The sequence below is a fragment of the Triplophysa dalaica genome, chromosome 20 (genome assembly GCF_015846415.1).
Source record: "Triplophysa dalaica isolate WHDGS20190420 chromosome 20, ASM1584641v1, whole genome shotgun sequence".
Classification (NCBI taxonomy): Eukaryota; Metazoa; Chordata; class Actinopteri; order Cypriniformes; family Nemacheilidae; genus Triplophysa; species Triplophysa dalaica.
Genome location: NC_079561.1, coordinates 16,277,760 through 16,421,498, shown reverse-complemented (window position 1 = coordinate 16,421,498; position 143,739 = coordinate 16,277,760). Strand labels below are relative to the sequence as shown.

Genomic DNA, 143,739 nt, shown 5'->3' with positions numbered 1-143,739 from the left:
GGTTACTATCGTATTCAAACTCCGAACTACTTCAATATTTCGCAAGTAATGGACACACACACACACTCAACACAAAGCGGTCCTTGAAGACAAAGAAACCTGATTCACGCATTCACGCCTATTTATAACCGGCAGGTGCGGGTGTAATTAGCCACGTCACCTGCCGAGGTTATTTAAAGCCAAAATAATTTTAGGCGTGTTTGACACACGTGCTTCACAACCGGTCGAACAAAGACTGTTCTTTCCATAGCGTTTGAAATGCAGCATCGAGTGTAGCTTTTGATAGGGAACTTAAGAAACGTTCAAGCCAGTAGCACAGTTATTGAGCTGTTGCATTTCCCCTTTTGCACAATGGATGAAAATGTTCCATTGTGAGCAGCTGCTATTTTGGAGCAATAATTAGTGCCAAACAATACATCAAACTTCTTTTGTGCACAACTTGCCTATTGTCAAGAATCTTTTAACTGTCAGTCATAAATCAACTGTCCTCTAATTTGAATATTAAACAGCTGAAATTGATTTGCACAGAGCCTATTTTAGACCCTGAGAGACATCATGCTAATGTTCTTTTGTAAATTATTAATGAATTCTCAAATAGGCTTCTCACCAAAAAGGCAACTGCTGTGACTTTTCTGCCTCATGAACGCATGTGAACAAGGACATTTGTTGGGCAAAATGATAAGACCCTTTTGAGAGTACCTTATGAATGGATCAATCTGAATAATTCTGAGGAATGATCATAAACTGAAACTCTAGTGCTGACTGGTACTGTAGATAGAACAGTCTTTATATTATGTAAATCTACACAAAACTGTTTTCAGCCTCTGGTAAAGGTTTATTAATGTTGTCAAGCATGCTATTACTTTGTGATATTGATTTACATGACTGCTACAATTCAGCAGTTATATTATACTAAAAGGCAGGACGTCATGCATTCTGACTTCTTTACACTGTTGAATGTGCTGACTTCTCATGCTTAACATTGTCAACTTGTCTAAAAACGAGTTGGATGTATGACGTAGTATTTCTGTGCTTGATACACTCCCCCACCACTCCAACTTGTTTCAGAAAGTTTTATATAAGTCTGCATCCCTGTTTCGTGACAGATATCCTATTCCTTTTATAGGGCAATTCTCCAGGAAAAGCACACCCACGGCAAGGTGAAAGAAATAGCGCGTCCACACGCCTGCAAAACAAGCAATAGGAAGAGCTGCTAATGAAGATTGGATGCATTGCATCAAAATTGGTTGTACTATGGGCCTGCAGCTTGTTACTCTTGCGAAAGTGAGAGAAGTTGAGGTATGTTTGTTTGTTCACAGGTTTTCTGTGATGGATGTTATAAAAAATGGTGGATATAACGTTGGATCCCAGTGCTAAAACATGCCGGACATGAACTGCACGTGGTAATTCAAACAAAAGCCTTATTTGCACAGGATTAGTATTACCTGGGGACCTCTGGTTATTTGTAATAACTGCAGAGATTGTCTGTGATCTTAATCCCGTGTGAATCGGCCTTGTCTGTAATCTGTAAAAGTAAAAATTCCCCAACAAATTACCTACCATTTTTAAGTCATGTTTCTGTGTTTTGTTGGCAATCTGCGCAAACGTGCATAATGTTCAAAACACAAAGGGATAATGCAATGATATTGTGTGCTTGCGCTCTAGTTCCGTCCCCCTGCCTGCCTCCATCAACTCAACTCAACTCAACTTTATTTATATAGCGCTTTTTACAATTTTAATTGTTACAAAGCAGCTGTACATGAGACACATTTAATACAAGTATGAGTTCTAAAGCAGCCCCCCGGCCAGGCAGATAGTGCAAAACAATATGCAAACGGTGGTGAGGAACCCAAAACTCCCATCGAGAAAAAAAACCTCAGGGGAACCCAGGCCCAACCAGGGGATTCCAGTTCCCCTCTGGCAAAAGCTGCTGCCTCTGCACAAGCTCAACAGTGCTTGCACAACAAGGCTTAGTAAAAATATAAAAATTAAGGATTAAAGATTATCATTAACAATCTAATAGCATTTGAAATGTTGTAGGAAAAACAAAGTTGTCGCGTCCTTTATCCAGCTCTATCCTCTTAGCACTTGTCAGGTCACCGCTTCCCATTCTCAGCTCTGCCATCAGGTCTGGGCATGAACTGCATCCTGCGGTAACCTTGGAACAAAGAGACAAGACTGGCTGAGAGTAGAGTACTGTTCTGCACTCTTTGATGCAACAAGTACATCATTTGTTGTTGGATGTGTTCCTGGTTCCGGTTGATCTAAATAATGCAGCCTAAATCCTCTGAGGATTAATATTATGGAGGTGTAGTGTATGCAAGATTAAAAAGATGAGTCTTTAGTCTAGATTTAAACTGACAGAGTGTGTCTGCCTCCCGGACCGTGAAGGGAAGAATATTCCAAAGTTTAGGCGCTAGATAAGAAAAGGATCTACCACCTGCACTTGATTTTGAAATTCTAGGTATTACCAACTGACAGGACCCCTTAGAGCGTAATGTACGTGGAGGTCTGTAATACAATAGAAGTTCATTCAAATACTGCGGCGCTAGACCATGTAGGGCTTTATAGGTAATAAGCAAGATCTCAAAGTTAATGCGATGCTTTATAGGTAACCAGTGCAAGGTTGACAGAACCGGGGTTATATGCTCATACTTTTTTGTACGTGTAAGAACTCGAGCTGCCGCGTTTTGAACCAGTTACAGTTTTTGTAATAGGCCCGCAGGGCAACCACCTAGAAGTGCATTACAGTAATCTAGTCTTGATGTCATGAATGCATGAATTAATTTCTCTGCATCTGAAAGTGACAGCATATGACGTAATTTAGATATATTCTTAAAATGGAAAAATGCAATTTTACAGGTGTTTGCGACATGGCTTTCAAATGAGAGAGTACTGTCGAATACAACGCCAAGATTCTTAGCTGATGACGAGGATTTTATGGAGCATCCGTCAATCGTTAAGCAGTATTCTTGGTTGTTACGCATAGCAGTTTTCGGTCCAGTAAGTAACACTTCTGTTTTGTCCGAGTTTAGTAGTAAAAAATTGTTACTCATCCACATTTTTAAGTCAACTATGCAATCCTTTATTCGATGAAACTGCTGGGTTTCATGAGGCATCGAGGAAATATAAAGTTGAGTATCATCAGCATAACAGTGAAAGCTAATTCCGTGTCGCTTTATTATATCTCCTAGAGGTAGCATGTATAATGCGAAGAGCAGGGGTCCCAAGACTGAGCCCTGTGGTACACCGTACTGGACTTGTGATTTGCGGGACACCTCATTGTTTATTGCTACAAATTGAAAACGGTCGGATAAATAAGACTTAAACCATTTCAATGCTATTCCGTTAATGCCGACGTAATTTTCGAGTCTATGTAGAAGTATGCTGTGGTCAATGGTGTCAAATGCAGCACTGAGGTCTAGCAGCACCAATAGCGAAATACTGCCACGGTCAGACGCTAAAAGCAGATCATTTGTAACTCTGATCAAAGCAGTCTCTGTACTGTGACATGCTCGAAATCCAGACTGGAATTCATCATTAATGTCATTCCTTTGGAGGAAGGAGCATAATTGAGTTGAAACTACTTTTTCCAGAACTTTAGATATAAAAGGTAAATTCGATATAGGCCTGTAATTCCCTAGTTCTTTAGGGTCGAGTTTGGTTTTTTTAAAAGAGGCCTTATAACAGCCACCTTAAATGCTTTAGGCACATGTCCTAATGTCAGAGATGAGTTAATAATACTAAGAAGAGGATCTATAATTTCTGGGAGCATTTCTTTCAGTAGTTTTGTAGGTATAGGGTCTAGCATGCATGTTGATGATTTAGATGATCTAATGATTTTAGACAGTTCATCGTGATCTACTGTAGAAAATAATTGCAATTTCTCCTTAGGGGTGCTGTAGTTAGTTTGTTCAGCGGATTTCACTACAGGTTGCATTGTTATAATTTTTTCTCTTATATCTTGGATTTTACTCGTTAAGTAGTTCATAAATTCATCACTGTTATGCTGATAATCAGAATCTGACGTTGATGACGACTTATTTTTTGTTAATTTAGCCACGGTGTTAAATAAGAACCTAGGGTTGTGATGGTTTTCCTCTATTAGTGTTGAAAAGTAGGCGGATCTAGACGTTTTTATTGCATTCCTGTAATTTCGAGTACTATCCTTCCATGCTATACGAAATACCTCTAAATTCGTTTTCTTAAAGCTGCGCTCCATTTTACGGGATGCTTTTTTAGAGTCTGAGTGTGTTCATTATACCACGGTGTTGGGCTGCTATTTTTAATTTTCTTTAAACGCAGAGGAGCAACTATGTCTAATATTTCCGAGAAAGTAGAGTTAAAATTTTCAATAGTAGTGTCAAAATCGTCAACGTTATTACTCATGCTAGATATTTTAGACAATTCAGGCAGATTATCGAGAAACGCATCTTTGGTAGTTGAAGTAATCGTTCTACCATATTTGTAACAAGGAGTTTGATTTGCAGCCGTAGGCCATTGAAGCAAACATAATATCAGATAATGATCCGAAATATCTTCACTCTGCTGAACGATTTTAACATCGTCCACATTTATACCATAAGAAAGTATTAAATCTAAAGTATGATTACGAAGGTGAGTGGGTCCTGACACATGTTGACTAACGCCCATGGAGTTAAGAGTGTCTTTGAAAGCCAGTCCCAAGGCATCTGTATCATTGCCTACATGGATATTAAAGTCACCGACGACAAGGACTCTATCTGCGGCCAGTACTAGTTCTGATAAGAACCCACCAAAATCTTAAATAAAATCTGTGTGGTGCCCTGGAGGCCTATATACAATAGCTAGAATAAATTTTAAAAATGTTTTGTCCTTAGTATTAGGTGTCGATACGTGAAGTACCATGACTTCAAAAGAATTGTATTTAAAATTAGACTTCTGAGAGGTAATAAAAGAATTCTTGTAAAGTGCAGCGACACCTCCCCCTCTACCTTTTAGACGAGGCTCGTGTTTATAGTAATAATCATGGGGAACGGATTCATTTAGAGTAATAAAATCATCTGGCTTTAGCCATGTTTCTGTCAAACAAAGCATGTCTATTTTATGATCGGTTATCAAATCGTTAACAAAAAGTGCTTTATTTGAGAGAGATCTAATATTAAGCAATCCGAGTCGTAACAGCTGATTATCTGTATTTTGTTCATGATTGATTTGTTTAACGTTTATTAAATTACTTTCAAGAGGTTTACGCAATATCTTATGTTTGCTAATCCGGGGGACAGACACAGTCTCTATTTTATGTTGTTTGTAAGAAGGGATTATTACATGTTGTATATTTTGTGTATTCTGTAACGCGAGACGGCAAGCAGACAGTTGGTTAAGCCATTGTGTCTCCTTCCTGACCTGGGCCCTAGGTAGTCAGATTTTAGCATTATTAAGACTGTGTGCCAAATTTCTAGAGAGGAGGGAAACCCCATCCCAGGAGGGATGGAGACCATCTCGTTTCAACAGGTCAGGTCTGCCCTCAAAACTCTTCCAGTTATTTATAAAATCTATGTTATTCTGCAGGCACCACTCAGACAACCAGCCATTTAGTGATGATAATCTGCTATAAATCTCATCACCACGGTAAGCAGTAAGGGGGCCAGAGAATATTACAGTGTCTGACATCGTTTTTGCGAGCTCACACACCTCTTTAATATTATCTTTAGTGATCTCCGATTGCAAAGTCTAACATCATTTGTGCCGACATGAATAACAATCTTACTGTATTTACGATTAGCCTTAGCCAGCACATTTAAATTTGACTCGATGTCAGGCGCTCTGGCTCCCGGTAAACATTTGACTATGGTGGCTGGTGTCTCTATGTTAACGTTCCGGACAATAGAATCACCGATCACTAGGGCACTTTCAGCAGGTTTCTCAGTCGGTGCGTCACTGAGCGGGGCAAACCTGTTCGAGACTTTAATCGGAACGGTTGAGTGATGTTTTGTCCTGCGACTATGCCGTCTCACCGTCACAAAGTTTCCCAGCTGCAGGGGATTTTCAACCGGAACCGAGCTGTGTGCGCTAACATTGCTCGCATCCGAAGTGTTTTCTACAGTCCTAACACTCTTACTATCCTCAAATAAAGATTGGATGCGAGACTCTAATTCTAAGATCTTCTCCGTCAGCCTAACTACTTCCCTGCATTTATCACATGTAAAACCCTCGCCGCTGACAGAGAAGGCTAAACTAAACATATGACATGAGGTGCAAGTAACAACAATAGGAGTAGAAGCCATAACTCACCGGGTATGAAGTGCAATCCTAACTTACCAAGGTTGCTTGATGAGTCTTAGTATATACACTTAAAAAGAGAAATAGTTAGCACACAAGACAAATAGGGGGAGATGATATTCCACAATGTAAACAGAAGGCAAGCTAACACGCTAATATGCTGGCGGCGTTACGCTTCAATTAATATAGATTTAGAAAATAAAGTTATAAATAATTCGGCAACGACAGTGATAGGTAACTATAGTAAAATACACTAATATTTAGACCAGGAACAAATGTGATGTGAAGCAAGTGTCAGAGGATACAAACTAGCCGCCGGCAGCGATGCAATCAGGTGTGCAACAGGTGTCTGCAACTATTAGGAAACCAGGAACAAGAACAGACGTTGACATTCATCAGCTTGTCTTTTTCTTTTTTAAATAATCGTACAGCTGTGTCTTCTTTATAAATGTTACCAAACTAAATACTCTTCAAAGATACGACATATGCAATACCACTGTATGGGTTCTCAAGATTAAAATGAGATTGGCAGAAACTTGTGTGTGTATCCCACCTTTAATACTTTTAAATAGAATATATGACTTCCTAAATGCGTCTTTAGGCACTGCATTTTGTACTTTACTAATATGAGTTACTGTGACGGGCGAAGCAACGACACGTACACGGAAGTACAATTTACCACCCCCTAAAGGTATTTTATTAGACAAGATGCTTATAATGCCACTGAGTGAGAGTTCCTGTGAGACGCGTGGTTAGCAGGCGTCTGGACTTATGAATCAGTATGACAGTATGAATCGATCTTTTCGGGTCCGTTACTTCCGGGTTCGCCGTAGTGTTCCTTAGCCGGTCTTTAGACATCCGATCCTGTAGGACACAAAAGCATAGAAGGGGCTCAGTTGCATGCAAGTCTCGTGGAGATGTTTCTCACCTTCGTCTGGTTACCAGCTGCTTTTTTAGCCGCTGGTAATTAGCATCCGATTGTGACGAGTGGCAGCTGTGCCGCTCTGATTACCTCCGTCTCCATGGCGATGCTGATAGTGCCAGGGATGACACGTCACACACCCCCCCCCCAAAGTGTCGACCTAGTCCTGTGGGGAGACGGATAAATGTTTTGGGGTGGAGGGGGGGTGTCACCTGACCCAGATGTCCCTCCTGACCACATCCTCGACATTGCCGTGGGCGACCCGGCCGGCCTGCTCCCAATCCGGTGTCCGATGCGTCTGTCTGCAGGATAAAGGGGTAGCCAAAATCCGGAGCGCCTGCCAGTATCCTTTTGTGAGATCTAGCGTAGTGATGTATCGTGCCTTCCCTAGCCGGTCCAGTAACTCATCCACCCGGGGCATCGGATAGCCATCGAAGGTGGACATTTCGTTTACCCTGCGGAAGTTGTTGCAGAAGCGGAGAGTGCCATCTGGTTTGGGGACCATTACAATGGGGCTATACCCCGGGCTACGGGAGGGCTCTATCACTCCAAGCCCGAGTCTCTGGCGCCCGGTAGGGCCGCTGTCTCACCACAACCCCCGGAGGTGTGCGGATATCATGCTGGGTTATCCGAGTCTGCCCGGGTTTTTCTGAGAAGACATCTCTGAACTGACTGACAAGGGACTGGATGTCTTGTTTTTGTACGGGGGACAGCTGTTCTCCCATCTGTACCACCGGTGTTTCAGTCTCTGTAAACGCCGCCAACTGAGTTGGGGATGCAATCCATTTTTTTAGAAGATTAATGTGCTACAGCTGTACCACCCGTCTGCGTCCCGGCTGGCGGAGGCGGTAATTGACCGGCCCTACCTTTTCCACCACCGTATAGGGTCCTTTCCATGACGCCAGGAACTTGGATGTGGCGGTGGGGGTCAGGACTAACACCCGGTCACCAGGCTGGAACTCCCTAGGTTGGGCTGGCCGGTCATACCAACTTTGCTGGGCGCGCAGGCCCTCGACGAGGTGTTCTTTTACCAGGGGCATCACTCTGTCTTTAAGGGACCGCATCTGCTGGACATGCTCTACCATGCTGTGATGTGGTGATGGCTGTTGCTCCCAGGCGTCCCGGGCGACATCCAAAAGCCTGCGTGGTTGTCGGCCGAACAGGAGTTCAAAGGGTGTAAAACCCGTGGACGCCTGGGTTACTTCCCGGATCCCAAACATATGGGAGAAGTAGGTCTCAGTCGCGCCCATCCTCTGCCACCACTCGACGGAGCATCCTCTTTAGGGTCTGGTTGAAACGTTCGACCAGTCTATCCGTTTGAGGATGATATATCGATGTGCTCAGCTGCTTTATCTTGAAGAGGTGACAGAGGTCTGCCATTAGCCGGGACATAAACGGAGTTCCCTGGTCAGTCAGTATTTCCGTGGGGATACCCACGCGGCTGTACATCAGAAACAGTTCCTTGGCTATTGCTTTAGCTGTGGCCTTCCGTAGTGGCAAAGCTTCTGGGTACCTCGTAGCGTAGTCCACGACAACCAGGATGTACTCATGACCCCGGGCAGACTTCGGCAGCGGTCCTACCAGGTCCATCACTATACGCTCGAAGGGCACCTCGATTACCGGAAGTGGAATTCCGGTGGATTACCGGGAGACTTCTGTTGGCAGATGTGACAACACTGGCAGAATCTCTTTACCTCCGCTTCAAGGCCAGGCCAATGGAACCGGTCCCTGATTCGTTGTATCGTATTTGAAGCCGCCAGATGACATGCCATGGGATGGGTGTGTGCCAACTCGAGGATCATCTTGGTCTTGCTCTTGGGTACCACCAGCAACAGCTTTTCCTCCCCCCTTCGCATGGCGGCTCAGTACAGCAGACCCTGCTTGATCACAAAATATGGGAGGGGGTGCGGGCCAGGCTGGCGGTCTTCTCCATCAACGACTCGGACCTGGTTCCAACAGTTTCTTAACCTGGCATCCTCCCGCTGTTCCCATCCGAACGAGCCACCTTTTGTCACCTGCTGGAAGAGGTCAGCGAACACGTTAGGATTTTGGCACTCACCCTCCGGCTCACTGTCTGTTGCCATCAGGACGGGACTGGGTCTCCGCTCTCTCTGAGGCCTGCCCCTCTGGGCCCGGCCTCCACGGTCAGCCGTCTGAACGGAGCTCGCCAACAACTGGTCGAACCCGGGCCAGTCCTGACCCAGCAACATAGGTACCGGTAGATCATCCACGATCCCGATCTCCAGCGTCCACGAACCTGGACCAGCCGACACTGTTACCTGTCGAGATGGTACACGACGGGTATCTCCATGGACACACGTGATCGGGATGGAGGACTTCACTCCGGGCCGAGGTCGAACTACCCCGGGCTGGACCAGCATCACCGAACTGCCGGAGTCTAGAGTGGCTGTCACCAGGCGACCATCTACATTTACATTACATTTACATTTACATTTAGACATTTAGCAGACGCTTTTATCCAAAGCGACTTACAAAGAGTTTAGGAGCAATAAGCGAAAGTTCATACAGGAGCCATAGTACATTAGGTGCCAATACAAAGTTACTGGTTTCAACAAAAGCTAGACCACTACCTGTTGAGAGAAAGGGTTAGTGTTTTTTTTTTTTCTCATTTGTTTGTCAAGTATTCACAGAAGAGATGGGTTTTAAGTAGTCTTTTAAATGTTGTGAGAGATGTGGTTGAACGGACAGAGATAGGAAGAATGTTCCACCAGGAAGGAGTTGTGAATGAGAAAGAGCGGGAGAGCGATTTACTGCCCTTTTGGGAAGGCAATACAAGCCGCCGCTGGTTTGCTGAACGCAGGGATCTCGATGGGGTGTAGAAGTGCAGGAGAGAGTGGAAGTAAGCCGGTGCAGATCCAGTGATAGTCCTGTAGGCAAGCATTAGTGACTTGAATCTGATACGGGCTGCAACCGGTAGCCAGTGAAGAGAGATGAAAAGGGTAGTCACGTGAGCCCTTTTGGGCTGTTGGAAGACGAGGCATGCTGCTGCGTTCTGAACCAGCTGAAGTGGTTTGATAGCTTTTGCAGGAAGACCAGCAAGGAGAGCATTGCAGTAGTCCAACCTTGAGATTACCAGGGCCTGGACAAGGAGTTGTGCCGCATGCTCCGTGAGATATGGTCTGATCTTTCTGATGTTGAATAAGGCATATCGGCATGACCGTGTTGTCTTTGCAATGTGATCATTGAAGGACAGCTGTTCATCAAATATGACTCCGAGGTTCCTGGCTGTTTTGGAATGGGTGATTGTGGTATTGCCAAGATGGATGTTGAAATCGTGTTGGACCGTAGGGTGTGCCGGAAACACGAGTAGTTCGGTCTTGGCAGGGTTCAGCTGGAGGTGATGGTCTTTCATCCAAGCTGAGATGTCCTCGAGGCAGGCTGTAATGCGAGCTGCTACAGTGGTATCGTCTGGGTGAAACGAGATGTAGAGCTGGGTGTCGTCGGCATAACAGTGATATGAGAAGCCATGTGCCTGTATGATGGGTCCCAGTGATGTCGTGTAGATGGAAAAAAGCAGCGGTCCAAGCACCGACCCCTGAAGGACCCCAGTGATCATGTGGTGAGCCGTGGACAGCGAGCCCCTCCATGACACCCTGAAGGATCTGTCGGAGAGGTAGGAATTGAACCAGCAGAGGGTAGAGCCTGTGATTCCTAGTGATGACAGGGTTGCTAGCAGTATCTGGTGATTGACAGTGTTAAACGCTGCAGATAGATCTAGCAGAATCAGGACCGAGGATTTAGATTCCGCCTTGGCTAGCCGCAGTGCTTCTGTGACCGATAGCAATGCCGTCTCAGTGGAGTGGTTTGTTTTGAAGCCAGACTGCTTGTCATCCAGTAGTTTATTCTTGAACAGGTAAGAAGACACCTGGTTGAAAGCTGCCCTTTCAAGTGTTTTTGCTATAAATGGGAGGAGAGAGACAGGTCTTTAACTGTCAGGAGTAGAAGGGTCCAATGTTGGTTTCTTCAGTAGGGGCGTGACCTGAGCCTGTTTGAATGTGGATGGAAAAGTGCCGGTGAGCAGGGAGGTGTTGATGATGTGTGTGAGTGCAGGTGTGAGCGAGCTGGATATGTCCTGAAGGAGATCAGAGGGGATAGGGTCAAGGGGACAGGTGGTGGGGTGGCTGGAGAGAAGCCTGGTGACTTCAGTGTCCTTAAGTGGGGTGAAAGAGGAGAGTTCGATGGTTGTAGTGTGGGAGGTGTTTCCCAAGGTCTGAGGTACCTAGAATTGTTTGCCTATGGATGATGTTTTGTCAGTGAAAAATACAGCAAAGTCTTCCGCAGTCAATGATGAAGTGGGCGGGAGAGGATTGGGGCAAAGAAGAGAGTTAAATGAGTTAAAATAAAGCTGTCGAGTGTTAGATGCATTGCTTACCTTGGTGGTATAGAAAGACATTTTTGCTGTGGTAACACTAGCAGAGAAAGAGGAGAGTAGTGACTGGTAGTCCCCTAGGTCAGCAGGGTTCTTGGTCTTGCGCCATTTCCTTTCAGCAGCCCTGAGTGTACTACGTTGTTCACGGATGATGTCAGACAGCCAGGGGCAGCGGGGAGTGGCACGAGCCGGTCTGGAAGACAGAGGACAAAGGTTATCTAGACAGGATGTAAGTGTTGAGCATAAGGTGTATGTGGCAGTGTCAGCATCTAGAGAAGCAGAGTTGGAGGGAAGAGAGGATGTCACTCTGGCAGAGAGTGTGCTAGGGGAGAGTGAGCGAAGGTTCCGTCTAAAGTGAACGGGTGGTGGTGTTGGTGTAGTGCATGTAGGAAGGAGCATGTTGAAAGTGATGGAGAAGTGGTCCGAGATGTGAAGAGGTGTGACTTGAATGTTATCTGTGGTGCAGTTACGGATGTAGATGAGATCCAGCTGGTTACCAGATCTATGAGTACTGGTTGTGACGAGGCGCGTGAGGTCGAACGAGGCGGTGAGGGTGTGGAAGTCAGCAGCATAGGGTTTCTCCAGGTGGATGTTGAAGTCCCCAAGGACTACAAGAGGGCCGCTATCCTCCGGAAATGATGAGAGCAGCACATCTAACTCTTCAATGAAGTCGTGAAGAGGACCTGGGGGACTGTAAACTACAACAACGCTGAGCTGAGTGGGAAAAGTGATATTAACAGCATGGTATTCAAATGAATAGTTGTTGCATAGAGAAGATAGTGTGGAATATTTCCAATCATTGGTGATAAGCAAACCTGTGCCTCCTCCTCTTCCAGTTTGGCGGGGAGTGTGGGAGAAGGAGTAGTTTGTGGAGAGAGCAGCTATTCGTCGAATAGCCCCGGACGGCACAGCCTGGTGCACCGCACAGCCGGCCAACCAAGCAGGAGGCCCGGAGGAGCCAGGCTTAGTAGGCATTGGCTCATCCAGGGGACTCAAAGCTCTGGGTCTGTGTAAAAAAAAGCAAAGGTCTTGAAAAGCATTTTGATGGGAATGGTTATTCCAGAAGCATTTCCAGAATGCTGAATGTTCTTGTGAGCACTGTGGTGCCATTATATGGAAATGGAAAGAGCATCAGTTCACCATAAACCGGCCACGATCAGGTGCTCCACGTAAGATCCTTGTCCGAGGAGTCCAAAGAATAATCAGGAGAGTTCTCCAAGAGCCAAGAACCACTCGGGCACAACTTCATCAGCAGGTACTGTTGTTTCAAAGAAAACTATAAGCAATGCACTGAACCGCCATGGCATCCATGCTTGTCACCATGCAAGACTCCATTGCTGAACAAAAAGCATGTTGAGGCTCGGTTAAAGTTTGCGAAAGAGCATTTGGAGAAGCCTGTGGATTATTGGGAGACTATAGTATGGTCAGATGAAAGCAAAATTGAACTTTTTGGCAGTCATTCTACACACCATGTTTGGAGAAGAAATGGCACTGCCCACCACTCAACTCAACTTTATTTATATAGCGCTTTTTACAATTTCATCAACATGAGACACATTGAATACAAGAAAAACAACTAAAGGCATATACCTTTAATAACAAGAAAAAGGTGAAAACAACAAAAGACAGCCATACAAATGCTCCACACACACACAATATGCATACATACTTACACACATTGACATAGACGCACACACGCAAACACACTCGCACACGATCCTCCTGCTAATGAACATCAACATGGAATGGCTACAACAAGCCATGTACACACTGTAACCCCTGAGCACAGGAGGTAACTGTTGATGAGGTATATGATAAATATTTTAAAATTTCTGTTTCCTTTTTCTCAGAACCACGTGTCTCCCCAGTAAGCCACACTCCACTTCACAGAGCCAAGAGTTTGAGTTCAAGTAAGTGATGTTTTTTGTCTTGGAAACTATTGCTTATTATTTAAGATGAGGAATCCTTTTATCCATAATCTGTTTTTCATTAGGACACTTGGCAGGTTACTGGCCGCAGCAGTTTCTGGATGAAAGGTGTTGAGGTGTGTTGTAGTTAGTCTTGGGACCCCTGCTCTTCGCATTATACATGCTACCTCTAGGAGATATAATAAAGCGACACGGATTAGCTTTCACTGTTATGCTGATGATACTCAACTTCATATTTCCTCGATGCCTCATGAAACCCAGCAGTTTCATCGAATAAAGGATTGCATAGTTGACTTAAAAATGTGGATGAGTAACAATTTTTTACTACTAAACTCGGACAAAACAGAAGTGTTACTTACTGGACCGAAAACTGCTATGCGTAACAACCAAGAATACTGCTTAACGATTGACGGTTGCTCCATAAAATCCTCGTCATCAGCTAAGAATCTTGGCGTTGTATTTGACAGTACTCTCTCATTTGAAAGCCATGTCGCAAACACCTGTAAAATTGCATTTTTCCATCTTAAGAATATATCTAAATTACGTCATATGCTGTCACTGTCAGATGCAGAGAAATTAATTCATGCATTCATGACATCAAGACTAGATTACTGTAATGCACTTCTAGGTGGTTGCCCTGCGGGCCTATTACAAAAACTGCAACTGGTTCAAAACGCGGCAGCTCGAGTTCTTACACGTACAAAAAAGTATGAGCATATAACCCCGGTTCTGTCAACCTTGCACTGGTTACCTATAAAGCATCGCATTAACTTTAAGATCTTGCTTATTACCTATAAAGCCCTACATGGTCTAGCGCCGCAGTATTTGAATGAACTTCTATTGTATTACAGACCACCACGTACATTACGCTCTAAGGGGTCCTGTCAGTTGGTAATACCTAGAATTTCAAAATCAAGTGCAGGTGGTAGATCCTTTTCTTATCTAGCGCCTAAACTTTGGAATATTCTTCCCTGCACGGTCCGGGAGGCAGACACACTCTGTCAGTTTAAATCTAGACTAAAGACTCATCTTTTTAATCTTGCATACACTACACCTCCATAATATTAATCCTCAGAGGATTTAGGCTGCATTATTTAGATCAACCGGAACCAGGAACACATCCAACAACAAATGATGTACTTGTTGCATCAAAGAGTGCAGAACAGTACTCTACTCTCAGCCAGTCTTGTCTCTTTGTTCCAAGGTTACCGCAGGATGCAGTTCATGCCCAGACCTGATGGCAGAGCTGAGAATGGGAAGCGGTGACCTGACAAGTGCTAAGAGGATAGAGCTGGATAAAGGACGCGACAACTTTGTTTTTTTCTACAACATTTCAAATGCTATTAGATTGTTAATGATAATCTTTATTTTTTATATTTTTATTAAGCCTTGTTGTGCAAGCACTGATGAGCTTGTGCAGAGGCAGCAGCTTTTGCCAGAGGGGAACTGGAATCCCCTGGTTGGGCCTGGGTTCCCCTGAGGTTTTTTTTCTCGATGGGAGTTTTGGGTTCCTCACCACCGTTTGCATATTGTTTTGCACTATCTGCCTGGCCGGGGGGGCTGCTTTAGAATTCATACTTGTATTAAATGTGTCTCATGTACAGCTGCTTTGTAACAATGAAAATTGTAAAAAGCGCTATATAAATAAAGTTGAGTTGAGTTGTACATTCCATTAACTTTGCACAGTTCAATTATTGTTTCATTACTGAATATGCAATCTCTGCAGTGAAATTAAAGCCATTATGTTTGTTCCCCCAGCTCGTCAAGTACTAAGCTTTACACCCTCATCAGCCAATTTACCCTTAGAGACCTGTTCCTGAAGACCATTGTTCAAAGTAAATATTTTTTTATATTCAAGTAGATGTGTATGGGCTTATGCCATTCAAATGGACTTGAGAGATCTTTATTTTCTACAGGGGCCATCCGTAAGAACCCGCCAACCCAGGATGCCACTGATGAGGCGGTCCAGGTTAACATTATGCGTTACCTGAAAGGAGCTTCTGATCGTGAAGGTGGAAAAAGGCGCCACACAGCTGAAAGGGACCCACAGCCGACCCCTTAAACCTAGGCTGGGTACTGACAGCCCAGCATCACTGGCTGGGTACTGACAGCCCAGCATCACTGACAACTGGAACCCTTCCTCTATCCTGCAGTCAGTAACATTAAGAAGCCAGAAGTGCCAGACTACTCACCCAATCCACACTGTTTACTGTGGAAATTACTTTTTTTTTTTATTACCCCTGACCCTGCCCGGAGCTGCCCTTTTGGGCAGCTCCTTGAATGGATATGGGATTGTGAGGTTGTTTGTCCTTTTATACAGGCGCACGTATTTGTTCCCACTTGTTTTCATGTGTAAATTGAATGTCAAAATGTATATTATACCTAGTATCCTGCACATTCTTTGATACCAAGGATTATTTTAAATTCTTCAATTACTTCAAATACAATTTGCTGCTTATTTCAGTGTTATTGTGCTTAACTATTCTATTTTTAAATATGGCTTGTAAATCCTAGATTATACCTTTAATACTTGATAGCTGCACATAATATATACTTTACATTCTGCACATAATGTATTACATATACCAAATATTCTATATACCGCAACTTTAGTACTCTAAATTATTAGGATACCACTTATCCTATTGTTACAAATGGCTTAAAAATGTGATGTTATATCTTGGTTTATTTGGTATCCTGCACATTCTTTGGTACCAAATATCCTCATTACTTGTTATAATGTTTACTGGGAATTCTTTTCATCCCAGAGCTGACCTCTTTATATTAACAATTATTGTAAGTGTTATAATTTACTTGTAAGGCTGTTTTTTTTAACCAACATTTATTTGGAAACCTGTATGTCCTTTATTGTGTGTATTTATATTTTCTGTTATTTACAATTCAGTGATTGACAAATTTTGTTTCAATGACAGTTACTGTAACTTACTTTGAAATGTGGAATAAAAACGCAAAATGGAAATTTGTCTGGTTTAATCAATCATTGTTCTTGTTAAAACTGCATATAAAAAATACTTAATATTTAAAACTAAATATATATACAATAAGCGGCGGCAGTTCGCTCGAAAATAGCTTTTGCCTCCGACGGGCCGCGGAAAGGCCGCCCTTCGGTAAGACGGCGGCAGGCCTGCGGGCCGGCCGCGGAACGAAGGCGGTAGGAAGGTGGCTGCCGCTTTTAAAAAGCGGCGGCCGCCAGCGGTGCGCCCGCAAACGTGTTTTTGATTACGCCTTTCTGACGCTTCTACTGCCTCCGTAGCCCCGCCGGTGGTCCGCCGACTCATTGCTATCTGGGGTTACTCTAGCAGGCTCGAAATTGTAACAACGACAGTAACTTACATATATAAGTATAACAGCTAAATAACCCCACTGTCGCCTTGACAAACATATATATTTTTATAAACATAATGACTTAATGTAATAAACTGTGTGTGGTACATGTTGATAAGCTCTTAAATTTTTGCAATTTCACGTGTCTTGGGCAACTTATATCACACAATAGACAAAGAAAAACACGTACTTCCGGCGAATTACTCCTTTAAAACCTAGCCCACTATTAAAAAAATCTTTACCCGAGAATTTTAGCGTGGTGGAGTAGGCTGAAGACGTAGCATGAAGACGTGCATGTTTTCACGCCCAATCAATTCCTCTGAGGTTACTTTCGGCGGTCTCCACGCTGCGCAGACAGATCGACATTTGACATAAAAGTACCGCGAGAACGATGCAAGAGATATGCTTCCATTACGCTCTCGCGGTACTTGATGTTGCAGTCAAATTCTGCTCCAGTGTTCAATAAAACAAAAGCTGATTAGAACTGCTGATTTACCCCCATAAATATTTTTAGGTTACTATCCTCACATTTTTCCGTTATATCAGGGGGAACATATCCGGATGAAGAACACGTCCTGGCAGCTGAGAATGTCAGATACATGTTCAGTGTTCGAATTGTGTCAGAGCTCTTGGGGGGTCCCCCCCAGCCGGCATTTCAACGTTGATTCACAGTTGAAACAACGGCAGGTACCATGGTTGAATCAACGGTGAATTACCTTTCGATTTTGCAAAACGGATCAACGTTGATATTGTGACGTCGTTTCACCGCGGAAGAAACAACGTTGATTCACCGTTGAAATCGCGACGTCGTTTCACTCTTGCCTTTCGGGTTATGGTCTTCTGTCGACGTTGAATCACCTTTCGATTTTGCAAATTGAATCAACGTTGAGATTGTAACCCTGTTTCACCGGCGTACCTCTAATTTTGCTTAAACGTCAACAGTGAGATGTAAACTATGATTTTCGGTACACATAGTGTTTTCAGCAACTAATAAAACTTGCTGTACATGATTTGCAATTGGACGGCATAAAAAATAAATATCTTTCTAACAATTAGATGTTCATTAATCTGCAGTGCAGGGATGAGATGCTTCATTTTCTAAAGAATAAGTTTTGAACAATTACACCAAATGGAAAAATAATTTTCTTAGAATTTAAATATACATCTATATTCTACATTTACACTTTCACATAATTTATTGAAAAAAATTCTCATTCAACAACAAAGCACTTTCTTAAGGGTTTAATGATATCAGAATGCAGAGGGAAAAAGCTTTTAATTCTAATTTCATACACACTGCAAATATACACAATAGCCTATATATAAATAATAACAAACATATGTACTCATTTCGTGACCAACATATGTACTCATTTCGTAACATTCTAAAATCTCAACAATTAAGTGAAAAAGAATCCAAGTAAAAGTAAGGAAAGTTTGTAGAACAAGAAGTCTTTAGTAGAACTTAACATTTTACTAGCAACAGTCATTAAAAAAGAAGAAGGAAAAAAAGGTGTCTTCAAGGAAGAGTCTTCTTACGGCCACCACCCATCCTCTCTGGTGCATATTTTAAATATTTGGACATGGTCTCCATTACTTTTGTACTGGTTGTGTTGTGTGCATTGACGACTGCATCTAAAGGGAAAAATCAAAACAGCCAAGATCAACAAAATTGCTATAAATGTATGGAAAAGCTTTTAAGGATGTCAAAGTTATTAGGATCACAATTGACCTTATGCACAGTAGCTTCCCTGTTTTCGATAAGCCAGCTCAGTCATTCTCGCACATTATACATCATATATGTCTGCTTCAATTCAAAAATCTTGACTCAAAAAAGTGTACTTAATAAAACATTGTGAATTATTTGGGTTTATTTGCCTTGTCGCGTTGCTCCAGGAAGAGTGCGTCCACAACATGAGTAATTCTGAATGGCACGTTAGTTCAAGTTCACTTGTGCATTCACGTCATTTTGTGCAGATATAATTTGTAATATTATGTTTATTTTGTATATAATCTGATTAATCTAATATAGGATGCGTTTCTTTGAGTTAAATAACGTGCTAGCAAAGTGCTCCAGTTTAACGGTAGGCCTATTCATTCAGCGCGTGCAACTCAACAAGCTGCAAAGCGATTAATAATAACGATGATTAATTTGAGATGGTCATATTACATAACATGAGAACACTTTTTATTAAATCATTGTGAATTCATTAGGTTTAGTTGCCGTTTGTGCGTTGTTCCAGGAAGAGCACGTCCGCAACAGTCACACATCTGACAAGCACACATCTGAGGCAGCGTTGGTGACACGTTGTTGTCGTTATATTTGATTATTAAATAATTAATTTAATTAATTGATCAATCACATCAAAACATTTTACAATCCTACTAACCATTGTCATTCATTTGATGAGGAACATTTGATGAGGATTTTCAGACCCTGTCATGCTGTTGGCCATATACCACTGCAGTAGCATATCGCAGTAACGTTACTATTATTTGCTCAGACAACTTGCAAAACAGTAAAACTAACATGAAAAAGAATCGAGATAATATTGTGAATCATATTTAACACATAAAATAAAATAAAGTCGATTGGATTGTTTTCCATATCGCCCATCTCTTTCATGCTCTTTCCTTTGGCCAGTCTCGCTTTCAATCTCGCGATATTACCGTGAATGGACAGTAATGACGACGACAAACGGAAAATTTAGCTTATGAGTTTTGTTAAGATGTATAAATATTATGCTCTCATTTGTATTTGTTTTTACCTGTTTCAGTTTTGTTATTTTTGTGACCCAGGTCATGTGACCCAATCAGTGACTGATTGAATCCAGGTGTTTGTTTAAATAAAGTGCGCCAGTCAGAGAGACTGAGTGTTGTGAAACAGAACCGTGAGTGTTGTCTGTGTACTCTGCACAACAGGTTATGGGCCCAGATAGCGAATAATTTGGGTATTAAGGCGCCGGGTAAAAGTCGCAACGAGTACTGTGTGTACCCGAGTTTAAGTTAGAGAGAAAAGTGACCTACAAACATGAGTAGAAGGACAAATGCAGCGGTGACAACGAGCCGCTGGTCAAGACTAGTCTTCGACGGAGATGAGAAGAATTATGAGTTATGGGAGACTAAATTTTTGGGTCACCTTTGTCTGCAGGGACTGAAAGAGACTATTTTACATGAGCCTTCTGATGATGAAGATGACACGGCGAAAAACGCCGAAGCCTATGCGGAGCTGATACAGTTCCTGGATGACAAGAGTCTGTCGCTGGTCATGAGAGAGGCAGCAGATGACGGACGTGCGGCGCTGGAGATTTTGCGTGGATATTATGCTGGCAAGGGGAAGCCCCGGGTAATAAGCCTGTACACAGAGCTAACTTCACTGCAAAAGACGGCAAGTGAGAGTGTAACGGAATATGTCATCAGAGCTGAGACTGCAATCACTGCTTTGAGAAATGCAGGTGAGAATCTGAGTGATGAACTTTTAACAGCAATGGTTTTGAAAGAACTTCCAGAAACATTTAAGCCATTTACTATCCATGTCACGCAGAGCGATGACAAAATGACTTTTCCCGAATTTAAAACAAAGCTTCGAAGTTATCAGGACATTGAAAATATGCGGACAACTGTGTCCGGGGACAATGTAATGAAAGAAAGAGCGCAGCTTGGAACGAAATCCACTTTTTCTGACTATGCTGAAAGTGCAGACATTGTTTGTTACAGGTGTGGCATAAAAGGCCATAAAGCAAGAACATGTCAGCGTAAACAGTGGTGCAATCAATGCAAAAGTACCACTCACCGTGATGCAACTTGCAGGCGGAGAAAGCAGCGGGATAACGCAAGAAAAGTGTCCGAGGAGACAGGAGACAAGGAGTATCTTTTTCGGGCAAGCGACGCTGAAATGTGGAGGCATGAGGATATGAGTAAAGGCCTAATTGTGGATGCAGGTGCAACTTCACACATCATCACGGACATCGCAAAGTTCCAGAGGTTTGACAGCAGTTTCCAGGCTGACACACACTGCGTGGAATTGGCTGATGGCACGAGGTGCAACGGAGTCGCAAAGAACAGAGGTGACTAAGAAACGCGCTGTACATGCCGACATATCCACAAGACATCTTCTCTGTGAAGGCGGCCACCTCGAACGGAGCAACAGTGATCTTCAAAGAAGAGAAAAACATTCTGTTACATAAAGACGGTACCGAATTCCCCATACATGTGCACAACAAACTGTACTATTTGCACACAATAGACAATGAATGTGTTGACCAATGTAAAAAATGTTATGACTTGCAGACATGTTATGAAATATTAGGTCATTGCAATTATGGGGATATAATTAAGATGGAGAATGTTGTTGATGGTATGGAAATTAAGAGTAGGGGAGAGAAACCTATCCCACGTTGTGAGATTTGCACGCAGGGAAAGTTTATTGAAACTAGAAATAGAAGGCCGGATGCCAGAGCCAAAGCTGCTCTAGAAATGGTACACACAGATTTAGCGGGACCTATAGACCCAGCGTCCAGAGACGGCCATAGATATGCATTATCTTTCACAGACGACTATTCTAGTGCGGTGTTTGTATATTTTTTGAGAAACAAGAGTGACACAACGACCGCCACAGAAAAATTCCTGGCAGATATGGCTCCATATGGGAAAGTTAAGTGTATCAGGTCTGACAATGGGACAGAGTTCACAGGTAGTGAGTACCAAGCATTGTTGAGTAGAAGTGTTATTAGACATGAAACCTCTGCACCATACTCTCCACACCAAAACGGCACTGCTGAACGAAACTGGAGAACCTTATTCGACATGGCTAGATGCATGTTAATAGAAAGTAGGTTACCAAAAGTACTGTGGACCTATGCAGTCCAGACAGCTGCTGTAGTAAGAAACAGATGTTTCAACACCAGAACTAAACAGACAGCATACTTCATGTTAACAGGCAGGAAACCAAACATTTCGAGGATGCAGAAGTTTGGATTAGCATGTTACGCTTACCAACATGACAAAGGAAAGCTGGACTCAAGGTGTGAAAAAGGTATTTTTGTGGGATATGACAGGAATAGTCTAGCATACATGATCTACTATCCAGATAGCAAGAAAATACAGAAATGTAGACTAGTTGAGTTTGTACCCGAAGTGAGAACGGAGGCAGACATGATAACAATTGATGACGATTATGATGATTTAGGGGTGAGGAGTAATCTTAGAGAATCAGGACAAGACCCTGAAGTTAATCTGCAAAGTTCTCAGGAACAGGTCACAGTAAAAGGGCCAGAAGTGTGCGAGAACCAAACACAAATAGAAGAAGATAAACCTGAACAGAGGAGAAATCCTGCCAGAGAGAGGAAAAGGCCAGGTTATTTAAGTGATTATGTTTATGGTTTTGAAGGTGATGTAGCAGACATTGATTACTGTTACAGACTTGTATGCAATGTACCCCAAACATACAAAGAAGCCGTAACATCAGTGAATGCAGATGAGTGGGTTAAGGCTATGGATGAAGAGATGAAATCATTAGAGGAAAGTGTAACTTTTACCCTGAGCAATCTACCTGAAGGTAAAGAATTAGTGGGGGGTAGATGGGTCTATGCAATCAAGAAGAATAATGATGGAACAGACAAGTACAAGGCAAGATATGTTGCCAAAGGTTACAGTCAGGAGAGAGGTGTGAACTTTGATGAGACTTTTTCTCCAACTGCCAGTATGACAAGTATCAGAGTGTTGATACAAAAAGCAGTACAGGAAGATTTGATTGTTCATCAGATGGATGTAAAGACTGCATATTTACATGCACCAATAGAGTGTGACATTTATATGAAACAGCCAGAGGGTTATGAAGTAAAATCTCAAGGTAATGGAAAACTGGTGTATAAACTGGAAAAATCACTGTATGGACTTAAACAGTCAGGCAGGAACTGGAACCGAATGTTGCATGAGTATTTATGTGAAATCAAGTTTGTTCAAAATCCAGCTGATCATTGCGTTTACACAAAGGTTACAGAAACTGAGAAAGTTTTCATTGTCATATGGGTTGATGACTTGATTATTGCTGCCAACAGTATGAATGTGCTTAATGGAGTTAAAGAGATGCTCAGTGCGAAATTTAAAATGAAGAACTTGGGTAAATTGACACATTTCCTAGGCATTGATTATAAGCAGGATTTCAATTGTATTAAAATGTCACAACACGAGTATATTGAGAAAATACTTGAAAGATTTGACATGAAAAATTGTAAGTCCAGAGCTACACCCTGCGAACAAAAACTAAATTACTTTGATACTGAGGAAATAGGTGATGTCAGGAAGTACAGGGAGGCAGTAGGTAGCTTGATCTACCTGGCAACATGTACAAGGCCAGACCTGAGTTTTGTAGTAAGTAAATTGTCACAGTATTTTTCGAGCCCAACCACAGAGCAGTGGAATACTGTAAAACATGTTTTGAGATATTTGAAAGGGACACAAACTAAAGAACTGTGCTACAGAAAAGGTGCTAATGAGAACTTGATGCATGCATACAGCGATGCAAATTGGGCAGCTGATGTAGCTGATAGACGAAGTACTACGGGTTACTGCATTAGCCTAAACAAAGATGGTCCATTGGTCTCATGGAAGACCAAAAGGCAACCTACAGTTGCACTGTCCACCTGTGAGGCTGAGTATATGGCATTGGCTGCGACTGTCCAGGAGTGTTTATACCTACAGCAATTGCTAGAAAACATTGATGGTCTGAGGTATGAATCTAGAGTCTATGAAGACAATCAGGGTGCCATAGCTTTAGCAAAAAATCCAGTGTATAGACAACGTTGTAAACATGTGGACATTAAGTACCATTTTGTGAGGTCTGTAATAGAGGAGGCAGAATTAGTCTGGAGTACTGTCCAACAGATGAGATGGTTGCAGATGTGCTAACAAAACCAGCAACGAAGCTTAAGTTAATGAAATTTAACTCCTTTATGTTTGATGTATGAACTTTGTATACTTGTCAAAATGATAAAATAGAAATGTGAGAGCAAGTGGGGGTGTTAAGATGTATAAATATTATGCTCTCATTTGTATTTGTTTTTACCCGTTTCAGTTTTGTTATTTTTGTGACCCAGGTCATGTGACCCAATCAGTGACTGATTGAATCCAGGTGTTTGTTTAAATAAAGTGCGCCAGTCAGAGAGACTGAGTGTTGTGAAACAGAACCGTGAGTGTTGTCTGTGTACTCTGCACAACAAGTTTAAGAACAGAGACCAGAGCGCAAAATAATCTCTGGGGAATGCGAAAGTTTTCTGAAGGAAGACATTTTTGGGGGGAACGCAAAATATTTGCAAAGGAACGCTATGTTCTTGGGGAGAACAAAAGATTTAAAATATTTTCGCTCCCTTTCCTATTTTTTCCGCCACCCTTATTCCCCAGTTACGTATTCACAATGTGACATAACATCGTACACAAAGAAAGACTTGCATATCAAAGTTATAGTAACTGTTGAGTTTAAGAAAACGGTTTTAGTATAAAAGGGTCCGCACACGCCAATGTCTCATTGCGACATCTCTGTACATGTTTTCATCAAACAGTGTGGCGCCATTTAGCATGCATGGATTTTTTTTATTTTAATTTGCGTTTGCAACAACAGTGCTTTGTTTTAGCGTGATAATTAGACAAAAATAATTTGGGGATTTTAGTAGGCAAGTCTAGGCAAGTCTAGTTTTGATGGAGGGACCCCCAAATTCATTATCTTAGACCTTATGACAAGTGACCGCCCCAACCCGCCCTTCGAAACCTGATACTGTTCCCCTTGTTTAGTTATAAAAAAAAGCGTCACAAATGAGTAAAATCCAAATCCTCCTTCTGACTCAATCTTTAAGCCCTGTGGTTTTTAATCAGTTATCCCTGACGTTTTTTCTTATAACCCCGGTAACTTTCTCGACTGTCAGGAAGATTCCTTAAATAGTGTGAACATCAGAGCCCTCTTGCGGCCACGAATTTGCTCCTCCAAGAAAATTGGTTCGACAGCGTCAGCGGCAGGGGACGAGCTGTCAAATCACGGGACTTTTATTTTGAAGGCACTTTTACAGCGCATTGGATACCAACACAGCTGAAGTGGAGGTAGGGTAAACTTACCTTTATTTGTGCTTCATGAATGTTCAGTTTATAAAATGATTTTTATGCTCGTGTGTTACGTAACCTATCACTTTTATTACTTTCTTTAATATTGAGAGGAAAGAATTTGCGCAAATCCCAGACAAGACACATGCTAGCCACACATGCTAATATGTAGTTGTTTTGACGTTGCCAATAAGTTAAATTGAAGAACAAAGATAAATTGAAGCCTTATATTGTATTATTTCTGTTTTCATACAAAAAACTATTAAAGTAGTATTTTGCTTGTGTTGACATTTTGTAATTCGTAATCATTGAAGTGTGTTTTTTTCCCCTTAAAACTTGGAAGAAAAGAAAGTTCATGTTCACTTTTCTCAGCAAGCCCCAACAGAAACCATCAAAGAAATTGGATTTATTGGATATTATGGGAATTGTGTAGGGTTTAATGGAAACTATAATGGTATTTGTGGCTCTGTACTGGTAATGTGTTTGGTTCTGTTGGTAGAACATCTATTGGTCATCTGGTGAATTGAACCATTAGGACACTATTAAATCCAATATGAATAAGACCCAAAACACACTTCATAAATAAATCTATAGTTTTAATGGTAAACAACTGATTTTTTATTACAATTGTAAATTGGATTTTAGATTTATTCTCCAGATTGGGTAGATTCAAGGATGGAGGCCAATGGCAGACCCTCAACAACACAGATCATGATGCTGGCTACTAGTTCAGCTCTGACTGCCATTTTATACACAATATACAGAAGGAAATCAAACCATGTTGTTAGACTGAGGGTAAGAAAACAATCCAATGAATCATGAAGTTTAACTTAAACTGTAACCAGAGGTAAAACATGTTCTGCTTATCAGGAAGCCAAAAAGATGAGCTTAAATCCAGATCTGAAAACAATCCTCAATGAAGCTCCTGGAAAGTGTGTTCCTTATGCTGTTATTGAAGGTATGACTTACAAACATAGACTGTAGAAGTAACTGAAGAAATATCTTTAATATATATATAGTATTTGGTGTGTTTGGGATATTATTTGTCCTTTTTTTGCATAAAATGTTAATTTATTTGTCTTTAGGTGTGGTGCGGTCTGTCAAAGAGACCTTAAACAGCCAGTTCGTGGACAACTGCAAAGGCGTCATCGAGAGGTTGACCTTGAAAGAGAAGAAGATGGTGTGGAATCGCACAACACATCTCTGGTATATCTTCTCAATGTCCATCACATATATACACATATATACCAGGCATTATTTTAATATATTTTTTTTATTTCACTGTACCAACACATCTTTCAGGAATGATTGTGAGAAGGTCATCCACCAACGCACTAACACTGTGCCCTTTGACCTCACCCCACACGATGACACTGTTTCTGCGACCGTTCGTGTGGTCCGTCCTCTCGATGCGGCCGAATTGGATCTGGAGACCACCTATGAGAACTTCCATCCTTCCACGCAGTCTCTGACCAACGTCATCGGGCACTTTATAAGCGGCGAGCGCCCACAGGGCATCAAGGAGACGGAGGAGATGTTGCGCCTGGGTGCCAGCATGACAGGTGTGGGGGAGCTTGTGCTAGAAAACAACCTGGTACGTCTTCAACCTCCCAAGCAGGGCTTGCGTTATTTCCTCAGCCGTCTGGACTACAATGAGCTCCTGAACAAACAAGAGAGACAATTAAGGCTCTGGAGGGTCTTGACGGTGCTGTTCGGATTGGCCGCCTGTGCAACATTATTCTACATGCTGTGGCGGCAGTACGTGCTCCGCAGGGATCGAAGAAAAGAGCGCAGCCTGCTGGATGAGTTCAGGAAGTGGAAGAACAGACGTTTACAAGAGCTCAATCTGGCCGAGGAAGAAATCTCACCCAACACGTGCACCATATGTCTGAGTAATGAACGATCGTGCGTGTTTCTAGAGTGTGGTCATGTGTGTACCTGTGAGCAGTGCTATAGGGCCCTGCCAGAACCTAAGAAATGCCCCATATGTAGGGCCAAAATAGACAGGATTGTTCCTCTGTATAATAGCTAGGGGCCTTATTATAAACATAGTGTGCGTGGAAATTAGTAAAAGGGCATTTTATTGTGTGCTGGCACTGTACTTCCATTTCACAAAAACTGAATCTGTGATAATTCAGTGAGCACTAAAAACAAGTTGGTTTTCATATTTCAGTTTCTTAACAGAGGTTGCTTTGCTGTTGTTATTTTGGATATATAATCATCATTTGTGCCTTTGTAACCTCAAATTTATTGCACTTTGGTCTATTTTATGAAAATCAATAAAATGGAAGCAATTTTATTTTGTGGTTTAATATTATTGTACAATCAACATTACGGTGGCTTTAAAATGATTAAACAGCATCAGATGGTCTGCAGTGGGTTTGTTCTTAGATATGATTATTTATTCAGTGTAAAAGGGTCATGTGGCCATGTTGGCTTGGTAGGTGGGGGTACTTGTCAGTACAATTTCTGTGGAACCTAATGATCCAAATATGGTAAGATGCGTTACATCTACGTCACACGCTCACAGTATTCGACCAATCACTGCGCACTGGTTAACTGGCCAATCAGAGCACACCTCGTTTTCCAGAGCAATGAGCTTTGTAAAAAATCTGCGCCTTTCGGATGGTGGGTCAAAGAGGCGATGCACGTGCAAACATGCACGGTATGTGGAAAATACTAGGGGTGTAACGATATTTCGCGATACAAAAATGTTACGATGTGCATCGTGGCTAGATGAGGATATTTTACGATATGTTTATTTCTATTCGTTGAGCAGTCAAGATGCTACCTACTCTGTGCCAGTGAGTCACGTGTGCTTATCTCACATACAGTGGGGAAAATAAATATTTGACACGTCAGCATTTTTATCAGTAAGGGGATTTCTAAGTGGGCTATTGACAAAATTTCCACCAGATGTAACCATCAAGCCAAATATTGAATTCATACAAAGAAATCAGAACATTTACATATACAAGATCAGTCATAATAAATAAAGTGTAATGACACAGGGAATAAGTATTAAACACATGAAGGTACACAAGGTGCAAAATGGTATAGAAAGCCAGTAGATCACCTGAAATCTGTCAGTATTGAGAGAGAAACCCTGCCCCCTATCAGTCCTAATTGATATCAGTTGCCTTAGTCCTAATTGATGGCATACAAAGGCTTCTCATTACCTAGGAGGCACACAGGAAAGACTTCATGATGGGTAAAAGCAAAGAACTCTCTGTAGATCTTCGTAATCTTACCGTTGAAAAGCATTTTGATGGGAATGGTTATAGGCGCATTTCCAGAATGCTGAATGTTCCTGTGAGCACTGTGGGGCCATTATCCGGAAATGGAAAGAGCATCAGTTCACCATAAACCGTCCATGATCAGGTGCTCCACGTAAGATCCTTGTCCGAGTAGTCCAAAGAATAATTAGGAGAGTTCTCCAAGAGCCAAGAACCACTTGGGCAGAACTTCAGGAAGACCTTGCATCAACAGGTACTGTTGTTTCAAAGAAAACTATAAGCAATGCACTGAACCGCCATGGCATCCATGCACGCTCACCATGCAAGACTCCATTGCTGAACAAAAAGCATGTTTATGCTCGGTTAAAGTTTGTGAAAGAGCATTTGGAGAAGCCTGTGGATTATTGGGAGACTATAGTATGGTCAGATGAAAGCAAAATTTAACTTTTTGGCAGTCATTCTACACACCATGTTTGGAGAAGAAATGGCACTGCCCACCACTCAACTCAACTTTATTTATATAGCGCTTTTTACAATTTTCATTGTTACAAAGCAGCTGTACATGAGACACATTGAATACAAGAAAAACAACTAAAGGCATATACCTTTTAAAACAAGAAAAAGGTGAAAACAACAAAAGACAGCCATACAAATGCTCCACGCACACAATATGCATACATACTTACACACATTGACATAGACGCACACACGCAAACACACTCGCACACACGCACAGTGAAAGCACACATAGGAGAGAGAACCACAGGTCAAATATTCAACGGACTATAAATTCTTATATGCAATATTAATTATGTCTAAATTCTAAAGCAGCCCCCGGCCAGGCAAATAGTGTAAAACAATATGCAAGCGGTGGCGAGGAACCCAAAACTCCAATCGAGAAAAAAAAACTCAGGAGAACCCAGGCCCAACCAGGGGATTCCAGTTCCCCTCTGGCAAAAGCTGCTGTCTCTGCAAAAACTCAACAGTGCTTGCACAACAAGGCTAAATTACAAATAAATAAACTTACGAATAAGGTAAATTATAGATTTAAGATTATCATTAACAATCTAATAGCATTTGTTGTAGAAAAATTGTGTCAAGTTGCCGCGTCCTTTATCCAGCTCTATCATCTCAGCTCTTGTCAGGTCATCGCTTCCCATTCTCAGCTCTGCCATCAGGTCTGGGCATGAACTGCATACTGCGGTAACCTTGAAACAAAAAGACAAGACTGGCTGAGAGTAGAGTACTGTTCTGCACTCTTTGATGCAACAAGTACATCATTTGTTCTTGGATGTGTTCCTGGTTCCGGTTGATCTAAATAAGCAGCCTAAATCCTCTGAGGATTAATATCATGGAAGTGTACTGTATGTAAGATTAAAAAGATGCGTCTTTAGTCTAGATTTAAACTGACAGAGTGTGTCTGCCTCCCGGACAGTGCAGGGAAGAATATTCCAAAGTTTAGGCGCTAGATAAGAAAAGGACCTACCACCTGCACTTGATTTTGAAATTCTAGGTATTACTAACTGACAGGACGCCTGAGAACATAATGCACGTGGAGGATTGTAATACAATAGAAGTTCATTTAAATACTGCGGCGCAAGACAATGTAGGGCTTTATAGGTAATAAGCAAGATCTTAAAGTTAATGCGATGCTTTATAGGTAACCAGTGCAAGGTTGACAGAACCAGAGTTATATCCTCATACCTTTTTGTACGTGTAAGAACTCGAGCTGCCGCGTTTTGAACCAGTTGCAGTTTTTGTAATAGGCCTGCAGGGCAACCACCTAAAAGTCCATTACAGTAATCTAGTCTTGATGTCATGAATGCATGAATTAATTTCTCTGCATCTGACAATGACAGCATATGACGTAGTTTAGATATATTCTTAAAATGAATTTTTTTTTCAGTTTTACAGGTGTTGGCGACATGGCTCTCAAATGACAGATTACTATAATGCAACACTAAGGTCTAGCAGGACCAATAACGAAATACAGCCACGGTCAGACGCTAAAAGCAGATCATTTGTAACTCTGATCAAAGCAGTCTCTGTACTGTGACATGCTCGAAATCCAGACTGGAATTCTTCATTAATGTCATTTCTTTGGAGGAAGAAGCATAATTGACTTGAAACTACTTTTTCCAGAACTTTAGATATGAAAAGTAGATTCGATATAGGCCTGTAATTCCCTAGTTCTCCAGGGTCGAGTTTTTTTTTTTTTGACAAGGGGCCTTATAACAGCCACCTTAAATGCTTTAGGCAATGTCCTAATGTCAGAGATGAGCTAATAATACTAAGAGGATGATCTATAATTTCCGGGAGCATTTCTTTCAGTAGTATAGGGTCTAGCACACATGTTGTTGATATGGATGATCTTATGATTTTAGAGAGTTATCTACTGTAGAAAATAATTGCAATTTCTCCTTAGGGGTGCTGTAGTTAGTTTGTTCAGCGGGTTTCACTTCTGGTTGCATTGTTATAATTTTTTCTCTAATGTCTTGGATTTTACTAGTGAAGTAGTTCATAAATTCATCACTGTTATGCTGATAATCAGAATCTGAAGTCGCTGACGACTTATTTTTTGTTAATTTAGACACGGTGTTAAATAAAAACCTAGGGTTGTGATGGTTCACCACCCCAAGAACACCATACCAACAGTTAAGTTTGGGGGTGGAAGCATCATGGTTTGGTGCTGCTTTTCAGAAAGGGGTACTGGCAGACTTCATATTATTGACGGCAGGATAAATGGAGAAATGTACTGGGACATTCTGGATAAAAATCTACCAGAAAGCTGTAAATGAAAAGCGGGTGGACATTTCAGCAAGACAATGATCCCAAACACAAGGCCAAGGACACAATGAAGTGGTTTCAAAGAAAGAAAATCAAGCTGCTTGAATGGCCCAGTCAATCACCTGACCTAAATCCCATAGAAAATCTATGGAGAGAACTGAAGATCAAAGTTCATAAAAGAGGCCGCAGGAACCTTCAAGATTTAAAGACCATTTGTGTGGAAGAATGGGCCAGAATCACTCCGGAGCAATGCAGACGACTGGTCTCTCCATACAAGAGGCATCTAGAAGCTGTAATCACCAACAAAGGCTTTTCTACAAAGTATTAAATAAAGTGTGTTCAATACTTATTCCCTGTGTCATTTCAATTTATTTATTATGACTGATCTTGTATACTTAAATGTTCTGATTTCTTTGTATGAATTCAATATTTGGCTTGATGGCTACATTTGGTGGAAATTTTGTGTCAATAGCCCACTTAGAAATCCCCGTACTGATAAAAATGCTGATGTGTTAAATAGTTATTTCCCCGTTGTATGGGATAGAGAGAGAAGTCTCTGGAAGAAGAGGAAGCACAAGACACAATCTGTCTCTTCACATGCTTTAAAGAGGGTTTTACTTTCCTTCAAAATCGCCGGTAAAACAGCGAACTTGAAGCGTGATGTAGGCGATCACCACGAAACTCATTACAAAGTCAGGCACAAACGTGTTCATATGCCAATGTTAATTTATCCGCTACCGTGAGCTGCTGCATAACGTGATATTCAACATATAGTAAGCCAAAAGACACATGACATGCTATAAAAAAGTTTGTGGCTTGCATAATTGAAGAAGTGTAATACAGTTTATATAATTTGCCTTTTTGAAAGATTAGATATTTCTCATTAATTACCGTCTCAAGCAAAGACTGTGCAAAGACGTTAGCCAATGACGTTTGAGTGTGAGCTCTATCAGAGCGTTTCATTGGTTAAACGTACTGAATAAATACGCCCTTCACGAACGAGTCAATTGAGTCAAATTGAGACTGAATGAACGAGGACGTGTCGATCATGGTCTAATATTCTCTGTGTTGCGACAATGCAATCCAGTAGTTACTGAACTTCTCTGAAAAATAAAGGTAATGACCTGGTTTAATTTAATTCTAAGGTAAAGTAACTTCGGCGTCGCTTAGCAAACCCGTTTCCTGCTTCATGCCCTCCTTTTTTAAAAGAACCACGGCGATGTTTATTCATGTTGTCTGCCGTTTTTTTGTCTCGACTTGGCCTTGCTGCATCGTATTTTCTCTTTTTTGACGACAAAGATTGATGCTCTGTCGGCTCTTGTGCAGAGTATGTGTGGTCCGCCATTAGCGCAAATTTCACTTCTTTCTGCAACAAAGAACCGTTTCTATTTCTAATAAAAAACACGACAAGAAAATGTTATTATTGTTCTTTCTCTACTTCTGCTAATCATTCTATGTAGTGGCTTTGCAAAATGCCTTTGCAAAACACAGCCGAAGAAGAAGAACATAGTCCCGAGCATCCTTCCTTTTACGAAACGCGCTCAGTTTGTCCGTGTAGTGCTACTATAGAAACATGGCTGTGCAATTTCATAAATTACATGTAAGGGTGTGCCCGCGGTGTATATACATAAAATGGCTCATTGTAAGGTAATATAAACATTTCGGTTCATTTTGTAAGGTATTTCTTCACCACTCACAACATAGTTTTGTATTATATATTACATTTTGGTCAATAAATCCTTCAAAATGCTACACACTGTACCTTTAATTCAGATAGATTTTAGTAGACCAATGTAATGTAGATTTCGTTGACTAAAAGTTGACTATGATTAAATGGGATGACTTAAACTAAATTGCATTTTAGTAAAAAGACTAAAACTAAATCAAAGTTTGCTGTCAAAATTGACACTGATCTTAATTCTAATTTCAGTTAAGCCTTAAAATGTTAAAATTCTTTATTAAATTGTATGTACAACAAAAAAGTTAGTAAATTGTTAATATTTTGAAAATAAATGTTATTTGTATTTCAGTTTCATTTTTTTATTTTGTGCAAAATATCGAGATGTGTATCGTTTCGTGAACCCAGCATTGAAATATGTATCGAATCGTTAGCTGAGTGTATCGTTACACCCCTTGAAAATACTGCATTTTTTAACCTGGAATCGTGTAGACACTTTGCATTACATCTAAAACAAACAATAATATTTATTTTAGCCGTGTCATATGACCCCTTTAAGTGTTTACTTAAAATAAGAAATGTTCATTTAAGCAGAATTGCTAGATGTATTGTGGCCATTTCAGTCCAGTGTCTGTTGAATTTTAATATAAAAATCAAACCCCAGGAGTGACAGTCGTCCACCAGCAAAGTGAAAGACTGACAGCATGAAGACAGATGGACACTGTGCAAAATCGAGGTTATCACATACATTTTGTTTTACTTTTCATAAATACATGTACAAATATTACTGTTGTATAGCTTCAAAGTGAATATAAACTTGTTTTTTTTTAGGTCTGGAAAAAATACAGAGCATCTAAATTCTGTAAATAAATACAAATAGAAACATTTTAATAAAACATTTGGGATAACTATAGTAGTTCACAGAATCAATCAAAAACGATAATTTTACCTAAACACATACCTATAAATAGTCCATCCATCCATCCATCCATTTTCTTCCGCTTATCTGGGGCCGGGTTGCGGGGGCAGCAGTCTAAGCAGGGATGCCCAGACTTTCCTCTCCCTAGACACTTCCTCCAGCTCTTCCGGGGGGACACCGAGGCGTTCCAAGGCCAGCCGGGAGACATAGTCCTTCCCGGGAAGGTGTCCAGGGGGCATCCGGAAAAGATGCCCGAGCCACCTCAGCTGGCCCCCCTCGATGTGGAGGAGCAGCGGATCTACTCTGAGCTCCTCCCGAGTGACCGAGCTTCTCACCCGATCTCTAAGGGATCGCCCGGCCACCCTGCGGAGCAAGCTCATTTCGGCCGCCTGTATCTGGGACCTTGTCCTTTCGGTCATGACCCACAGCTCATGACCATAGGTGAGAGTAGGAACGTAGATTGACCGGTAAATCGAGAGCTTCGCCTTGCGGCTCAGCTCCTTCTTCATCACGACAGACCGGTACAACGACCGCATTACTGCAGAAGCTGCACCGATCCGTATGTCAATCTCCCGTTCCATCCTTCCCTCACTCGTGAACAAGATCCCCAGATACTTGAACTCCTCCATTTGAGGCTGGAACTCTCCACCTACCTGAAGTGAGCAAGCCACCCTTTTCCGACTGAGAACCATGGCCTCAGATTTGGAGGTGCTGATTCTCATCCCAGCCGCTTCACACTCGGCTGCTAACCGTCCCAGTGCATGCTGAAGGTCCTGGTCTGATGGGGCCAGCATGATGACATCATCCGCAAAGAGCAGAGATGAAATCGTGTGGTCCCCAAACCCGACGCCCTCCGGCCCCTGGCTGCGCCTAGAAATTCTGTCCATAAAAATTATGAACAGAACCGGCGACAAAGGGCAGCCCTGCCGGAGTCCAACATGAACCGGGAACAAGTCTGACTTACTGCCGGCAATGCGAACCAAGCTCCTGCTCCGGTCGTACAGGAACCGGATAGCCCTTAGCAAAGGGTCCCGAATCCCATACTCCCGGCCAGATGCCGCGAGGGACACGGTCGAATGCCTTCTCCAAATCCACAAAACACATGTGGACTGGTTGGGCAAACTCCCATGAACCCTCCAGCACCCTGGAGAGGGTATAGAGCTGGTCCAGTGTTCCACGACCGGGACGGAAACCACACTGTTCCTCCTGAATCCGAGGTTCTACCATCGGCCGGATTCTCCTCTCCAGTCACCTGACATAGACTTTCCCGGGGAGGCTGAGAAGTGTGATCCCCGATAGTTGGAGCACACCCTCCGGTCCCCCTTCTTAAAAAGAGGGACCACCACCCCGGTCTGCCAGTCCAAGGGCACTGTCCCCGACCGCCACGCGATGCTGCAGAGGCGTGTCAGCCAAGACAGCCCCACAACATCCAGAGACATGAGGTACTCAGGGCGGATCTCATCCACCCCCAGTGCCCTGCCACCGAGGAGTTTCTTGACTACCTCGGTGATTTCAGCCTGAGTGATGGGCGAGTCCGCCTCCGAGCCCTCGGCCTCTGCTTCCTCAATGGAAGACGTGACGGCGGGATTGAGGAGATCCTCGAAGTATTCCTTCCACCGCCCGATGATATCCCCGGTCGAGGTCAACAGCTGCCCCCCTCCACTGTATACAGCGTTGGTAGGGTACTGCTTCCCCCTCCTGAGGTGCCGGACAGTTTGCCAGAATCTCTTCGAGGCCGACCGATAGTCCTTCTCCATGGCCTCACCGAACTCCTCCCAGGCCCGAGTTTTTGCCTCCCCAACCACCCGGGCTGGAGTCCGCTTGGCCTGTCGGTACCTGTCAGCTGCCTCGGGAGTCCCACAAGCCAGCCAGGCCCAATAGGACTCCTTCTTCAGCTTGACGGCATCCCTTACTTCCGGTGTCCACCACCGGGTTCGGGGATTGCCGCCTCGACAGGCACCTGAGACCTTACAGCCACAGCTCCGAGTGGTTACGTTGACAATGGAGGTGGAAAACATGGTCCACTCGGACTAAATATCTCCAGACTCCCTCGGGATCTGGTCGTAGCTCTGCCGGAGTTGAAGATCTCTCTGACAGGCGATTCGGCCAAACGTTCCCAACAGACCCTCACAGTACATTTGGGTCTGCCGAGTCTGTCCAGCTTCCACCCCCGCCATCGGATCCAACTCACCACCAGGTGGTGATCGGTTGACAGCTCCGCCCCTCTCTTCACCCGAGTGTCCAAGACATACGGCCGTAGGTCAGATAAACCACCACAAAGTCGATCGTCGACCTCCGGCCAAGGGTGTCCTGGTGCCATGTGCACTGATGGACACCCTTATGCTTGAACATGGTGTTCGTTATGGCCAAACTGTAACTAGAACAGAAGTCCAATAACAGAACACCACTCGGGTACAGATCAGGGGGGCCGTTCCTCCCAATCACGCCCCTCCAGTTGTCACTGTCGTTGCCCACGTGGGCGTTGAAGTCCCCCAGCAGAACGACGGAGTCCCCAGTCGGGGCGCTTTCCAGCACCCCTCCCAGAGTCTCCAAGAAGGCCGGGTACTCTACAGTGCCATTTGGCCCATAGGCGCAAACGACAGTGAGAGACCTATCCCCGACCCGAAGGCGCAGGGAAGCGACCCTCTCGGTCACCGGGGTAAACTCCAACACATGGCGGCTGAGCTGGGGGGCTATAAGCAAACCCACACCAGCCCGCCGCCTCTCACCCTGGGCAACTCCAGAGTGGTGAAGAGTCCATCCTCCCTCGAGGAGTGTGGTTCCAGAGCCCAAGCTGTGCCTAGAGGTGATCCCGACTATCTTTAGTCGGAATCTCTGAACCTCACGCACAATCTCCGGCTCCTTCCCCATCAGAGAGGTGACGTTCCATGTCCCTAGAGCTAGATTCTGCGTCCAGGGATCGGGTTGTCGAGGCCCCCGCCTTCGACTACCACCCGATCCACTTTGCACCGGCCCCTTACGGTCCCTCCTGTAGCTGGTGGGTCCATGGGAGGGTGGCCCCACATCACTCCTTCCGGCTGAGCCCGGCCGGACCCCATGGGGGACGGCCGACCACCAGGCGCTGGCATACGAGCCCCGGGCCTGGCTCCAGGGTGGGGCTTAGGCTGCGCCATGCCGGGCGACGTCACGGTCCTCGAATTTGTCGTCATCATAAGGGTTTTTTTAACCGCTCTTGGTCTGACCCGTCGCCTAGGACCTGTTTGCCTTGGGAGACCCTACCAGGGGCATATAGCCCCAGACAACATAGCTCCTAGGGTCATACGGGTACTCAAACCCCTCCACCACGATAAGGTGGCAGTTCAAGGAGAGGCCTATAAATAGTAAATTCAGAAAAACTGAAAATATTTTGAAATGGGCTGCTTTTGCATTACTTGTGCACAAATGCTAATTTCTGACCTGACCAGAAGATGGCAGTAAATGCATGTCTATTTACCATCACAGCTTAGTTTTATAAGGGTACGAAGCCGTTACTCGGTGCTCAGACCCAATCTAGTTGTATAAATTATAAATATGATCTAAATAACGCTAAATTATGAAATGTACATAGATGACATACTAAGAATAGTAACACTATGATGTAGAGCTTTTAAGATATGCTATAAACCCCTAACAGCACAAATAAAACTAAAAACATCAGATTGTGAAACGAATAAGTCCCATACAATAATAACAGGCAGCAGTTGAAAATAACTATTTATTCATTTAGCAGAAGCTTTTATTTAAGCCATGCTCCGAAGCGATTTACTCCTTGCTTAGCCACGCCCGCCGTTTTTTGGATGTTTTGTTTAAGGGCATAAGATTGTTAATGAATCACATCATTAGTTATTTAAATTATACTTTTGAGTTTGTCGCCCAGAGTTTCAAACACACCACCCATTTGCAAATGTTTAGGGAAGTTTAGGTGTCTTCCTCAAAGCATCAACCAACCCTTCTGGGGTTCGAACCTGTATGCTTTTAACCCATATCTTTAACTACTACGCCACAACACCCGATGTTTAAGACAACAAAAGTGACAGGGGTGGATAGGAGGGGGAGCTTGTGGATGCACCATTCTGAGTGACGTCTGTGCCAGAGATCGGACTGTGTTTTTGCATTGCGCTCTTGTTTTGCATGTGCATCAGTTTTTCCTTGGCGTTTTGTGTCCGTCCATCCTTCGTTTGCAAAGACGACTGGAAAAGTGAAAGTGACTTCATATAGGTAAAAAAAACCTGCATTGGATCGTGGCTGTTTTGTTACGGGTCCGATCCCCCTTGTTCCGTTATCGATTGTTTTTACTATACAGTTATCGATTATCGCGGTCATGTCGGAGGTGTTGCCTTATGATGACAACATCACCCATTATGGTGACAATGGAGACGAGGAAGAAATATCACTCACCTGTCGTCTGCAGAACAACACCAACAACTTCTATGGGTCCACGCCGAACAAACGACCTCCAAAACTCGGACAGATCGGACGGAGTAAGAGAGGTGAGACTGTTATTCATTTATATATATACAATGACGCATTGTCGCAAACGTTAAATATCATATAAACCGTGTTTATTAAACGATTTATATCAAAATCATTTCATATACAAAGTAACCATTATTAATTGCACTCACTGATGCTTTGTTTCAAGCATTTGTCAGTTATAAGAAAGTGATGCCTTTAAATATGCAAATGTAGCATCACGTGATGATGTCACTCTGATGCGTTTGCACTTACTTGCCTGCACGTTGTCATATAATAGTATTGCTGTGCTGTAGTTAAGAGAAGATCACAGATAACATGGACACCGACTTTGACTTTTATTTATAGCCAAGTTTACACCAAAACTAAAAGTTATGTCAATATATTACATGTCATTCAAAACACATATGACTTTCCTCTTTGGAACACAAATTGAGATCACATTGGTTTGTCATTTTATGGCAAAAGTTTGTGTTTTCTGTTCCATTAAAAATCTAAAATGCAAAATTATAATAATTGACGTACAATAAAATACTGTTTTAAAGATGATGTAACATTATGCTTATCATGTCATGTCACTATACAAATCATTTTATCAATATGCATTGCCCGATTAACCATTTTCAGTATCAAAACCATGGTTTTGTCAATTCTTCATCGACAGTGGTCGTTCATTCAAATATTTTATTTCTCAATTTGTCTTCTTTGCAGTTGTCATAGAAGACGACCAAATTGATGATGTCCTGAATAACACAGCAGAAAAGTCTTCAGCGGGTGTGTAATGCTAATGGACCTTGGTAAAGCGGCTAAAATGTGTTACATGCGTTCTGCATCAGATGCACTTTGAGGTTCCACTTAGGATGGGTTGGATTTCACAGTGTGGCAGTGGGTGAGGAGAGGTCCTGCTGCAGTCGTCCAGATGGAGGATGTTTTCTCTCTTTAAGGGCATGTTTTCTATCCCTCTTATAAAGTGAGAGCTTACACTGGACATACAAGTCCTAGCGTGTGTTGTATAATACATGTGGAATTGGTCTGTGGTGGTCAAGGTTCCGTTTATGTTGTCAGAGGAATGCATTGATATCAAAAGGGCAAATTTTTGTTCTTTATTTTGCCATGAGACCAAGCGGTTTCTCTGTATCTTTTGTGCACAATGAAACGTTTCACTTTAAGCATCCTAATTGTGATCTCTTGGATATGTTTTTTGTTTGCTCTTTGCATAAAGATGATGGACCGAGCAAAGTTTTTTTATAGTGAGAGAGGAAAGACCTACTTTTTAAAACCAGTTTTTCATGTTGCATATCGTAGTTTTTAATATGGCTGCCTGCATTAGCCTGAAGTAAAAAGCTTATTTTTTATATCAAGGAGCTAGTTTATGTCAGAGAAATAAAAACTGTTTATCTATATTCGTAGCACTTTTAAATGTGGTTGTCTCTGCTTTAAGCTGGACAGGTTTGTGCCAAATAGAGCAAAAAGATGCCAGTCAACTAGTGTCACCCAAGTAATGTGAATTTTTTCAGGCCTGCCTCTTATACTGTATGTGTTTCAGGGCTTTTCTAATGGCTTTGCATGAGAATAGCACAAACGCCTCCTACTGTGGCAGTGAAACTGATATATTAATATATCATTTCTTATTTTGATTGACGGACCTTAGACTTTTGAATGTTGTCTATGTTGCACTTCCCTATACTGTTACAGGGCTACATCTGCAATGAAATGTATCACCAATAAAATGTGATTGTATAACATGAAGCGCCTCTGATTTTAGTCTTGATTTTCATATTATTTTATCAAATATGATCACTTTATTTTATTACAATAAAATCAACAAATTGTTTAAAAAAAAAAACGTAATTAAAACATAAATCAAAGCATAACATAACACATTGAATATAAAAGAATATGTTTTAGGTTCCGAATTTCATGTGCACTTGACAACACAAAGTCAACAATAAGAGCAAAAAATTGCTTGAACATATTCTATCTATTAACATTACCTCATTTAAAACAAGCCAAAATCCTGTTTCAGTAATCCAAACATTCGGATTTACAAAACATTTAAGAACATTCAGACATTTGCAATCAACCAATATACACATCAACAAAACTTACAAGAATGAATTTAATGTACCAATATTTAGGTTACATAGCCTACTAGTTAGATCCAGAGTCCAGGGGCATGTTCAAGCTCAAACCGGGGCGCAAAGTTTTGCTGCAGTTTAGGGTTGAACGACATGTTTCCTGGAAACGGTTTGCAACAGGGTTTGAGATGCGTTTTCTCTTGTTTGGCGAGTTTGTCAAGAATGTCAGCCCAAACAGCAGCAACATGTGTATAACCCACGATGTATTAAAGAGACAGGTCGCACAATGGGTCCAAGTAAAGTCGTTCAAATGTGTCTGCTGCAGCTCGGTATAAGCAACAATTGAAGACATTAGAAGAGATTTATTTGGCAGTATTCAATACGTATTTACATTTCTTCAGGCTACAAAAATTCTTCAAAAAGAACACAAAGAATGGCCATCTCGGTACCCATACTTCTACTCTTGGGTCATCACAACAGTGTGTTCAATCGCACCACAGTTTACATTTAAAAACGTTTTGCAACATTTGGTCGGGGGTGAACGCAGCCCAGATTCAGGCAAAAACATCACATGACACACCCACCCTCTCATGAAGCCCCCCTGGGTGAGCTGGTAATCAGGTGAGTCAACCGAATAAATATTCATTCTTTGGTAAACATATTTTATGCTTAAAAGCTTTATTGGTATCATTTGAACATGAGAAGCTTGATTTACTAACTCAATTACAAGATTTCCATCTCGATTATTAAAGGAAATTACGTAGAACTTCTAAAATTGTGCTGCAGGGGAAATATTAAAAAAAATTAAGTAAAGCACTTCTGTGTCGGTAATCTTTTGAAAACCGTATAGAGCTCCACTCTCACCCCACATTTCTTAACTCCGATGAACTCAGAACACACTAGGAATGACTTGGCAAACTTTGACCAAGTTTCTTATTTTTTATTTTAAACTGCCGAAATAAACTGCTTGGATGGGTTTGCTTTCTCTATGAAATGCATAATTTACTAGGAAAATTACATTAAATTTCCTTTACAGCAAAAGTTGTTGAAATATTCCTTCTCACAGGCATACAACATTGAACAGGGCTGTTAAGATTGTTGTAAGGTGTCACTTTCTGATTGGTTCCAGTGGAAATTAATTATCTTTAATTATCTAAATACGGAGACGTTTGATTGGCTCCTTTAATAGACGCTTAGTCATGCCTTCCAAAGTCGGATTGAATTAAATGATGCTTGCTGTCAAAAGTGCTCAAGTCAAAGAACCCACCGAGAAAAAGACCCTTCGTCTGCTTGCACGCACAGCGTCAATAAATGACCACGACTTCTTGTAATTTAGACACACCCCACTCGCCAAAGCCTGTTATCTGTGACCAACCTGTAATAACCAAAAGCAAATGTATAATAATATATTCTGTCTGTTGAGTGAGAGAAATAAAACTCATTATAAATACATTGCATTCCAAAAATAATTTCTGTTGTGTCAACGACCAAAACAGTAAAAATACTAAAAAAACACACAGTCTTAACAACTCAGCAAATCATACAGGCCAGCTTAGAATATAAACACTGAAGGACCATACAGAAGTATTTTGTGTGCTGGCATCTTATTAGAAAACGGCAAAAGATGATGCGTAGCCGCGTGGTAGGTCGGTAGCGTGAACCTGTGCGCGAGACCAATTCTCCCTCATTAATGTCCACTCTCTAGACTCAGAGCTGCTAAATGTACAGTTGGCTGCCATGGCAACACACGCGAGCGATCAGGAGAAGCGATGTGAGCCCCAATAGCCATCTTTTCTCAATGCAAATAATACAGGTTTGGATCAAAGCCGTGCGCTCTTTATCCCCCACTTCAGCCTTCAATGATGAGATCGCTTTCAAGAGTCACGTGATTCATCTGAAATCGTTGCTTTTGTGTGTCTATAATTGCGGGTTTACATTGCATCCACGCACTAGGTACAAGACGACAAGAGTGAAGGGAAAAAATCAACACAGTCTTAAGGGAATTCGTGACATGGTCACGAAATGTAGAATCTATAACTTTTTTGTTCATTGACAAGACTTTTTTGTTTGTTACTCAGCACGAATACCATGTATTTTAATACGCACTATCTTTAATATGTATAAATATATATCAATGCAATCTGATGGTAATTCGATTATCTGGGAAATCCTACGGTATCATTTGAACGTTTAAATATGATTTCACTTCGATCCTGTGACGTTAGGTTTAGGGGCGGGGTTAGGGTGGACCATTCTCTTGCTTAGTATCCTCGTAAAATGCGTTCATTTTAGCAAATTAGCTTTTGAACCCATGATTTTAGGGTTTGGTAGCCATCTGAATCATGAACGCATTTGTTTCTGCTTTCTCAGGTTTATAACATGTCTATACACTGTATTATGTATAGATGTGGGACGTGTATCGAAACTCGTGCTGAGTGCACAATAAAAACAAAGGGGGAATTCTTGTCCATTTATAGATATCTACATTTCGTGACTATAGGAACGGCCTTGAGACTGGGATGAAAAAAACAGTTGACCAAGAAAGGACCAGAGAGAAAAAACTCGCATGAGAAATCTGGAGCTTTGTGGTAATGTGTAATCTTTTTCTCTCCAAGAAAATATGGTGAAATTAGAAATTTTTTCAGATTTAATTAATTAATTTAATTCATTCAATGCAAAAATTATATTTAGATAAAAGACAAGTAAGAGCAGTTCATGTAGTTAAACAACTTCAATAGGACGGTTGTTTATCTTCCTTAAATGCAAGTCAAAATTCTCTCCTGACTTATAGGGCCTATAATTGCCTGATATGTTATTTGCTGTGAATGTTACATTTTCCAAAAAAATCCTAAATATCACCAACAGTGATTTTGTTTTGGGACTGTGCTTATCTGAAAGTTTCCCAATGGTTGCTATGGAAATGTGTCCTGAGATGTCCTATTTAGCACACACCGCTTGTGTTGGCAGAGATCCGTGGGAGGTATGAGAACACATCTTATTATCAATTCCTCTTGATGCATTTCTAACAACAGTGCAGGTCATCACACAATGACTAAAGTGCTATTTTGACAAATGTAATAATTTTCTCATTTGTTTCTATGAGCGCTGCTCTGTTAAATACTCACTCACTTCACTAAACACTAAGCCTGTGCAGGTAAAAATGTCAGTGGGCAAAATGTACTGTTGAATATGTAATAATGAGTACATTTTGTAGAATTAGGAATAAAATGACATCTAATAGCAAAAGGCATGATACTTGGTTACACCGTTTCACAAATTACAACTGATTGACTGGTAACTATTGAGACTCTTCTAAACACAATGATGAATTTTCAGTGTAATCGATGTAAGAAGCACGCACGCACACACACATACCTCATCATTGAATTACATCATTTTATTATTCTCTGTCTCTGACTGTATATGTTGTCCTCTGTTTTTCTCTGACTATAAATTGAATATCTAACATTATTCTGTTCATTCTTTTCCAAAGTTCTAGCTACTTGTTGTGCTCTGATGGATCAAGATGTGGACCGTTTTACAGACTCACTTGGGCCTTGTTTTGCGATGTTGTTGATGGATATGTTGGTTAACTTTGAATGTTTAAACATTCATTGTTTAAAGAGCCATTTTGGCTACTTGAAGTTGTAACTGAATAAAAATATTTAATTTAAAACCAGGTAAAAAACTCGTCTGTAATGTATTTTTGTAACCATTAAAAAAAAATGTAAACACTGTATATCCAGTATGCAAAACAGTATGCAAAATCTGCAATTACAGTAATTGCCTGTAAATTAATTACTGTGGCTGTAAAATTTACAGTAACTGGCTGGCAACCCTGCTGCCAGTAATTTACTGTAAATTTTAAAGGATTTTTTTTACGGTGCAGTGTAACAATGAATTGCTAAGTGTTGTAATGTATTAACTGTAATAAGAATTATTTTACGTTACAATGAATTAAAAGGTGCATTACAACGCTTTAAAACTAATTATATAACGCAATATACATACATGATTCAAGGAAAGTGTTACCAAAGTTTATTTTAAAGGTTCTTCACAGTGATGTCATAAAAGAACAATTCTGTCAAATGTTCTTTAAAGAACCATCTCTTTCTAAACTTTTATTAATTTGAAGTAACGTTTTTCGCAGGAAAGCTTTTCTTCTTTAGATGATACAGGTTCTTTATGGAACTAATATGGTTCTTCTATGGTATTTTGAAGCAACTTTATTTTTAAGAGTGAATGATATTTTGGGGAATATGCTGAGAACCCTTTATACTGTATGACAAAGATGTGTGCTGACAATAAAATTATTTTATCACCTTATTGCAGACTCAAGATGTGCATCACTTTCATTTAAATCTTTCATTAAACTTTTATTGCTAAAAATGTATGTTTTGTGGAATCATGGTAACATGATATTCTTAAAAATTACCGTTAAATAACATAATTAATAAATTCGGCTATCATACAATTTCAAATTATGCAGCATATCAAAATATCACATAATATCATACCAGCACTGAATTTAAGAGCTAAAGCCATACTTTGGAGCTAATACAGGAACTCTTAGAAATCCCTGCAAAAAAGACATAATATTTGATGTCAAACGTGAAGATGTTATACAGTTTTTAATTGGATATGATCAACCAGAACGTCACCTGGCTCATATGTATTCTCTCTTTATCTCATTGAAATGTGACATCATCCCAACCTTGTTTCTTTGATCCACAAGAACAGATCAATAATTATTTTATCTTTCTACACACAAAAAAAATAGCCTGTAAAAGATATTAAAAATATTTAATATCTATATAAAACCATCATATGTAATGAGTTTTATACTGTATGCCCAGATGTTAAAAATAATCTAATGTTAAAATAAACCATTGCATACTTATTGGATATTTTTACGTGAATCTTCACACACAGTGGACATTTTTCATATAAATTCATTTCATAGCAGCCATGACATGTGAGAAGAACATTTATAAATAGCAAACCTCATATTCTCACGCAAGTGAGAATTTCGGAGAATACAGAGACACAATCATTCCCGCAACAATGGTTAAAAGAATTCTGACATTCTCTGTTCATAGTCATTAGGACAAAAAAGGGTTTCAGGTTAAATAGAATGAAGTGTCTGTCTGTAATTGGGTTCGCATGACATGTGTTTAGCGACAGCAGGGCCAGAGGATGAAGATGGAATTTAATTCATTACATCCAATGGCTTTGATTCAGAGCCATTTTATAGGCAGCAAAAGGAGGTTTAGCAAGTCACATGTGAAAGAAACATATTGGTACTATAAATCCACATCTGTTCTGTCATAATTGTCACGGTTCTGCCTATCTTGTTTGGCTTATTCTTGGTCTTGGGACAGAACCAGTGCAGAATTCCCTGTTTCATGTGGGGAGAGAGATTTTGGACCTTTTGGGCTTCCATACTCTCCCCGAGTCTCGTCTGTGTTTCCCGCCATTTCGTGTCATTAGCTTCCCCTTAGTGTTTCATCTGTTTCACCTGTCCCCTATTAATTATCCTGTCATTGTCTCCCTATAAGAGTCCTCTTGTTTCATTGTCTTGTGCGGTTCATTGCGTTTGCCCTGCATTGTATTTGTGCTGTGCGTTTGATACCTGTTCTATTGCCTGTCCATGTTAAGCTGTTGTTCCTGTTTCCTGTTTCCCGTGTGTAGTAAGTCTAGTTTAGTTTTTGAAGTTCTGATTGTTTGTTTTCTTTTAGTTTAGTTAGTCAGTGTTCTTGTCCTTGTTAAAATATTGTTTATCCTGTTTTCCCCACTGAGGGTTTTTGTTTTGCCTGTTTTTGTCTTGTTAATTATAAATAAATTCGTGTTCAAACCCCTGTACCACCTTGTCTGCCTGCACTTGGGTTCTCCTGCCTTATCTCCCTGCGAGATTCCTGACAGAATGAACCGCCTTAACAGAACCCAGCAGACAGCAGCCATGACCACTGACCGTTGGTCGTGCACCTCCAACCCTGTGTGGTGGGAGGCCATTGCCTCCCAGTCTCACGCCGTCCGGTGGTCCCCAGTCCGGTGGTCCCCAGTCCGGTGGTCCCCAGTCCGGTGGTCCCCAGTCCGGTGGTCCCCAGTCCGGTGGTCCCCAGTCCGGTGGTCCCCAGTCCGGTGGTCCCCAGTCCGGTGGTCCCCAGTCCGGTGGTCCCCAGTCCGGTGGTCCCCAGTCCGGTGGTCCCCAGTCCGGTGGTCCCCAGTCCGGTGGTCCCCAGTCCGGTGGTCCCCAGTCCGGTGGTCCCCAGTCCGGTGGTCCCCAGTCCGGTGGTCCCCAGTCCGGAGCCACCCAGTCCGGAGGCCCCGAGTCCGGAGCTATCCAACCCCAAATATTTTTTGGGGGGGAGCCGTGGGGAGGTGACGCTCCGGCCGCGGATTTCTTCCAGGAGCCGGAACCAAGCCCGTTCCGGGAGCCGGAACCAAGCCCGTTCCGGGAGCCGGAACCAAGCCCGTTCCGGGAGCCGGAACCAAGCCCGTTCCGGGAGCCGGAACCAAGCCCGTTCCGGGAGCCGGAACCAAGCCCGTTCCGGGAGCCGGAACCAAGCCCGTTGTCAAGTCCCGCTGCCCAGCCGCCAGAGGTCGCTGCCCAGCCGCCGTCAAGTCCGGCTGCCCAGCCGCCGTCAAGTCCGGCTGCCCAGCCGCCGTCAAGTCCGGCTGCCCAGCCGCCGTCAAGTCCGGCTGCCCAGCCGCCGTCAAGTCCGGCTGCCCAGCCGCCGTCAAGTCCGGCTGCCCAGCCGCCGTCAAGTCCGGCTGCCCAGCCGCCGTCAAGTCCGGCTGCCCAGCCGCCGTCAAGTCCGGCTGCCCAGCCGCCGTCAAGTCCGGCTGCCCAGCCGCCGTCAAGTCCGGCTGCCCAGCCGCCGTCAAGTCCGGCTGCCCAGCCGCCGTCAAGTCCGGCTGCCCAGCCGCCGTCAAGTCCGGCTGCCCAGCCGCCGTCAAGTCCGGCTGCCCAGCCGCCGTCAAGTCCGGCTGCCCAGCCGCCGTCAAGTCCGGCTGCCCAGCCGCCGTCCAACCCTGTCAGGCCGATCTTCAGACCCTGGTCCAGCCCGGCATTCCAGCCGTCGTCCAGCCCTACAGTCCTGCAGGGGACTAGGACGGTTCCCCCCAGGACTACCCCTGTCAAGCCTCCTGGGGCTCCGCGCCCTGGCGCGTCCCCAAGGGCTGGAACTTTCCCACCCAGCCCTCCCCCTTTTGGACTTCCCATGTCTTCTTGTTTGCCCCCACCCCCCCTCCCTTGTTTGTTATTTTTATTAAGTCACCCTAATCCCCTATTGATTCTTGCCTGTCTGCCACTGATTTTGTTTTCCATGTTTTGTTTAGTCTTGTGTATGTCTCAGTCTGTCTTGTCCTGTGGGTCTCCTTGAGGAGCGTCAGGATGTCGCTCCTTAAGGCGGGGGTTCTGTCACGGTTCTGCCTATCTTGTTTGGCTTATTCTTGGTCTTGGGACAGAACCAGTGCAGAATTCCCTGTTTCATGTGGGGAGAGAGATTTTGGACCTTTTGGGCTTCCATACTCTCCCCGAGTCTCGTCTGTGTTTCCCGCCATTTCGTGTCATTAGCTTCCCCTTAGTGTTTCATCTGTTTCACCTGTCCCCTATTAATTATCCTGTCATTGTCTCCCTATAAGAGTCCTCTTGTTTCATTGTCTTGTGCGGTTCATTGCGTTTGCCCTGCATTGTATTTGTGCTGTGCGTTTGATACCTGTTCTATTGCCTGTCCATGTTAAGCTGTTGTTCCTGTTTCCTGTTTCCCGTGTGTAGTAAGTCTAGTTTAGTTTTTGAAGTTCTGAGTGTTTGTTTTCTTTTAGTTTAGTTAGTCAGTGTTCTTGTCCTTGTTAAAATATTGTTTATCCTGTTTTCCCCACTGAGGGTTTTTGTTTTGCCTGTTTTTGTCTTGTTAATTATAAATAAATTCGTGTTCAAACCCCTGTACCACCTTGTCTGCCTGCACTTGGGTTCTCCTGCCTTATCTCCCTGCGAGATTCCTGACAATAATCAGTTCCATCTATAGTCATTAACACTCTGTAAGCTGTTGGTTCACAATGAGAAAATTAAGGGCGTTAATGAATAGCTGAACTAACTGACTGAATTTTTTATGCAATTATACAACATTACTTTATTTTTTACACATTACAAGTGTGTTACCATGCAAAGTTAACTTTGGATTTAAGGGTTTGTTCACCAAAAAATGAACATTCTGTCATGAATAACTTGCCCTCAAGTTGTTCCAAACTTTATTTATTTGTTTGGTTGAACACAAAGAAATATATTTGGAAGAATTTTAGCAACTAAGATTTATGGGGCGCCATTGACTACCATAGTAGAAAAAAATGCATAGTTTATTTGTTCTGTTAAACACAAATTGGGTTTTTTAAAGAATTAAGAAAAGGCAGCAATTCTGGGGCACATTTGACAACCATTTTATCAGTTGTAAAAATTATTTCAAATATCTTTCTTTGTGTTCAACAGAACAAATAAATGTATAGGCTACAGGTTTACTACATCTAAAGGTTGAATAAATCATGATAGAATTTTTTGGTGAACTATCACTTTAAGGGCTGACAAAATGTCAGATTTTCACTACAAAATTCTAATGGCCACATAACTTATTGTCATTTTAATAATTAAAATAAACTGAATAGCTTTTGGTTCAGATAATTCTTTTATACACAAAACATAATTACGAAACTGGGATGAACTTAATAAAAACTTCAGCTTCAGTTGACTGTTAAGGACGCAGCATGTGATGTTCCTTCATGCGTACTGCATTTAATACACACAATTATAGAGATATCTGCGCACGTGCATACATGTGTGACTCTGTCCCCTGGAAAGCTCTGATAACATGGTGACATACTCTTGGCATGATAGCTGTGCACTAAGAAAACAAAACATGGATTGCCAACACTGTTGCCATAGTAACCCCACAGCCCCATGCGCCTCCGCGGGAAGATGAGGCCAAGTTGATTTTTTTGCAGTTCTTGAGTCTCTCCATCCCACTCAAGCATGTGTCTCGCAAACATGTTTTCAACTTATCACAGTGTAACATTTAACTCTTTTTCTGCTTCATTTGATTTCCCGTGACAGACAGCGCAATGTAGTCATGAGTAAGACATGTCAGACTGTTGGGTTGTTGTTTTACATAAACATCCTTCTGTTGTCTTGTGTTAGATAATAAGAGATGCAATGATACAAAATTTCTCAACCGATACGATTATTCAGTGATAACTGCCGATATCGATTCTGAAGATTAAATTCATGTTTCTTAACATTTTGTATGTTATAAATTCACATAATGACTATTAATATTGAACATCCAAGGGGTGGTGTTTCTTAACATTTTCTATACTGCACAGGGCACAAATGCATTGCATTTTCCTGTCCTCTATCGATTGTTAGGATACAGTATATCGGCCCTGAGCATTGGCTTTTTTTAAACTATTGAACGATTGGCGATAGTGTGAAAAATTGCTTTTATCAAACACTAAAAAAATTTTTTTGTTGTATTTACTTAAAAAAGCTGCGTCAAGTGGTTCCATGCAACAATATTAAGTAATTGCAACAAATTACACTTTAGTTGTATGAACAAAATAAATTTAGGTAATGTTGACAAAACATTTTTGAGTAAATCCAAACCATTCTGATTGTACCAGTAATTTTAAATTTAAATGGTACTTTTTGTTTTCATACATAAATCATTTAAAATAATTACTGCATGTAAATCAAAACACAGCAGATCATAGCGAGGGGCATCTCAGTACTGGCATTAGCACAGTTAAAGCTCATTAAATGATGTAATAGACATCATGGGTGCACATCAACCTCTCACAGCCTAAGCACATGTACCACTCTTCAAAACAATGGCAACCCTAAAACTAAACAACACCACAAACTCTTTTAAACCTCAAAGATAAATAAACATTAAAGGCCACATTCCCCGTGATCGCATTTTTCAACCTGTAGTTAGTGTGTAATGTTGCTGTTAGAGCATAAATAATACCTGCAAAATGATAAAGCTCAAAGTTCAGTGCCAAGCGCGATATTATCTATAATAGAATTTGCTTTTTAAGGACAACAGAGAACGGCTGGAATCGGACTACGGACTTCTATAAATGTGCTATCTCTAACAAAGATTGACGTTTGCACATGCACTAGCAGACCTCTGTTACAATTCGATTGATACGCATATTTTTAGAAGTTGCCGTAATTGTTACGGTTAATTGCTAAAAGCCAAAGCTTATACATGTGCACAGAGAAGGGGACTGACCAATCACAACAGCCTGAGAGGCGGACTGTGAACAAGGATGAGTTAAGTAAAACTAACAGCAGCGACAGTTCATATTTTTAAGTGACAATATCGATAATTGACATTTCTACCTCTAACAATAACATCTGAATTTATCATGGAAAGGTCCTTTAAGGAGAAAGCATCAATAAAAATGGAAGCCCTGACAGAACATTTGGAAAATATGGTGTTGGTTTTTCATATTAGATTTATTTGATTAATATTTCAACCCAGTTATTTTAACCTACAGTGAAAAATAATAATGAAATGTTGTGGATGGTTAAGACAAACTTCTCAAATGAACACATGTTCTTTCTTTCAATAACAAAACATTCAAAATAATTTTGAACATCTTTCTTTATTCAAGTAGGAAGCTTACCACATATTTTCCTAATTTCAATAACACAACTTTTTTGTCTGTAAAATACGTAAAATGTTATTTAAGAATGTTCATTTGCATAAAAATATAAAATAAAGCTGGTCTGGGTTTGGTTATGTCTAAATGACCTTTGAAGATTTGGATTTGTGCAATTTCAGTTCATCTTTAAAGCTCTTTAGCTCCAAGCAAAATTTGATATAAACAGTGGACAGGGAATTTGAAATGAGAACTATAAGCCTTTCCTTTATAATTTTCCCTTGTGCCTGGGGTTTTTATAAATCAACGATGACTCAAGCAGGTTCGCCTGTTAAAAGACTCAACTGTCTTTGCACTTGATGGCAAGCGTTTACATTTCTCCTTTTAAAATGAAACCTTAGAAAAGAACGCAGCTATTGATTTTGGTTAATGAGATTATGCTGGGTTGTTTTAACACATTGTTGGGTCAAATACAAACATTGTCTGGGTTTGTCAACAGTTGGGTTTGTCCATTTTTTGACCCCAAAAAATAACCCAACAATTTTTTAGAGTAAACTAATTACATTCCTCAACAATTTTTAAAAGACCAAAACATCAGAGTTGCACTATACCTAAGCATTAACTTAACATGAATGATTCTAGAAGATTAAGTTACATTTCTTGGGCAATGAAACAGCGAGCTTTGAGGAATAAGCTAAATGTTTTCTCTAGAAAGATCTGCACTATGAATTTAAAGGACTAAATTCATGACCCAGCAATCCTCAGTATAATCGTTCATGAGTATGACATGATTAATTTAGATGTGCTGTCTGGCAGCAGTCCATCCCAACGCTCACATACTCATCATCTATGTGAGAGAATAGAAGATCTGCTTCAAAAAAACATGTGATAAACATAATGATGTTTTCATAAAGCAATGTACTCTATTCATGCTTTATAGAGCATTATTACCTCAATGTGTTTACAGAACAGTTCTCCCAGCTATTGTTCCCTATTTGTTATCTCAAAGTTGTCAAAAAAACATTTTGCAGTTATGATTAAGAGCCTTAAATCAATCCCCCACGTCTCATAAAATTACACATCTCATGCCCCCTAAAAATCAATGCTGATAGACTAAAAAAATGATTTTTTGAATCTTTGTGCACTTTGATCTTGCATGAATATTAATTTTCATCCATTTACAGAAAAATTATATTTTTCTTGAATCACTTCTTGATTCAACTCTTTCCAGGACATTTCATCACATCGTTTTGGACTGGCAAAAAGTCCTATTTACCGGGGGGCAAATATACTGGCTGTATAGTGGGCATACATATAATGTGAATGTGCCCTGAACAACACAGGCTTTTGAGAGAATTCAAAGCTTTTTAAAGACTTTTGTCGAAGTAGACTTAAAGCTCCAGCATATGAAACGGTTGCTTAGAAACAAGATAACTATGTTTATTTACAGATAAGGTTGTTTGCTGCTTGTATATGTTTAAAAAACCTGACACTGCCCACTCACAGTCTCACTTGCACTTTCTTGTCGGAGTGGATAACTCTTCATTCAAAGTTTAAATTAACTTTTTAGGCAGGTCACTGCCTCTGATTTACGTGATGTTGTGTCCAACACAGTACCAACAAACTCACCAGTGCAAATGGATATTACCAGAATGTTCCCTGGTTTGAGAGAAAATGATTCCTTTCCCTTAATTATAAATAAAGAGCATCACATTGTTATCGTTCCTGTGTTGCCATGGTGACCCCTCCAGAACCCCTCCACCAATGCCTGAGGATTTTCCAGCAACAAGCAGTCCTGTTGAAAGGAGACAAAACATGGATATCACAGAAGATTTTAGTTTTAGTTTCTCTATCGACATCTAAACAGTAAAAAAATACAAAAACGCCCAAGCTCACAAATATATTTTCTGCAGTAAATTAACTTAAAAAATATTGCAGATGTGCTCAATAGAGCTTTACTTATACCCACACAACCTTTAAATTGATCAAAATGAAATTCAAATGTTAATTTATTTATTATTAATAATATTGTTCTAAGCTGAAAATTGTACATAATGTCAACTATAAAATATAAAAATATCGGATTTTTCCATTGTGGTGACCCAAATGATTAGACTATCAAAAAGTATAAGAAAATATCCTTGGTTTATTTTGTAAAAGATGTTAATAAATGTAAATTGTTAAAATGTGTTAGATGTACAATAGTGGCCAAAAGTGACGTCTGGAGAGCAAATTTTTCAATAATTGCTTTTAATAATATCTCAATTTAAATTAAACTATTAAAATAAGCGTATGGTACATAACACTTAACTTTTGGGAATTTGTTGGTCATAAATATTTGAACAAAAGACAAACTACAGCATATCTTAATTTGAAAATACAAAAAATGAGAAAACTGAAAAACTTCCATCCATCCATTTTCTACCGCTTATCCGAACTACCTCGGGTCACGGGGAGCCTGCGCCTATCTCAGGAGTCATCGGGCATCAAGGCAGGATACACCCTGGATGGAGTGTCAACCCATCGCAGGGCACACACACTCACTCATTCACTCACGCACTCACACCCTACGGACACTGAAAAACTTACTGCATGGAAATAAAGCATATGACAACAGCTTTATCAATTATTGACAGTTTTATCAATTATTAATATTTTCTTGTGTAGTAATGTTTGTAACATTTCTGGGGCTTAGACATTGTAAACATGTTGTGTGTAAATTTTGTAATTGTTCTAAAACCTTCAGTATACACTCCAGGCACAATATACTATACTACACACAAACAATATTTTTATACATCTTTCATTGAATAAATAGCAAATATGTTAAAGGAGTATCTGACTTTCAAAATTAAAAGTCTGTCATCATTTGCACGCCCTCTTGTCATTTCAAACATGTATGACTTTCTTTCTTCTGCAGAACACAAAAGAAGATATTTTGAAAAACGTTGGTAATAGAACCGCACCGCCTCCCATTGACTTCTATTGTAACCGATGCAAGTGAATGGGGGGCTGCTAACAATATTCTTCAAAATGTTTTCCTTTATTTGATCAAAGATGGATATCACTTTTCTCCACTACTGTACAATCTGGGTCGCTATGCAGAATTATTATTAATTATACATTCAAGCCACTCAGTCTCAATGCAAGTAAATATTCAAAAGTGACATTAGAGTCTTACGTGTAAAAATGGAAGGTCTCTCTAGAATTACTGTCATTTCACAAGTGGGGGGGAAGAGTCATTTAGAGCCAACATGATCTCCCTGCAGCATTGCTTTTAATCAAACCTCAGTCTCCTAATGAAGTGATGCTGGAACACAGCTATTCATCAGCGTTTTCAACACACTCACTTAAGTAATCAACCCCGGTTCCCTTTGAAAACAAACTTATCATTAAAGGCCTCTGTACGTGAGCGTCGTGCCCATTGCACCACAGCTATGGAGCCCATTGCACCACAGCTATGGAGCTCATTAAAGCTTGAGTTTATCTCACGTATGCCCTAGTGAAAACAAGGGTCCGAATCGAGGGCCGCTTTGAACTGACTACTTTTGTCAGCCTGAAGAACTTTAAGTCTCACCTAATTGGGCTTCAGCTAATGGGACTGATTTGATTTTCAGTGCGCCAAACATGAAAACCAAACATCACGTGCACACATTTCGATGACATCAGCTGGTGGAAATCACAAACAGGATGCTGCCATTTCAGGATGGAAAATGACAGGGCGGATAATAGCTGTTTAATTAATTTGATTTCATAATCAACGTTTCGTGGCAACGTATGGAAGATTGATCTCTGAGTCAAGGACTTCAGGAAATGATCCGTCACAATTTACCCCCCCAAAAAGAAAAATCACATATTTCTTCTAGAAGTCAACATCATTACAGAGCTCCGTCAAACTTTTTCTAAATATATCGTTCATTCCTGTAATTTCTTAATATTTATGTTCTAAATTGATAACTCACAGAGGGTTAAACCTATCCTTAAGTGTATCACATACCAAATATCGTCATATAACGCACAGATAAATTTGTTTTGTACGACCGTTCGCCATTAGCACTCCGGCTGTTAGCATTCCCAGCCTTTAGTTTCTGAATATTGCCTCTACTGCTTAACTCACTGTTCTCATTATGACACCACTAATGGCTAATGATTCAGATATGTGTTTAACGTTACCTTTGAGTGCAGATGATGAATCTTTCTTCACACTTCAGTCAGAACTGGAAGTATGGGAGAAGCAGATCCACGACCTACTCGAGAGGCAAACACGTCTGCGAGAACGAAAAATGGCGCTGGAAACATCCCGGGCTGAAGCTCGCAAAGCTGCGGTAACTGTTCGACGTGATTGTAATACTCCTATCACTTCTACTCCGTGTGTTTCTATGCACAGATCCCAGGCTTCAAGAGCACGACGAGCCGAAATGAACTTTACTCCTGCACCTGCACACACACGGCGAGAGGCGAAATCCAGGACCGGAGCGATGAACTCTCCCCCACCGCCGCCACCGGTCTTCGAGATTTCTACAAAAAAAATCGCTATTCTGCCCTCTGCGAGACGAAATCCAACGCTCACAAATTTTAACTACAGTCTGTGTTCTTCTCACCCAACTGTTAAGAATGTTCCAGTTAAGAATGTAACTGCTTTCAAATGCATAGAGACTGTGTCTGTCCCCCGAATAATACAACCAAATAATAATTTATTTAGAAGTATGAGAAAAAATCTTATCATGATTAAACCAAAAGACAATATATTTAATGAGCAAAACCAACGCCTAAAGTTTGGGCTACTTAATATTAGATCACTAAATCCAAATGCAGTTATGGGAAATGAAATGATCACAGACAACAGTTTTGATATACTTTGCCTCACTGAAACCTGGCTTAAGCCAAATGATTACTTCGGTCTAAATGAGTCTACTCCACCAAGCTACGGTTATATTCATGAGCCACGTCCGGTTGGTCGAGGTGGTGGTGTCGCAACAATCTTTAGAGACTTTCTTACCGTTACTCGGAGAACAATGCATACATTTAAATCATTTGAAATGCTTGCGTTGAACATAACAGTTCCAAACAAAAGTAAAAAATCATTGGTCTCTCTTACATTGGTTACTGTGTATAGACCCCCTGGGCCTTACACTAATTTTCTGATAGAGTTCGCAGACTTCTTATCGGATCTATTGGTTAACGTCGATAAAGTACTGATTGTTGGAGATTTTAATATCCACGTAGATATTGCTAACGATCCATTAGCTGTGGCGTTTAAAGAACTACTAGACTCTTGTGGTGTAACACAATACATCAATAGTCCTACTCATCGCCTAAATCATACCCTAGAATTGATTATATCTCACGGAGCCGATCTAACCAATATCGATATTATACCTCAAAGCGACGATGTTTCCGATCACCATCTTATAACATGTACACTGCGCACTGCAGAAATCAGTTGTATGTCTTGTTATCGACAAGGTAGAACAATCACCTCAACTACTAAAGATAGTTTCGTAAACAACTTGCCAGATCTGACTCCTCTAATAACCTTTCCAACTAATATAGAATCGCTCGATGACATGACCAGCAACATGGGCACCATTTTCTCTAATGCATTAGAAGCGGTCGCACCTATGAAGTCAAAAAGGATAAATGAAAAGATCACAGCACCATGGTATAATAACACCACTCGCGCCCTAAAAAGAGAAACACGTAAACTGGAGCGAAAATGGAAACAAACCCAATTCGAGGTCTTTAAAATTGCATGGAAAGAGAGTGCAAGCTGTTACAAAAAGGCACTAAAAGCGGCAAAAGCCGAGCACTTCCGTAACCTCATAGAAAATAACAAAAACAATCCAAGGTTCTTATTTAGTACAATTGCTAAACTAACAAACAAACAGACTCCATCTGACCTGGGTATTTCGCCGCACCTTGGTAGCAATGAATTCATGAAGTTTTTTACTGAGAAAATCGAAATAATACGAGACAACATAGCTAAAACCAAACCTCCAAGTGTGTCGGAAGAATTAGTTTCAACCGTCACCCAAAAAGAAAAGCTAGAGTGTTTTTCTCCTATAAATCAGGAAGATTTAATTAAAATAATTGCAACATCCAAACCGACGACATGCTTATTAGACCCCATTCCGACTACTTTATTAAAAGAGTTACTACTTGCTGTAATTGAGCCCATTTGTAACATAATCAACTCGTCAATTAACCTAGGACATGTTCCAGGGCCCTTTAAGCTGGCTGTAATCAAGCCTCTCATCAAAAAACCAAACTTAGACCCCAATGAACTTGTAAGCTATGGACCAATTTCAAATCTACCGTACTTGTCTAAAATACTAGAAAAAGTAGTGTCAACTCAACTGTGTACCTTCCTACAAAATAATGACATGAACGAAAAGTTTCAGTCTGGCTTTAGACCGCATCACAGCACTGAAACTGCGCTCGTTAGAATTACAAATGACCTCCTTATTGCTTCAGATAAAGGTAACATCTCACTCTTAGTCCTGCTTGACCTTAGTGCTGCTTTCAATACTGTAGACCATAAAATACTACTAGATTGTTTACACAGTTATATTGGTATTCAGGGACAGGCACTGCAATGGTTCAGATCTTACTTAACAGACCGATATCAATACGTCCATTTAAATGGGAAATCATCAAATCTTAAGCAAGTAAATTACGGATTACCTCAGGGATCGGTCTTAGGACCCTTGCTTTTCTCCATATACATGCTGCCCCTCGGCAACATTATTAGAAAACATGGAATTAGCTTCCACTGTTATGCAGATGATACTCCGCTATATATCTCATCAAGACCAGATGATTCCTTTAAGCTATCCAAACTGGCAGAGTGCATCGAGGACATAAAACATTGGATGACTAGTAATTTCCTCCTTTTAAACTCTAGCAAAACCGAAATATTACTTATAGCACCAAAATCAAGTAAACAGAATATCTCCGACTACAGCCTGCAAATTGAAAGCTGCACTGTTTCTCCAACAAATACAGTTAAAGACCTAGGCGTTATATTAGACGGCAACCTGTCATTTAAAAATCACATCTCAAATATCACAAAAACAGCCTTCTTCCACCTTAGAAATGTTGCCAAATTACAAAATAGTTTATGTGTTGCAGACGCAGAAAAGCTTATTCATGCATTTGTGACCTCACGGTTGACTATTGTAATGCTCTACTTAGTGGTTGTCCTGTATCATCGATAAACAAACTACAGTTAGTTCAGAATGCAGCTGCCAGAGTTCTTACTAGGTCATGAAAATACGATCACATAACCCCAGTTTTATCATCGCTTCACTGGCTACCCATTAAGTATCGTATTGATTTTAAAATTCTTTTAATTACTTACAAAGCCCTGAACGGTTTAGCACCTACTTACTTGACTGAGCTTTTATCACGTTACAACCCATCACGCTCTCTAAGATCTCAAAACTTAGGACTTTTGACAACACCTAGAATAACAAAATCCACCAAAGGGGGTCGAGCTTTCTCATACGTAGCACCTAAACTCTGGAATAGCCTTCCTGATACTATTCGAGGGTCAGACACACTCTCCCAATTTAAATCTAGATTAAAGACACATCTTTTCAGCCAAGCCTTCACATAATGCATAGTTTATGAAGAGCAGCTACGCTAATTATTCTCTTTATTCTCTTTCCGCCTAGGAAGAAGTTCCACCGTGTCCAGACGACTGACAGATGCCCATCCCCAATTTGAGATTACGCCAGCTACAGCTGCAGACTGACTGACCATCCCAGCTCCATCTAAGGCAATTCCACCACCAGCCAAGAGAAATATGACCATCAGACCATCCCAGCTCAGACCACTACATCCCCAACCAAGAGCAAAGACGGACTATTTGTCTTATTAATGCTGAAGTTACAATATCTGGTATTAAATGCTAAACTTAAATCACATGTCAGCAGCTTGAGTGCAGCTATGACACGTCAGAGGGGATCTGGCCCTCCCGGTTGAGCCTGGTTTCTCCCGAGGTATTTTTCTCCATTAATCAATCATTGGAGTTTGGGTTCCTCGCCACAGCAGGGCAATGTTGGCCTGCTCACCGGGAGACTGCATTCATTCATTTATTTATTTATTTAGAAATTAGATATTATTTATTAGAATGATCTTACTCGTTGTATAAACACCATGCACTGTGCTGTGTTCTAACTTATCTGTTTTCCTGTTTGCCCCTGTAAAGCTGCTTTGAAACAATACACATTGTGAAAAGCGCTATATAAATAAACTTGAATTGAATTGAATTACATGAAGAGCAAACTAAAACTTTTGCTTCCGTCTCAGATATTTCTTCTGAGAAAAAAAACATTCAAACTCTCACAAATGTCTCCGTCAGAGTTTCAGAAGAGATCTCAACAATGTCACAAACTGAGGTCAGATTTGTCAAGTCTGCAATCAGAAGTCAAAATAATAGAAGATCTCAATATAAAAATGCTGCATTATTAATTCCATCCTAAAGTAATTTGACCATTTTAACCCTCAGTATGAGCAAATAATGACGGTAACACTTCACTATTAATAACCAGCTTGACTGATTGTTCAGACTTGAAACTTGAAACTTAAATTTCTTTTCATTTTTAAGCTCTTGTGTCAAGAGCATCCTACAAGGTCTCTTAACGATGCGTATAGTTGCCATAGAAACAAGATCAGTGAAAATCAAATCTCTTTTTTTTTGTGAAGCATAACAGTGCTGTGGGGGGCACGGTGGCTTAGTGGTTAGCACGTTCGCCTCACACCTCCAGGGTTGGGGGTTCGATTCCCGCTTCCGACTTGTGTGTGTGGAGTTTGCATGTTCTCCACGTGCCTCGGGGGTTTCCTCCGGGTACTCCGGTTTCCTCCCCTGGTCCAAAGACATGCATGCTAGGTTGATTGGCATCTCTGGAAAAATTGTCCGTAGGTTGTGAGTGAATGAGTGAGTGTGTGTGCCCTGCGATGGGTTGGCACTCCATCCAGGGTGTATCCTGCCTTGATGCCCGATGACTCCTGAGATAGGCGCAGGCTCCCCGTGACCCGAGGTAGCTCGGATAAGCGGTAGAAAATGGATGGATGGATGGATGGATAACAGTGCTGTAAAGCATTTTATTTCATACGATAACATCAGACCTGTCATTTCATCATTTACATTTATGCATTTTGCAGGCGCTTTCAACATTTTCCAAATTTGACTTATACTTAATATTTAATTCAACTTAATTTGATGTGGTTACCCAGAGGAGAATTGTTTCTCTTGGAGAATTGATGGAGTTATATTTCATTTAAGTAGCAACTTTGTTTCAGATGTTTCTCCTAAAATTGCTTTGGAAAGAAAGAAATGGTACACAAATAGTATGGAGGTGTAAAATGAATGTAGATTGACCAGGTAATATATTCTGCATTTGAGCAAATTTCATGACAAATGTTTACATTCATATTGAGATCTTAAATAATTGTTTTATTTATTTTGATTTTAGACTTGACAAATTTGAGCTCAGTTTGTGACATTGTTGAGTTCTCTTCTGAATCTCTAATGGAGATATTTGTGAGATTTCTGAAGACATATCTGAGATGCAGAAGACTTTCAAAGTTTCCATTTTAATCTCATTGATCTAGGAGGAATAATTTATATATTAATGAGATCTCATCTTTTTTTCTGTCTTAGGGGTAGCATTATGCCATTCTGAAGTATACACAAACAGTTTAATGTGTGTGTTCTTCTCTTCATTCTTCAAAACATCAAATAATGTACCACTGCATACTAAAAACATTGTGTGGAAAGTGTCAAAGAACTCAAAAGGATGTGTGTTCCGGCTATTTTTAATAAACTTAAAATAACTGTATACATAAGACTTCTTGTGGTTGTTTATTAAAACTGTTGGCTGTAGTTCCTCATGTGTTGGGTAATACAACTGGGACTATCAGCACTAACATTCCTGTGCCCCACTTTAACAGATCAGAGGTTCATAGATCACATCAATGTTTGATGACTGCAGCATTCTGGACTGTAAACTGAAAGGAACAATTTATCCAAAAATGGAAATTCTGTCTTCACTTACTCACCCAAAAGTTATTCCAAAGAAGTGTCTTTTTTTCTTCTGGAAACAAACAGAGATACATTAATAAATACCTTGATGGCTGGATTCAATAAAATGGAAATAATTAAAAAACTCACCTTAAAGGGACAGTTCCCCCAAAAATAAACGTTTTGTCATCATTTATTCACCCTAGTGTCATTCCAATATTACTCTCAAAAGAAGATATTTTAAGAAATGTCTCAGAAGTTTTGTGCTCATACAATGAAAGTCAACAAGACGACAAAGTTTTTGGTTTTAAACGTTCTTCAAAACATTAGAATTTTCAATGTTTCTGATTAATCAGATGATCTTTGCTATGTTAATTGCTCTACTGTACATTCTTATGTCAACAGTCTGACAAATCTGAAACAAAGTTAATTCCTTAATGAATACAATGCAAATAATTACATTCTTTCTAAGCAATTTTCGCTTGTTTTATAGCACAAATATCTTAATATTCTAGATACATTTTCTTGATCTGGGGTAGGTTTCACGAACAACGACATAACTCGCTGGTCACCATAGGATGCATCGTTCGGGAAATTAACGATGTAGTTACGGCTGTTTCCTGAAACCGTAGTAACTCTGTCGGAGATCAATTGTTTGAACCAAGTTGGTTCAGCAATCTAGTTGATGACGCCACACAGCTGGAGGAGTAAGGGGCTGTCCGCCGAGGCATTTACGCCTTCGACCGACGTGTTTTTTCAATTGTTTTCAACGGAAACTGAGTATGGGGTGAGGAAAATAAACTTAGTTTAGCATATTTAGTTTATAATTTAGTTATACCTTTTTCTTAAGTACCTTTACGTTTATTTTTCTATTTTTTTGCTGATAGAAACATAGCTTTTTTAAAGCTTGGCGTTTCCGTTGAAAACAATTGAAAAATAATTCTTAGTAAGAAAATAATTTTAGCTTTGTAATAGTTTTTTTTTCAAATGTCAAATCTATCAACATAAATGACAGAAACAACGAAATAAGTCCCCATGATTCTGGATGGATGTGTTAGTGTGTGATCTTACCAGGCAAAGGGGTTTTAGATCCAAACCAATACTGAACACCATCTCTCTCTCTCTCTCTCTCTCTCTCTCTCTCTCTTCGTCAGAAGTGAGCTGTTATAGTCCTCTCAGAAAATTGTGCTTAAAGCCAATATACCCGATTGTCTGATGAGAGGAAACTGATCTGATTAAAGCCTGAAATATGTAGCAAACACCGCAGGACAAAGATTATAAGAGGATTTCAAAAGCGCCAAAGACACAATATTTCATTGTTTTGAGTTACACAAATGTTTAGACAGCTAATTGCAGTGCAATTCCTATAAACAGGCGGCTGACTGACAAACACGTCAAGCTATTTACAGTGACATGCTACGGCGCATTACTCGAAGAGAAGGAGCGCTTGCAATAGAAACGAGGCCGAATTTGAATGAAAAAGCGGCTTTTCTGTGATTTCAAAAGTGGGGTGCAACATCTACTGGCTGGAGAGAGTACTGCGTTTGGATTTTGTTAAAAATGGGTAAAATGCTTCATTGTAATGTGCGAAGAAACTACAGAATGTCGTCAGAAGGGCTAGCCTGTCATGTAATGTGGGATAAAGGTGCGTTCACACTGAAGGGCAATTGAAGCAGTGTTGGGCAAACCAGTAGCCTACAGTTGGCTTCGTTTCTGCTCAATTCCTGCCATTCACAAAGCTGTGCATTTTTCCAGAGACAAATGGACACCGTGTTTCTTTCAGCAATACATTTTATTACATGCATTTACACAGTCCTGCACTGCATTAGCATGAACGCACAACGGGTTTGACACTTAAGTACACAGTACAATTGATCTCAAAACGAAACACAATGAAAAGCTGCCACCTTCACAAGCAAATGTGAGAGGTTTATTAAGAAGAAAACCTCAAAATGAAATCAGAGAAATTAGTCTTTCCACAAAGCATTTGCTCATGCAACAGTTACTCCAAAAGTCAATGTTCTCAATAGCAATACCTGAGAAATAAAATATACAATAATAATATGTGTGGGATAATAAGAAATATCTGTGGTCTCTTTCATGTTACTTTTTTAAACGGATGTATTAGATATATTTATAGCTACCGATTTCTTAATTTTTATATATTTATGTGCATTGAACAAATTGACATCAAGTAAGTACTGTAATAATACATACACGGCAATAAATAGAATAAGCAAAAATAACGAACGAGTCAGTTACAAACTGCAGTACCAGTATAACGTTCTTTTCAACAGTCCAGAGATTTCCGTAAAGTTAGGCACTTAATGCTGGACATCAGTGTTTGCATCAAAGGAAAGTTTCATTCCAGTGACGATTCGACATCTTTTTATGAGCGTAAAGGCAAACAAATGTACATTGCATGACGGTTACAATGTTACACGTGTCTTATAATGATGGTAAATCAAGTTACTGGATCTTCTGATAGCTTAAAAAGCCTGAGCTGCCAAATGCCACATACACATATAGAAGTCAACCACGTCTTCAATTAAAGAACAACACCTACTAAGGCTTCATTTGTTTTTGTTTTGGTACAAAATCTTACAAAGCAGCAACAAGACAGTTTCCTAAATGATATGCACAAAAATATATATTTTTGGAGACAATACGAACAATCTTTCTATTTGAGAGACAAAAATAGCAAAGACATGCAATTTTCTGGGTGCTAGGTCAGTACGATCTCTACTCAAAAACATAAACAATAATGCTGTGTTCACACCAAACGCGAAGCATCGCATTCTCAACTCAACTTAATTTATATAGCGCATTTTACAATTTTCATTGTTACAAACCAGCTGTACATGAGACACATTGAATACAAGAAAAACAACTAAAGGCATATACCTGTAAAAACAAGAAAAAGGTGAAAACAACAAAAGACAGCCATACAAATGCTCCACACACACAATATGCATACATACTTACACACATTGACGTAGACGCACACACACCAACACACTCGCACACACGCACAGTGAAACAATATGCAAACGGTGGCGAGGAACCCAAAACTCCAATCGAGAAAAAAAAACCTCAGGAGAACGCAGGCCTAACCAGGGGATTCCAGTTACCCTCTGGCACCCTAAGCTGCTGCCTCTGCACAAGCTCAACAGTGCTTGCACAACAAGGCTAAATAAAAAATAAATAAACTTACGAAACTTCATGCGTCCGGATGTGTAAAACAAATGAGCTCTCCGCGATAATTTCTCACTCGTTGAAATTTTTCAACTTGAGCGAAAGAAGTGTTTGAAGAGCATTCATGGCATTCACGCCCAATGCTGTTCTTTCACTTCCCCGGGCTCGAGTTTGCAACTATTGGTATCTCTGCATTGACTTTTTATGTAATTTAATTGCGCAAATAATTCAATTCGCGTTTGGTGTGAACACAGCATAACACTTTTAGTTTAATAGCGTGGCATTCTGACCGTTGCCACAAGTGGTGCTATAGCATCTCCACTATACTATTTTTTTCTGTACATTTCATTCATTTGAACTAAAACAGCAATATAATTCATTGCAAAGACATCTGAAGGTAACTCGATCTCCTTTGGTAAGTACCGAAGGGTGTTACATCCACTTTATGCAAGAACGTACGTTAAACATTTTCGACAGCACAGTTGCAATTTGTATCCGCATTTGCATACTTTCGCAATGCTTCTTACTGTACATGTAGATGACAAGGTGCAGTTTACACAAACTAAATTAAGGCACAGAAAATATACATAAACTTAAGTGAATAAAACAGATTTTTTTTAGCATAGTTTGAAGGAAGCTGTCAACCCAGAGCTTACACACTGTTCGGGTTATAACAGAGCATGTTAAGTTGCAGGTTCTCGTCCCAGTGTCTGAGAATAATGAACAGCTGATTGGCTCCAGCTTTAACCGATGCCAGGTCTCGGCCCTCTGGGATGATCTGTTCATCCAACCACATGCTGGCCTTAGCAGCGATAAGCTCCCATTCAATAAAGTAACTTGCTGAACTGTGCTCCAGCCAGGCCAGAGCTACTGCAGTGGCCCACACCATCCCTTCGGGATCTTGCATGCTCCTTTGCAGGCCCCCCGGGGAACCAGACAGGGGCAGCTCTAAGATTTCTGACTCAGACCCTCGGCCACTATCATAAAAAGAGTTAATGGGCGACAACGAGGCTTCGGTTGAAGAAAAACCACCTAGCAGCGGTGACCCACAACTCTCCGTGCGAGTGCTTCGAGACTGGAATGAGGATGAAGACGTGCGTGAAAGAGGCTCCTCGCATTCGGAGTTAAAGTCTGAGTCTTTTGGCGGGGGAGAGGAGCCTCTGTGGACTTCCAGGCTCTCGGAGCGCCGTGAGCTGGAGTGAGAGGGGTGGGTCAGGCTAATTCTGTGGCTGGCGAATGGAGATGTCCACTTAAGCTTGTCCATGGGCACGTTGATGGCTTCACACAAGGCATCGTCTAGCATAAACGCACCACAGGACATCTGCAACGTAACCTGGAAGAGACAATAGAGAGCATTTGCAAAGTCAAAACCTGTTTATGACTCATTCTTATGGGGAACACAAAAAAAAGATATTGTGAGAAGTCTCTCAGTGCTTTTGTGTCTATGCTGTGGAGGTCAATGCTGTTTGATTATCAACATTCTTCAAAATACCTTTTTTTGTGTTCTGCAAAAGAAAAGAGTCAAACATTTTCATGATTGGCTACGATTTTCATGATTTACATGATGAAAAAAAATGTTGTGGGGTGAACTATTCCTTTGAGATCTAAAACAGTAAGCTAAAACTAAATGAATCAACGTTGACTACATTATTCAAACAAAAAAGTGCACCTATAATGAAACTGATGTCAATATATTAGCATAAAAATTAATATCTTAATCTATTCAGACAATCGAACGAAGATTTGCAAGATATTTTAACACAAGAAGTCCCATGACTGCATAAATGCATGAAAACAGCATTTCATTTTAACACACATAGGAGTCATGAGATGTTGATCTACTATGTCATGAGATCTATAACACGTGACACATAAAGACGTCTGCAGTTGCTTGCTTGAAATATCGATCAGTTATTTAAAGGTTGTGTGACAAGTGGTTGCAATACACTCCATGACGTCATTACAAGCAGCATTATGTGTGTTTTATTGCTAAAACTCTAGAAGCAGAAAATGGAAATGGAAGGGATACCAGAGGGATGTAGTCCCTGTTGTCATTTTCGCTTTCTCCCATGGTTTTGATCTGGGATCGGCTCATGAAGCCTCTGGCAGCTTTGGTCAGGAGTCGCGTCCTGGTCAGACTCAGCTTACTAGAGGAATAAAGCAACACCTTTTGTTCTAGTACCGTAACATCATTATATGCCAGGCACGTGTAATGCGTTTTTCTTAGTGAAATCGACCTTATTCATATCCATTCATTTGCATTGCGAGAGCACAGCCCCTCACGTTCTGATCATTACTTAAAATGAAGTGACAGCGTGAGGGAAAACAGTGAAAGTGAAGGAAGGAAGGCTTTATTTTCATCTGTAGTCTGGTTGAGCTGACCGTCAAAGTAAACAGCATGTAAACAGCTTGAAAACATTCTTAAAGCGGACCTAACACAGGGTTTCTGCCAATCTCATATTAATCTTGAGTTCCTATAGAGTAGTTTGCATACTTCATATCTTCAAAGAGTATTTAGTTTGATCACATTTATAAAAGATAGATACAGCTTTACGATTGTTGCCGAAAACATACGGCGCGTGCGGGGGGAGGGGTAGGCTCAACCAAAGGATGTGCACACCCATGTCAACAAAACACAGACATCAGTTTCACTCATCGCATTGCCGTCCATTTAGCGCTGGGACGGCTCCATATATCAGTTTCAAACAATCACCAAATAAAAGCGTTATATCCACAGTTTATATAACATTCATCACGCAAATGCAGTGAACAAAGAAACACCTGAACTTCCCGAACAAATGCTCTCTCTCCTGCTTATAAGTGACTGCGCATGCTCCTTCTCCTGCTCTACTGTGGCCGCGCCGCATACTTTTCCGGGAGAATTGTCCAATAAGGGACTAAGAAAAGTTGTTAGAAAACAGTTTTATTTGTTCGAAAAAGAACTTTCCCAAACCTGTTCGATCGCTGGGGGGGGTGTATCGAGCACAGAAATACTACGTAATACTCCAAACTCGTTTTTTGACAAGTTGACCATGTTAAGCATGAGAAGACAGCACATTTGACAATTGTAAAGTATTAACGTTTAAAGTTTAAACCGCTTTAACAATTAAATATTTGGTTGTTATTTCATGACATTTCTTAAGCCTATGAAAACTTTTATAGACTCAACACAAAGTGACCCAAATGGAAATAGTGTCATCAGAATCGATACAATAATATCTAGAGTCAAGATTGGATTTGTGAATCTAAAATGTAAATCAATTCTGATGTTAAATAGAAATGTAAATCTGGCGTACTCTGCAGACGTTGAAAATTATTCATGCTTCTACAAACAGAGAAAAAAACTGTCTTTTCTGCTAAGCTCCTCTGAAACAAACAATATTCGATATGCGAAAAGTGCAAATTGGGAAACCATCAACATCACTAGTGCAAACACTTGAGCAAAATTAAAGCATTATGGCTGACATTTACATAGACCCGTTTACAGGGGATACCTCAACAAAAAGCAGAAATATAACTGCACAAACTAGAGCGGATAAACAAATGAACCCACAAGAGCCATGTATAAAGCCAAAGATTTTAAACAGTACTGACAATTTGCTCAAGAGCAGTTTTGCACTCCACATATAAAAATAATAGTAAAATGACTTCAGAGGCTTTGTGATTCTATTAGATTAAAATGGCTGAATACCCATGCACGTCTTTGTTACGGTCATACTGTCTGTCTAAACATCTCCTGTCTTTAATATTTTTAAAGAGCGTTGAGGTCTGTTCTCGCTCGTGTTGAACTCATTGCACGTGCCTGCAGTATAACAAAGTCAATCAAAATGCAAATTTGGTCCGTAACATGCAAACCTTTTGAATTATTCATTTGTCCTGTGAATTACAGCATTTGTAATTGCATAACTTGATTTGTGGATGCTGTTCGCAAGTCGTCGATAGCAAACCCACCTGGCTGAGAAAAGACTCTCCGTGGATCTCTGCGAGGTGTCAGAGGTCACCGATGTAGTCCGTTGAGAGGCTGAAAGAGAAGTTGGGTTGGAATGATCCAGTGTTTACACAAAACCACACTGTTACATTCCAAAGGGTTCTCTGCATATTTATTGTTCATATGTTCCTCAAGGTATTCCTCAACAAATCACTGAATTCAGCAGCTAAAATTAAAGGGACAGTTCACCCACAAATAACTCTTCATTTACTAACCCTCGAGCTGTTCCAAATCTGTGTTAATTTGTTCAGAGAAAGATATTTGGAAGAATACTTGGAACCAAACAGTTCTTGGCCACCATTGACTACCAAGTAGAAAAAATGTCAATGGTCAAACATGCCTTTGCTTTCCTACATTCTTTAAAATATCTTCATTTCACAAGTTCACCTGAGCAGAAAATGAAGATAGCAGGGGTAGTAAAAGTATGCGTGTTTGGCGTGCTGTCCGGGGAGCGGGTTCCCAACAGGGGCGAGTGCGCCAAGCTCAGAAACAGCCTAACCCGGAACTCACCCCCCGGAGTTCTGTTATCGACAAGAGCTCAAGTAGAGGAGCCGGGGAGGTGGTGGGATGTGTAATCCTTTAGAGATGGTTTCAGGTAAGAATCTTTGTCTACTTATGAGCCGGTCTTAATTATATGCTCTGGCTTCTCCCGAACTTTTTTAATGTATAGTCATCCATTAACATCATTTGTGTTCATCGGAACAAAAAACTTCTTGAGCAATTTTTCCTACTTTGGCAGTCAAGGGTGGCCAAGAACTGTTTGGTTACAAGCGTTCTTCCAAATATCTTTCTCTATGTGCATAAGAACAAAGAAATTTATACAGATTTGAGACAACTTGAGGGTGTTTGAATGATGACTGAATTTTCCTTTTTGAGTGAACTGCTCCTGCAAGTTCATATACTCGTGCTGTTGTGTTTGATACGCTTGGACAGTCGTAAAATCCAAACTGAGATAACCAACACATCCAGAATCCAAACATGATTTACCTTCAGTGACGCTACATTGGTCTCCACTGGAGGTTTTGCTAGGGTAATGAGCTCCATCCTCCAAACCTGTCGAACACAGAACAGTTTTAGGGGATAATCACATCAGAGATGAAGAGTTTGTTTGAGATGTGAAAAGCCTCTGGAAAGCAGTGTGTATTTATCATGTGGTCAACAGCCTAATGCACAGATGTTCAAGGGATAGTTGACCCAAAAATCGAAATTCTGTAATAATTTATTCATCCTCATGTCATTCAAAACCTGTTTCTGAAACTTTCTTTAGAAGATATTTTGAGAAATGTCTTTGTGGATTTTTCTCCATACAATGCAAGCCAATAAGGTCTAGTGTTGTATAAACAATCTTCTAAATAGCTTTTGTGTTCTGCAGAAGAAAGAATATCATACAGTTTTTTTAAACTACCGATGGAATCTAATTATTTCTGAAGGTAAAGCAAACAAACACTTTCTATTTTTAGCATCTTTATCTAATAAGTTGTTACCTGGTTATAGAGATAAACAGCTGCCTTACAGAAATACTTATGCGGAAGAAACAAGCGCTTCATTGTGAAATGTAGGTCGTTTTGAATCTGAACCAAGACTCCATGTCCGTTTATGAAATATGGATTAATATCTTTGAACACATAACTATCGCAATGTTATGTAGTCTTACTGCAGGGTAATGCTACAGCCTCTTGCTTGGGTAAACCGCCCGACTGTGATCGACCCAGACCCACAGAGTAACCACGGTTCTTCCTGCTCCCACAGCAAGAACTGCAATGTGACCTGCGTTTATGATCCTCCCCTGGAGACAAACAAACTAGGGCTGTCGCAATATACTAGTATTGACAATAATTGTGGTATTAAAAACCAAGATTACTGATATCTCACTCTAATCCCTACACTTACATTTTAAGTGTGATTTGTTTGCAAAAAAAGGAGAATGCACAAAATGAACTAAAGATGAATTTGGCTTATAGCATTTTGCTTCGTATCTTGATATTTGTACCAACAGGCATTCTCCTGGTCGTGATAACCGTGAAGGGAAACATATGATATCGTGAAGCCCTAAAACAAACACTTGATAATCTATAATCATTATCTTATTCTGTGTTTAAACCTAAAACGACTCTCACATCTGTTCTGTAGAACATCACTTGGAACAAAAGATCCGTCAAAACTGCATGGGTAATACTGTATTTACACTACAGTCAAAAGTTTAGGGTCACTTAGTCTCTTTGCTTGACCTCTCAATCATATGGCGTCTGGGGCGGCCAAAGAAAGCTAAAGTTTTCTATCCATCCATCTTCTTCCGCTTCATCCTGGGCCGGGTCGCGGGGGCAGCAGTCTAAGCAGGGATACCCAGACTTCCCTCTCCCTGGACACTTCCTCCAGCTCTTCCGGGGGGACACCAAGGCGTTCCCAGGCCAGCCGGGAGTCCCTCCATCATGTCCTAGGTCTTCCCCGGGGTCTCCTACCGGTGGGACATGCCCGGAACACCTTCCCGGGAAGGCTCTACTCTGAGCTCCTCCCGAGTTACCGAGCTTCTCACCCTATCTCTAAGAGATCGCCCAGCCACCCTACGGAGAAAGCTCATTTCGGCCGCCTGTATCCGGGATCTTGTCCTTTCGGTCATGACCCACAGATCATGACCATAGATGAGAGTAGGAACGTAGATTGACAGGTAAATCGAGAGCTTCGCCTTGCGGCTCAGCTCCTTCTTCACAGCGACCGTATTACTGCAGAAACTGCACCGATCCGTCTGTCAATCTCCCGTTCCATCCTTCCCTCACTTGTGGACAAGTCCCCCAGATACTTGAACTCCTCCACTTGAGGCAGGAACGCTCAACCAACCCTTTTCCGACTGAGGGTCGCGAATCCCATACTCCCAGAGCACCCTCCACAAGATGCCGCGAGGGACACAGCCGAATGCCTTCTCCAAATCCAGAAACACATGTGGATTGGTTGGGCAAACTCCCATGAACCCTCCAGCACCCTGGAGAGGGTATATAGCTGGTCCAGTGTTCCACGACCGGGACGAAAACCACACTGTTCCTCCTGAATTCTCTTCTCCAGTACCCTGGCATAGACTTTCCCGGGGAGGCTAAGAAGTGTGAACCCCGATAGTTGGAGCACACCCTCCGGTCCCCCTTCTTAAAAAGAGGGACCACCACCCGGTCTGCCAGTCCAAAGGCTCTGTCCTCGACCGCCACGCGGTGCTTCAGAGGCGTTTCAGCAAAGACAGCCCCACAACATCCAGAGACTTGAGGTACTCTGGGCGGATCTCATCCACCCCAGTTTCTTGACTACCTCAGGTGACTTTAGCCCGGGTGATGGACGAGTCCTCCTCTGAGCCCTCAGCCTCTGCTTCCTCAATGGAAGATGTGACGGCGGGATTGAGGAGATCCCCAAAGTATTCCTACCACCGCCCGATGATATCCCTGGTCGAGGTCAACAGCTGTCCCCCTCCACTGAAAACAGCGTTGGTAGGGCACTGCTTCCCCCTCCTGAGGCGCCGGACGGTTTGCCAGAATCTCTTCGAGGCCGACCGATAGTCCTTCTCCATGGCCTCACCGAACTCCTCCATGGCCCGTGTTTTTTCCTCCCCAACCACCCGGGCTGCAGTCCGCTTGACCTGTCGGTACCCGTCAGCTGCCTCGGGAGTCCCACAAGCTAGCCAGGCCAATAGTACTCTTTCTTCAGCTTGACGGCATCCCTTACTTCCGGTGTCCACCACCGGATTCGGGGATTGCCGCCTCGACAGGCACCGGAGACCTTACTGCCACAGCTCAGAGTGGCCGCGTTGACAATGGAGGTGGAGAACATGGTCCACTCGGACTCAAAATCTCCAGACTCCCTCGGGATCTGGTGGAAGCTCTGCCGAAGGTGGAAGTTGAAGATCTCTCTGACAGAGGATTCGGCCTAAACGTTCCAAACAGACCCTCACAGTACGTTTGGGTCTGCCGAATCTGTCCAGCTTCCTCCCCCCCATCGGACCCAACTCACCACCAGGTGGTGATCAGTTGACAGCTCCGCCCCTCTCTTCACCCGAGTGTCCAAGACATACGGCCGGAGGTCAGATGAAACAACCACAAAGTCGATCCTCGACCTCCGGCCTAGGGAGTCCTGGTGCCATGTGCACTGATAGACACCCTTATGCTTGAACGTGGTGTTTGTTATGGACAAACTGTAACTAGCACAGAAGTCCAATAACAGAACACCACTCGGGTTCAGATCAGGGGGGCCGTTCCTCCCAATCACGCCCCTCCAGGTGTCACTGTCGCTGCCCAGGTGGGTCCCCAGTCGGAGCACTTTCCAGCACCCCTCACAGAGTCTCCAAGAAGCTAAAGTTTTCGTTTCGCTAAATTAACGTCATACGCCACAACTCGTTTAAGTAACGCTGTGAGTTGATCAACATTAAGTTAACGTCACACGTCACTCAAAATGCAAATTTATTAGCTAATATACATAGCCCTTCCTCTTCTGGGTTTGCGCACTCTACGGCAAGTCGGAGGCCTGTGTCATCTCAAATCCATAACCAGTCTAATTTTATGGAAAAACTAAAAAATTAAAGAAAAACCGCTGAAAATAAAATAATATAACTAATGCAGTATGTAATATGTCAAATTAAGTCAAGTCATCATTAAAGATACCGTAGTTCACCCCCAAAACGAAATTTCTGTCATCATTTACCAATGGTCCCCATTGACTTATTGTATGAAGAAAAGTCAATGTGGACGAACGGTTTTCTATTACTAACTTGGTTTCAAATATCTTCTTTTGTGTTTATATGGTTAACACATTATACAGTCATACAGGTTTGAAAAGTCAAGAGGGAAAGTAAATGATTACGGAACTCTGACTATGCTTATGCGATTCTCCAAATATCACATTGCTAGTCTAGAGGTTTGCTCGATTGGCTTGCAACCGCATGACTTGTCTTTGACTGGTTCGAATCCCGCTTCGACCAGTTGCAGAATTTTACATAGTTGTTCTTGTTATGTTTATCTGTGTCACAGGAATTGTTTATTTATATTTCAGCATTTCATTCGTGGTTGCTAAATTGCTACCGACACGGTCTAGACAGCCTCGCAAACAGCCTTTCAATAATCACCTTCATTTATATTGTTTCATATGCTTTGTCGAGTAAAATGAATCATATCTAAATGCTCGGCTGAAAGTCAGTTCCACATTCGATATAGCGTCAATCTCTTCACGGAGGAAAAGGGCAATATGTAGATAATGTGAGTGCACCATGCCCGCGTGGTAATAAAATTTAAGTGGGCAGGTGACGTGCGTTAAGGTGATTATTGAAAGGCTTTTGGCGAGGCTGTCTGGACGGTGTCAGGAGCTTGTTGTGGGAAAAAGAGCTCTTATTCCTGACTTTCTTCATATATTAACCACAAATTAAATGCTGAAATATAAATAAACAATCCCTGTGACACAGATAAACATAAAAAGACCAACAATGTATAATCTGCAATTGGTCGAAGAGGGACTCGAACCAGTCAAAGATACGATATGCGGTTGCAAGCCAACCGAGCTAACCTCTAGACTAGCAATGAGATACTTTAAATATCGCATAAGCAGAAGTCTGTAATCATTTACCCACCCTCTTGACTTTTCAAACCTGTAGGACTGTATAATGTGTAAACCGTATGAACATAAAAGAAGATATTTGAAAGAAATGTATTAACAGTAAACCGTTCGTCCACATTGACTTTTTCTTCATACAATAGAAGTCCATGGGGACCATTGGTAAATGATGACAGAAATTTCATTTTGGGGTGAACTACGGTACCTTTAATCTACTTTAATCTAATTTTACTTGACTTAATTTGACATATTACATACTGCATTAGTTATATGATTTTCTTTTCAGGGGGTTTTCTTTCATTTATTTCCATTTTTAGTTTTCCACAAAATTAAGCTCATTATGGATTTGAGATGACACGAGCCTCCGACTTGACGTAGACCGTGCAAACCCAGAAGAGGAGGGGCTATGTATATTAGCTAAAAAATTAGCATTTCATGTGACGTGTGACGTTAACTTAACGTCGATCGGCGCACGGCGTTACGTAAACACGTGGCGGCGTATGACATTAATTTAGCACCAGGCGGCACTTATTTAACTTAGTTAAGAAATCAGCGTTTTTATATTAATACGGCGATCCAAAGCACGTGAATTGTGATACTGTTGGCTTTCGAAAAGTATTAAGGTCCGAGACTAAGGGTCACTTGACTTAACGTTTTCTTAACATCGGAATACATTCCGTCTAAATTAAAAGTGGCAGAAAATTCATTTTTTACAAAGCACTGTGAACAAAATGTGGATGCCTCTCAGGGTTAAAGAAGTTGGCTGATAAAAGGCTTTTAAGATTTTAGACAAAGGCTGACTATGTTGAAAAGGGTAAAACATAACCATTTTATTTATTATATATTATCACAATTCCAATAGTTAAATTTTTTGTTATTTCCAAGTTTAAAGTTTACTTTTTTCCAAAAATGTGGAAAAATATAAAGAAAGGATGAGGAAGTGACCCTAAACTGTTAAATATTACTACAATATTTTCATTATGACATATGACATTAGAGAACACATTTTTTTATAGAGATGATTGAGATTTAATAAATAAATATATAAAAGATTACCATGGTGGCTGTAGTCGACACCGGTGGGTAAATATTCATTGCTGTCAAGATCGATGGGTACAAACGCTGTGTATTTGCTCAAGATGTTGCAGGCTTTACTAGTGTGAATGGCATAAAGCTGGTACCTTCTGCCAGAACCTAAGAGAAAATATAAAGAACTTAAATCTGATGTTAACAGCACTTAGGATGAAACACTCCACTCAAGTTTCTTACCATGCTCAATCTCACATTCTTTATCCGCCATGTGTTCAAAGTCTTGAATAATAGAACGTCCTGCCAGATGATGGAAGGTTTCGTTCCACAGGTCTTCGTGAACCTTCTCCTCACGTTCTCGGCCTTTGAGGTACGGCTGAATGTCAAAGGTCACCTCCCATTTCACAGGTTTTCCACACAGCAGTCCTGACACGACTGCTTTGCAGTCTCCCTTCCCTCGAGCAGCTTTAAATTCTGGAGCTTGAGGATCCTGCGGCGTTTCGACTTCGCAAAGCTGATGCGTGTAGTCCTCTGTTCCCAAAAAACATGCAGGAGATAAACATGTTGTTTTGACCAATAACATCACAACAAAATCAAACTAGCCATAGACCACCAGCTGGTGACCAACTACCAGTAACAAGCAAGCTCATGTAAAACCGGTTCAAAGCACCTAGGAACAAAAGCTGATCAAAATAGGTCTGATTTTAGTATTTTGGGAAAAATCAACATGCAGCAAACCCGCTCCGCAACGCGCCTGCCACGCAGCCTATATCCTATAAAGAACTCACAGCAAGATCATTCAAAATAGAACATACGGTTTATTTAATTCAAACAAACACAACAGCAAATTCTGGGTGGATCTGGGCATGCCCTAGACTCGTGGTGTGAGTGGTATCGGAGCAGAACCGGAGCGAGACAGAGCCTTTGGATAAAAACCCGCTCCGTGCTCGGACTATTTTTCGCACACTCCGCTGCACTCATATGCTCTGATATTACTGTTATTTTATTTCAATAAAGTAATAGTTTGTCACAGTTAAATTAAAAAAGTATAGTTATATAGTTCAGAGTTGCCGGAGCTGCACAAGAAAATCCAAACCTGATCCCACTGGAATTCATAACTATTTTATGAGGTGGCTTATTCATATAAATTTGTACGCTGTGAATCGTAAAAAGTTATTAGAAAAAAACAATACTGAAGTCCCAACCATAACCCCACCCCAACCCGAACGTCACTGGGGCGAAAGCGAGTCATACAAAATTGCAAAAAATGAAATCCTACGAATTAGCCAAAATAAGCCACGTCGTAAAATAGTTAAGTTTTTGCTGTGAGATTGTGTTGGCAAAACCAGTCTGACGGGTAGTCAAAACTAGCCCAATGACCTTACCGCAAACACTAAGCAAAATATGCCTATTGCAAACCCTAAAAAAAAATACTATTTTGAATTTTATATTGGACTTTTTTATTATTTACTAGCAACAGCCCTGGGGAGACAGGTCAACCTGTAAAACAATCTAAATGGTTTATTATTGGTAGAATATAAATCATCAGAATATTTTTATTTTACTTAAAAAATGATAATTAAACATAATAATTAATACAATTACACTTCAGATAATTCTAAAAGAATAATATCTCTATAATATGTCAAAACTGTACATATTATACGTAAATCCACACTTAAAAACAACTAGCGGTAACAGATTAAAAGTTGTCCTGATGTATGGTGTATGGCACCCATATACTTTATCACAGTGTTGAAGTCTCGACACTGGTTCTTGAACTCAGTCTCGAGACCCTATTTTAATGGTCTTGGTCTTGTAATGGACTTGTGTGCATTTTGACTCGGTCTTGACTCGTACTCAAACATGTTCGGAATTGGATTATTGCCCGAGTCCACTCGAGTCGCATCTGAAATATTAAATAAATTGAATGATGTCCCTTTATGGGCTAAAATTTAAAGTTGTTTCTATGGCTTTTCAAGGCGTCTCCTGGTTGTCTCATATTGATATCTATTGAAGTGTTTATAAAACACTATAACACGACCTGAACAAATCAATTTAACAGAAGTCAAGGATCAAGAGCCCAACTAAAGCAAACACTCATCACAATAATCGTAATTATCATTATTTTAATGGGTGCTTTGCTATCTTATTGCATTCAAATCATTTAACTTAGAGTCTCATTTAATTTATTTCCATGTGAAAGTAGTCTGATAAACTCCAGATTTAAACTAGGTTCCCTCTATATCGGTCTCTCGACGTTGTGTCGAGAACGACAGATGGGGTTCGCCCTTTAGAACCAATCAACTCTGACTACCATAGAAAAGGCCAATGAAATTTGCCGAATGAAATTTGCATGCCGGTCTCCGCCCCCGGATGTCCGGTATAAAAGGTGCAGCATTCATTTACCTTTTGTTCTTCAGAGCCTTAGCTCATGACTACGAACCCTTGCGAGATCTGTTGTGTACACAGAGGGACCTGGTGCTCCGGCATCTAGATCGATTGGGACTTCAGGTCAACCGAGAAAAGAGCAAACTCTCCCCAGGGGGATGAGCATCCTCTTTCTCGGTATGGAACTAAACTCTGTCACCATGATGGCGCAGCTGTCCGCAGCACGCGCCCAGTCGGTGTTGAACTGCCTGGAACACTTCAGGCAGTCGGCGGTCCCCCTGAAACAATTTCAGAGGCTCCTTGGACACATGGCGTTCTCCGCGGGGGTAAAACCCCTTGGATTGATGCACATTAGACCACTTCAACACTGGCTACAGAGTCGAGTTCCGAGGACAGTGTGGCACACCGGCAGCAGGCGCATGGTGATGACGCGCGGCTGCCGACGCACCCTAACCCATTGGTCTTCCATGACCTTACTCTGGGCGGGGTTCCCCTCGGGCAGGTTACGAGGCACGTCGTGGTGACGATGGACGCCTCGCTGCAGGGGTGGGGCGAAGTGTGCAACGGGCACGCAGTAGCGGGGCGCTGGATGGGCCCCCGTCTGTGCTGGCATATCAATTGCCTAGAGTTGTGGGCTGTGCTGCTTGCGCTGAGAAGGCTATGGCCTCTAGTGCAGGGCCAGCACGTGCTGGTCCGCCTGGACAGCACGACAGCCGTAGCGCACATCGCCAGGGTGGCGTACCCTCACGGCAGCTAACACGACTTGCCCGACGCCTCCTCCTGTGGAGTCAGCAGGTGATCCGCTACCTTCAGGCCACACACATCCCAGGCGAACTGAACCAGACAGCCGACGCACTCTCTCGTCAGTATATGCCTTGCGGAGAGTGGCGACTCCACCCCGGTTTAGCTCATTTGGGTGCTGTTCGGACAGGCACAGATAGACCTCTTTGCCTGCGGCGACACCACCCATTGTCTGCTTTGGTACTCCCTGACAGAGGCCCCCCTCGGCGCACAGCTGACCGCGGGACGGGCGGAAGCACACCTTCCCCCTGCCCAGGAGCCTCCTTGCACAGACACTGTGCAAGGTCAGGGAAGAGGAGCACCAAGTGTTATTGGTTACACTGCACTGGTCTAACCACACTTGGCTTCAGAGTTTATGTTCTGGACAGCGACTCCCCCTGAACCATTCCCCTGACAGAGGACCTGCACTCTCAGGGGAAGGACACGTTCTGGCATCCCAGATCAGACCTCTGGAACACTCATGTCTGGTCTCTAGACGGGACGAGAAGATCCTGAGATGGCTACTCCGCCTCTACGGCAGAGACCATCACACAGGCTAGGGTCCCATCTACTAGGCGGTTACACGCCTCTAGACTGCGCCTCTTCTCGTCCTGGTGTCTCTCTCAACGAGAAAGACACACTGAGATGCTCGATCACGATTGTGTTGTCCTTCTTACTACATTGGAGACTAACATCTCCGCTCCGGCCAGAAGCGCCTCTCTAGCAGACATCCGTAGAGCTGTGGGTTGGACTACGCCCAAACTCTTTCGCAAGGGTTAACAACCTTTGCGTAAACCCGGTGTCAGCCCACGTCCGGCTGGGCGACATGTAGGACTGGCATCCGGGGGGGCGTATGCCTGCGAAGGCACCTTCCCACCCTCCAAGAGGTTGGGTCAGTGTGCAATCTACCTTTCTTCTTACCCAAACACATGGTTAAGAAACTGGTACCTCACCAACCTTCCTTCTTTCCCAAACACTGGTTAAGAACAGGCATTCTTATGCCACAAACACGTAAACCTCCATCAGGGAACTGAGGTTACATACGTAACCAAGACGTTTAACATTGCATTAAGGTCCCATGTACGTCAATATCAGACGTTCAGAAAACGTCATGAAGGCCAATGAAGGGACCTCTTTTCAACATCAAAAGATACAGAAAAGACATCTTTTGGGCATATCTTTAGTCAGAGGGAAGTCATGATTGTAATAAAATTACCTTTACAACACTTACTATGTGGCCTTTTTTTAACCTCAATGAATAATATTTTTAAACTAATATCAGTCTTAATAAATAAAACACAGTGTACATGTCATTTAATGCACTCTATGTGTTCAGTGCCAGTTTTATTGTTTCCACCAAACATTTAACATATTCTTGAAGATTTCTTTAGGTCTTGTCTCAGACCTCATGTCCTAAGATTTGGACTTGACTCGGATTCGACCCTATCTGGACTCGGTCTTATGTTCTAGAGTATGATAAAGCAGTTTTGTGGTCGAGACCAGCTCATTCGAGTCGGTCTCATGTGCAGGAGCTCTGTGCGTGAGTTGGTCACGCCCACTTATTTATATACCGTGGTAAATATTAGAGGTATAAAACATTGTTAAAAACAAACTTGTATTATATTAGACATCAGATATCTGACTCTATATCTGACCTGCATCACCAATGCTGCCTAGAGATGGACTGTCTGTTGAAGATCTGGATCCGTCCTCCACAGCATTATGCAGGGTTGGCCCCTGCGCAGAGGGGCCAGACGGGACCTGATCTGTCTTGGATTCTCCCGGGAGCCCCTCCTGTTGTGGAAGTTTGTGACAAGGTACAGGTCGGGCTCTTGAGGATGTTGCACACAGGCTGGCCAACTGAGGCTGGTGGAGAAAATGGCAACAGAGCGTGAGTCTGTTCTTATCTTTTTATGCTCTGCTGCGCTAAAAAGAAAACGCTGGCAACGTAAAATTACATCATTTAGGCAGGAGAAGCCACTGCCCACCTGACTGACTTTCTTTCTTCTGCCGAACACAATAGAAGATATTTTGAAGAAAGTTCATAATATAACAACAATCGACTTCCGTTGTACGGACACAGAGCCACAGATACATTTTTTTATATTTTGTTTTGTGTTCCAATTAAAAAAAAAATATTTGGGTGAACTATCCATAACATAACTCAGTCTGAATTAAATATATATATATATGTCAATATCAAGAATACATGTTACCATTATAATTTCCAAAATGTAAACAGCAAATCTAATTTATTCATCACGTAGAGGGCGTTTAGGAACACAATGATTCTTTAAGACATTGTTAGCATTCTAGGTCTGTCATCACTTGAGTTTAATGACAACTTGAAGAGTTAATAATACCCATTAAACTCATTATTATGTGCATTGAGGAGAAATCAAGGGCAATTGTTATTGAGCTACCCTCAGCTAGTCTGTGATATTTCACACTGCGTTATTTAAAACATTTCTATTGCCGATTGTTTGCAGTGATGAGTCAAGAAGAGTATAGATATCCTTGCCTCTTTCAGAAGGAATGACACTTGAAATGACATCGTGACCATCAGGGGTTTTGTCACAGATGTCAAAACTAATTGCATCCCTTATGATAAATGCAAGTGGTCGGACGTTTGATATCAGTCTCTTGCCAGGGTGCTAATAAAGTGAAAGTACAGCTGGATTCATGCTGGATTCATCCTTTTCCGTGGTGGTCTTGATTGCATTTTCATTCATCTCTGTTTATTTCTGTGACCCATGTGACTGTTCAAAAATGGCACGTCTTTTCTGTGATAGGAAGCCGTCTCGTTTCTCCCCCAAGACTCTGATTTTGGCACGCATCACAAGTTACCATCCAATCCTTCCACCTCAAACTCATTTTTAGGTAAAGTATATCCATTCTGAGAATTCTTCCTGTCCTTCTACATCTAGGGATCTGTAATTCATATTTTGCTGAGTGTGCGAAGAGTGAGAAGATTGAATTATGGCCACAATGAGAAGATTCAGATATCATCATCTGCTCACCGAGCTCAGAAATGAGTTAAAATAACCCTTGTGAACAAACAGACGGGTCCATAGAGCTTTCAAGCACTCCTTACACATGATAGCAGATTCTTTAGCTAAAGCAGATGGAGTGGGATTACTTCAAATGAAAAAACAACAAAATGTTGTGTTTGCTGTTAAAAGTCCTAGTGAAATAAGAAACTACAATGACAATTTCTTTATGAAATATTGCAGCATTTATTGTAAATAGTTCATCGATGTGGGCCATTCTCTTTTTAAAATTCATGTGCCCTCATAATCTACAGTTAAAATCTAAAAAAGAACTTCCGTCCTGTAGTGACTATCCATCTTAAAGTCCCAGTGAAACAAAAAATGACAATTCAAATTTTTTCATGATATATTGCAGCGTTTATTGTCAGGTCCCGGGTCTGTTCACCTGTTTGTTTTGTTTTGTCTTTTATGTGATAGTGTTTGTCGAGCACATGGAGGGTATTTCGACAGCTCTCCATATGCTTGGAGTTTTTGTGTATACCCGCCCTCCTTGTTACCCTCATCGTGGCACACCTGAATTCACTCCCGCTCATCATACCACAGCGGTTTCCGCTTCCATTGTCTAATCTCTCTTTATTTAATCCCCTGGGTTCCCTTAGCCCTTGTCAGTCCATTAGTTTACTGACCCGTTGACTTCTAGTCATGAATCCTTCTAGTCTTGTTACTAAGTTCCTAGCACGAAGGATATGAAAGATTCCAATGTTTTGTATAATGTTACTCAAATGCACACACAACAGTTCCTCACCTGGTAGTCTATTTTCCATTGATCAGTCTGAGCGATGAGCTCCTGGACCTTCGCTCTTCTAAGAGGATTCTTGCCCACCGCCGAGCTGGGGTCGCTGGGAGTGTACACCTTCTTTGCGGGGTTGTAATTTACAATCTGATTGGTGCTGTATGCACGTCTTCTCGGGGAGGTGGCCATGTCACTTCCTGTGAAAAAAATAGTTATAACGTTTGTTAAAATGCTGCAATTACACCCCGTGCCGAGTTGTGCTGTACCCATGCCGTCTTGCTCCGTGGCGACCGGGCTGCTCTCAGACATGGTATCATGGAAACTGTCAAACAGTGAGGCGACCTGGTTCTCTCGGTGTGACCCCTGACTTTCAGACGAAACCTTTCCAGCATCCTCTTCTTGAGAGTGGTAGAACACAGAACTGGTCGACTCATTGGAATGCATCATGCTGTATCGCCTTCGCTTGTCCTGATACATAAAGGGGAAGCTTATAGTAGCGAATCATGAGTGTATCTGAATATAGTTAATTCTGAGTATACTCACAGATTTGGGGTTGGTGTGATATTTGGAGGTATCACAGACCACGCTGTATCCAATCAAGCGGTCACCGGGAAACAGACACGTCGCCCCCACTGGTGAAAGCAAAATTTCCTTTGTCTCTGGATACAGCCACTCGATAGAAATATCAGTCAATACTGATGTCATGGTTTTCTTCAGAGACTTTATCATCTGTCGGTCCAAAAACGCAATAAACTAAATTCTAAAAGAGATCAGTTCAGTCATTTACAAAACTTAATCAATAGTGAACCGTTAGTAAATGTGGTCTATATTTAGTAAATGAAAACATGTAGGAGAGACCGGGGCAAGTTGTCACAATGGCTGTATCAGAAAAAAAGAGGATCTCAAACAAAACTTACACAAATGCTTTCTTTCTCTTGTGAATGTTTGTTTCAAACATCTGATATAAAATCCTCTTCAATCAGAATATCGTTAATTCCCAGTACATTTCCAGTGTGTACTGCCTTACACACTGATAAGGAAATATAATATTTTGAACCTAAAGGTTGAGCTGTTTACATAAGAATAAGGATATTTCCTAATAAATGTCAGGTCAGAGCTAGTCATTGCACTCTTATTATGTTTTAAAGGTTACGGATTTATAATTTATTAATTCATCAGCCAAAACATGGATTTGATATTTTTGTACGTCACCTTTGACTGTTTAATTAGTTAATAAATGTGTTTCATAATTGTCATTTGCAAAAGACAGAATTATATGTTGTTAATGCCAATATGATGTAAACTAATGTAAATAAATGTGTGACAACTAGCCCCGGTCTTGCCTATCATGGTGTAACAAAAACAAAAAAATTTAGTAATTGATGGGGGAATAATTGATGACAGAGTTTTCATTTTTTGGGTGAAGTATCCCATTAATGTGCAAGCAGCTTTGACTTCTGTCCTAATTTATGTTTTTTGAGACAAAAGGAATTGTTAATTGCTAATTCATTCCAGAAGCCCACAATTTACATCTCTGTTATAATAGCTGTGTGGTGACATTCAAAATAACAGGCTGTTGCGGTGGAGGATAAACATGACACATGAAATGAGCACCTTGGGCTGCAGTCTTTCCCCTTCTGCCAGGAACTCAGCAGTTCCTCTGGAAACAGTAGACAGTCCTAACACCAGCCTTCTGCATGCGCCCTGACCGATGCCAAATGTGTAACACCTGCCATGGTACACAGTGAGAGAGAGTCAGACAGAGAGATACTTCACAGGTGCAATGAAACCTCAAAAACATCAGAAGCTCATCAAATTCAACAGGGTATTAGGAAACCCCACAGGAAAAGAAAATGACACATCTCTTTAATATCTTTTCTCCTAGGTACAAATGAGATTAAATGGCAAGCAAATTGAGACACCTACAGCGCTAGATTCAATACGTGAAGCAAAACAAAGAACTCAATCAATTCTCCAGCGCTTTAAAAAAAGTGTAAACTAACGCATTTTGAGCCGGTGACACTGCCAAACAATATCAGTTTAATTGAAGATTCACTCAAATGTATTGTCATATTAATTCTGAAACGGGCAAGCGGCGGTTGTGAGAAAGGCAAAGAGGAAATGGCAAATTTTCACCCACTAGCGAGCTGCCTCGCTCTTTACTTAAAAGCACAAAATTAACCCTCCCAAATGACTGACCTGAAAAGCTTGAGATATCACACGCCTCACAAATAGTTTTATTTAAATAGAATGACTTGACACATACAATAATTGACCCCAATAGGTAGATGCAACAATACAGGGTTTTTAGGAGGATCTATTGACAGAAATATAATGTACAAAACTATTTCTTCAGAGGTGTATAAAGACATAACATAATGAACAGTTATGTTTCTCATACCTTAGAATAATCTGTATATATCTACATAAAAGAGCGGCCCTACATACATTGAATTCGCCGCCATGAATTGTACAGAAGCCCTAGACAGACAAACCACTCTACAATGCGCGTTTCTTCTCCCTCTCCCCTGCGGTATAGTGGTGGAACGGGACGCGGATGATCCGTGATCAGCATCTCTATAAATATCTATGAGTATTTCCGCAAAAAGCCTTCGCCATAATACAGTGGGTCCTAAGGCGTCTCTGCTGGAAAGACTTTATAATATTAACGCACCTCCTTGCTGCTGCCTGACTTTTATGCTTCTTTTTATAGCGTACTTAAAACCCACAGACCTTTTATTTGATGTAATAAATAAGACATCGCTCTTACTACAGTCTTTCTAATGCCCGCATGATCTCTTGTCTGCGTCAACATGAGAACCACATCTTTTTGTACAATGGTGGCCACCGGCATGTTTTGACTGAGTGATTCGTTGCAAATCTATAACACAACGTTAGTGGCTGCTGTAAATGAAAGACTGCACCTTTAACTCAATATTTTGGGGGCTTTAAACTAAGGTAACTTTAATGCTGTTTGAGCCTTCCCTGCTGAAAACCATTGGAACCCTGCCCAAAACACAATCGAAAGTGTAGTGGTTTTAATGGGCATAATGGGAATTGTATTGGTTTTAATTACTATAATGGTGTCTACTGGTATGTGACGGATTGAATTGGTGGAGTGTTATCTGGCTATTGGAATAATGCCCAAAACACACAACCAAAATTTTGTAATGGTTTTAATCAAAACGGCGAATGTTTTTTAATGGTATTTTAATTAAAAAAACATTTGTGTATAACTAAGATTGTAGATGCACAGTCCAATGTTCAGCGACTGAGTTTGACTGTTCCAATATGACGGATGACGTAAGGGAACAGTTCACAAAAAATGTACTCAACCTCAGGTTGTTCCGAACCTGTATAAATTTTGTTGTTCTGCTGAATGTCAGTAACCAAACAGATCTCATCTCCCATTAACTCCCATTGTATTTATTTCCCCTACTATGGCAGTGAACAGGGAATGGTATTTGAATCCAAATATCTTATTTTGTGTTCAACAGAACAAAGAAATGTCTACAGGTTGAGAATGAAATGACAGAATTTAAATTTTTGGATGTACTTTTCCCTTAAAAAGCATGTCAATTCATAGCACACACAAATTCTGGGCTAAATTGCCAATTTATTGATAAGTATTAGCATTATAGATTATGTACCATTGTCTTCTCACACCCTTTAGGTAAACAACTGCTATGCGGTAATGGGTTGAAAAAAGTGTTATCCTTCAATTTAAAACATGCAAAGACATTTGAAGTACGTTTAACCAAACTGTAAAGTGTTGCTAAAGTATTGCACCTCCCTACATGCAATATAAGATGTGTTCTGCCTTCAGTAATGTTGCTTTATAACAATTCCAGAGAATCTACAGTGCCGGAAAAAAAAGCTTTTGTCTAACCTCCAGAGTCCTTTAAAGTCATTAGTTTTTTCTATCAAAAAACAATTCAATACCCCCTTACTCTGGCTTGTAAAGAACACACACACACACACCATTTGATTTGAATGCAAACAATAGTAATTAAAGACGGTGACCTTCAATCTATGTGTCTCACCACATGACTAACAGCACCTTGCTATTTGCTCAGTGAGTTGATGGTGAACACATCAGTCACCTTTGCATTGATAAAGTCAGGACAAGCCTGGACAAAGAGTCATACATCAAAAGCACAAACAGCAGAGAAACTGCGTTGAATTTCAGCACTAATGTGGTGTGTTAACGTCTCACTCATCTTTCTCTGCTGTGAAGGGCGAGGAGCGTTTGAATCAGTAAATTACACTGAAGAGTCATCTGTTCTGAGTCTGACCTCAGTTCCATTGTATGAAAGGAACGGCTGTCAAAACCCACGGTTTTTCTATTCATTGGAAAGAAAGCTGTTGTAGACTTTCCTCCAGGAGAACGGGTTACAAAAGAACAGAAGAAAAATCTCTGCAGGTTAGAAATCGACAGGGGACGTAACAAAGCCATGAATCACAGCACCATTGTAGCCGAAGTAATCTTAAAGAATTAGACAGTTAGACATCCATTTACTCACACTGCATCTGTGCTTATCTGATTATGACCTGATAACATGCATCATTCCGCTGCTTTGTGTTCCCAAGCCAGTGATATTAAAGGAATAGCTCATGAAAAGATGAACAGTTTGAAGGATGAATCCTTTTACATAAGGGTCATGGTGTAACAAACCTGATCGACTTTCTTTCTTCCTACTTTATTTGAAGAATCTAGGCCAGGATCATAAAAGCAGTCTACACCGAATGTTTATCTTTTAAAGCCATATAATAGATTTATGTGAGAAAAAAAAATGATATTGAGGTCATTATTTATAGTAAAATTTACAGATATTAGCACGTTATGTTCTGTTATGAGAAGCAGGAGAATCATTCCCAGTTTATTTCACTTACAATAATTTTTCTTTTGATTCTATTTCATTATTAATTTCAAATTTTCACTAAGCATTTTTTTTTTCAAGATGTTAAACCAAAGGAAAATTAAGAGAGCATTCTAAATGTTAATTTAATCTGCAGTTCTAGATGAAGTGTGGCCATAGCAGTCCAGTGTACGTTACATGAAAACTGCAAAACAAATCTAGATTATAACATAAAAATTGCTTTAAAGTTAATATGAACTTGTTTTCTTTGCAGTATTTAATGTCAGAAAAAATACAGAGCATGTTTTCTGTTAATTGACACATTTCTCCAGTTTTCATTTTCTTAATGCAAATAGAAACAATATTTTTATTTGAAATTTAGAATTAGAATGAAACAAAAATGATAATTTAACTAAACACACATCTATATATATAGTTAATTAAGAAAACAGAAAATAATTTCAAAAACTGTCTCTTAATTTTTTCCACGGCTGTATATTGCGATTGAAGTTGAGACACCCCTGTTGAAAACGTAGACAAAATCAGAGCTGGCTTTCTAATTTAGATTCACTAGCGAGGACTACATGACCTTGCTTGTGTGAGTCAAATTTGTGCCAAAGAACATGACTTCACTAATTTTTCAGATTCCAAATGGCCTTAAAATGTAACATGTTTAGATATTAAATGCATTCATGTTGTAACAACCTTTCCACCACAGAAATAAAGGGGGGGGATCTGTCATCATTTAATGAACCTCAAGTTTTTCCAAACCAGTATGAATTCCTTTGTTCTGCTGAATACAAAGGAAGATATTTGGAAGAATGTAAGCAATTTTTGGTTCTGAGATCACAGACAAACATAGTAGGAAAAATTACAATGATAGTCAAAGGTGATCCAGGGTGCTTTTCTAAAGTTTTTAAATGATCTTTTATGAAAATATAGGGGGGGGGCAATCGTGGCCTAATGATTAGATAGTCGGACTAGTGACCAGAAGGTTGCCTGTTCAATCCTCAGGGCTGGAGGGTAACGATTGAGGTGCCCTTGAGCAAAGCACTTAACCCCTACTTGCTCCACGGGCGCTGCAGTGATAGCTGCACACTGCTCCAGGTGTACGCATGAGGTGTGCTCACTACTCACTGGATGGGTTAAAAGCAGAGGTGACATTTCGGGTATGGGTCACCATACTTGACAAAAAGGTCACTTTCACTTTTTTCTAAGGTAGTGAATGTTTGAACTGAAAATTGAAAACCTTCTTCCAAATATCTTTCTTTGGGTCCAACGGAACAATTAAATTTATACAGGTTTGGACCAACTTGAGGATGAGTTAATGATGACAGAATTTTCATTTTTAGGTGAACTTTCCCTTTAAATATGACTGAAAAATTGACCTGGTGAAACGGGCATGGCTACGGAGCAACTCGATGACCTTCCCGGTGTTACCGATGGCTCCGTCCGTCAGCAGGAACAGCAGGCGAGGGTGACCCTTCTGGATGGGTTGCCGCAGGATCCAGTTGAGCGGAGCCAGTAGGTTTGTGCCGCCCATGTCAGCACGTATCTTCTTCACATGTTCACAGGCCAAAGCTAAAGTCTCCTGTTTCATAAATCAGCAATTTTATGACACTTTTTCTAAACCCCACTGTACAAAATATAAATTTATCAGTAAAATAGTCTTTTAAATATACTTGAGACACAAATTGTGTATGACTATTGGAGTTTTCAGCCAATGATGTTTGAAAAATTAATGCAATTAAAATACTTTTCTTGAAAACAAGTCTTAATGTCTTATGAAATGTATTTGGAAAAACATTAAAGAAAACCACAGAATACATGAAGTGCACTGATTTCGGAAATCAGCATAAAACTTTATCACCAGGACTTTTGTTATATAACTCAAAAACGTCATTATATAAACGTCATTATATAAACGTCATTATATAATACATTGTTAATGGTTCCCAGCAGACAAACACAAATACTTCTGTTCTTCAAAGCAGAGAGTGTGGCGGTGTTACTGCTGTGCTAATGAGGACAATGAGCGTGGATGCTGACTGTGTTTGGCTCTGGGTCTCTGCGGGTGACCTACCTCATCGTAACTCTGACTGGTGGCAAACAGAGTTTTGAACTTGGACCCAAAGCCCACGATATTGAATAGGCATGCTGGGAAAATACTTTTTAGAATCACAACCATTGCATCCTGGGAAGAGATAGAAAAAGGTATTAGTGTAAATGAGGGTTGAAAATGATAATTATCTCCTTGATATCAATGAGGAGAAATGTCTGATTTCTGTTTTATTAGATCTCCATTTAATCTCAGAGAAAGAGCCAGAAATCAGAAAATGTCTCCAATAGAATTTCAAGAGAGATCTCAACAATGTAAAAAAACTGAGCTCAAAAGTCGATATTATTGTAGATCTCAATATGAAACCTCCACACTTTCAATGTACTTAAACCACAGTCTCATTAGTGCCTACTATTCTTAGCAATTTTAGGAGAAACATCCAAGAATTAGTTGACATTTAACTCCATTAAATCCCCTGAGAAATGAAAGAGCAGCATCTGAGCAATTTCTCTGCGAGAAGAGGATCTAGTTTGATAATGGAGTCAGACCCAATAGAGAAGGTCAGAAAGGGAACAGAAAGAAGAGAGTGTAGGAAAGGTGTTTGTCAGGTCAAGTGGCATTGAGGAAGGTCCTGCAAATATGCTTCACCCTGAACAGGAAAATATAATTGAGTTTATAATTGCGTCTTCTGTCCCCAGGTGCGATTTTACACTATGCCACTGGTTGCTTTTTAGACCTGGACATTCTACATTATATATGACAAATTCACAGTGCTTTAAAAGTACAATTTAGATTTAATAGCGATTCTTACCTTTTAAAGCAAATTAATTACAAGAATCCAATACTTTCTGACATCATTAACTAGGGACCAATGATTCACCTTGAGCCACTCAAAAATCAATTCAAGTCGTTTGAGATGTTAATTGAATTGCAATACATTTTTTGAACAGCAGGGGATGCTGTGTTTACTGCAAACTTGGTAAACGTGGATAAGCTGATATACAAGCTATTTCATGCATTCTGACTTCTTTACACTGTTAAACGCACTGTTAAAAAATTGTTGGAAGCATGACGTAGCATTTCTTTGCTCGATACACTCGGCCAGGATTCGTATAGGTTTCGGAAAGTTTTTTTCTAACATGAATTCCCATTTTGTAACAAGGGTTCTTAGTCGTTTAATGGACAATTTCTCCCAGAAAAGCACTTCCACACTTGAACCAGCGAGAGCAAGAGACATAGCATGTTCGGGTTATGGAAGTTCAGATGTGTTTGATTGTTTACGGCATTTCAGTGATGAATGTTATATAAACGGTGGATATAATGTTGGACTTGCAGATCGTTTGAAACTGACAGAAAGAGTGACCTCAGCGCTAAAAGAGGCCGGTCATGAACCGTCATGGTAAGTGAAATTGAGTCATATGTGAACTAACGGTACCGTTTAGCATGTTGACATAATGTTTATATGCTCTCCTACTTGTAAGTCTCTTTGGATAAAAGCGCCTGCCAAAGGAATTAAGGTAAATGTAAATATGTCTGTGTTTTGTTGGACGTGAATAATGTAAACAACACAAAATTATAAGTTCCCCCAACTGTTATCAGAAATCATCGTACAACAGTTTCTGTTTTTTTTAAATGTGAAGAAACTAAATACTCTTCGAAGAAATGAAGTATGCCATACTTCTCTATAGGTACTCAAGACTAATATGAGTTTGGCAGAAACTGCTTGTTACCTCAGCTTTAAAAATCTTAAAAAAAACGTTAGGAAGTTAGGAAAGGCAATTTTTTTGTTCATATTAAAGAGACTTTTGTATTATTCCTTTTTATTTGATTTGGAATTTGTTTTTAAATTACAATTAATATTTTGTTATTTGACATAAAATTAGTGGTGGGCCGTTAACGGCGTTCGCAGTGAGACTATTATCGCGCGTTAAAAAAAATGTCGCCGTTAATCTATTCTCAAAGTTGGGTTGGCAGCTGGGTCTATACTACGCAAGCTATGATGACTTTCACCTTGATATTTTAGCGCGGATGTATACCAGCTTAACTGCACTGTACGGGGCGAGAACGAGATTTTTCAACTCGCGTGATTCGCGTCATTCGCGGAAGCAGAAGCCGCCTCATCATCTCTTAATCAGGGCTTCATTCGCGCGATTCGCGCAGCAAGTAGGTCTATTGGCTCTTTGCATTAACATATAAATCACTCGCGCTTGACACGCCATTCGCGTTTGGTCTGAACACAACATAACGTTACTGTGAAATTACCGCATCAAACGTGACGTGCTAACATGGATGCAGCTATGAAGCCGCCGGGTTTGCTTCAGGGAATATTATTTTTTAAGAAGCTTCCCAATAGAAACATCGACAAGACTAAGGTTGTTTGCACCTTGTGCAATGCGGAATTGGTTTAAAAAAACACTTTCAACAGGTAGTGGTCTAGCTTACTGAAACCAGTAACTTTGTATTGAGATCTAATGTATAATGGCTCCTGTATGACATATCGCTTGTTGCTCCCTCACTCTTTGTAAGTCGCTTTGGATAAAAGCGTCTGCTAAATGACTAAATGTAAATGTACTGTAGGAGCTCTTCCAGTCTCAAGTACCACCTAAACACAAATCATCCCTTAGCTAATGCGGAAGTAAACACAAGTTCATCTTATTGAACATAATTTATTTTCATCACCAATTATCATAGTAGAACAGCTTTCTCAAGCAGTTTGTGATGCATTTTGGAAACAGGAGATGAGCCCCTGGTCTAATGCGCCACCTGGCTTGAGAAACTTACAAACATTCTTCCAAATATCTTTCTTTGTGTTCATCTGAACAAAGTAATTTATACAGGTATGAAATTACATGATATGAGTAAATTATGACAGAATTTTAATTTTTGGCTGAACTATCCCTTTAATAATGAGGTCCGTCACTACACCGTTTAAACATGAATTTAAACCCCCTTCCTCACATACAATTACATTTATTTTCAAAACCTATTGTTCTTCCTCAGCAAAGGAGAGATCACACAGATTTTATGACATTTATGGATGAAGTCTTCTTCAGGGTGAGCGATAATCTGGGCGAGGTAATACCACAGTAGTGATCTGAGGCAAGGCAAGTCTGGTGTCTGTGGTGAGAAGCAGAGCGTCTTCAATCAAATTCACAGTGAGTCATCGCTGCCGCCTGCGTCACACTGTGAGATACCGTCAACACACACACACCCATTCACACATCCAGAGCGCATGAAATCTACAACCTCTGCACTTACTGGGTTCAATTACTGTAGCAGCTTGAGGCATTCAATTCAACAAGCTGTTTATTTCAGAATGTTTTCCTTTAACATCTGTTTAAGAATTTCAAATGCACATTTAGTAAAATGAGAAACACTTTACAGTAAGCTTATGTGAACATTAGTAAATGGGGCAGCGTAAGCCAACATGACTAACGTTTATTCATCTTTGGTTAGGTTAACGTTAGTTAATTGTGCATTAACTAATTTATGCTTTTAAAGGGATAGTTCACCCAAAAATGTAATTTACTTACCCTTAAGTAATTTCAGTTCTTCTGCAGCAGAACACTAAATAATTTTTGGGAAGAATATTGTTAACAGAACCCAATTCTTCCTATTCACTTACATTGGTTTAGTGTCCATATGAAACAAGTCAATGCATGGGGACCAACGGTTTTTGTTAACCAACATTCTTCAAAATATCTTCGTGTTTTGCAGAAGAACAAAAATCATACAGGTTTAAAATGACATAAGAGTGAGTTAATTATGGCAGATTTTTCCCTTTAAAAATGTTTTAGTAAATGCTGAAATTAATATGAACCAATATAAATATTATTCATTGTTAGTTCATGTTAGCTAATGCATCAACTAATGTAAACAAATAAAACTTTATTGTGAAGTCTTAGCGTGAAATGCATGTATTATGAGGCTACATACATTTGAGGGAAATATCACATTTTAAACTATAATCTTAATTGCTAAACATTATCTTATTGTGACGAGTCTCCCTTAGCACAATCAGCGTCGCCATGGAAACAGAGGGTTTCATTGAGGCGCAGCTGCCGGTCGTTAGGAAATAATGAGAGGCAGCATAAAAGCCTGACAAACCCAAAGCAGGGAGAGGTACGACTCCATGGTATGCAGGCTTTAACGTGTCTCTTCCCTTTTCGTAAGCAGGCTCGGACTAACGACCGGCAGTTCGCCTTGGGATCGAGTCACACAGGAACACGGGGAAGAACACAAACCAGCTGGAGATCACCACGAGCTTTACGAGCTCACCTCACCTCTAAACCTCCCGGACCGAAGTCACCCAGTCACGGACACCTGGGAGATCCTTCACGGCCACGGGAACACATATTCCTTTAAATAAATTCCCCTCCGGGGTGTGTGTGTTTAAGTTATGGTGTACGTGTCATTTCTCCACCCGCCACACTGGTGGAGAATGCGGGCGTATTGGTGAGAAAACGACACGTACCAAACCATTCACAACTCTTTTCGTGGTTTGTTTTTCCAGATCGGTTCTCTCTCCTATCACCTCTGAATTATGGAAGACCTTGCCCGTCGACTCACGGGGATCAGTGTACGACAGCAACAGCTGGTCGAGGTTCTCACCACGAGACAAGACCGTACTGAGCGGGCCATGGAGAAAATGAGTGAGTGTATAGCAGCGCGGGTACCGTTACCAGAGGATCGGACCAATGCTCACCGTCTGCTAACCAAGTTGACCGAGCAAGATGATGTGGAAGCATACCTTCATCTGTTTGAGGTCATCGCGACTCGGGAGGGCTGGACTCGGGCAAATTGGGCGAAAATCCTTGCTCCATTCCTCGCGGGAGAGGCCCAACGTGCATACTACGCTCTACCGACTCCCGCCAATGAAGACTATGATACCCTCAAGGCGGAAATCATGGCCCGAGTAGGATTATCTCCGATTAGTGCGGCCCAGAAGTTTTTTCAGTGGACGTACGAGGAGAAGCTCCCGGTGAGACACCAAACCACACAACTTTCAAGGATTGCTCACCTATGGTTATTGGCGGACAACCCCTCGGCATCTCAAGTGGCCGAAAGGGTGGTAGTGGACCGTCTCCTAAGAGCCCTCCCTAGACGTCTACGCCACGTCGTTGGCATGCGAGGACCCACCACCATGAAGGAAATGGTGGAGTCGGTAGAGCTTGCCGAGGCATCAGCAGGCCGTGAGGTAGGAGAGAGAACAGGACCACCACCCCGGAGAATGACCCCGCCATGGCGACCATCGGAGGGCACCTCTCGACCAGGCAACAGACCGACAAAACTTAACCCAGAGGACGAACCCATGCCTACAGACCGAACCCAACCAAGCGCTCGCTCCTGGCTGTCGGGATGTGGACAACACGGACCCACCCTCCCTGGAGCTCCCAGAAGAATTGTCCACATTAACGGTCAGGCTATAACCGCCACCCTAGACTCGGGGAGTTCGGTAACGCTGGCCCAACCAGGAGTCCTTCCGGCTCAAGCTAAGAAGACTACAAGAATACCAGTCATGTGCGTCCACGGCGATATTCGACAAGTCCCAAGCTACCGAATTACATTGTCTACTCAACAAGGAGCCTGGGAGATGGATGTAGGAGAGGTCGAAGACCTTCCAGTGCCAATATTGCTGGGCCGGGACTATCCTGCGTTTGACCAGCTGCTGGCGGCATCCTACAAGAACGCCGATAAGGGGATGGGTCGTCGCCACCGTTGCCAACGACCGAAGCCGAAGGAACACCGAAAGGCGCTACTGGCTACGGAAAGCGAAAGGGAGGGTAAGTGGTCAGACCCTAACCTCTTCTCTACACTATTCCAGCAGATAACCGGAGGAGGATCCTTTGGTAAGGAACAGAGAGAGGATGACCGGCTGAGGAACTGCTGGAACCAAGTGAGGATGGTAGAAGAGGAGGTTCGATTACCGGGTCCCCACCCCCTCCCGTACTTCATTGTCCGGAACGGTCTGTTGTACTGCGTCGCACAAAGACGGGGGGAGGAGAAACATCTACTGGTGGTACCGAAGGGGAAGACTGATACTATCTTAGAACTGGCACACACCCACCCCATGGCCGGCCACCTGGGACCCGCCAATACAACGCAACGTATTCGAGACCGATTCCATTGGCCCGGCCTGGAAGCCGAGGTCAAGAGGTATTGCCAGGCCTGCCCAGTGTGCCAGAAGACTTCCCCTAAGAAACCTCCCCCCAGTCCCCTCATTCCATTACCCATCATCGAGGTGCCCTTCGAACGTGTGGGAATGGACCTGATAGGACCGCTGCCTAAGTCTGCCCGGGGACATGAACACATCCTAGTCATTGTCGATTACGCCACCCGGTATCCGGAAGCCATACCGCTGAGGAAGGCCACCTCTAAGGCCATTGCGAAGGAGCTATTTCTTCTTTTCAGCCGGGTGGGTATCCCCTCGGAGATCCTGACTGACCAGGGGACTCCATTTATGTCCCGGTTGATGGCAGACCTCTGCCACCTACTCCAGGTGAAACAACTCCGCACCTCAGTTTATCACCCTCAGACAGACGGCTTGGTGGAGAGGTTCAACCAAACCTTGAAGAGGATGCTGAGGCGGGTGGTGGCAGAGGATGGGCGCGACTGGGACCTTATGCTCCCGTACGTGCTCTTTGGAGTGAGGGAAGTACCCCAAGCATCCACTGGATTCACACCCTTTGAACTGCTGTTCGGCCGACAGCCAAGAGGACTACTAGATGTTGCCAAAGAAGCCTGGGAACATCAACCAGCCCCGCACCGAACCCTCATTGAGCATGTACAGGAAATGAAGACGCGGATAGACCGAGTGATGCCCTTGGTCCGGGAACACCTCTCCGAGGCCCAGCGTGCCCAACGAAGGTGGTATGACCGGACTGCACAGCCTCGAGAGTTCGTACCTGGGGATCGAGTGATGTTACTTCTCCCAACGGCGACTTCTAAATTCCTGGCATCCTGGAAGGGACCATATAATGTCGTCGAGAGGCTGGGGCCGGTCAACTACCGGATCCGTCAACCGGGACGCCGCAAGGAGGACCAGTTATACCATGTCAACTTGTTGAAGAAATGGGTAGCACCACCGACCCAGACGGCGGCGTTTGCGGAGTCAGGACCACCGGAAATACCCATGGGGGAACATCTATCAGCCCTTCAAAAACAAGACCTCAGGTCCCTGGTCAGTCAGTTTGAGGACGTTTTCTCCGAGAGGCCCGGGCAGACAAGGATTATTCAGCATGAGATTCGGACACCCCCCGGTCTCATAGTCAGGCAGCGTCCTTATCGGGTCCCTGAGGCTCGTCGGCTGGCGATAGAGGAGGAGATCACCAGGATGAGGCAGTTGGGGGTTATAGAGGCATCCCGCAGCCCTTGGTCGAGCCCTATTGTGATGGTTCCCAAGCCCGACGGCACCCTCCGTTTTTGTAATGATTTTCGTCGATTGAACGAGGTATCTAGTTTTGATGGGTACCCCATGCCCCGGGTGGATGAGCTTCTGGAGCGTCTGGGAAAGGCCCGGTATATCTCCACCTTGGACTTGACGAAAGGGTACTGGCAGGTACCTCTGGCTCCAGAAGCTAGGGAAAAGACAGCCTTCAGTACGCCCTCTGGACACTGGCAGTACCGGGTACTACCGTTTGGGCTCCATGGGGCCCCTGCCACGTTCCAGAGGATGATGGATGTCCTTATACGTCCTCACCAAGCATATGCCGCGGCCTACATAGATGATCTAGTCATCCACTCGGAGGCATGGGAGGACCACATAGATAGATTACGGAGGGTACTGGTCGACTTAAGGAAGGCAGGGTTGACGGCGAACCCACGGAAGTGTCACCTGGGGCTCGACGAGGCTCAGTACCTGGGTTTTCGAGTGGGAAGGGGTCTGATCCAACCCCAAGAGAGAAAGGTGGAGGCGGTCAAGAAAGCCCTCCGACCTCAGAATAAGACCCAGGTACGAGCCTTTCTGGGGCTGGCGGGATACTACAGATGCTTCATCCCCAACTTCTCATCAATCGCCAGCCCCCTGACCGACCTGACCAAAAAGGGACAGCCGGAGAAGATTCTATGGACGGCAGAAGCGAATCAAGCCTTTCGAGCCCTGAAGGAGGCTCTCTCGTCGTCCCCAATACTTCATGCTCCCGACTATAGCTGTCCCTTCATCCTCCAGACCGACGCATCGGACACAGGCCTAGGCGCAGTGTTGTCTCAGAACTACGGGGGTGAAGAACACCCGGTGGTATATATAAGTAAGAAACTCAACCCCGCTGAGACACGCTACGCCACGGTCGAAAAGGAGGCCCTGGCGATCAAGTGGGCAGTCCTGGAGCTCAGGTATTACCTTCTGGGAAGAAGCTTCACTTTGGTTACAGACCATGCCCCACTTCAATGGATGGCCAAAGCAAAGGACACAAATGCGCGGATCACTCGCTGGTTCCTAGCGCTCCAGGACTTCCACTTCACTGTGATACACCGAGCCGGGGCCTCCCATGGCAATGCGGACGGTCTGTCGAGGATGTGGTCAGGTTGGACATCCCGGTCAGGTAAGCGACATCCACCCCCCTTACAACCACATTCTTCCATGGATAGGAGGTCCCGCCGACCCATGACGACGCTTAGGGGGGGGGGATGTGACGAGTCTCCCTTAGCACAATCAGCGTCGCCATGGAAACAGAGGGTTTCATTGAGGCGCAGCTGCCGGTCGTTAGGAAATAATGAGAGGCAGCATAAAAGCCTGACAAACCCAAAGCAGGGAGAGGTACGACTCCATGGTATGCAGGCTTTAACGTGTCTCTTCCCTTTTCGTAAGCAGGCTCGGACTAACGACCGGCAGTTCGCCTTGGGATCGAGTCACACAGGAACACGGGGAAGAACACAAACCAGCTGGAGATCACCACGAGCTTTACGAGCTCACCTCACCTCTAAACCTCCCGGACCGAAGTCACCCAGTCACGGACACCTGGGAGATCCTTCACGGCCACGGGAACACATATTCCTTTAAATAAATTCCCCTCCGGGGTGTGTGTGTTTAAGTTCTGGTGTACGTGTCATTTCTCCACCCGCCACACTTATTTAAACCTTAAAAGTGATTTTCACGAGGGGTCTGCAATAAGACTATTGCTGGACTGTACGTTCGGTTGATAAGCGCTGTGTGTACCCTGGTGGTCATTTAGAAAAGCTATTTTAAAACCACTGAAAAATGAAGAAGTCTTCAGCAGTTAATGATGGGCAGAAGGGTCGTACCTTTACTCGACTGATGTTGACCCCGCTCATGCTGCCACTGCGGTCAATGAGAAAGATGAACTCCCCCTGGACTCTCCTTAGGTCAGAGGTCGTGGGGCACAGGTAAGGGCAGAAGTTCAGCATGACCACAGGGTTGTGGAGAATGTCCTTATGGAGTCGTTTCCGTATGATATCCACCTACACACAACAGCCAGAGAGAGAAACAGTCAACAATCTACACAAAAACAATAAAGTGAATAAAAACAAAAAATGTATGTAAATAACCGAAATACTGTATGTTTGCGGCTAGTGTCACATTGACTACACTTAAAAAAATCTTGGTCCATGGAGTAGCATTTGTGAGCATTAAAGCACATATTCCAAAGGAGGTGAAATTTACTCTTATTTTACCACATGACAGGGTATAAACACTACGGACTGATTCTGAACACCTTTGACGGTTTCCATAGAAACTATCCCTTGCTAATCATTTAAGGGCTGAATGTTCTTTCCCTCCTGTGAAGGAATAGTCACTCACTTAAAGATGCTTTGTGCCGCTATTAAACATGCATCTGTTCTAACATTTCCACTTAATGCTACAATTTCCTGAAGCGCCATATTGAAAACAGACAAATGATACAAAAAACCTGACTAAAAATAACTTCTAAATATACAGTGAGGGAAATAATTATTTGATCCCCTACTGGTTTTGTAAGTATGCCTTGCCAACAAAGACATGAAGGGCCTATAACTTCCGAAATCATGGAAAAAGATATATAAAGGTTATAAATTGATTTGTATGTCAGTCAGTGAAATAAGTATTTGATCCCCTACCCACTAGCAAGAATTCTGGCTCCAATAGATTGGTTATGTGCCTATATGGACCACAGATTAGTACTGTCACCTTAAGAAAGTACTCCCAAGTCAGCTTGTTATGTATATAAAAGATGCCTGCCAACAGAATCTGTATCTTCCATTTGAACCTCTCCACCACCATGATCAAGATCAAATAGGTTTCAAATGATGTCAGGGACTAGATTTTAGACCTGCACAAACCTTGAATAGGCAACAGACAGAAGTTTGGTGAGAAGGAGACAACTGTAGTTGCGCTAATTTGGAAATAGAAGAATACTAAATAACTATCAATTGCACTTGGTCTGGAGCTCCCTGCAAGATTCACCCAATGGGGTTAAGATGATAATAAGAAAGGTTAAAGATCAGCCCAGAACTACATGGAGGAAGCTTGTTAATGATTTCAACTTTATTAATATAGCGCTTTTTTTACAATTTCCATTGTTACAAAGCAGCTGTACATGAGACATACTGAGTATAAGCAAAACAACTAATGTCATATACCTGTAAAAACAAGGAAATTGGTGAAAACACTGAAGACAGACATACCCACATACAAACGCTCCACACACTCAAAATGCACACATACTTACACACATCGACACGCACAAACAGACACGCACGCACTCACAGTGAAAGCAAAAATTTAAGATTAAGGAGCTAATAAGCTTACTAAATTTACTAATAAGGTAATTATAGATTTAATATTATCATTAGTAATCTAATAGCATTTGAAATTTTGTAGGCAAGTCGTGTCAAGTCGCCACGTCCTTTATCCAGCACTATCATCTCAGCTCTTGTCAGGTCACCGCTTCCCATTATCCGCACTGCCATCAGGTCTGGGCATGAACTGCATCCTGCGGTAACCTTGGAACAATGAGACAAGACTGGCTGAGAGTAGAGTACTGTTCTGCACTCTTTGATGCAGGTTTGTTTTGAACAGGTACATCAGTTGTTGTTGGAAGTGTTCCTGGTTGTGGTTGATCTAACTAAAGCAGCCTAAACCCTCAGAGGACTTATATTATGGATGTGTCGTGTATGCAAGATGAAAAAGATGCGTCTTTAGTCTTCATTTAAACTTTAAGCACTAGATAGGAAAAGGATCTACCACCGGCACTTGATTTTGCCAACTGACAGGATGCCTGAGAGTGTAATGCACGTGGAGGACTGTAATACAATAGAAGTTCGCTTAAATACTGCTAAACCATGTATGGCTTTATAGGCAATATGGAAGGTCTTAAAGTTAATGTGATGCTTTATAGGTAACCAGTGCAAGGATGACAGAACTGGGCTAATATGCTCATACTTTTTTGAATGGGTAAACACTTATGCTGCCGCATTTTGGACCAGTTGGAGTTTTTGTAATAAGCCTGCAGGGTAACCACCTAACAGTCTTTTACAGTAATCTAGTCTTGATGTCATGAATGCATGAATTAACTTCTCTGCATCTGACAGTGACAGCATTCGACATAGTTTAGATATATTCTTAAAATGGAAAAACACAATTTTACAGGTGTTGGGGACATGGCTCTCAAATGACAGATTACGACCGAATAGAATGGCAAGATTCTTAGCTGACGACGAGGGTTTTATGGAGCATCCGTCAATAGCTAAGCAGTCTTCTTGGTTGTTACGTACGGTGGTTTTCGGTCCAATAAGTAACACTTCTGTTTTGTCTGAGCTCAGTAAAAATGTTACTCATCCAGATTTTTATATCGACTATGTATTCCATTATTCGATGAAACTGCTGTATTTCATGAGGCTTCGAGGAAATATAAAGTTGATTATCATCAACATAACAGTGAAAGCTAATTCCGTGTTGCTTTATTATATCTCCTAGACGTAGCATGTATAATGTGAAAAGCAGAGGCCCTACAACTGAGCCTTGTGGTACACCGCACCTAACTTGCGATTTGCGTGACAGCTCATTGTTTATTGCTACAAATTGAAGGTGGTCTGATAAATAAGACTTAAACCATTTCAATGCTATTCCATTAATGCCGATGTTATGTTCAAGTCTATGTAGGATTGTGATGTGGTCAATAGTGTCAAATGCAGCACTAAGGTCTAGCAGCACCAATAACGAAATACAACCTCGGTCAGATGCAAAAAGCACATCATTTGTAACTCTGATCAAAGCAGTCTCTGTACTGTGACATGCTCAAATTCCAGACTGGAATTCTTCATCACTGTCATTCCTTTGGAGGAAGAAGCATAATTGAGTTAAAACTACTTTTTCCAGAACTTTAGATATGAAAAGTAGATTCGATATAGCCCTGTAATTCCCTAGTTCTCTAGGGTCGAATTGCGTTTTTTTTGACAATGGGCCTTATAACAGCCACCTTATATGCTTTAGGCACATGTCCTAATGTCAGAGATGAGTTAATAATACTATGAAGAGGATCTATAATTTCTGGGAGCATCTCTTTCAGTAGTTTTGTAGGTATAGGGTCTAGAATGCATGTTGTTGATTTAGATGATCTAATGATATAAGCCAGTTCATCATGATCTACGGTAGAAAATAATTGCAATTTCTCCTTAGGGGAGCTTTAGTTAGTTTGTTCAGCGTGTTTCACTTCTGGTTGCATTGTTATAATTTTTTCTCTAATATCCTGGATTTTACTTGTGAAGTAGTTCATAAATTCATCACTGTAATGTTGATATCCAGAATCTGAAGTTGTTGACGACTTATTCTTTGTTAATTTAGCCACTGTGTTAAATAAAAACCTAGGGTTGTGCTGGTTTTCTTCTATTAGTGATGAAAAGTAGGCGTATCTAGACGTTTTTATGGCTTTGCTGTATTTTCAAGTACTATCCTTCTATGCTGCACAAAATACCTCTAATTTAGTTTTCGTAAAGTTGCGCTCCATTTTCCGGGTCGCTTCTTTAGAGCCTGAGTGTGTACATTATACCACGGTGTTGGGCTGCCTTTTTTAAACGCAGAGGAGCAACTGTGTCTAGTGTTTCCGAGAAGGTGGAGTTAAAATTTTCAATAGTAATGTCAAGATCTTCGCCATTATTTTTCATGCTAGAGATTTGAGACAATTCAGGCAGATTATCGAGAAACGCATCTTTGGTAGTTGAAGTAATTGTTCTACAATAATTTGTAACAAGGAATTTGATTTGCAGCCTGTGACGAGTCACCCCTGGCGCAATCAGTGTCGCCATGGAAACTAAGCGGATCAGAGCGGCACACATGCCGGTCGTTACGAATCAAGACCAACTCGGCAGCTATAAAAGAGTCTGCCTCAGAACGCAAGGGGAGCAAGATCTCCTTCGGACATGCTTATCCTAAAGGCTGTTCTCTTACCTCTTCCCAGGCTCAGACGAGTAACGACCGTCAGGACCGCACACCGACAACCCGGAAGTAAGGGAAGAATCCTCGTGTAGCAAGACGGCTAACCCCCCCTGTGAGAGGAAAGCAGGAAGGATGTCCTTCTCCCCCACGCTGGTGGACTATACACGTGTGGTGTATTTATGTTGGAGTTACTAATAATTTTGACATTTGTTGAATTAAAGAAATCCCTTCTGGGACTTATAACCTCTCCACGAGTACGTGTCGTTGCTTCACCTGTCACAAGCCGTAGGCCAGTGAAGCAAACATAATATCATATAATGATCCGAAATGTCTACACTCTGCTGAAGGATTTTAACATCGTCCACATTCATACCGTAAAACAATATTAAATTTAAAGTATGATTACGTAGGTGAGTGGGTCCTGACACATGTTGATTGACGCCCATGGAGTTAAGTGTGTCTTTGAAGACAGTTGGAAACCACAATTAGCAAGCAAACTAATGGTAACACGCAATGCCAAAATAGATTAAAATCCTGAAGCACCTGCAAGGTCCTCCTCCCCAAGAAGGTGCACCTGGCTGATCTGAAGTTTGATAATGAACATTGAGACGATTCAGAAAAGGTTTGGAGAAAGTGATGCGAGACCAAAATTGACTCCTGTTTTTGGAAGGAGATAAATGCTGACTATGACCCCTTCAGAGAAGCACAGTTTTGGAAACATTATGCTTTAGGGGAGTGGTTCTCAACTCTGGCCCACGAGATCCACATTCCTACAGAGTTTAGTCCCAACTCTGATAAAACACCTGAAGAGGCTTATCAGAGACTTCAGGAACAGATGCATTCAACTTAATATTGGGCATTAAGTCGAACGCATATATTCTTAAATACGTTAATGAGCTTGTTCAGGTGTTTTATATCAGAGTTGGGGCTAAACTCGGCAGGAAAATGGAGCTTGCGGGCCAGACTTGAGAACCACTGCTAAAGGGCTTTTTCTCTGCTACGGGTACAGGAAGACTTCACCGCATTGGGGGGCTGAGGGACTGGCCAGTGTATCATAAAATCTTGGACGAGAACCTTCTCCACTTAACTAGATCACTGAAGATGGGTCGTGAATGTGCCTTTAACATGACAAAGACCCAAAACATATTGCCAAGACAGCCACAGAGTGGCTTCAGGAGAAGCACATTAAATGTCTAGCCAGTCTCTAGACCCTAGTCCTATTGAAAATCTGTGAAAGAGGCTAAATCTCCAATTTGCCGAGCGACAGCAAAGAAACCTTAAAGATTTACAAAAGAGTGGACTAAAATGTATCCTGACACATGTGCAAACCTGGTGACCAACTATCAGAAATGTTTTACCTCTGGTTGCAAACCAGGGTTTCTCCACCAAGTACAAAGTTATGTTTTTTTCGGTGATTAAATACTTATTTCACTGACTGAAATGCAAATAAATTATATTCTGTCTCTATAAGATAAAATAAACCTACCATAAAAATTATTGACCCTTCATTTCTTTGTAAGCAGGCAAACTTACAAAATCAAGTCTCTGTGTATTTTGAAATAACAACCGGCTGGATGTACTATCCCTTATAATTACACAGCTCATTGGAATGCTTGATTCTGGTTGGCCAGTCGCCACATTTGCAGGTTTGTTATTCCCAGAAAACATCCTGTCAAAACTAATAACACACGGTAACCCAGATGCAGCAAATATTTTTTTTGACAAATTAAATATAGATATTTCTTTTAATACCATATATGACATTATATTTACAAATGATTAAACCAAATTGCCTGTTCTTGACATGTGTACGTTGTTTCTTACCTTAAAACTGAAAGTAAACGGCTTTTCCTTGTGGAAGATCTGCATTCGGTAAAATGAGCTAATAAACTATTTCAAAATAAATAAAAAATTCTCATGTGGCAACTCGCACCCATGTAATAAGCGGGATAATGTACAACAGCCAGCTCTTATCGCGAAATAAAGCTTATTTCTGCGATAATAACAGGCTGCCTACATTGTAATAACTAGTGTATTAAAATGAGACAAAGTAAACTTTTACCAAACTGCAATCTTTCACATCTGGAAAAAGATCTATAGAATCTATTGTATGAAAACATGAAATACATTGGCATCTATTAAACCATTTCAAGAAACATTTTAAAACTTCACAGTCTCTTACAAGTTTTTAAATGCATGACAAACCTTAACTGAAGGTACCATTGTTGTGCCAGTACCATGGTACAAAAAAAATGATTATATACACGGTTTACTGTATTTTTTTAATTTTACTATTCGGCACTGTACCCAAAAAAATACCATGATAGTGCCGTGACATGTTCTTTACCAATGGTAAATTTAACAAGGCTGACAGTCTAAACAAATATTCTTTGCCATTTAGTCATTCTGGGTCAGACTTTTTAAAGCCAAATATCATTGGCAAAGTCCCCCCAAAAAAAACACATAAATTTCCCCTTCCTTTACAGTCTACTAAGTTTAATTTGTCTTAATGCGACTTTCACTTATTTCAACATTATTTGACTCTCTTGCACCATACGTTGACTCACTATTTTCTCATTACTGCAGTCCTTCTTCGTGGCTTTAATGTAGTCGCTCCTTCCCTTCAGATGCTCGTCGTATTCCTCCGGTGTCATGTCTCCATCTTCGATGAGAATGTGAGGTAGATGAGGCTCTGCACACGAGAAGCAAAGAATTACTCTTTCTGTGAAACACTATCCTGTAGAGACAGAACAGTGAGAATAATGACAACCCGTGAACTCATCTTCAGCTGTCATTATTCGCTCTTCTGTATGTCCATAAGTGGCGACCACAGCGGCGGTATGTTTGTTGGAAACCGCAGCTGTATCGATACAAAGGACTTCAGTGGTTGGCGCAAAGTGGGTCATCGATTCTTATGTTCTCAATGCCGCCGGGCTTCCTAATGAATTCAATTGCACACACTGGCCTCCGGTTGAGAGAGTTGGAGAGTGAGGTAATCTATCGAGGCCACTTATGAGGTGGTATGAGATTCATTTATGGCACACATACACCACAGGTGAAGGCACGAGTGGATTGGCAGAGAAAAATACAGGGATAGGGAGTCCAGAATCCAGATTTGTTTGTGCAACCTACACAGATGAGCTTGTTTTGAAAAGCTCTCTATTGTACAGTTAGCACAGGTCACTGTGTGGCTGAGATCTTGTTTGTGGGGACACAATGCCTCCTCAAATTTATGGCAAACTACCCTACAAGGGTTCCAAAGATTTGATCTAATAATATTTAATCTCACATGTGCTGGAATGGTGAGAGGTGGTTGCCCATACAAAACAATAGTTTTAGCAAGCACCACTAATATAATTTAAGAACAATTCAGGGAAGGATATCATCAGGTAGCTCGGTGGTAAGAGCATTGTGTTTACACCGCAAGGTTGTGGGTTCAATCCAAGGGGATTGCACATATCTATGAATAAATTTATAGGATAATGCAATGTAAGTCGCTTTGGATAAAAGCATCTGCCAAATGCTTAAATGTAAATCATAATAAATAAAATGGGTGTTACACACCACTGGGGTAGATGAGTATCTCCACGGGGCAGTCGTAAGTATATTTGTCCGCCAGTGTGACCACAATGCTGGTTGCGGAATGGGCCGATGGGTCCGCATCTGCCCGGATGGCATGGGAGGGACTCTCCACACCTGCACAGAGAAACGTATAATTTAAGCAGCTGAAATATTTAAGTCCAAAGTCGAGGACACATGTGCAGTCAAAAAAATATTCTTGATTAATCAGTAGGTGTGTCTTGGTGTCTTAACCTGTCAATCTGTTTGATGAATGAACCTTGGCGTTGTTAGTGCCAAAATAAACCGCTGAACTGGCTAACCACCACAAACCACCCAAACCTGCATGATCTGAACTGGAGAGGTCTCAGGGTAAGATCAAACTCAAGGCTTAAAATCCAATTTGTACTTTTCTACCTTCTCTCAGGAAGGACGTGTAAGGTGTGTTCAATTTAACACCTCAGTGAAGGGTTTCTTCTACTCTTTTTAGGCTAAAGGGCCGCATTCCGGTTGGATTGTGTGAAGATGTTCTGACCTGCCAGGAGATACGGTCCTCTGATCTCCAGCTGGAAGTTAAATGCATAGTCGATGGAGTTGATGGTCTCCTCCTCCAACAGAGAAGACAGCAACACACCCAAGGTGGTCTGCTCATGGGTTCCAGGTGAACAATGATGTTTATCCCTCCTAAAACAAATCCACAATTCATCATTTTACCAATTCATGTTAAAAGTAGTTTTTTTTTTTTTTAAATGTGTGAGGCCTCAATATAAGAACTAGAGGTGTCACAATATATCTCTACTGACGATAACCGTGATATGAAAACCCTAATTATCAATATCGTGTTGAAGTAACAGTTCACCAAAAAATAAATTCTGTCATCATTTTATCACCCTCTTATCATTTCAAACCTTAATGACTTTCTTCCGTAGAACACCAAAGAAGATATTTTGAAGAAAGTGGGTAACCGAACAGCACTGGACCCCATTCACTTCTATTGTATGGGCACAACTGAATGTTAACAACATTCTTCAAAATAACGTATGTGGTGTTCTGCGTATTTTTATTACATTTATTAAAGGTATCAGATGGGGCGAATACGTGTTTTTCTGTGTCTTTGGTATGTTATTAGCTGCCCATGCATGTATACGACACATAAAATAGCAAAAATTACACATTGCATTACATCTAAAACAAACGATAATATTCGTTTTAACCATGTCATATGACCGCTTTAAGTAAACACAAACTTTTATTCTGGAAGGAAATAAAGACTTTGCAATATTGCAATATTATGGAAAGATTCATAAATCTTGTAGTACCTCCTAACAGTGCTGGGGGAAAATGCCTGCTCTTCTTTGACAGACCGTTGGACCCGTGGAGAACATACGGGTGGTGACGTTACCAGAATCCCACCATTTGGAAGTGTACACAGCTCTGAGGAGGTGCTGACTAGTATATGTATAGTCTCCAAAGGTGGAATGACCCCTAAATTGACCACCAGTACTGTCCTCTCCTGATCCTCATCCAAAACTACATGACCTGCAAAATTACAGCAATTTAATACAGCTTCAAAAGGCACAGTGAACTAATGATCTTCAATGATTTTCAAAAAGCTCTCGTTCGGCATAACTGGATTGAATCAGCTTTAATTATTTTGTCAAATAAGTTAAATACTTTAACAAGCGTTATGAATGAGAATGCAGCCTTACCGCCTCTGCTCTGCGAGAATTCATCGACATGACAGCAATCAAAATAACAGTCATCGATTTTGGTTTTGTCTTTGACCTGGACGCTTATTATTTGGCTGCCAATCATTGCCTCGAAACCGACCACCACGCTGCACTCTTCCAGGGGGTATATAAAGACTCCTGCATCAATTACAGGAAAAGCAATGGTGAATACTGATTTACACAAAGTGAATTCTGCTCTTGACAGAAATTAAATCCTGTGGTTTTAGTGACCTCAGCACTGACCGATGCAAAAACCAAATCTGTCTATATGCCACTGGCAAGCGCAAAGCAACAATCTACTGGTGACATTTTCAGACTTGACACAGACCGCTGATGAGGTTTGGGGGGGAATAAAAGTGTTTCTCTGCTCTCTGTACGGCATTCGACTGTCTTTCGAAAAAGGATTACTAGGATAATAAATCCCAATCTGATGCGTTCCTCCTAAATTGCTTTTGACGCCAAGAATCAAAATTGTGGTTTGCATCATAACCTTACTGTAGAAGGATAAGTGGATGTGGAAATAAATGTGTTTCATGAGAAATCTACACAAGTGACATTTTAAATTAGTTTCACATTTTGAGGCAATTTAGCCACACGAGGAATTAAATACATATGGCTACATCTAGGTATTTTTTGGTAAGTCCTTTTAGAGTTTCAGTGCAAGTTTAAGGATTTTCCATTACTCACCCTCAACAGGGTGATCCTCAATGTTTTCATATGTCAGAGAGGCTGTCATTGCTAGGGTGTAACCTCTGACACAGGAAGTGATTTCAGAGACACTGAGCGGCAGACAGCTCCTCTTGCTCTTGTTGATTAGGCCCGGCATGATGAAGGTTCAGCCCAGTACGTCCACACGCATGCACGGAGGAGAGAAGCGATGTTTCCTTCAAAAGACCAAGTGAGATTGAAACCATGTTTTAAATAAAGACATTCTGCAAGATATGATCGAAAATAAACTCTGAACATATACTGGTACCAAAAAGCATATGGAGAAATTAATATATTATTCACCCTCATGTCATTCAAAAGCTATTTAACTTTAGTTAAATGTTCTGCATGAAAAAAAGCCTATTTAAAACAAATTTTGACATTTTATCTAATGCAATGACATCTATTTTGTACATTTTATGTTTGTCCACAGTGTTCAAATGCACTCTGGAGCCACCACAGCAGTGCTCAAACTATTCATTAATATTCACAGACGTTCGCCGGTCATAATTCATGGATGCCCTCATGCCTATCGCATTAATGAAAATAGAGCTGTTTCACTGGTGTTCAAATGACAATCCCCATCACACTCATCACCCCATCCCGCAAGCACCATTGTGGCACTGAACACAGATATGATCCAGCAGCATCAAAGAGAATAGAAACTACAAACAGGCCGCTGGCACACAAACATAAACCATGCAGCTATGATGTCATGACAAATCAGTATCTGACCCACCACAGAGAATTACAGATTAAAGGAATTGTCATGAACTGTCACGGATCTCGTGGCAAGACAGGGCAGGAGAACCCAAGTGCAGGCAGGCTCAGACGTAGGGGTAAGGGTAACAAAGATATTTATTAAACAATAAACACAAAACAAAAACCCACGATGGGGTAAAACAGGGTAAATAATAAACTTAAACAAGAACACTGACTAACTAAAACTGGGTACAAAACCAAACACTTGATTAGAAACTGAACTGACACTTACTTAGGATACTTAGAACAACTCAGACGAGGACCAGTTATACACACAGCATACAAGTACAATGCACGAGCACGAGCACAAGACAACGAACACGAGGGTGTTTTATAGGGGAACAAACACAGGATCATAACGAGCAACAGGTGCTGGGGATTAGCACTAAGGAGAGGCTGACGAGGAACGTGATGCAGGGAACAATGACGAGACACGAGAAAGAAACATTCAATCTCACATAAAACCATAGGTTATGCCATGACTCCACTCAAATAACACGAAATAAACATGACATGATAGTGGAATCATGACAGGAATATAAAACTAAAACTCCATTATTAGAGGATATGGTTCAGTCATGGCCTACAGTTTGTTTCCATTATTGCTCCCTAAATAAAACAAAGTTGATGTAACATGCTTAAAGGGATACTCCACAAAAATGAAAATTTGGTCATAAATTAGTCCCTCCCCCCCTCCCCAGTTGTTTCTAACCTGTATAAATTTCTTCGTTCTGCTGAACACCAAGAAAGATGTTTGGAAAAATGTTAGCAACTGACATTTCTGGGATATGACAACCGAAAATTTCAAATGGTAGTCAAAGGTGCCCTGGAACTATTTGCTTTCATAAATTCTTCAAAATCTAATTTTGTTTTCAACAGAATTTAATATGGTAGTCAATGGTTTCCCAGAAAAGTCAGTTGCTAACATTTTTCTAAATATCTTCCTTGGTGTTTTTAGCAGAACAAGGAAATTTATACAGGTCTGGAGCAATTTAAACCCCCCAAGTGAACGAGGAGTTGCGATCGTTTTTACCTCCGTATTCTGACACATTTCCGAGTGAAAAGGAATTTCAAAGGAGAAAATTAGTGGCCGTGGCTTGTGTTTTTCACTGCGAATTGATTGGATGTTTAAAAACAGTTTTTGTATTGATTTTGAAATTAAACTGGTAGCAGACTGACAGTTGAAGGGGAGGAATCAACGGATGCTCCGGCCAAGCCGTCTAATTTACGTCATTTGAGATGGATAGTCATTTCAGGGCGGAAGTGCGTTTTCAGATTTTTCACGGAAGTTTATGAGTGTACATGAATTTATAAAAGAAAATGACCCACATTGATAAACTATTTACTATAAAGGCTGTAATATTTCATGACAAAATAAGAATTATACTTTTTAATTTCACTGGGACTTTAAGGGTGAGTAAAGGATGACAGAATTTCATTTTGGTTAAAACCTTTAAAAGGTTTTGGTTACAAACAAAGTAAATCTCTAGATATGTAAATAAACCTTAAATAAACTAAATTAATTATTCTAGTATAAAGAGATAATTGTGATATTCCTCTAGTATGCCTACTTATTAAACTGTTCAAATATCTTCTGTATTTCCTAGACGGAAGTGAGACCAAATGGAGCACTGAAAGAGATGTTGCTGAAGTATCCTGTATCTTGATAAACACACTAAGATTCCTGAAATGCCCAGATGAAAAGAGCTTAGGGCAATTGAGTTCCCTATTGATACATTTAAGTATTAGTTTAAGCTTAGTTGTTTCTCAATTTTTTTTGACAATTGTTAAAATACAAGAAGAGAATGGAGGTGTCAAATGAATGTTTAGGTAAAATAATCTGGGTTTGGGTCAATTTGATGAGAAATGTTTGACTTCATATTGAGATCTTCAATATTATTGACTTCCATTGCAGACTTGACAAATCTGAGCGCAGTTTGTGACGTTGCTGAGATCTCTTCTGAAACTATTGGAGACATTTGTGAGATTTATGGGTCATTTTCTCATACAGAGATGCAGGAGACTCTGGCAAGTCTCAATTTGTTCTCCCTTAAATCTCATGGATGTAAACATAACCTCTAAACTGGGAAACGATAACGCATTTTGTTTTAATCAATGTTCTGGATTACATTTACATTTACATTTAGACATTTAGCAGATGCTTTTATCCAAAGCGACTAACAAAGAGTTTAGGAGCAATAAGCGATAGTTCATACAGGAGCCATAATACATTAGGTGCAAATACAAAGTTACTGGTTTCAACAAAAGCTAGACCACTACCTGTTGAGAGGGGTTAGTGTATTTTTTATTTTTTATTTGTTTGTCAAGTATTCACAGAAGAGATGGGTTTTAAGTAGTTTTTTAAATGTTGTGAGAGATGTGGTTGAACAGACAGAGATAGGAAGAATGTTCTACCAGGAAGGAGTTGTGAATGAGAAATAGCGGGAGAGCGATTTACTGCCCTTATGGGAAGGCAATACAAGCCGCCGCTGGTTTGCTGAACGCAGGGATCTTGATGGGGTGTAGGAGTGCAGGAGAGTGTGGAAGTAAGCCGGTGCAGATCCAGTGATAGTCCTGTAGGCAAGCATTAGTAACTTGAATCTGATACGGGCTGCAACCGGTAGCCAGTGAAGAGAGATGAAAAGGGGAGTCACGTGAGCCCTTTTGGGCTGTTGGAAGACGAGGCGTGCTGCTGCGTTCTGAACCAGCTGAAGTGGTTTTATAGCCTTTGTAGGAAGACCAGCAAGGAGAGCATTGCAGTAGTCCAACCTTGAGATTACCAGGGCCTGGACAAGGAGTTGTGCCGCATGCTCCGTGAGATAGGGTCTGATCTTTCTAATGTTGAATAAGGCATATCGGCATGACCGTGTTGTCTTTGCAATGTGATCATTGAAGGACAGCTGGTTCGAGTCTGGTGAGTGATTGTGAATTAGCGCCAGCTGTGCGCACACCGGGCTCGAATCACGTAGGAGATTGGGAGCATATAAAAGGAACGAGCGACCGGACCGTCGAAGAGAGAGGACCGGGCCCGAACTTGTGTTATGTTTGTATTTATATTTATGTTCATTTTTTGTTCGCCGGCGGTCGTCCGTGAGGGGCCGCCGGCTGTTATATTACTTTATTAAATGTTATGAATGTTTGCCGGTTCCCGACTCCTTCCTTCCCTTTTATGGAGGTTGTATTACAGTGTGATTATAGACGCAGAAACCAGACCTCCAATTTCCACCTCACACGTAAACCTCAAAGACCTCCTCCACATCCAACCTGTTGAACTATCACAGAGAAACGCTATTCTAAAAAGTTGGCTAGATTTTCATTCAGTGCATCCTGGAATTATGTGTAATTACTCTGCAAAGACAGGATGAGCCATAAATGTTTGAGATTAAACAGCTCCCTGTTATCAGAGAACAGAAACAGGGCTGTTAATCCAGATGTCCACATAGCCATAACACAGAACACCACCCACTCTCTAATAGATTTTGCGCAACCCTGTGATGAGATCAGACCAGATAGAAAAGAGTGCAAGATGACAGCAATAGATTCCCCCCTCTCATCTCTAGCAGCCGTTGTGCCCAGTAAACCGGTTAAACACTGCCATCATGTGTTCTCAAAAAAACATGTTTCATTCCCCAAACAAAGCCAAGTTGTCAATATCATTCGAAATGTACCTGACATTGAATCGTTCAACTGGTAGCGATTCAAAAACGTTTGCTAGTTTTGACGTTTAGATAAACGAAGTATAGAAAACAAATAACAGTTTTAAATACAATTTCATTATGAATGGCGAGTTTGAATTCTTTATGCATTGGCATTGTAATGCATTTTCTGCTATGTGGGACTCTGATGGGGGAACACAAAGTGGCAGATGCTGATCAAGCCCCCACACCCACCTTCCCACCTCCCTGCAGTCTTTGGTGTAAATCCCCCTCATGAAAGAGCCAAATCACCTGCTACACACTTGCCACGGCTGCCACTACACGCACCACAGGAGACGACACCGAAACAACCACCTGTTGATTCAGCATCCTCACCAAACAGACTTAACACGCATTTACTACTTCAAAACACTTTGCATTTTTACCTCTAAATTAAACAACATGCATCTTACTTCATATGAATGCAAACCTCACGAACGGCACACCGATTCAGTTTCCCAAGGGTAAACGTGCATTTCAGAAATGACGAAATCCAAACTCTTACCTCACATTTGCATCTGCTACAGATCTCTCTTAATTCCTGTGTAAAGCCCCATTGAGTGGGGTCGCTCCACTATGTTATGAGTGAGAGGCTCAGAGAGAATGTGTGCGGTCACAGGTGGATGAAACTCTGAATTAAAGCTCCCTGCCTCTCAGAGCTGGCCACAACAACTGAGAAGAGTGAAGATTCAAGGAGGCAGAGAGAGAGAGAGGGAGGGAGGGAGAGACAGATATAGCTGCAGCTGGAGCAGCTGGCCGAACGTTAACGCAGCCAATCAGCGCTGCAACATGTGGTTATGAAGAGGAGCTGTTGCAAGAAAACAGGAGCTCAAACCTGGATGTGACCTTGTCCTGTGTAACAGATTTACATGCCCCCCTCCCCGCCAACGCTAAATTTTTCCCTCAGCATCAGTACCACCCACCATGTATCCATCTCCGTAATCAGTGATGAGCGTGTCCATTCATGCATCCTGTTCGATAGCCAGGGGACCACCTCCAGAAATCCAACACAATACATGGGGAAATGAAGATGATAGATTATACAAAAGGATTTTGTCTGAATAGACATAGATTCATAGAGAACAGTATGTATTTGGGTTATTTCCCACCCTTGCCCTCTTGTTTCCTCACCGAATATGATTTCCAATGTGGGGGGGGGTTATTTTCTCTGAACGTTTTTTTCGCACGTATGATCAATCTGCTTTTGCAGAAGATGTAACCATGACAATTGATATGAAGCTTCCAAGTCTTCTTAAAAGACAACAGGTTGGTTAGAAAACGTGAGTATGTGTGTTTTCTACCATGTGGTGCCTTGGCTTAAATCTCTGCTTCTGTTTCTCAATTATATGAACACGTGCTATCTACAGTCTCTCTCTCTCTCTCTCTCTCTCTCACTCGCTCGCTCTCTTTTATCTCATCTTCCTGGATTTATTGAAGGTTGCATGGGTTGTTGATTATTTCTACAGCATTAAAGAACAAAACAAGTCAAAAGGAAAGAAATCAGTGGTTTGGTACATGTCTAAAGACTGTGGATGTATTTAATAAGCTTTGGATAGAAGCGCCTGCCAAATGCATAAATATAAATCCTGAAGATTTCCTGACTCCCTGTTGTCTTTAAATATCCACTGGCACTTCTAGTAAAGAGTAGGGGTGGAACCCCGGTCTCCTGGCCAGATTCTCACTACTGGACCTTGTCAATCATGGCCCCGTGATATAGCTGGTTTGTGTTGGGCGAGCTGGTGCCGTTGTACTGTGGCTGCCGTCGCATCATCCAGGTGGATGCTGCACACTGGTGGTGGCTGAGGAGAGACCCCCTCATATGATGGTAAAGCACTTTGGGTGTACAGCAATACACAATATAAATGCCTCATTCATAAATGTAATGTAAACACAAAACACTACCGGTGATGCCATCTGACGATTAATGACTGTCATAAATCAACATTACCAATGTTTATTATACTATTCTTCATATTATATAAAGCAAAGGGTAGTATAAGAATGTGAAACTCATCTTATAAGGAAATGATGTGTACTAACAAATGAAGACCACTGCAAAATTCTTTATAGTATTGTCTTTCGGGCCTTATCCCAGTGGGATTTCTTTATATATTTTACTGATTCCTGTCTGTCAGATAATATCCCACCAACAAATTACCAGTAGAGATGGTGTTAAAGGAGTCATTCGCCGGAAGTACGTGTTTTTCGTGTGTTTTAAGTTGCCCATACAATGTATGAGACACGTTAAATTGCTCAAATATAAGTGTCGGAACAAAATAAGTATTTTATCTAGAAACGAATGCTTACCCAGACCTGCCTGAAACGCCTCGTATAACCACACCTCCACAACTTGACATCGGCTCGTGGAGTGATTTGACTTAAACCGCCCAAATCTCACACGCAAGCAATGTGGGCGGTCTTGTAAACCTCATTGTACCGGAGCAAGCCAGATGTTCCGTATTTTTGAAGAGGCGTTACATTTTCGTGAAGTACTCGACCAATCACTGCGCATTATTGACCTGGCCGATCATAGCACACCTCGCTTTTCAGAGCGATGAGTTTTGTAAAATATCAGCGCGTTTAAGAGAGGCGGAGCAAAGATGCACGGTGTTTGGAAAATACAGCGTTTTTTTTACCTTAAATCGTGTATACACATTGTATTACATCTAAAGCAAACAATAATATTCGTTTTAGCAGAGTCAAATGACCCCTTTAAAGCTTCCATAGCAAAGCTTTAAAAATTTAAAAACACTTAAGTGTTTAAATATCAATGTAAAAACAACACTTCTAACATTCTCTTAACCAACTTCATAGGAAAATCATACTGTATAGGCTTGTACAGCTGCTTTTTTTCAGTACAAATCGAGCACAAACTGCTTCTTTCACGTCTACAAACCAAACTATCCAACATAACACAAACTTACACAAGCTTACCTGAGGCTATTTTTTCCACGTAAACGCAGGTAAACTCGTCAAAAGGTTTCCCAAAACAACGTCCTTTTGGGGCTGTTATTTCCTAAGTGTGCACATTAGAAGAAACAGTGAGAGTATATTCTTATACAGTATCTCTGTAATCCCTTAAATTCATGTCGTTCGTTATTTTATTGAGACACAACACCTCGGGGGGAATATATAGACTTCAGGTGGATAAAATGCCTGTAAACTGTTTTTGGCGACTTCACGTGGATACTTAATGCGCAGACAGATCATCAAAATACCGCGAGAGCGATGCGATAACAGAAAGCTTCGTATACTTTCAGAAAGCTCTCGCGGTAGTTTGATGTCCACCGGTCTGCAGATGCTGCTCAAAGGTGGCATAAATATATATACATAGGATCTTGAAATAAATAAATAATTATACACGAATGTGTACATAAATAATATAATTGTGTATTGTTTCAAATATAAAATTATTTATAAATATATTTGAAACGACTGAAATCTGATATAATACTTTAAAAGAACAGCCTTAAGAATAATGCAATAATTTTATGATTTTATGAACGTTAATTTAATAATATCTCCGATATCTCAGTTTAGCTAAATAACTGATTAGGCAAATGGTATTTTTTATTAGAATTTTATTAAAAAGGCATTTTTTACTAGGATTTTCAACCATGGAAACGCCGGGAACTAAAAAAATGTCAAATCCTGACTTCCGCTTGAACACCTACGTTCGCGCCGTTAGTTTGCGCGTCCTGCCGTCCACGTGGAGCGGAGCTGAGTAAAATTAGAGGACATTTATTTTGGAAAGTTGACAAAACTCTAAATAATCCATATTACCATGACTGCAGACATGACAAATGACTCATGGGCACTAGCTGTCGACGAACAAGAGGCATCCAAGTCTGTGAGTAAAAAAGTGCGCCTTCATTTTTTTACTTGATGAGTTAGCATGCTAGTTGATGCGGCGAGTCAATCGACGCAAACATATCCAAATCTAGACACCTTTAGACCTTTTATGCATAATAGAGAGATCGTTTTTGTCATACTATTATTTGAATGTATCTTATTGGCATTTTGTGTGTTGACTGGGTTTTTGTTTAATATGCCTGTAAATATTGTACTTTGAATGCAGATCGGAAAGTTACAGTTGATTGAGGCAGGTGATGCACCAAAATCTCTGTTAAATGGTAGTCGCATTTCATTTTTAAATACACTTTTTTTACATTCTATTACAATTTGTTGTTTAGTTAATAAAAGATGATAATATTATATTGATAAGTGTTCAAATGAATTTTTTGGCATTGTCTAAAGTAATTAAGTTTCCTTCTCTAGATAGACCAAGACGTTTAGACGATGGTGACAAATCAGATGAAGAGGAAAGAGGTTAATTTTCAGTAATATATGGAATTCCTTTGTGCTTGGTTGCTTTAACATGGTGGTAGTTTAATAGTTTAGGTTTTTATTATTGGACACTAAAATCCATTCATCTCTTGATATTAGAGGACAAAGCTGTGCAGTCACTCCTCAACAAGCTGATCCGAAGCAATTTGGTCAACAACACAAACCAAGTGGAGGTTCTACAGAGAGACCCCAATTCCCCACTGTATTCAGTCAAGACCTTTGAGGAGCTCAGACTGTGAGTACTTCAGCTCACCTTTGAGCATTTAAGGGATAGTTCACCCAAAAAATAAAATTTTATATGATTATTCATTCACCCTTAATTTTTATTCAAACCTGTATACATTTCTTTGTTCTACTAAACACAAAGTTAGATATTTTGAAGAATGTCAATAACCAAACATATGTCGTCCCCCATTGACTACCATAGTATTTATTTCACCTACTATGGCGGTAAATAGGGGATGACATCTGTTTTGTTACTGACATTGTTCCAGATATCTTCCTTTGTGTTCAGTAGGACAAAGACATTTATGCAGGTTTGAAACAACCTGAGGGTGAGTAAATGATGACAGTATTTTCATGTTTGGGTGAACTATTTCTTTAACATAACAATAAGTGTGTTAAACGACATTCTGTAACAGAACTGTACAAAAGCTCTCGCTTGCTTTTCTTTACTTTAAATCAGGAAACCGCAACTACTCAAAGGTGTGTATGAAATTGGCTTCAACCGACCTTCAAAAATCCAGGAGAATGCGCTTCCCATGATGCTTGCAGAACCGTGAGTCCACTTTTTTTAATAAACACTTGTGAATACAGTATGAAATCGTAATAATACTAGTTTGTAGAGATCTGTGCTTCACACTAAACTGTATGTGTTTCAGACCTCAGAATCTGATCGCTCAGTCTCAGTCTGGCACTGGTAAAACAGCCGCCTTTGTGCTTGCCATGCTCAGCCAAGTGGACCCAGCATTTAAATGGGCTCAGGTGAGTGAAAACTAAGAAAGTTCTTAGCAAATATGACTTTAATTTAGAACAGAACGATTTGAATTCAAAACATTGCTTAAGTTAGTTAAATGTTTGTTTTATCTTATTTTTTTTCCTTTATTGTTGTTCATGTTTATTTTCTTTCAGTGTCTGTGTATTTCTCCCACATATGAGCTTGCTCTGCAAACAGGCAAAGTCATCGAGCAGATGGGAAAGTTTTATTCAGAAGTCAAACTGGCATATGCTGTTAGAGGACATAGAAGTAAGTGGCTGCATTCCAGTCTTACAATCTAAGAATCATTAAATGCTCTTAATGTAAACGTGGATCGTGGTTGCTTTGTCGTCACCCAGGGGACCGCAGCTGTAAAATCAAGGAACAAATTGTCATCGGGACACCTGGAACGGTTCTAGACTGGTGCACTAAACTAAAGCTCATCGACCCCAAAAAGATCAAAGTTTTCGTTCTGGACGAGGCTGATGTCATGATCGCCACACAGGGACATCAGGATCAAAGCATCCGCATTCAGAGGTGAGCTCGCTCCAATGTTCAGAAAAAAGTTTTTCATACGCAGGAATAAATCACATTATATCTAATACGTAGATGTTCTTGTGTTTTTCATCCTATCATAGAATGCTGTCCAAAGGCTGTCAGATGTTACTTTTCTCTGCTACTTTTGAGGACTCTGTGTGGAATTTTGCCGAGCGGGTCATTCCAGACCCCAACATCATCAAGCTGAGACGAGAAGAGGAGACTCTGGACAATATCAAGCAATACTACGTGCTTTGCAAAAGCAAAGAAGACAAATTTAATTCGCTCTGTAATGTTTATGGAGCCATTACTATTGCTCAAGCAATGATCTTCTGTCGTGTGAGTCTTTCTAAATAAGATTTATGGTTTATTTTTGCATTTGTTATTTTCGCCTGATTGTTGTCTTTTGTCAGACTCGGAAAACGGCAAACTGGCTTGCAGGGCAGATGTCAGAAGAGGGCCACCAGGTGGGGCTGCTCAGTGGAGAAATGACTGTCGAACAAAGAGCTGCAGTTATCGAACGGTTCAAAGTTGGAAAGGAGAAGGTTCTCATCACTACTAATGTCTGTGCAAGAGGTGAGTGCACTTTCATTTTGTATTTACCGCTAGTAATATGAGAAGCTAAAATATATATTTTTATAGTTAACTTAAGCTTTTTTTTAACCTCAATTTGCAATATTTCAATAACCTTATTGGCTACAGGTATTGATGTCGAACAAGTCTCTGTGGTGATCAACTTTGACCCGCCTGTGGATAAGGACGGCTACCCAGACAACGAGACGTACCTCCACAGGATCGGTAGAACAGGACGATTTGGCAAGAGAGGACTTGCCATCAACATGGTGGACAGCCAGAAGAGCATGGAGATCCTCAGGAAAATTGAGAAGCATTTTAGTAAGTCTCTCCCATAATTTTTATTTCTTGAAGAAAAAGTTCATGAGACATATAAATCAAATTTCATTGTTTACCCACCCTTAGATTTGTTAGACTTTCTAGCATAAAACTAGAATGAATGTGGACGGAGTCTGTCATGACAGTGTTTATAAATGAATAGACTAGTTTTTATTGATTGAAACCTTGAATGAAATTTGAAATGTGATAACAGCAGCATGGAATTTACTTTTTATTGTCATTGTATGGAAAATAAGGAGTAATTCATCAAATTGTCTTCTGTTGCGAGGGTGACTACAGATTTTTTTGTACTGTCTGTTTTTCATTTGCTCAAATTGATCATTTTAATTGATTTAATTTCAACAGATAAGAAAATAATGAGGCTGGACACGGATGATCTCGATGAAATTGAAAAAATCGCCAGCTGAAGAAAAACACATCATGTCACATCATCAGAATCAGTTCGGGTGTTCATTCAACAAGATTTCTGATGTTTACATACATTTCAGATCTACGTTTAGTTTTACATTATACCTCACAAAGCTTTATGCCACATGTTTTGATTCTGAATTTATAGTTTCTAAGGGTTTAAAACCCTGTTAAAAACGTTTGCGTTTGTCAATCTCTTGGTTGAAAGGTAAGAAACCTTTGGAGTACAAATTCCTACATTTATTACATTGTTTTTCTTGGAGACAACTTCATTGAGCTCTTGTTTGTTAGCCACTTGAATTTGAGGCTAAATTAATTCTTGAATAAATTTCAGTGAGTCTGCAAATTGACACCCAATTATAATTGACAAAATGTCAATAATGGCTTGAACCACTACCATTCCTCAAGTGCACTTTAAGAATTAAAGACGTTCTCTAGAAATATTTAGTGTGCAAAATACGATAGAATATTATCCAAATATTTAAATAAAACAACACTGTTGTTATTTAGAGCTTTAGAGTAGTTTTGAACAAGGTTTCTCTCTTGCATTGTTTTGAGGTTTAAAGAAAATGTTTTAGTTGACCGGTCAAGGTCTTCGAACTTTGGCTAGTATGTTCTGTTGTGTTGCAGGAATGGAGCATCTTTAAAAACAATGAAGACTTAATGCAGCATTATTGTTAGAAATGGCTGCACTAGTATTTGCTAAAAAAATTGTTTTTTTTGTTGTGCTGTTTACGTTTTGCTGGTTAAATCAATGCACTTTTGGTTGATTTAGAGTTTATTGGTTGAGAATGAAAGGCTAGCATGTTTCTTTAAAAGCGTTCATTTGCAGCATTTCACTTCGTTTCTTACATATTAGTTGCATTTATGCTTTTAATTGTTTTGTCATAACTATTCTTATAATTAAAACAACTGCCATTTGGCGAATTTATGTCTGTGGCGTCATCGTCTTTATTAAGCATTACATACAACACCTTTCATAATCTTATGTACCAAATTTAAACCAGGTATTTTTTAATTTTCGTGCTCTTACTGCTTTACTTAAATTATTCTTTGTCGGGTTGCAAATATGCATGTGTGAAGCTGAAATGATATTTCGTAATACTATGACAATAATTTGCAGTTTATACAATCACAATTCACAGTGACCTTCAGAGGTACATTTGGTTTGAAAAGAAATTATAAAAAATATGGTGTTAAAACAAAGAAGACTTTCTTTGAAGACTTGGGCCTGATCACCTGCATCTTTTCCCCACAAGACATTTAATTCTGATAGATTGAGAGCTAGATAGACAGATAGTTAGGAAGTTAGATAGGTAGTTAGATAGACAGACAGACAGACAGGCAGGCAGACGATAGATAGATAGATAGATAGATAGATAGATAGATAGATAGATAGATAGATAGATAGATAGATAGATAGATAGATAGATAGATAGATAGATAGACATTATTGGCTTATGCACCGAATCAAACTTTTATTTGCAGTTTATACAATCACAATTCACAGTGACCTTCAGAGGTACATTTGGTTTGAAAAGAAATTATAAAAAATATGGTGTTAAAACAAAGTTTATTATTTCATAAGGTACAACAATGAAGAGACTGATGAGATAAACAGTAAGAACATCACAAGAGTTACTCAATTATCAAATTAGCGAAATGTGAATCTTGGGTTAAAATGTTAGTCAGACTAATTCAAACTGCCCATGAATCTGAGTGTCCATCAAGGTCATTTATTGATGGGGTGGGTCACCCAAAATAAAACATTCTGTCATTTATTCACCCTTATGTTGTTTAAAACATGTACTGTTTATGACTCTTTCTTCTGTGGAACACAAAACATATTTTAAGAAATGTCCTGGTGGTTTTGGAAATGTCCAAACGTGGAAGTTAAAATTTATTGGTCATGTTATTTTCTTACCAACTGTCTTCAAATCATCTTTTGTGTTTTGCTGTAGAAGTTAAACAGGTTTGGGATGACATAATGAGAATGATTTGAAAGATTTGTTTGTCCCTTTAGGCATCTATTTCAAGTTAAATCCATATTGCTGTCATCTTGGGAAATGCATAAAACTGATTTGTTTAGGATGCCACACTGAGCTAAGTTCATTGTCAGGTTTGTAAAGGTCCTACGTGGGACATCCATGGTCTCAATTATGCAATTCTCATACTTCTCCCCAAATTCAGCCTCTGCATTTGATAGCACCACCTGCAGCTTGTCTGATGGATGAAAATGGCACTTGAATCTTTGACCACATGGATTTCTGATAGCAAGTACCAGGTCTGGCTCTTCTTGGGGCAGGATCCCTGTTGAAGTCCCCTTTGACATCACAACTGAGCGGTTTGGGCTATTTAAAACATTCCTCATCCCTGCATTGCCCTGTTTTTGTGTTGGGTTTCCTAAAACACACTGGTGCTTACATATTCTGTGTCTGTTGCCACCATGATCCTGTAAGGCCTTCCGCTCCACACCCCCTGATTCATTTCCTGTTGTTTTCTTCTCTATGGAGGGGAGCACCCTGTATCTGTTCAGTGAAGCAGGCTCATCTAGGGGTCTGTCAAAGATTTCATCCAGTACCTCTGTATACAGTTGACTTCTGCGTCTCAGAACAGCTTGAGGTTGGCATTGGTTTATCTTGTCTTTTGACTTGGTTGGAGGTTGAGGTGAATGTGTGGGAGGCTGGACAGATGTTTCCACCCTCTGAAAATTTGCCATCATAGGTCTGCTGCGTCCCTTAGAAGACTTGGGCCTGATCACCTGCATCTTTTCCCCACAAGACATTTAATTCTGATAGATTGAGAGCTAGATAGACAGATAGTTAGGAAGTTAGATAGGTAGTTAGATAGACAGACAGACAGACAGACAGGCAGGCAGACGATAGATAGATAGATATATAGATAGATAGATAGATAGATAGATAGATAGATAGATAGATAGATAGATAGATAGATAGATAGATAGATAGATAGATAGATAGATAGATAGATAGATAGAAAGATAGATAGATAGATAGATAGATAGATAGATAGATAGATAGATAGATAGATAGATAGATAGATAGATAGATAGATAGATAGATAGATAGATAGACATTATTAGCTTATGCACCGAATCAAACTTTTATACTCCACAAGATTTCGCGCGATCTACAAGTTGTTGTTTTGATTTTAAGTTAATTAAATAATCAAATGGTCGCATTGAAATCATCTTTTTTTGACGTCTCTTACCTTATTTTTAGTTTATTTTCCTTGTTTCAATCGTTGCAGAAGTCAGAAGTCATTTTCATTACCGTCTGCAATGTTGCGTCGTCTCCATGGTAACGTCTCCAACACGTAAGCGCGCATGAGCGTTTTTGATAACTTTGATGCGCAATAATATTTTGATATATTTCTAGAATATCTTTTTATATTGTAATCCTAATTTAATGTTTATATACCGTTTAAATATAAAATATTATATTGTATAAAAACATCTAATAAACATGTAAAGATACTGTAACATTAAAAATATATATAAAATGATACTCACATTGCAACTGATATTTAAGCATCGTCATATATTAATTTCTATTAATTCTTTTAGGAAACAGACGCCTGTCAATTCTTGGATATCTTTCTAGAATATATTTTAATATTGCAAACCTGACTATATGTTTAAATATCGTAAACATATAATATATAATATTGTATAAAACGTGTAATAAATTTAAAGATGCTGAAACCTTTTAAAAATATATAAAAAGATAATCATATTGCAACTGATATTTACGCATCGTCAAAGATTTATTACTAATAATTCTTTTAGGAAACATACATCTGTCAATTCAGCAATTTATCATCCAGTTATGCAAGTCTTTGGACCATTGGGTTAAAATGTTTATCTCCCAAAGATATATTTAAAAGTAGATGAGTGAGATACAATCTAATGTTAATGTGATAAATAATATGACATTAGTGATAAAAACACAGATTTCCCAGAACATTATATTTTATTACGTTGTTACTTTAAAGCTTTACATATCAGGAGTTTCCCTTTTGCAGCCAAGTACAATAATATAGAAATAAAGGTATTAACAGCAAAATATGTAACAAAGAAAACTTGTTCATTACATATTTGGAATTCAAATATATACTGCCCTAAGTAATGTACATTAAACACACATCATATACATTCTTCCCCTTTGAATAAAAAAAATTGTTCTTTAGATTTTTAAATATATTAAAATACAGTGATTTTAATGCCCACTTGACCAACAAAAGAAAACTGTAGTTGGTACACAAAGAAGACAGAACCTTTTGTTTTCAAGAATTTTCATAATCCTTAAAACGGATGGATTCGTCTGCCTTTTGTATTGGTCCATTAAATCTCCTTAAGTAAATCAAATCAACATTTTAAAACAGAAAGACAGCCACACACATGTATATTTGTAGTAAAGTGAGTATGTGCCATAAGGACATGTATCGATTACCCAAGTAAAGAGTAACTGCATTTGTCATGCTTCTATGGTAACTCCAGGAGGTTGTTTTTGGCAAACAAGTCTTCTGTGATCTGGTATACTTCAGAGATAAGGGGTAGTGATTCTCCTAACAGAGCTACCACCTGCTTATGATCACCTGCATTCATCACTTGAAAGAATGTGTCACGCCCTGGAAGAGCACAGAATGCCACGCCGACAGCTTTGCGGATCAGCCAGGGGTGGTGCTGAGCCAGAGACTCATTATAGGCATCAGAGCACATGACAGAGGTTTTGTTGTCCTCTTGCTGGTTCGTAGACTGTCGAGAAAAAGCTCCAGCCAGCGTAGAGCCCTGTGTAGTCTCAAAAGAGTACGGCAACCTGATTCTGTGTGGTTTCCTCTTTTGGTGATGTCCACAAGGTTGTTTTCCAGTTCATACTTCACCATGGACTGGACGGTTACATAGTGGGATCCATTTTCACCCGTAAGTAAGTTCTCTAGGATCTGAACCTTGCTGACCACATCCTTGGAGATGAAGGAAAACACATTCCCCAGGGTATTCATGAAGCTATTGAGAGTATTCATGATGGGGAGGGAAGAATTTAGATTAAAAAAAAATTGATAAACAGTAGATGATCATTTAAACCAGTTGTTACCTTTTCAGGGATTTCAAAAGTGTTAACCAACACATTTCCCCGACAAAAGTTGGTCATCTTAAGGTATTTTACATTACTTTAATTTTACATTAGTGACGCAAGCATTACCCACCTGACCAGCTCTTGCCATCCTGCTAGATAATATTTCATGTAAATCTCCTTTTTCTCACTTAGACATGATCTGAATGTTTCTAATACTTTCTGAAGACTGAATGCCTCTGCCATTTCTTACGTTTCTTATATAACTACCACACGGAAGCTAACTCGAATTTGTAACCTTTCGCTTTCACTTAAATACCTTATATTCTTTATAATTCTCAAAATTAATCTTTTAAAAATCGTGTTAGTGATTCATTGGGAAGATTTAGCTGCCTTCGATCCCTTCTTCCTGTATTTGCTTCCTTTCTGCAACGTAACAGCACTGTGCCAATCAAATTGCACTTCAAATGTCACGTGATACATTAAGATCTATGATTGGACGTTATTTTCTCGCGTCTGACCGGTTGTGTTTCAAAGCGTGGAAAGCTGTCTACATAGACATTTTTAGCCATGGAAGCTACCTAAAATCGCTGTTAGTGAGGGGAAATGTAACGTTTTGAGACACACAGTGAGCGCAACATGGCTGCGGCATGAACTTCTCTTGCTAATCTGTTTTTGAATGCGTTTTTGCTCTTTATTTAGTCAATTTATTTACGGCTGTAAAATCTGTATTTGATCTACATGCCTGGGTTGTTTGTGTAATTTATTAGTTTATTTTGGAGCTAATGTGCAAGTAGACGTAAAGATTATGTACTCATGAAGTTTATTATTTATCAGATCAGTTGCATCATTTAAGAAACATATTCATTTCTGATCGCTTTAAGCCTCGAAAGATGCCTGAGATTAAAGTCACACCGTTAGGTAAGATGTTTGCTTTTACTCCTCAATAGCGATTAATTGAGGAGTAAATAATATAGTATTATAGTATTTTAAAGTGCAAACGTTTGATTGCAATATATAAATATAACAATGCGTATAACAATGTGATATGTATAAGTTGTAATATATACAAGTATGTTAAATCTTATTATAAGGTAGAAATCGACAATTGTTAAAGGAGTAGTTCATTTTCAAAATACATTTTTATGATAATTTACTCACCCCCATGTCATCCAAGTTGTTTATGTATTTGTTTCTTTAGTCGAAAATAAATGAAGGTTTTTGTGGAAAACATTCCAGGATTTTTCTACATGGACTTCACACGGTTGAAGGTCAAAATTACAGATTCAGTGCAGCTTCCAAGGGCTTTAAACGATACCAGACAATGAAAGGGTATTATCTAGCGAAACAATCAGTAATTTTCTAAAAAATAACACTATATAACACAAATGCTGGCCTGGTCTGTTCTGCGATGTGTTCATGACTTCACGTAACTCGTAATTCCGTTGAAAAGTTCACACTTGATGTAGGGTCACCAGCTGACTCACTGACTGATAGTAATGGCAGAATTGAATTGAAACGTGGCAGCATTGAGACATGTGTCACACATGTGCACCACCACATCTTTTTAGATCTTCGTCTGCCCAAAGCTTCTGTGTGTTCCGGTTCAAAAAGGTAGGGCAGGGCGAAAAACTCCATCTCATCTTCTCCTCCAAATTCAGAATCATCTGACATCGTTATTTAACCTTTGAACCCCCTTTTTTTTAAACGTGTCTGACTTAGTATTTGCATGTTCATCTTGTAAACACTGACTCGGTCTATTACTATAACATGAAGTCACGAATGCGCCTCTCAGAATACAGCAAAAAGAACATCTGTGTTAATAAATCAAATACAATTTGTTTTTTTTAAACGACAGATCCCTTTGCTATATTCTTCCTCTGGTATTGTTTAAAGCCCTTTGGAGCATCAATGAAACTGTAATTTTGAACTTCAACCGTTTGGAGTCCATTGAAGTCCACTATATGGAGAAAAATCCTGGAATGTTCTCATCAAAAGCTTTATTTCTTTCGACTAAAGAAACAAATACATAAACATCTTGGATGACTTGGGGGTGAGTATATTATCATGAAAATGTATTTTGAAAATGAACTACTCCTCTAAGAAACATTATTATTATTTTAATTCTGTATATGTATGTAAGTTCAAACATTACATAGTCTAATAAATGTTAATTATAGTGTTAATGTAATTTATGTTGCAGGTGCTGGTCAGGATGTCGGGCGCAGCTGCATTCTGGTCTCTATCGGAGGGAAAAACATCATGCTTGACTGTGGGATGCACATGGGCTACAATGATGATGTGGGTTGTTCATTAAAGCAACACAACACAACATTTCATGTATTGTTTCCTTTCCCTGAATATCAGTTTAACTCTGTCAGCTGCTGTTGTTAACACTTCTAATCGGTTTGATTTTTCCCAACAGAGACGTTTTCCGGATTTCAGTTACATTACCCAAAATGGTCGACTCACCGAGTTCTTAGACTGCGTCATCATAAGGTCTGTATATGGTTGACGTGTTCTGTAGCCATTGTGTGAGTTTTTCTCCTTCCTCTATTGACAGTTTCCTCCTCGTGTGCCCTTCAGTCATTTCCATCTGGATCACTGCGGTGCTCTGCCATACATGAGTGAGATGGTGGGTTACGACGGGCCCATTTACATGACCCACCCTACCAAAGCCATCTGCCCCATCCTGCTGGAGGACTTCAGAAAGATAACGGTGGACAAAAAGGGGGAGACAAACTTTTTCACCGCACAGATGATCAAAGACTGCATGAAGAAGGTTGTTCCTCTGAACCTCCATCAAACGGTTCAGGTAAAAGTCAGCTTTTGTAACTGCAAATGATTGGGAACGTTTGTGATCTTTATGAACAGTCCTACCAGTTTATAATTTGTGTCTTTTTAATGACAGTAAATGTATTTTGCTTATGAGTGTATTTTTATTTGATCTCAATCCAGGTGGATGAAGAGCTTGAGATCAAAGCTTACTATGCCGGTCACGTACTGGGAGCGGCCATGGTCCAAATCAAAGTTGGCTTAGAATCTGTCGTCTACACAGTGAGTGTCTTACTGTCTGCTACCTCCTATAATGTTCCAGTTTTATTTTAATTTGTAACAATAAATCTATTTATGCAGGGGGATTACAACATGACACCAGACCGACATTTGGGGTGAGTACAATGTCTTTTTAATTTTTCAGGATTTATGTAATTCTTAAAATTAAAATTCTCTTGTATTTCAGAGCTGCTTGGATTGATAAATGTCGACCAGATATTTTGATATCCGAGTCCACATATGCCACCACGATCAGAGACTCGAAACGCTGCAGGGAGAGAGATTTCTTAAAGAAAGTTCATGAGACAGTGGAAAGAGGAGGGAAGGTAAGAGATGCTTAACGAATGCTTTCTCTCGACATGCGTTTGTGCTATTTCTTCAGCTTGTTATCTGTCATTCTAGGTCTTGATTCCTGTGTTTGCTCTGGGAAGAGCTCAAGAACTCTGCATCCTGTTGGAAACGTTCTGGTAAGCCTTACATTTTTTCCATTTGCAACTATTCTACCTATAAACTTGTGTGTAACTGCAGGTCTTTCAATTTGACAGGGAGAGAATGAATCTGAAAGCCCCCATATATTTCTCCACGGGTCTGACTGAGAAAGCCAACAACTACTACAAGCTTTTCATCACCTGGACCAATCAGAAGATTCGCAAGACCTTTGTACAGCGAAACATGTTTGAGTTCAAGCACATCAAAGCTTTTGATCGGTCCTATGCAGATAACCCTGGACCAATGGTAAGATTGCTGACGTCATATAGATTATGTCAGCAGGTCTTCAACCAATTGGAACTGTAGAACTTGTTAAAATAAGTTTCAAGCTATTTGAGACGAGATGATGAATTGATAAGTTCTATGAATCTGCTCTGTCAGGTTGTGTTTGCCACTCCTGGAATGTTGCATGCTGGGCAGTCCTTACATATATTTAAGAAATGGGCTGGCAATGAAAAGAACATGGTAAAGTACATTTACATTATAAAACTAATTCAAATGTCATTCAAATGTTTTGCTTATATTGGTGCGGTGAAAGACAAAATCTTGAATTTATGTCTTTGTATTACGTATGTATTTCTCAGGTCATCATGCCAGGTTATTGTGTGCAAGGTACTGTGGGACACAAAATCCTGAATGGGCAGAAGAAACTGGAGATGGAGGGAAGATCAACGGTAATGAGTCCATCCTACAAATCTGTTTGCCCCTAGATTTCACTAGAGAGACGTTTGTAAAGCCTCTATACAGTACATTGTCCATAATGTGTCATGTCTGCTTGTTTGTTTTCAGCTGGATGTGAAGCTGCAGGTGGAATATATGTCATTCAGCGCTCACGCAGACGCTAAAGGCATCATGCAGCTAATCCGCATGGCCGAGCCGCGTAACATGTTGCTGGTGCACGGAGAGGCCAAGAAAATGGAGTTCCTCAAGGACAAGATCGAACAGGAATTCAGTAAGTTACAATTTTCTTAAAATGCATGTGTTGTTTGGTTGGTTTGGAATGCTTTTTTGTAGCTATGGCAATTATATGAGAATGGTGGTTCTTTTGTTTTTGGTGCATGAAACCTTGACAAACATCATAATTGGTCAATTGTTTTGACCCATGCAGATATCAGTTGCTTTATGCCAGCCAATGGAGAGACGACGACCGTTGTGACAAACCCCAACTTACCAGTGGACATATCGCTCAACCTGCTCAAGAGAGAAATGGCTCTTGGAGGTGATCACTCATCTCTATCACTCTCTAACAGAGATCCCACTGTAAAAACTCTGTAAATACCTCAACTATTTTGTTATTATAATAGTTTAGACATTTTAAAATCAACAATACATGTCGGAGCTGTGGCTCAGTGGTCAGCACTCTGGACACTAATATATGAGCTGTTTGCTCACGGGGACCCGGGTTTGAGTCAGACCTGGGTCATGTCCTGATCCCGGACCCCGTCTCTTCAGGGCTGTCCCGATTATTAAATAATCGTCTCATCGCAATTGTTTAAGCTCATCGCAATGGTTTCAGATCATCGTAATTATTGCACATCTCTATAGAAGACACAAGGGGGAGCTTTAGTACCTGGATATTGCAGCCAAAATGTTATTAACAGTAGTACAATTTTATTGTAATCTTGCAATTGAGAAAAATAAATAAAAGCTTTTCTATGATTGATAGCATTTTAATGGTGGCTTCAATTAATCTCTGATCAATTTTCTCAATTTACAAGTATTTGGCAGTTGTATTACTGCCATGTAAAAGCCTACACCTTGAATATATGGTGACCGCACTTTTTCCAATTTATTTCCAAGGAAATAACTTAGTCTTATATTCAGAACAATTTGGTAATTTCAAAACCAAATTTAAAACGTTTTTGAGAATTAAATGTCAAAGCCCTAAAACAGGTTATTAATCGTCATAATCGCAATGATTTATTAGACAATTAATCGTCAGCCAAATTTCATAATCATGACCGTATATTTAAATAAATAAAGGCATAAAATCCCCCAAAAGTAATAATAATTATATTATTATTATTATTATAAAACATATAAACAAAACTGACACAATTTAATTAAATATTACAGATATAACATGCAGTGGTGTGAAAAAGTAATTGCCCCTTCCAGCTTTTTTTTCTACATATTTGTCATGCTTAAATGATTCAGATCATCAAACAAATTTTTATATTACTTAAAAAAAACCAGAGTAAATACATAATGCAGTTAAAACATTTCTGACCCTTTGTGAAAAAGTAATTTCCCCCATTGGTAAATCCTGAATTAACTGTGATGAATTGAATAACTGAGTTCAATTTCACTAGCCACACTCCAGCCTAATAACTGCCAGATCTGTTGAATCAAGAAATCACTTAAGTAGAACCTTTCTGACAAACTGAAGTAGTCTAAAAGATCTCAAAATAACAACACATCATGCCGCGATCTAAAGAAATTCAAGAACAGATGAGAAACACCCTTCCTTGAACTGCCACCTTATCGTGGTGGAGGGGTTTGAGTACCCGAAAGACACTAGGAGCTATGTTTTCTGGGGCTATATGCCCCTGGTAGAGTCTCCCAAGGCAAACAGGTCCTAGGCGACGGGTCAGACTAAGAGCGGTTCAAAAATCCCTTATGACGACCAAAGATTTGAGGACCGTGACGCCAGGCCTGGGGTTGGGGCTCGTATGCGAGCGCCTGGTGGTCGGGCCTCCCCCCAAGGGGTCCGGCCGGGCTCAGCCCGAAGGAGCGACTTGGGGCCACCCTCCCGTGGACCCACCACCTGCAGGAGGGACCGTAAGGGGGCGGTGCAAAGTCGATCGGGCGGCAGTCGAAGGCGGGGACCTCGACAACCCGATCCCTGGACGCGGAATTAAGCTCTAGGGACATGGATTGTCACCTCTCTGACGGGGAAGGAGCCTTAGATTGTGCGTGAGGTTCAGAGATTCCGACTAGAGATAGTCGGGATCACCTCTACGCACAGCTTGGGCTCTGGAACCTCACTCCTCGCGGGAGGATGGACTCTTCACCACTCTGGAGTTGCCCATGGTGAAAGGCGGCGGGCTGGTGTGGGTTTGCTTATAGCCCCCCAGCTCAGCCACCATGTGTTGGAGTTTACCCCGGTGAACGAGAGGGTCGTTTCCCTGCGCCTTCGGGTCGGGGATAGGTCTCTCACTGTCGTGTGCGCCTATGTGCAAAACGGCAGTGTAGAGTACCCGGCCTTCTTGGAGACTCTGGGAGGGGTGCTGGAAAGCGCCCCGACTGGGGACTCCGTCGTTCTGCTGGGGGACTTCAACGCCCACGTGGGCGATGACAGTGACACCTGGAGGGGCGTGATTGGGAGGAATGGCCCCCCTGATCAGAACCCGAGTGGTGTTCTGTTATTGGACTTCTGTGCTAGTTACAGTTTGGCATAAGGGAGTCCATCAGTGCACATGGCACCAGGACACCCTTGGCCGGAGGTCGATGATTGACTTTGTGGTTGTTTCATCTGACCTACGGCCGTATGTCTTGGACACTCGGGTGAAGAGAGGGGCGGAGCTGTCAACTGATCACCACCTGGTGGTGAGTTAGATCCAATGGCAGGGGAGGATGCTGGACAGAAGTTGAGGCGGCAATACCCGAACCCGGTGGTAGACTCCGGACGTAAGGGATGCCGTCAAGCTGAAGAAGGAGTCCTATTGGGCCTGGCTGGCTCATGGGACTCCCGAGGCAGCTGACAGGTACCGACAGGTCAAGCGGACTGCAGCCTGGGTGGTTGGGGAGGCAAAAACTCAGGCCTGGGAGGAGTTCGGTGAGGCCATGGAGAAGGACTATCGGTCGGCCTCGAAGAGATTCTGGCAAACCGTCCGGCGCCTCAGGAGGGGGAAGCAGTGCCCTACCAACGCTGTATACAGTGGAGGGGGGCATCTGTTGACCTCGACCGGCGATATCATCTGGCGGTGGAAGGAATACTTCGAGGATCTCCTCAGTCCCGCCGTCACGTCTTCCATTGAGGAAGCAGAGGCCGAGGGCTCGGAGGCGGACTCGCCCATCACCCGGGTGGCAGGGCCCTTGGGGTGGATGAGATCCGCCCTGAGTACCTCAAGTCTCTGGATGTTGTGGGGCTGTCTTGGCTGACACGCCTCTGCAGCACCGCGTGGCGGTCGGGGACAGTGCCCTTGGATTGGCAGAACGGGGTGGTGGTCCCTCTTTTTAAGAAGGTGGACCGGAGGGTGTGCTCCACCTATCGGGGATCACACTTCTCAGCCTCCCCGGGAAAGTCTATGCCAGGGTACTGGAGAGGAGAATCCGGCCGATTGTAGAACCTCGGATTCAGGAGGAACAGTGTGCTTTTCGTCCCGGTCGCGGAACGCTGGACCAGCTCTATACCCTCTCCAGGGTGCTGGAGGGTTCATGGGAGTTTGCCCATCCAATCCACGTGTGTTTTGTGGATTTGGAGAAGGCATTCGACTGTGTCCCTCGCAGCATCTTGTGGAGGGTGCTCCGGGAGTATGGGATTCGGGACCCTTTGCTAAGGGCTATCCGGTCCCTGTACGACCGGAGCAGGAGCTTGGTTCGTATTGCCGGCAGTAAGTCAGACTTGTTTCCGGTGCATGTTGGACTCCGGCAGGGCTGCCCTTTGTCGCCGGTTCTGTTCATTATTTTTATGGGCAGAATTTCTAGGCGCAGCCAGGGGCCGGAGGGCATCGGGTTTGGGGACCACATGATTTCATCTCTGCTCTTTGCGGATGATGTCGTAATGCTGGCCCCATCAGACCAGGACCTTCAGCATGCACTGGAACGGTTTGCAGCCGAGTGTGAAGCGGCTGGGATGAGAATCAGCACCTCCAAATCTAAGGCCATGGTTCTGAGTCGGAAAAGGGTGGCTTGCACACTTCAGGTAGGTGGAGAGTTCCTGCCTCAAGTGGAGGAGTTCAAGTATCTGGTGGTCTTGTTCACGAGTGAGGGAAGGATGGAACGGGAGATTGACAGACGACTTTTGCAGTAATGCGATCGCTGTACCGGTCTGTCGTGGTGAAGAAGGAGCTGAGCCGCAAGGCGAAGCTCTCGATTTACCGGTCAATCTACGTTCCTACTCTCACCTATGGTCATGAGCTGTGGGTCATGACCGAAAGGACAAGATCCCGGATACAAGCGGCCGAAATGAGCTTTCTCTGCAGGGTGGCTGGGCGATCCCTTAGAGATAGGGAGAGAAGCTCGGTCACTCGGGAGGAGCTCAGAGTAGATCCGTTGCTCCTCCACTTCGAGAGGGGCCAGCGGAGGTGGTTCGGGCATCTTTTTCGGATGCCCCCTGGACGCCTTCCCGGGAAGGTGTTCCGGGCATGTCCCACCGACCTAGGACACGCTGGAGGGACTATGTCTCCTGGCTGGCCTGTGAACGCCTCGGTGTCCCCCCGGAAGAGCTGGAGGAAGTGTCTAGGGAGAGGGAAGTCTGGGCATCCCTGCTGGATGGATGGATGGAGATGAGAAACAAATTAATTGAAATTTATCAGTCTAGAAAGGGTTATAAAGCCATTTCTAAGGCATTGGGACACCAGCGAACCACAGTGAAGGTCATTATCCAGTGGTAAACCGTCCCAGAAGTGGAGGGCCTACCATCATTACTACAAGAGCACAACGACGACTTGTCCATGAGGTCTTAAAAGATCCCAGAACAACATCTTAAGAACTGCAGGCCTCTCTTGCTTTAGTTAAGGTCAGTGTTCATGAATCTACGATAAGAAAGACAGTGTGCAGAAATGGCATCCATGGGTAAGTTCCAAGGCGAAAACCACTGCTGACCAAAAATAACACAAAAGCTCGTCTCACATTTGCTACGAAACATCTTGATGACCGTGGACTGATGAGACTAAGGTTAAACTTTTTGGAAGATGTGCGTCCCGTTACATCTGGCGTAAAAATAACAGCGTATTCATAAAAAGAACATCATTCCAACAGTCAAACATGGTGGCTGTAGTGTGATGGTCTGGGGCTGCAAAGGCTTCAGGACCTGGACGACTGACCATAATTGATGGAACTATGTCTAACAGACAATCCTAAAAGAGAATGTCCAGCCATCGGTTTGTGTCCTCAAGCATAAACGCACTTGGGTTATCTAGCAGGACAATGATCCAAAACACATCAGTAATTCCACCTCTGAAAAAAAATCACAATAAAGGTTTTGGAGTGGCCTAGTCAAAATCCGGATTTAAATCCAATTGAAGTGCTGTGGCATAACCTTAAAAAAGCTGTTCATGTTCGAAGACCCTCCAATGCGGCTGAATTAAAACAATTCCGAAAATAAGAGTGGGCAAAAATTCCACCACAGCAATGTGAAAGACTCATTGCACGCTTTCGCAAACACTTGATTGCAGTTGTTGCCGCCAAGGGTGGCACAACTATTTATTAGGTTTAGGGGTCAATTACTTTTTCACATAGGGTCAGAAATGTTTGTATTTTCTTCCCTTAATAAATAATTCCATCATTTAAAAACTGCATTTTGTATTTACTCTGGTTTTCTTTGTGTAATATTGAAATTTGTTTGATGATCTGGATCAATCAAGCGGGACAAATATGCAAAAAAATCAGGAAGGGGCAAATTCTTTTTCACTCCATGTATTTACAAATGTTATTCTTGTTTGGCTGTCTTTTTTATTTAATTCACCAAAGATTAATAATGAAACTGTCTCTCGCAGGTCCATTGCCGGATTCTAAAAGGCCTCGCACCATGCACGGCACATTAATTATGAAAGACAATGTAAGTTGCCTTGGCACTACATAGTACATGTTTTTAAAAATAATTGATGCATAACTTCACATATTTATATTTGGCTGTTGTGGTGTGTGCATGTGTGTAGAGTCTGCGGCTGGTTTCTCCAGAACAGGCTCTCAAAGAGCTCGGCCTCAGTGAACATCAACTGCGCTTTACCTGCCGCGTCCAACTGCACGACTCCCACAGCGACAGCGACACGCTCGTGCGCATTTACACATATCTCAAGAGGTCTGACCACTTTCTGTCTGTATAATGAATAGAAGTAAATTGTGAATGTTACGATCATTTTAACAGCTTTTTTTTGGCCATCAGGCATCTAAAGGACTGCATTTTTAAAATATCAATATAAAATACTGACAATTATTTCAGTTGTCGTCACTAGTTAGTTGTCCTGTATTGACATTCAAATATTACACTGTACATTTTTTGGATAATTTTTAGCTGCATTTGACGTAATTTACATTGTGCATGTAAAGTTTGCCTAATCTATGCGTGTGTGTAAAATAAAAAACATGTATAAAGAAACTGTGTGATATCACATAAAAATAGGAAAGTACAGAGAAACATTTACATTGCACAGAGGTGAGTCAATTCACACCTTGAAGTATAAAAAGAAATGTCAGCAAATGTGGGCATGAAGTTATGGGTATAAGAGGTCATGTCTGTTTTCTTCATTTGTTACAGTGCATTGAAAAATTATGGCGTCCAGCACCTGCCTGACGGTACTGTTATAGTGGAGTCCATTGTTATTAAAGTGACCTCATCGCCTGAGGAGCCAAACCTCAAAGTCATCCTGCTCTCCTGGAGTTATCAGGTAAACCAGTGACAATACACACTAACGGTTCTGTTTACAGATGCTATTGTTCTGTTTCTTGTCTAAGACAAGCGGTGGTCCTAGCTAGGTACCACATAATACTGTATATACATGAGATTTATAAATATATCTTTTTGGGAAAATGACAATTCTTTGTTTTATTAAGAGTATGTACTCAAGACAAAAGGTCTTATTCTCACTGGTTCTGGTCTGAGACAGTTGCTTTAGTGGCATTTACATTTTGCCCACATGGAACTTTCTGAATGTTTCCAAACAGCTATAGGTTTCACACATGCTGATATTCATGAACTGTTGGAGATTGAATCACATCTTCACATTTGAATTAATACAGTGTTTATTTATTATTAAATATTTTTTGGTTGAAAAGTAAGAACAGAACAGTCTTCTTAGTTAGATGATGAAATGTGAATCTTTTTTTGTTCTCCTCAGGATGAAGAATTGGGCAGTTTTTTGTCAACACTGTTGAAGAAGGGTTTGCCTTCATGACTTTAATAAATATGCACTGCTGTTTGACCATTGTTTAAAAAAATATTAAAGAGTTTTTTTAGGAAAAAGGAATTCATCTACTTGACTGATTTGCAAAGGTATATTTCTTTTAAAATTTGCATTAAGGAACTCTGCAAAGATCATTGAAATTTGGCACTTGAAAGAAAATCCAGATGTTTTTAGTCATTTGACATGTATCATTTGTGCTTTGTAATAGCAATTACATATATTCATTTGGCAGATGCTTTTATCTTATCTGAAGCAACTTACAGTTATAATTCTGTATAGCCTGCTTTTACAATTGCAGACAAGAATGTAATTTTGCATACATACTACACACATTCTCTTTCTGATATGTTATTTTATATCAATAGTTCATTGACTTTTTCATTTGTTTTTGCAAATCTTGTTTTTCATGTTTTACAGAACAAACAGTGCTTTCAGTCACCACCTAAAAATCTGATAACAATAATTTAATAATTTTCTATTTTTGTCTATTGCAAATATTGTTTGTTATTCCATACCTTACCGACTTGACGGTTGCTCCATCATAATTTTTAAAGAAAACCTTATATTAAGAATGCTGTTTTAAACATGTTTTTATTTTTCAAGAGAACAAAGATAAAATTGCCAAGATTTGCAGCTGCTTTCGGTCATCGACCACTTCAAAGATTATTAGAAATTGAATACACTCCCCTTTTATTCTTAAAACCCAGTCTTTTGAGTCTCCACCTGTTGTGTCCAGTTGCAAAATAATACAACAGCGGGTCCAGGAGGCTATTGAGACTGATCAGAGCCATGGTGACCCTCCGGGCGGTCCAGAACATCTTGGTGTGTAATACCGTGCGTGACATTAGATACACTAAATGAACAATATGATAAGGGAGGAAACAGAGAACCGTGATGGCCAGGATTGCATAGATGATCCTCCGTGCCCCACGGGCGGTGTAGTTGTTAATCCGGGCGATTCTGCGTGCCACGATGGGGTAACACACCAGTATGACCACAGAGGGAAGGAGAGATCCAAAAATGAGACTTACTGAGCTGTAGGGTGCCAAGTGCTCCCACTGTTCTGAAGTAAAGTTCTCAAAGCACCTCATATTTTCAGTGACCCCCGGGCACTCCAGCATGACTGCCAACATGAACGCGCCGGAAATCAACCAAACGGCAACACTCACCTTTGTGGAGATTGCTTTGTTACGAAGCTGCAGGTAGGTATGAGGGTGCACAGTGGCGATGTAGCGGTCCACACAGATGCAGGTCATGAAGGTGAAGCTGATGTAGATGTTGGCGAAGTGAATTGTGCCCGTGATGCGGCACATGGCGTCTTTAAACACCCATATGCTGTCGTTGACATGGTAGTGGATACGAAACGGCAAGGTGCACAGAAAGAGTGTGTCGGCCACAGCCAGGTTAATGATGTACACGTTGGAGGGAGACTTCTGTTTTATTTTACATATGAAGTAATACAAAGCTCCCAGATTTCCAAGTAACCCGAAAACCAATACCAGGGTGTACACTGGTGTGAAAAGATGGTACTGGAGAGTCAGAAATCCCTCTGTGGTTTGGTTTGAGGTGGTAGAAAGGGGGTCCATGTTGTACTTGTTTGCTAGAGAAACTTTCCAGTAATTTCAATCTAAGACTTGATCTTCCTTTCTATGGCCTTGTAATTAAGATTAATTTCAAGATTTCAAACAGAGAACATAAGATGCTATCAATGTATATGTGATGATAAACGTTCATTATTTTGGTTACAAATCTGTTCTTCTTTGACAGTAACCGATGAGAAAGCGGTGGAAGTGTGACCGTTAATTCTGCTGTGAAGAAGAAATGTCACCACACGTCAGTTTATAACCTCACACATTAAAATAAAATGTACTATAAATCAATGTACTTACATGGTTTTCAGTTCATCGCTAGAATGAGAACTAAACAAAAGCACGTTATGTTGTTCTGTCAGAGGCGGAAACTTATTTTGAGTGCTGTGGTTTGATGCACTGTGTTATAAACAGTCAGAACAGGAAATATTGAAAGTGCAGCCTCCCCCGGTTCTTTTGTGGGCACCTTGGGGTACATGCATCATTTCAGCAGGTGGAAATTGTGATCTTTTTTTGTTCCACATGCACTTACTATAAACAAAAGAGGAAAAAGTATGTCCAGGGAGGAGGGGGGAAATGTTTGTGCAATATTTGCTTTAAAGCCCCTCAGTTTAAATTATACCATCAAAATATGAGGTGAACAAAAATGGAAAACAATCAACTTTAAAGGGACGGTTGCACAAAATTCATCATTCAATCATTTACTCACACTTAATTTGTTCCAAATCTGTGTACATTTTCATTGTTGTGATGAACACAGAGAAAGATATTTGGAAGAACGCTTGTAACCACATTTTTTTACCAAAATAATGAACGTTCATCAGAATTTGAATTAGAATTTTTAAGTTTTACTTAATTAATATTACATATAGTATTGTATAGTCTGTTTAATATTTGACCTGTGTTTCTCTCTCCTTTATCCTTAATGTGTACTTTCACTTTGTTTGTGTGTGCTTGCGTGCGTGTCTGTGTGCGTGTCTGTGTGTCCGTGTGCGTGTGCGTACTTATCTGTGTGTGTGTGTGTGTGTGTGTGTGTGCTTGCGCTTGCGTCTACGCATTTGTGTGTGTGTCTATGTGTGTTAGTACGTGTGCATACTGTGTGTGTGGACTGTTTTGTATTTGGGTGTGTATGTCTTATGAGTGTTTTCACCAGGTATAACGTTAATTGTTTTGCTTATAGTCAATATGTCTCATGTACAGCTGCTTTGTAACAATGAAATTGTTAAAAGGGCTATAAATTTGAGTTGATTTCAAACAGTTCTTGGCCACCATTGACTACCACGGAGGGAAAATTACAAATGGCCCCAGAACTGTTTGCTCTTATACATTCTTGAAAATATCCTCATTTGTGTTAAACAGAACAATTTTTAAAAGAAAGTTCAAACTATGATAGTCAATGGTGTCCAAGAATTGTCTGTTTACAAAAGCATTCTTTCAAATATCTTCCTCTCTGTTCATCAGAACAAAGACATTTATATAGAATTGGAACTCGAGGGTGAGTAACGTTAAATGAATAAAGATTTTTCATTTTTGGGTGATCTGTTCTTAAAGGTAAATTAAGTATATCTGGGAATAGAAAGTGCATAGAAAAACATTATTATCGAGTTCATCCATGGGTTAGGTTTATCCATTTGACACAAACAGATTTTGAAACAGCCAATTTACAACTACAAAGAGACTTGTTGTTTTGCAATATTTCTTTTCTAAAACATTGTTTTATCATTAAAATCGCAGTCTTTTTCTGCTTTTCAATGATGCCTGGTTACATTTCCTATATTGCTATATATAAGTCTAGCAAATGTGTCCATATCCACAGACATACTGCGAAATGACTTGCTAAGTAAAAGTGTAAAATAAATAGATCAGTCTGTTGAACATTCTTCACACATGGTGATGATGTGGCTTTTGTGTTTTTGTTCCTCTTAGAATCAGTTATGTTGACCTGAATCTATGTCTAATCAGAGTAAGGAGAGCACATGCAACGAGTCCGCGTTATTTTTGGGGCTTGATTGACGTGCACCATCAGTACACGGTTCCCGTTTCACTGACACGTACGATAGTTTTCTCAGAGTTTACGATGCAGAAGCGGAGTGGTTGGTACCATTTTCCTGTCAAATTAGCGCTTTACTCCTTTAACAAATTTGATCAGAAGTTCCAAAATATATGAGAATGCACTATATTTGCACGTTAATCCTTTCATGCGTATTCTGAATTTATCGGAAGCAGTGATGTAGCCTAGTTTTTGTAGTTTTTTGAGTATAGTTTGATCCCCCCAACCTACTCATCCGTCCCAGATCGTCAACCAATGAGCACACACACTCACGATTGAATAGAATATGCCTCTGCTCTAAATGTAATCAAGAACATAATAATATGTATTGAAAGATGTCTATTGCACCCTTTGGCATATGTAGCCTATACAACCACCAAAGCACAAATTTGATCAGCTGGCAATTTTATTAAGTTGAATTCTTTTTTTCCCGCTTCTCTGTGTTGCAGAACACGCCACTATTTTATAGTTCTGAACTCCGTTGTCTTTCTCGTGGGTCAGCATTGTCGCGGCTGTTACAGGAAAATTCACGAGTTTTTTCTGCAGAGCATATCAAACCTAGGCCCTATGTCAAAAATTGTTCAATATTAATTTTTGATTAAGTTCTGCTCTTTACGTGGACAGTATAGATGGTGCACAAAACTAATGAATTGAGATTTTATCAGCTAAGAAACATGTTTCCAGTCAGTGTATACTCATACCATAATACAATTATCTGTGTTTGTGTGTGTGTGTGTGTGTGTGTGTGTGTGTGTGTGTGTGTGCGAGAATAATTGATAACTATATGCACATTTTAGCACTAGTAGAGTATTTGTAAAGCATGTTAAGTCAAAGTCCTAACCATAATATGCTGTTTGTTTCAACAGGGTACAGCATATCAGAAGATCATTTAAAATACACAAAACGCGTAAAAAAACTAAAAGACACGTCATTCTTCTGTATATGTTTTGATGCGTGGTAGCTGGTTAGAGTGTGATCATGAGCTGGTTTTGAGCTGGTCCTGAGCTAGGAGCTAACTGTTTGGGATCAGCTAAAACCAGCTCGTGACCAGCTAAAACCAGCGTGTGAAAAGCACATGACCAGGTTAAACCAGCTCAAACCAGCTACTTTGCTTTAAAACATAACCAACCAGCAGATGCTGTTTTTTAAACAGGGTAGTTTTTTGGTATATATTGTTTAATGTTATGTCCATTTTGTAACATACACCTTATATTTTGATGGTTTTATTGGGTCAATACAGCAAATAATGTACAAATATGTGTCTGGATGTGACCTTACACTATGAAATGAATTTAGTTGTGTCATTGAGTCTTGTGAATTTGGCACTGAAGAAGGTCACATGTGTGAACATGACTGAAATGTTGCCACTTTTTATTGAAAAAAAGCTTTTATCTTGCAAGTGAAGGTTATTCTTTTGTTTCATTCTAAAATGCGTCACATAAACATTGTGGCAGATTGACATGCATATATTCCAAAGAGTTGTACAGAAATGACAATGAAAATTGCCACTCAGTGGTTAAGTCAGTTGCTGTCAGTGGAATTTACCTCGTCGATTTAATGGAAAAACAGGATCACAGCCTGAGTTCCAAACTGATTCAAATCACTCTGTGGTTTATCTGTATTCAAATATTCTGCCTGTAGCTGGACTTCTCCTATTTGACAATGTTATTGTTATACGTCTCAAGATATGGAAGGAAGGAGGCGGGAACCGGCAAACATTTAAACAAACATTTAATAAAGTAATAATAGCCGGCGGCCCCTCACGGCCGACCGCCGGCGAACACAAAAACAAAAACAAAAACAAAAACAAAAACAAAAACAAAAACAAAAACAAAACAAAACAAAAACAAAAACAAAAACAAAAACAAAAACAAACATGTTCGGGCCCGGTCCTCTCTCATCGTACCTTCTGTCAGCTCGTTCTTTTATGCTTCCGATCTCCACCGTCAGAAATGCGGAGCCGGTGTGCGCACAGCTGATAGCCATATTCACTCACGCCACCGGCCCCGCCCCTTTGTCTGACGGCTCTCGCCACGCCTTCCTCGCTACAGTTATATGATGTAAGAGGACTGTGTACTCTATACCTGGTCTCAGATGGATGCAGTTGCCACAAAGCAAAGAAGAGGAAGTGGAATTCTTCACACAAACTGATCTGTTCCTATAAATCTTTCACATCAATCCTAGCATTGTGTCTTGTCATTTTAACCTGTTTAACTACATTCTTTCGCAAAAGAAGATATTTAAAAGAAAGTTGGTAACTGAAAAGCACTGGCACTCATTCACTTCTATTTGGACACAAAACCAATGCAAGTGAATTGTTTTATAGTTACCAACATTCTTCAATATATTTTATTTTGTGTTCTGTGGAAGAAATAAAGTCATACAGGTTTGAAATGAGAAGAGTGTGAGTAAATGATGACAGAATTTAAATTTTAGGGTGAACTGCCACTTTAAATTCTGACGTGTATTTATGCACAGAGGGCCATACCCGAGTCAAATGACCTAGCAAGCATTCATAGCTATTCATTCATAGCTAATTTTAGCTATTCATTCATAGCTAATTTTAGCAAATTCAACAGTGCTACTAATTTTAAATGTTTTGGCATTTTTGCCTTTATTTGTAACAGTGAGAGGACAGGAAACAAAGTGGGTGAGAGATGGGGATCGGGGAAATGGACCACGATGAAAGGAATCAAACTCGGGTCGCCCGGAGCGACAGCGCCATATGTTGGAGCATTAACCACAAGGCTATCAGCTCCGACCCTAATATCTATTTTAAGCGAATTAAGATTGCGTAAAAATTAATTCTAAGAAAGTTCAGACACCAGAGTGTTCTCTGAGGGGCCTGAGGCTTCGTGCCATCAGACAGTAAAACGCTACTAATGTTTGCCAATACTAAGAGTAAAGTATGCACACATTTTTTTAGTAAGGATAAATAATAGATCACAGACAGAATGTATTAAGTAATGGAAAGTGCACTCCACAGAGGAAAACAGAGAGAATGTGTATTATAGTATTGGCAGGTAAGTGCCAAATTTACTCCGGTGGTTGTGGCACCTGCAGTCAGAAATGAATATGTTACATCACGTGTGTTCAAAAGTCACTGGCTGTCTTCTTCCGTCTGCACAGAGAGAGAGAGAGAGAGAGAGAGCGAGAAAGAGCTTTGGGAAGCAATGGGATGAAAAGTAGGTCATTCTCCATGAGACTTGCATCTCTTCAACAAATCCACATGACAGCAGCACATGTGTCTACAATAAGCCGTAGAACAAGAATCTAAAATAAACACAGGTTGACGGAAAAGTGAAAAGTTTGGTTAATTCTTTGACATTTTGAGAAGGATCACAGGTTATACACTCTTAATGACTTAAAAAAAGAAGAAAGAAAAGAGTGTAAAAAATAAATTGTATGCAGTGCCAGCTTCAATTATGGAACAACATTAAAGACAAAGATGGGACGTTTCCTGTAAATCTCTCTCATTCTCTCTCCCTCTCTCTCTCTCTTCATTTATAATTTAGACTGCTGACTCAACAGCCACAAAAAAAGAAAAAATGAGCTTTGATCTATAAATGTCTAGGAGAAAGCTCCGGGTTAGTGTCGAAAGAATGGGAAGAATTTCTAATTTCAACATTGGAGAAGACTTCATCTTCAGAGGAGATAGAGACACTTACATGATGTTCTCATGATGTGACAAGGACATATTCATTGTTTCAGTGCTCAAAATAAACCCTGTAAGTTGTGCTGAAAAGGGAAAGCGATTTGCTGTTTGGTCAAGCGTGGTCCATGTCGCCATATTGTAAACACCGAGCTACTGGACAGTTTAATTTATAGGAATTTTTGAAGAGGATAGAAATTTAAACTAGAAAAAAAATGATGAACTGGATCTAATCTTTATTGTTGCATTGTTTAACACTAATGTGTAAATGCATTATCATACGGTT

General features: G+C 41.0%; 9 protein-coding genes across 14 annotated transcripts; 4 read left to right on the top strand and 5 right to left on the bottom strand.

Moving 5' to 3' along the window:
• The first annotated feature begins 24,844 nt into the window (after window positions 1-24,844).
• mul1b (mitochondrial E3 ubiquitin protein ligase 1b) lies at window positions 24,845-27,236 on the top strand. Of its 2 annotated transcripts, XM_056732528.1 has the most exons (5): window positions 24,845-24,937; window positions 25,583-25,732; window positions 25,808-25,895; window positions 26,023-26,143; window positions 26,240-27,236. In XM_056732528.1, the coding sequence occupies exons 2-5, from the start codon at window positions 25,613-25,615 to the stop codon at window positions 26,967-26,969; spliced, it is 1,059 nt and encodes a 352-aa protein (XP_056588506.1). In that variant the 5' UTR covers window positions 24,845-24,937; window positions 25,583-25,612; the 3' UTR covers window positions 26,970-27,236. The 2 variants fall into 2 exon arrangements, with proteins under 2 accessions (XP_056588506.1, XP_056588505.1); XM_056732527.1 differs by lacking the exon at window positions 24,845-24,937 and having other exon boundaries at window positions 24,944-25,732.
• LOC130408985 (uncharacterized) lies at window positions 26,468-38,372 on the bottom strand. Of its 2 annotated transcripts, none has more exons than XR_008904810.1 (2): window positions 37,956-38,372; window positions 26,468-26,597 (listed from the first exon to the last, which is right to left on the bottom strand). XR_008904810.1 is itself a non-coding variant. In XM_056732537.1 (2 exons), the coding sequence occupies exon 1, from the start codon at window positions 34,277-34,279 to the stop codon at window positions 33,641-33,643; it is 639 nt and encodes a 212-aa protein (XP_056588515.1). In that variant the 5' UTR covers window positions 34,280-34,343; the 3' UTR covers window positions 26,468-26,597; window positions 33,600-33,640. The 2 variants fall into 2 exon arrangements, 1 of the variants encoding a protein (XP_056588515.1); XM_056732537.1 differs by lacking the exon at window positions 37,956-38,372 and adding an exon at window positions 33,600-34,343.
• Window positions 37,635-39,779, top strand: camk2n1b (calcium/calmodulin-dependent protein kinase II inhibitor 1b). Of its 2 annotated transcripts, XM_056732541.1 has the most exons (3): window positions 37,635-37,775; window positions 37,861-38,047; window positions 38,742-39,779. In XM_056732541.1, the coding sequence occupies exons 2-3, from the start codon at window positions 37,879-37,881 to the stop codon at window positions 38,810-38,812; spliced, it is 240 nt and encodes a 79-aa protein (XP_056588519.1). In that variant the 5' UTR covers window positions 37,635-37,775; window positions 37,861-37,878; the 3' UTR covers window positions 38,813-39,779. The 2 variants fall into 2 exon arrangements, with proteins under 2 accessions (XP_056588519.1, XP_056588518.1); XM_056732540.1 differs by having other exon boundaries at window positions 37,641-38,047.
• Window positions 39,780-62,638: 22,859 nt separating this feature from the next.
• vwa5b1 (von Willebrand factor A domain containing 5B1) lies at window positions 62,639-115,595 on the bottom strand. Its single transcript, XM_056733469.1, has 22 exons — window positions 115,212-115,595; window positions 107,800-107,996; window positions 107,092-107,250; window positions 106,702-106,921; window positions 105,918-106,066; window positions 105,389-105,520; window positions 104,392-104,516; window positions 97,696-97,872; window positions 88,480-88,590; window positions 87,785-87,987; window positions 83,152-83,266; window positions 82,081-82,266; window positions 81,804-82,005; window positions 81,550-81,734; window positions 79,410-79,620; window positions 74,824-75,114; window positions 74,611-74,748; window positions 69,632-69,763; window positions 68,965-69,030; window positions 67,941-68,010; window positions 66,019-66,136; window positions 62,639-65,322 (listed from the first exon to the last, which is right to left on the bottom strand). Exons 2-22 carry the CDS (start codon window positions 107,936-107,938, stop codon window positions 64,642-64,644), a joined length of 3,810 nt encoding a protein of 1,269 aa, XP_056589447.1. The 5' UTR covers window positions 107,939-107,996; window positions 115,212-115,595; the 3' UTR covers window positions 62,639-64,641.
• A 331-nt stretch (window positions 115,596-115,926) lies between these two features.
• Window positions 115,927-120,388, top strand: ddx19a (DEAD-box helicase 19a). The gene is made up of 12 exons (XM_056733470.1): window positions 115,927-116,127; window positions 116,356-116,410; window positions 116,556-116,606; window positions 116,724-116,859; window positions 117,310-117,402; window positions 117,506-117,608; window positions 117,756-117,870; window positions 117,960-118,137; window positions 118,239-118,476; window positions 118,551-118,713; window positions 118,840-119,031; window positions 119,395-120,388. Exons 1-12 carry the CDS (start codon window positions 116,062-116,064, stop codon window positions 119,454-119,456), a joined length of 1,452 nt encoding a protein of 483 aa, XP_056589448.1. The 5' UTR covers window positions 115,927-116,061; the 3' UTR covers window positions 119,457-120,388.
• Window positions 120,389-120,947: 559 nt separating this feature from the next.
• ubxn10 (UBX domain protein 10) lies at window positions 120,948-122,772 on the bottom strand. 2 transcript variants are annotated; one of them, XM_056733659.1, is made up of 2 exons: window positions 122,689-122,772; window positions 120,948-122,263 (listed from the first exon to the last, which is right to left on the bottom strand). In XM_056733659.1, the coding sequence occupies exon 2, from the start codon at window positions 122,240-122,242 to the stop codon at window positions 121,490-121,492; it is 753 nt and encodes a 250-aa protein (XP_056589637.1). In that variant the 5' UTR covers window positions 122,243-122,263; window positions 122,689-122,772; the 3' UTR covers window positions 120,948-121,489. The 2 variants fall into 2 exon arrangements, with proteins under 2 accessions (XP_056589637.1, XP_056589638.1); XM_056733660.1 differs by having other exon boundaries at window positions 120,948-122,224; window positions 122,689-122,765.
• Window positions 122,773-123,430: 658 nt separating this feature from the next.
• On the bottom strand, window positions 123,431-124,980 carry cptp (ceramide-1-phosphate transfer protein). The gene is given in 3 exon segments (XM_056733832.1): window positions 123,431-124,221; window positions 124,224-124,483; window positions 124,684-124,980. Coding segments are annotated over 3 exon segments (633 nt in total). The 5' UTR covers window positions 124,797-124,980; the 3' UTR covers window positions 123,431-123,961.
• Window positions 124,981-125,160: 180 nt separating this feature from the next.
• On the top strand, window positions 125,161-136,225 carry ints11 (integrator complex subunit 11). Its single transcript, XM_056733828.1, has 17 exons — window positions 125,161-125,471; window positions 126,754-126,851; window positions 126,976-127,049; window positions 127,137-127,365; window positions 127,509-127,607; window positions 127,686-127,720; window positions 127,792-127,930; window positions 128,007-128,071; window positions 128,150-128,339; window positions 128,475-128,558; window positions 128,678-128,767; window positions 128,883-129,045; window positions 129,202-129,312; window positions 134,756-134,817; window positions 134,918-135,060; window positions 135,517-135,646; window positions 136,097-136,225. Exons 1-17 carry the CDS (start codon window positions 125,444-125,446, stop codon window positions 136,151-136,153), a joined length of 1,797 nt encoding a protein of 598 aa, XP_056589806.1. The 5' UTR covers window positions 125,161-125,443; the 3' UTR covers window positions 136,154-136,225.
• A 120-nt stretch (window positions 136,226-136,345) lies between these two features.
• Window positions 136,346-138,108, bottom strand: LOC130409692 (P2Y purinoceptor 2). 2 transcript variants are annotated; one of them, XM_056733831.1, is made up of 3 exons: window positions 138,052-138,108; window positions 137,332-137,970; window positions 136,969-137,122 (listed from the first exon to the last, which is right to left on the bottom strand). In XM_056733831.1, exons 2-3 carry the CDS (start codon window positions 137,746-137,748, stop codon window positions 137,108-137,110), a joined length of 432 nt encoding a protein of 143 aa, XP_056589809.1. In that variant the 5' UTR covers window positions 137,749-137,970; window positions 138,052-138,108; the 3' UTR covers window positions 136,969-137,107. The 2 variants fall into 2 exon arrangements, with proteins under 2 accessions (XP_056589808.1, XP_056589809.1); XM_056733830.1 differs by having other exon boundaries at window positions 136,346-137,970.
• Window positions 138,109-143,739: the final 5,631 nt, after the last annotated feature.

Excerpts from the sequence above, each read along its gene's own strand:
- mul1b (XM_056732528.1), top strand. The coding sequence starts at position 25,613 with ATGGAGGCCAATGGCAGACCCTCAACAACACAGATCATGATGCTGGCT. Across the intron at positions 25,733-25,807 it reads ACCATGTTGTTAGACTGAGG|GAAGCCAAAAAGATGAGCTT; the intron begins GTAAGAAAACAA and ends TCTGCTTATCAG. Across the intron at positions 25,896-26,022 it reads TCCTTATGCTGTTATTGAAG|GTGTGGTGCGGTCTGTCAAA; the intron begins GTATGACTTACA and ends ATTTGTCTTTAG.
- LOC130408985 (XM_056732537.1), bottom strand. The coding sequence starts at position 34,279 with ATGAGAATCAGCACCTCCAAATCTGAGGCCATGGTTCTCAGTCGGAAA.
- camk2n1b (XM_056732541.1), top strand. The coding sequence starts at position 37,879 with ATGTCGGAGGTGTTGCCTTATGATGACAACATCACCCATTATGGTGAC. Across the intron at positions 38,048-38,741 it reads GATCGGACGGAGTAAGAGAG|TTGTCATAGAAGACGACCAA; the intron begins GTGAGACTGTTA and ends TCTTCTTTGCAG.
- vwa5b1 (XM_056733469.1), bottom strand. The coding sequence starts at position 107,938 with ATGCCGGGCCTAATCAACAAGAGCAAGAGGAGCTGTCTGCCGCTCAGT. Across the intron at positions 105,521-105,917 it reads AGGACCGTATCTCCTGGCAG|GTGTGGAGAGTCCCTCCCAT; the intron begins GTCAGAACATCT and ends TTCTCTGTGCAG. Across the intron at positions 66,137-67,940 it reads GAGAGTCTTTTCTCAGCCAG|TAAGCTGAGTCTGACCAGGA; the intron begins GTGGGTTTGCTA and ends TTATTCCTCTAG.
- ddx19a (XM_056733470.1), top strand. The coding sequence starts at position 116,062 with ATGACTGCAGACATGACAAATGACTCATGGGCACTAGCTGTCGACGAA. Across the intron at positions 116,128-116,355 it reads AACAAGAGGCATCCAAGTCT|ATCGGAAAGTTACAGTTGAT; the intron begins GTGAGTAAAAAA and ends CTTTGAATGCAG. Across the intron at positions 116,860-117,309 it reads ACCTTTGAGGAGCTCAGACT|GAAACCGCAACTACTCAAAG; the intron begins GTGAGTACTTCA and ends ACTTTAAATCAG.
- ubxn10 (XM_056733659.1), bottom strand. The coding sequence starts at position 122,242 with ATGTCTTGTGGGGAAAAGATGCAGGTGATCAGGCCCAAGTCTTCTAAG.
- ints11 (XM_056733828.1), top strand. The coding sequence starts at position 125,444 with ATGCCTGAGATTAAAGTCACACCGTTAG. Across the intron at positions 127,050-127,136 it reads TTAGACTGCGTCATCATAAG|TCATTTCCATCTGGATCACT; the intron begins GTCTGTATATGG and ends TGTGCCCTTCAG. Across the intron at positions 127,608-127,685 it reads TAGAATCTGTCGTCTACACA|GGGGATTACAACATGACACC; the intron begins GTGAGTGTCTTA and ends CTATTTATGCAG.
- LOC130409692 (XM_056733830.1), bottom strand. The coding sequence starts at position 137,748 with ATGGACCCCCTTTCTACCACCTCAAACCAAACCACAGAGGGATTTCTG.